Genomic DNA, 144179 nt, shown 5'->3' with positions numbered 1-144179 from the left:
GACCTGCAGGTTAGATTAAAATGCAAATGTTTGTTAATTATTGTGGGATTGTATGTAACATGGCTAGGAGAGAGACATGCCTGAAGTAAATCTTGAGAAGTTTTGTGAGATTCAGAAGACGATTTGAAACAATGTGCCAGACAGAATTAACTTGAAAGTTAAGTGGGTGTCCCACAAAATCTCTAGGGCAGTGGTGGGCAGCCTGGGGCCGGTGGGCCGCACGCCAGACAGTTTGCTTACATTTGCATGGCCGCCCACAGCTCCTAGTGGCCGCGGTTTGCCATTCCCGGCCAATGGGAGTTGCGGGAAGCGGCGGCCAGCATATCCCTGTGGCTCATGCCACTTCACGCAGCTCCCATTGGCCGGGAATGGAGAACCGCAGCCACTGGGAGCTGCGGGTGGCCATGCAAATGTAAACAAACTGTCCGGCGGTTCACCAGCGGATTACCCTGATGGGCCACATGCGGCACGCGGGCCACAGGTTGCCCTCCACTGCTCTGTGGGGAGATGTATACAAGAACTTTAGTTATGCCAGATCTCAGCCTTTGGAAGCTGTGCCCTGAGAAGGGGACCTTTATCTGCTCATCACCTATTACATGAAGAAAAGATCAGAGGCCCAAGCCAGATAAAGGACTAAGTCTCAGATTCATGGGTGTGCGTATTCTGAGCCAAGGTGTTTAATGACTTGTAACCTCTTTATGGGGTTTGAGGGGCTGACTCCTAACAAAGCCCTTGTTGGAGTTGGGCAGTGATCTCTGGTAAGCTTATTAGCATATGTGTAGGTTCTTTTACTGTTTTAATATGTTTTCTCCATAATGCTTTCATCTTAAGAATAAATGTGCTTGCTTAGGAAAAGCTGTGTGGGACCCTATAACTATGGGAATTACACTGTTCCTAGCCTCTGAGATGAAAAACAAAGCAGGCCTGCATAGGCAGTTTGACTTGCTGGGGAATTCACAGTGTAAAAAAAAAAAATAATGGAGATATCCCATCTCCTAGAACTGGAAGGGACCTTGAAAGGTCATCGAGTCCAGCCCCCTGCCTTCACTAGCAGGACCAAGTACTGATTTTGCCCCAGATTCCCAAGTGGCCCCCTCAAGGATTGAACTCACAACCCTGGGTTTAGCAGGCCAATGCTCAAACCACTGAGCTATCCCTCCCCCCAGGGAACTGTCCAGCCTGGAAAGATCACAGTCAGGAGGGAGTGAGACGTGTCTCCACCCAACAGAAGTGATGGGTGGGGAACCAGAAGCCTGAGAGCAGATGGCCTAGAGAGAGAATATAGGTGCTGTTGCCATGAACTGTGATGGTAAGCATAAAAGTCATTCAAATCAGCTAACTGAGCTCTGAACTTTAAGAAGGTGAGGATCTTCAAATACTTCACAGCCTATGAACCTTGCCAGTTTTGTTCCAGACTTTAAGCCCGTCGAGTTTACAAACTTCAAGACCTGTTTGGAAATTTATAAACTCCAAGGCAACACAGAGTTCTTAAGTTTGAAATGATCACAGTGAGTAACCACCAGAGTTAACCAATAATCAGTGTTAAATCACCAACCTTCCAAAAATACCCAAAGATCTTCAGTGAGACTAAATAAAATAAACAATGTTTGAAGCCACTTTTTAAAAGTAGAAGCTGTCTTAGAAAGTTCAAAAATCAATCTTTCTAAAACACCTTGTCTGATTGACCTCAAACATTTCATAAACATTTTCCCCTTTCAGGAAATGAAACTTGCAAATTTTGAGATGAAATGGAATTTTTTTGAGGAAGTTAGGAATGGCAAAAAATGCTCCACAATACATATAATAATAGGAACTTAAAAGGAATACAGTACTTTTTCATGATAGTGCCAAGTTTTTGTCATGAAAGAAATAAAGTGTAAAGTTATTTGAATTGTCTTCTGTTGCACTTGCACTGAAATGTTTACTTTAGATATTATAGCACAGATAAGAATGCGAGAAACAAGCTGACCGCTACTTCAAACTCCTGCTCAGTCTTTGGGGACTATACTCTTTGGCTTGCTGCTATTTCCTCTTCCCATTTTTAGAGGCAGGTCAAGTGCCAGGTTGCATTCAGGAGCAGAAAGACTATGAGAAGCTGAAATTTGAAAACAGGAGCTGGAACTGGATTTTATGCTGTTTTCAAGCCTGGAAGCAGATTTTTATGAATCCAGGATTGTGATTGTGATAGCTTGTGGCAAGCCTGTTTCAATTCCACAAAAGGATCTAGGTTTAACAATAGTCTATTTTATTCAGTGCTATGCTGTATTAAAATAACTTCTTGAAATGGTTTTTTTTTTTTTTTGGCCTTCTCTGGTGATTGTTCTCTTACAAACATAATTTAAACCAGGCATAGCCACCCCAGCAACGAGTCTATCCCCAGATGAGCAGTATTTATAAGCACTGACTGTAAATAATGATTTATTTGATCATTTAGCCTCCTTCTCTGTTAATCAATTGTATTCAAGCGGCTTATGAATCCATTCAAAACTATCCACTCGTGGTGAAATTATTCATTGCAGAGGGCTAGCACAAGGCATAGGCATCACTTAAGTGCTCAAAATAGAGTTTTTGTGAGTCTCAAGTATTATATTGGCCCGCTGGCACAGGAATGAATTCCATTCTGAATAATTTGATAAGCTGTAGACAGGGCCGGCTCCAGGCACCAGCCGAGCAAGCTGGTGCTTGGGGCGGCAGCTTGTTCGAGGCGGCATTCTGCCCAATCCTAGGGCGGCACGGCCGCTTTTTTGTTTGTGTCTGTTTGTTTGTTTGTTGTGCCGCTCCTGCCGCCCTGTAGGGGGCGGCGATGCAGAGGACGGGAGCACCCTGCAGCAAGCACGGCAGGGCAGTCTGCGTCCTTCCCTCCCAGACAACTGGAGCGGCGCGGAGCCTCCTGGCAGGCAGCGCACCGGTCGGGCCCGCATGGTAGCGCCCCGCAAAAGCCCCGGCCGCCCCCCTTCTCTCTCTCTCCCCCCCGCTCTCTCCCCCTCCCCCCCACTAGCCGGGGCACATCTGCAGCACAGGGAGTCCCCCTGCACCCTGGCTCCGGCAGCGCTGCAGGTTTTTTTATTTTTTGCTTGGGGCGGCCCTGGCTGTAGATTGTTTGTGAGGAGTTTGTTGCAGGTGTTTTCTTGTACTCCCTGTCCGTCTGTTGCATCCACCTGTTGTCTCTTGTTTTAGACTGCAAGTTCTTTCGGGGCAGGGACAATCTTTTTCTGTGTGTTTGTACCATGCCTAGCACAATGGGGTTTTGGTCTAGGATCTCCCAGGCCCTACCTCAATTAAAATAAAATAATTAGCATTCTACATTTGAGCTGTGTTGGGTAGTTATGACTGAACATATAAGGAACATGGTATTCTGTTTCCCAATTGAACAAAGGTAACTTTTTGAATCATATTTTTTATTATTAGCAGTTCTGAAATTTGCTCCCTCCCTCCAAATAGTCTGTGAGTAAACTCATTTGCTAGAACATATGTGGACAGTGAACTCAAAAGAGGTGAAGCTAGTGACATTTCTGAGTGAATGCTTGCAGAAAATGTAGAGATATTTGTCCAACTCTGGCACTGTTCAAACACCCTTTCCCCTGACCTTCCTACAGTTCCAATGCCATTAATAAACTAGAGCTGAGGCAAACCATTTATTCTCTGTAGAGAAAACTTACCACAAAGCTTGCTTTCAGACAGGGAGATAAGATAAGAAGGGAGCTTTCATTAAGCACCGAAACAGAGCCTGTTCATTTGCTCTCCCCCCCCCATTATGCATTATGTAGATTAGTGGAGAATGACAGGTAGTGATGGCAGGAATTGAGACACAATTTTTACACAACGAGTACCCGACAGCACTACACATGGGCAAATCTTTTGCTGTTAATGATTTATTTAACAAACAGTCTCATCTGCGGAAGACACTGCTCTTATAAACACGACAGGTTAGGTTGCATGCTGCAAATCCCACAGGCGCAGCCCACAGGGAAGGGGCAAAGATGCTTTAAGCCACCTTTGCATATTCCCTGTTCTGGGCAAGTAGGGAGTCAAAGAGGCCAAACAGCCTAACTCCCATTGACTTCAATGAGGCCAGAATTTCAACCAGCAGCCTTATTTTTCCCCCATGTAGGATATGAGTCTCTCTCATTGATTTATGCTCTCTATCAAGAAAAAAAAAATACCCCAGATCTTTTAAAATTCCCCTGTCCCAAAGGAGATTTCTTACCTTACAAGTTTAATTCCTTTGTATAACACTGAGATCCTTAACAAAAACAACAGAAAAACTCTGAAGAATTTCATGAACTGATTACATCTGTTCATTGGGATGGTATGAGCAGATGCAGTTCCACTGAAATTAACAAAGCTGCACCTGTTGACACTGGAATTTAATTTGGCTTATGATATCTGGCTACCATTTGCTGGTTACAGCAATCGGCAACGAGGGCATGAATCACCTCCCATATGCAGCCTTGACAATGGAAAGAAAATATTACATACTGTACAGTGCTGAATGTGAGTGTGATTTCCAGCTGAGAGACGCTCAGCACAACTCCTACTGAATCAGCCAGTAGGAGGTTTCCCTTCAGCCAGCTTGGCTGGGAGTTACAAGGCTTCCTGTCGAAGTTTCAGCTACTGTAGCATACAAGCCACTGTCTCCAAGGGCTGTATCAGGGAGAGACTCTGGCCACCTCTCAGCGCCTCTCAGCCACTGTCAAGACTTCTTTTCCAGACACATCAATATTGCTTCTAGTCCTTACTCACACAAAACAGTTTAATATTCTATGCAAGGGACAACAAACATCATATCCTTGTGGTACAGTCTCTCTAGTTTGTTTTGGAATGATACAATGGTTTCCCTAAGTCTGCAGTCTAAACATTCTCCTGTCTGTGAAGCAAATGGTAGCCAGTCTAATCACGGGGAACAGGTTCTCTGTTAGGTAACACATGAACTATAATTTTATTAAATAGCCATCGAATGGATTTGCTCGGGCTACTGGAAAGCTTTGTTGCAAGTAAAAATGGATTTGATAGATGGAGCAGAACCTACCCAAAGCACCTGCCCTTAGACAGCATGGCCCGACATCTGTGTCAGCAGCAGATATGCATTTTGACGCAGTATTACAGAGAAGAAACATCTCCTTTGGGCTGACCTGCTTCCTCTAGAGGAATGGGGGGAAAGGTTAATTGTATCACTGTCCAGCCATTCCAATTGGTTCACCTCACCCTTTTTGCACATGCAAGTTTATATGAGAGAGCCCAGTGGCTCAGACCAGGTAAGAGCACAGGATGATGGTAGCTAATCTCATTGAATACGATTGTTTCTCTTGCTTTGTGCAACATCCTCTGCTTGTGAGGATGTTAATCATCACTACTTATTGTTTCACCTTTCATGGATGTTTCTGAGACATCATATATAGAGCCATGATCAACTAGATTACCAAAAAAAAGCTAGGCTTGGGAAATAAGACTCAGGCCTGATCTACATTACATGGTTAGGTCGATGCAATGCAGGTTATGTTGACCTAAGGCTTGTCTACACTGCCAGCCAGATTGATGGGCAGTGATCGATCCAGCGGGGGTCGATTTATCATGTCTAGTATAGGAACGATAAATGGACCGCCGATCACTCTAACATCGACTCCGGTACTCCACCTCAATGAGAAGCGCAAGTGGAATCGATGGGAGAGCGTATCACGTTGACACACTGCAGTGAAGATACCGCACTAAGTAGATCTAAGTACATCGACTTCAGCTACATTATTCACGTAGCTGAAGTCCTGTAACTTAGCTCGATCCCCCCAACCCTGTAGTGTAGACCAGCCCCTAGTTGTGGATGTGTCTAAACTTAAATTTTGCTCCCGCTGATGTAACTGCGCTGATGTGCCAGCTTACCACCACCACCTCACTGAACGGTGTAGAGTCAGGGTCAATGTAGTTAGGTCAATGCAGTGTCAGTGTAGACACTGCATTACTTACATCAACTGTTATTGGTCTCCAGGAGTTGTCCCACAGTGCCCCACCCTGACTGCTCTGGTCACCCTTGTGAACTCACCTGTCCAGTGGCCAGGTGGTCAGGAAGCTGCCCCTCCCCTTTAAAGCCCTATGAATTTTTGAAATTCCTTTTCCTGGTTGCCTGGCTTGGCAAGCACACCTAGCAGCTCTCCATTGTTGAGTGCAACTGCCCAGCCAACCATGCCAACTACACTCCTGCAGACGCGCTCCTGCCTGTAGTACTCAGGAGATGTTGGATCTCCTGGGTCTGTGGGGCGAAGAGGCTGTGCAGGCACAGCTCCAATCCAGTCATAGAAAGGTGGCCATCTGTGAGCAGATTGCTCAGGGCCTGGAAGAGGAGGGTTACACCAGGGACCAGCAGCAGTGCTACGTAAAATTTAAGGAGCTGCAGCAGGCATACCAGAAGGCAAGCAATGCCAACAGTCTGGTGCAGAGCTGCAGACCTGCTACTTTTACAAAGAGCTGCATGCCATTTTCAGGGGAGACAAAACCATTCCCAAGAGTCCTGTGGATACTTCGGAGGAGCCGGAGTCACAGGCCTCAGCCATGAACAGCGAGGAGGAGGAGATATATGAGGAAGAGGAGGAGGAGTATGGGGGACAAGTGATGGGGAATCCAGCTGCGCAGTGAGCCAGGACATGTTTTTGATTCTGCCACAGTCCAGCCAGCTGAGCACGGGCGAGCCTGATGCAGGGAAAGGAACCTCTGGTAAGTATTCAGTTTGCTTTGAAATTACAGGGATGGAACCCCTAAAGTAGCAGGACACATCTGTTGGTTTACTTTTTTATATTTGTGCTAGAAGAAGTAGTGAAACAACCAAGAGGTAGAGTTGCTATCTGCTTTACATTCCCCTCTAGGGTTAGGCAGAGGGGACCACGCAGAGCAGTTTATGTGCACTGGGATGTCCAATGAATCCTCTGTAGAGATCTCGATGAAACTTTCATGGAGGTACTCTGCAATCCTCTGCTGAAGGTTTCTGGGGACGGCTGTCTTATTTCTTCAGCCGCAGTAGGACACTCTCCCATGCCATTCAGTGATAACTTCAGCAGTACACATTTCAGTACACAGGCTAGTCACATAGGGCCCAGGCAGCATCAGAATGCCAGCAGCAGTTGTGCTCCCTCTGCCTCTGTTACCCTCAGGGGTGACATATTAGCTAAAATCACTACTGCCTGTGGAAGATGGTGCCAGAATTCAGTTTCATTGCCCTATACAAATATATTCATGCCTGTGAGCTATTCCACCCTCATTCCCACCCCAGCCCCCTGAGGGCCATACTCATCATGGCTGGTGCTGTGTCTGGCACCATGCTGTATCAATCCCAAGGAGATGTGAGAACGTAGTGCTTACAGCTATTGGGGATTACAGGGAGTGAGTTCAGTATACTAAGGTTCAACGATACCTGTGTGTCTTGTATCTGCAGCTGCTGCCTTTGTGGCATTCTGGGTCTCCCCATCCACACCCTCAGAGCACCTGAGCCAGATAAGGAGGAGAAAGAAAAGGACTCGGGAGCACATGTTCCAGGATATGCTGCAAACCTGTGCTGCATCAGAGAACAAGACCAGGGCCTGGAAGATGACCTTTGCAGACAGCTTGGAAAAGGAAAGAGCGGCGAGGAGAAAGGCCTGGGAGTACAAGTAGGAAAAGGAGCAGGAGATGCAGCAAGACATAATGCAGCTTCTCAGGTAGCAAACACAGATGCAGCAGACTCTGGTTATCCTGCAGGTTCAACAATCCCATGCTCGCCTCCCTCTGCAGCCCATTGAGAACTCAATGTTGGACCTCTACTCCCCCTCAACATCCCACATGGCCGCAGGAGTCACTGCACTATCCACACCACTCCACTTAAAGACATTAAAGACAACGACAGCTGCACATACACTGACCTGTGAAAGACACAGTTGGCGTATGTGTAGCTAAAACAGAAATGGCTATTCTTTCCCCTTCATAAATCCTGTTCCCTTAATTTATTAAGTTTTATTAAGTTTGAAATGTTTTTATTTGCCTGGTTCAATTCTATTTTTTGGAACATAATTCATCTTTATTAGTTCACAACAAATGCTGACTGGTGATGAGCAGGTCTTACAGAGATCAATTTCCTGTTGCTACACTCTGTCAGAGAACCCATACCGTCATTCACAAACAATATTAATAGATGCATTGGAAATGTTAGATTCCTACATACACAGCACTCACTACAAGAATCATACTGGGCTGCAAAAGATCAAGGCCGGGCAGAGCACACAACAGCAACACACACTACTTTGGCTCATTATTAAAATAGTCTTTCAAAGCTTCTCTGAGCCATATAGCTCCGTGCTGAGCTCCTCTACTAGCCCTTGTATCTGACTGTTCAAATTCAGCATCGAGTTGTTCCATCTCCACCCTCTGTCCCGGCAGAAACTTTTCCCGCCTTGTTTCACAGATGTTATGCAGGACACAGCAGGCAGCTATAGCAATTGGATATTCTTTTCACTGAAGTCTAATCTCAACAAACAACGCCAGTGTCCCTTCAAAGTGCCAAAAGCACATTCAACTGTCAATCTGCCCCCACTGAGCTTGTAGTTGAAGTGCTCCTTGGTATGGTCCAGGTGGCTAAAGTACAGCTTCATGAGACCTGTAAGCAAGAGGTAGGCTGGATCTCCCAGGATCACTATTGGCATTTCAACATTTCCCATGGAAATCTGCTGGTCTGGAAAGAAGGTCCCTGCTTGCCCCTTTCTGAACAGTCCTGTATTCTTAAAGATGCACATATCGTGCTCGTTCCCTGACCAGCCTGCACTGATGTCTGCAAAGTGTCCCTGGTGATCCACCAGCACTTGCCTCACCATAGAAAAGTAGCCCTTTCTGTTGATGTACTCTGTGCCCAGGTGGTCCGGAGCTAAAATAGGGATATATGTGCCATCTATTACCCTACCGCAGTTTGGGAAGCCCATTGCTGCAAAACCAGCTACTATGTCCTGCACATTGCCCAGAATCACAGTCCTACGTAGCAGGAGGTGATTAATGGCCCTGCACACTTGCAGGACAATGGCCCCTCCAGTGGATTTCCCAATTCCAAATTGATTCCCAACTGACTGTTAGCAATGTGACATTGCAAGTTTCCACAGTGCAATCATCACTCACTTGTCAGCGTGCCTCTCATTTTGGTGTCCCTATATTGGAGGGCTGGGACAAGTCAGCACACAGATCCAGGAATGTGGCCTTACATATCCAAAAGTTCCACAGTCAAAGCTCATCATCCTAAACCTGCACTATGATGTAATTATGGGATGGAGAATACTCCCCTGAATGACCTGTTTCAGCCCCAGGAGGCATTGCAAAAACTTCCCAAAACACCCTGCACTGGATGGTGGTGAGTAGCACAGTGGGATATCTACTCATGGTGCACTGCACTCTGCATCGATACAAGTTTTCCTGGTGAGGACATGCACGACTGATGCAAGAAGGGTAGTTAGTGTGCACATGCACAAGCTATGTAATAACTGTGGCAGCTGTATGCCAACGTAATTTAGGTCGACATAATTTGTAGTGTAAACATGGTTTTACACACTTTCCAATCTCCCTACATCAACAACGTGAAAACACGGAATGAACCCCACAGAACCACTTGAACCCTAATAGTCAAGGGGAAACCATTTTATGGTTAATTCAAGATCTACCCTTTCTAGCCCCAGACTCCTATGAATTTCAGTCTGCTTAGTTCTCAAACAAACATACAAAAAATCAAAATACAAGACCTAGAACAATCCCATTACCTAAGTGAAAGTCTTGATAATATGAATGGTTACTCTACAAAATGTCATTTTTTGCTTTGAACAAGTAACAGCCAGAAAGTGAAATCAAGATCTTGCACAGTAACTGTAAAATTATATCTAACCTGTTTTGAATGTGGGTACTAATGTGTTCAGAAAAACTTGTTCTTCATCATATTTTATTGGGAAGGTATCCAGTATTTGCTCCATTGTTAGCATATCAGAGCCCTGACATTGCTCAGAAGGACAGTTAAATAAATGACTCTACCAGTCAAGTCACTGAACAATTGTATCCCTGCCAGCTCACTTCTGGATCCCCTGCGCCAATGGATTGTGGTGACAGCAGTTATGTCATCAGTAAAGTCAAGAAGCAGAGAGTACTTATGCCAGCTCTCAAAAGTGCTTATTTGTCTGTCCTATGGCTGTCACTTCTGTTTACTATGAGCATTACCATGTTTGCAAAGAGTGAATTCGAGATAACACACACAGATGCTGTGAAAACATGACGGAAATTAAACTATCCCTGAGAGAACATCTTCCTCCTCTGCTTCCAAATATATGCTTCTCATATTGTTCTGGGACTAGATGAGGAGTCTTTTTTCATATGATCACGCTTAAGCGATAAATGGTGATAAATGAACCTACAAAACAATCCACCATGTGCAAATGCTTTAACCTCATCTGTAATGCTCTGCTGTCTGACAACAGCATAAAAACAACATAGGTTGATTTGTGCCCTTCATAGGGTGCCCAGATGTATTCTTTTCCATGAGCATAATTGGATAATATAAGCCATTTGGTGCATTCTGGTGCTTTTCCAAAGGCAAAGCATTGCTATCCAAAATGACCTTTATTTACCTGGGATAAAAGTAATCCCTGACGGGGATATTTTTGCAGTATTCTGAGAGCAAGATAAACTGTACTCGAGACAAGGAACAGCCAATCCACTCTTCAGTTTTGAACACTTCGGGACCACAAGATACCACACAAAAGAGCAACCACAATCTAGTTCATGCACCATATCCTCAACTGATACAAACTGGGAGGGATCCACTGAAGTCACTGGAGCTACGATGGTTCACACCAGCTGAGGAAGTGGCACTATGTCTCTATGGTAAGTTTCTTGGGGCAGAGATCATTTTTTGTTCTGTGTTTGTACAATGCCTAGCACAATGAGGCTCTTGGTCCTTGATTCCTCCTAGGCACTACAGCAATACAAATTCATAATATTGACTCTGAGGTGTTACAAGTGAATAACCACCTTGCAAGAAGAGAACTAGATCATTTTCATGGTTTTATCACTCAGTGGACCATTGGGAAATGGAATTTTGTCAGTTGTGAATTTCTCTCTCATGCTACAATTGCAACTCAGCCTTCTTGTGATGTATTGAAAACTGTGTTAAAATTACAAGCTATTACTTTAAGGTCTAAGGGGTTTCCTGATCCTGCTTACAGGTGAGGGGGCTCTGAGGGAAGCATGTGATCTGCCTTCAGATCTCAGCAGTCAGTCTGCAAAAGAGTCAATCTCGAGCAAGGTTTCAGAGTGGTAGCCATGTTAGTCTGTATCAGCAAAAAGAATGAGGAGTACTTGTGGCACCTTAGAGACTAACAAATTTATTTAAGCATAAGCTTTCGTGGGCTAAAACCCACTTCATCCGATGCATGCAGTGGAAAATACAGTAGGAAGATATATATATATACACACACACAGAGAACATGAAAAAATGGGTGTTGCCATAATAACTATAATGAAAGTCATTAGTTAAGGTGGGCTATTGTCAACAGGAGAAAAAAAACGTTTGTAGTGATAATCAGGATGGCCCATTTCCAACAATTGACAAGAAGGTGTGAGTAACCACGAGATCTTGCATGATCTAAAAAATAAAAAGGAGTCATATAAAAAATGGAAACTAGGACAGATTACAAAGGATGAATATAGGCAAACAACACAGGAATGCAGGGGCAAGATTAGAAAGGCAAAGGCACAAAATGAGCTCAAACTAGCTACAGGAATAAAGGGAAACAAGAAGACTTTTTATCAATACATTAGAAGCAAGAGGAAGACCAAAGGCCTGGTCCACACTAACCCCCCCACTTCGAACTAAGATACACAACTTCAGCTACATGAGTAACGTAGCTGAAGTCAAAGTACCTTAGTTCGAACTTACCGCGGGTCCAGACGCGGCAGGCAGGCTCCCCCGTCGACCCCGCGTACTCCTCTCGCGGAGCAGGAGTACCGGCATCGATGGCGAGCACTTCCGGCATTTGATATGGTCTCGCATTATATTCTTATCGATAAACTAGGCAAATACAAATTAGATGGGGCTACTATAAGGTGGGTGCATAACTGGCTGGATAACCGTACTCAGAGAGTTGTTATTAATGGTTCCCAATCCTGCTGGAAAGGCGTAACGAGTGGGGTTCCGCAGGGGTCTGTTTTGGGACCGGCTCTGTTCAATATCTTCATCAACGACTTAGATATTGGCATAGAAAGTACGCTTATTAAGTTTGCGGATGATACCAAACTGGGAGGGATTGCAACTGCTTTGGAGGACAGGGTCATAATTCAAAATGATCTGGACAAATTGGAGAAATGGTCTGAGTTAAACAGGATGAAGTTTAACAAAGACAAATGCAAAGTGCTCCACTTAGGAAGAAAAAATCAGTTTCACAGATACAGAATGGGAAGAGACTGTCTAGAAGGAGTACAGCAGAAAGGGATCTAGGGGTTATAGTGGACCACAAGCTAAATATGAGTCAACAGTGTGATGCTGTTGCAAAAAAAGCAAACATGATTCTGGGATATATTAACAGGTGTGTTGTGAGCAAGACACGAGAAGTCATTCTTCCGCTCTACTCTGTTCTGGTTAGGCCTCAGCTGGAGTATTGTGTCCAGGTCTGGGCACCGCATTTCAAGAAAGATGTGGAGAAATTGGAGAGGGTCCAGAGAAGAGCAACAAGAATGATTAAAAGGTCTTGAGAACCTGACCTATGAAGGAAGGCTGAAAGAATTGGGTTTGTTTAGTTTGGAAAAGAGAAGACTGAGAGGGGACATGATAGCAGTTTTCAGGTATCTAAAAGGGTGTCACAAGGAGGAGGGAGAAAACTTGTTCACCTTAGCCACTAAGGATAGAACAAGAAGCAATGGGCTTAAACTGCAGCAAGGGAGGTCTAGGTTGGACATTAGGAAAAAGTTCCTAACTGTCAGGGTAGTTAAACACTGGAATAAATTGCCTAGGGAGGTTGTGGAATCTCCATCTCTGGAGATATTTAAGAGTAGGTTAGATAAATGTCTATCAGGGATGGTCTAGACAGTATTTGGTCCTGCCATGAGGGCAGGAGACTGGACTCAATGACCTCTTGAGGTCCCTTCCAGTCCTAGTATCTATGAATCTATGAACAGTAGGGGAAAAATTAGCATGGGGAAATAGTTTTTACTTTGTGTCATGACCCATCCACTCCCAGTCTTTATTCAAGCCTAATTTAATGGTATCTAGTTTTCAAATTAATTCCAATTCAGCATTTTCTTGTTGGAGTCTGTTTTTGAAGTTTTTTTGTTGTACTATTGCCACTTTTAGGTCTGTAATTGAGTGACCAGGGAGACTGAAGTGTTCTCCGACTGGTTTTTGAATGTTATAATTCTTGATGTCTGATTTGTATCCATTTATTCTTTTGTGTAGAGACTGTCCGGTTTGGCAAATGTAGATGACAGAGGGGCATTGCTGGTACATGATGGCATATATCACATTGCTAGATGTGCAGGTGAACGAGCCTCTGACAGTGTGGCTGATGTGATTAGGTCCTATGATGGTGTCCCCTGAATAGATATGTGGACAGAGTGGGCAACGGACTTGTTGCAAGGATAGGTTCCTGGGTTAGTGTTTTTCAACTCAGATAAACCTTCCAATGGGAACCAAGCAAGACAGCTCATTTTGCCTCCTTTACTGCAGTGGCATAATCCTGTAGGTGTTGTTTGTGACACTGTCAGAGGGATTCAGAAAGTTCTTGGGGCACTGGTGTTCTAACTTTCTGCCTGTGGGTTTCCAGTGCTTAAAGGCCAGATCCTGTAAGGTGCTGGGTGCGGTGGGGTTGGGGGAGGGTCACTTAGAACCCTGCGAATCACTGCTGAGACATAGTGTCAAGTCCAACTCCTTAACTCCAATCAGAAGTTAAAATGGTTGGAATGTGTCTCTTGGATGCAGAAAGAACTAAGAGTTAGGAAAGAGAAGGTCCTGCAGGGAAACCCAAGGAACAGCTTCGCTTACAGAAAATGCTTAGGCTGAAGTTTATTTTATGTTATTTCAGCTACCAAAAGAGCTAGGAAGATGATAGACTATGAACAATTTGGCCATGTCCTAGACTTCAGCTGAGCAGCAAAGAGAGCAGGTTACAGGGCAGGAGAGTGCAAATGGCGTAAAGCTTACCTTGGTGCACTACTGATCCAGGGCTGCTATGCACAATGCTGGTTCCCAGGCTTAAGGTGGAGTAGGCAAGGTGGCTGCTAATAGTCCTGAATATTGGCACAGGGGTTTCCCAAGACACATTCTCTTTCTTTTAGCCACACCCTCAGGGAAAGTCACTTTCCATGTTGTCCACAATTCTGGAGGATCCTTGCACTGGAGTAATCCTGCCAGGGCCTGGTATATACACTGGCTTTACAGCTAGAATTTGTTAGCAGTGTGGCACAAAGCAGTCCCTCCTCCCTCCCACAAAGGATTGGGTTCCTCTTTAAAAAAAATAAAATTAAAAAGAGCTCCAATTGTGCAGCTGCTGAGGCTATTAGAGAAGTTCTAATACAATGTACTGATGTGTATTGGCTCAGTCTGACCTTTGCATACCACCAAAACAATGGTCATGCTTCTTGGAGCACAAGGACTGCTCATTTCAGTTAATTTCATACATTACTCATGTAGTCTAGGTAGGTTGGAGGGAAATTGAGAGGAGAAGAGTGTCTATGCATGTTCTAATGACTGTTAGACAGGAGGACAATTTGTTTTATGTTTGGAGTAAAGCAGAATTGCATCTAGAACCTAATTAAAAATCTAAGCACTGGGTTTATTAAAAGATTAATTCAAGCTACCCCATCAAGATAAAGTGCAACCACTCCAAAACTGAAATATAAATAATTCTGAAGCCCGTTACATTATTCTCATAGAATTGCATAATAAATTGCATCATACTGTATCTATTTTGTCCCCTTACGCTATGCTATGTTGACAGCTGAGCTGGGGTAAATGTTCCAAAAAAAACAGTGATAGTGGGAAAAAGAGGGTGCCCAGAAGTCACAGAGTAAGGATTTTGAAATCTAAAAGTTATTGAAAAGGTAGAAAGGAATGAGAACATTTTAGGGATCCCAAAGTTTGGGGAAGTTTGGATCTGGGGGTTTGGTTCAGCCTCATTAGTAGCACTGGATAGAAAATAAACAAAATTTTCCTATGAAAAACTTTGAGCAAAAATCTTTGTTTGAAATGTGTTGATCACACAATTTTGGTTTTCCTGTGGCACGTTTTGTATTGATTCCAAACAAAAACGTTCTGTTTTTAATTGACATTTCAACTTAAAATGTAATTTCATTTCAGTTTCTTTAAACCAAAAAAACTAAACAAAATGAAAAATGTTATTATGAAATTTCCTGCAGAAAACACACAATATTTTGTCTCAATACACATTTTCTTACAAAAAAGGTTGGTATTATTGAAAACATATTTCTGGTGGGAAAACTTTCTGCACAAATTATTTTGACCAGAGATTGGAGCAAGGCAGAGTTCTGAACTTGGTCCACATTTTCCCCAAATTCATGGTTGCTGGACTTCAGGGCTTTGATGCAGGCACATTGCTACTGGCTATTCTTAGATATCTGTAGTTTTGCAAATTTTACTTAAATGCTAATAGTGTCTAAAGTTTAATTAAAGACAGCAAAAAAATGAATCCTGCCTTTATCTAAATTGCTGTAGGAAAAACACCTTCAAATCTTGAAGGTCTAAAAGAATTTTCTCAGAATATCATCAGAATGACTCAGAGGAGTTCTACATCAATGTGTAGGGTCCTAGGCCTAGGGATTAGGCGTTGCACTGATCAGTGTTGCAAAGCCTATGATTTTGAAGCTAAATCCCATTTTCAAAAGTGATATGGGCACTCAGGGCTTGGATCCATTGAAATCCATAGGAGTTAGGTGCCTAAATACCTTTGAGGATCTACTCTTAGGAGTCTAAATCCTATTGACTTTCAAAGAGATTTCTGAAAATGTGTCTTAGACCATCCAATGCTGAGGAGCAATGCCTAAATACCTTTAAAATTCTGGGCCTTGGACTTTTCCACCCTGCTACAATCAGATAGTTCTAAGGTGCCTATCATCATGATGCCTAAGTATCAGTAAATTTATTAGGCCAAATTCATCCCTATTTTAACTCTGTTGAAGTCTATGGAGTTATGCTAGAGATAAACTTTGGACATTGTACAACACATACATATAAACTATATAATCGGGAGAGAAGACTGAATGAACAGGATTTATAAAGTAATTTGGATAATGTCAGTGATCTGACTGGCTGAAGGGGATTCTACCACCGTAATTATCTCCTAATGAATGCACACTCAGGGACTATATGTACTATGAGATTGGAGACAGAGGGAATGTGTTTTTTCCCCAAAAGATCTTTGTTCCCAAACAAGAAACCCCTTAAGTATTCCCCAAAAGAGGACTTGAGGAATTATATGTGACCCACAGGCTTTGGAGGTGAAAGGCAGCACACACCACTGTGTCACCTGGAATCCTGACACTCTTGCCATTTGCACTTAATCAGCATCGGTCCTGATAAATTATTTACCCTGGAGGAATGCAACGGGACGCCAGTTTGTCTGTGCATACGCTCTTATATTCTACTAGACTAAATAAGCAGTGCTGAGGGTTGAGAAAAGAGCCCTGATTACTGTCAATGGGACCCTTTTTACACTCAATTGGCTCTGCTTTATGCACTGCACTCTGACTACTGTGACACAATACATGTTTAGATGCACCCTTGACATGAGTTTCCTTAAAAGGGAAGTTCAGTGTAGTGCTCATGCATCAGAGTATGTTAGACACAATAGCGCTTAGAAACAATAAACTATTATGTAGGAGGTTGATAGAGAAATTATATCTTAGGTGCAAGATACTATTATTTATGCTATTTAGCATCGAGAGGAAAACAAAATCAGAGATACCATAGATAATATAAACGTAGTTAACCATATTTTAAGGGCCTGATTTAAAGCCACAAAAGCCAGTGTTCATGGTAAAACTCCACAATATTATATAATACATTATCCTTAAATCACTGTTATGTCTAAACTAGCTACTGTGCTAAAAAAGGTCTGAGAACAGTGCACAATGTTCCATATCCTTCAGTACTTGCTAGGCAAAAGAGTGGGGAATCAGTATCTGTATGGAGCCTCAACCTAACTTTGAATTGCTTGCTTTTGTAGATAAGTGGGTGGGTCACACCTTTAAAAACATAATTTCATTTCTGGAGACCTTCTGACCTGGAGGTACCTTGGAGTGTATCTGATTTGAATAGTTTTGACAGGAGATCAGATACTACAGTAATGGAAATGGAAAGAATGAAAAAGTAAAAGTATACTTAGATAGTGTCGCTCACTGAGCCGTAAGGAAAGGGAGCGAGCAAATTTTAGGTTTTGTGATTCAAGGTTTTCTGTGTTTAAGGTTTTCATTGGCTTTATACAAGCCCCAGAGAGCCATTTATAGGACAGAATAATGCAAGATCTTTCCTACTTATGGCACTAGTGTTCCAGAAAGGTGGAAATACCATGAAAAGACCTCATCTGACCCTGGTCATTGTTGCTAGAAGAGAAAATACTCACAAAAGCTACCCACAACTAAAAACACTGATTATTTTGGTTTCCCTGGAATTCTGATGCTCAGCCTTTACCTCAGGCCTATTAGGGGGAGAAGCCTACCGAAGATCTAATAGAGTGCAGGATGGTTAGAGTAATGGAAATATCAGTGATGTGCTGGACAGGGGTCTTTGAGGGTACAAGAATCTTAAAATTTTGCAGCCAAACTGAAGGGAGCATTAGAGTGCTCTGGTGAATTCAAGCCCACCCACCAAGATACTGCTAACTAATCCATGGGGCTAATATAAGCAGCAATTTTTTTTTGCCTTTAAAATATACCAGATTACAAAAAAATGGATAGCAAATGCATTTAACATAGGATTGTTTCCCCACTACTTGGTTATTAGAACACTTTTTTCTTTAAATGAACAATGAAATCCAAAGGTCAACCAGTTCCTCATTCCTTTTCACTGTGAGCCAGCATACAGGCTTATTATCATAGGCTAAGGCCAGGTTACACTTAAAATTTAGGTTGACATGGCTACAGTGCTCAAGGATGTGAAAAATCCACCCTCTGAGGTTAGCTATGCCAACCTAACCCCTGGTGCAGACGCAGCTGGGGTGGCTGAGGAACGCTTCTGTCATCATAGCTATGATGCTATAGCACCCATAGAATAGACATGGCATTAAAGGAAAATGTTTGTGGAAGCCCCATGTTAAAATATTGGTAGCACATCACTGGAGTGGTTAAAGACAGGGATAGGGAGGGAAGGAAAGGAAATGAGATGAATGGGAGAAAAAACAGAGACGAGTTCAGCAAAGTCTCTGTATTTTCCAGGGCTCTGAATTTAGCAAGCTGGATCCCCTTGTTTAGCTGAGCTGGGGTCAGTGTAAGATTAGAGTGGGGAAGAAAAGATGGCTCTAAGTCACCTGATTCTGGAACAGACTCGAGGCTGAACTGTGCCCAGCCTGCCCATACATACCTCCTACACTTGGGTGAAGGAAGCATAGTGTGTGTATCTGGCTATACTGGATTTATGGCACCTAGGGATCCCCTAACACTAGCAGAATTCCTGGCTGCCCTTGTAGTTCCCCAGAGCCAGGACAAGGTACCAGAATCTGCCCCACATTTTTGAGCAGGCTTGTGAAGCAATTTTGGTCTCCTCAGTCTGCCTCCTTGTGTGTACATGGACTCCTGTACACTGCTCTCTCCACAGTACACAAGGACAGTCTCAGCATTAGGGTGGAATTGTTGAGATGATTGTCTGGGACATTCCTCAAACTCATTATACTCATTTTATAAAAATAATATGGAAGGGTGATGACCAGGAACCCAACAGCCTCCTGCTGGAAAAATGGAGTTACTTGTGCCACTATCTAAAAGAGTTTTGTAAAGGACACTTGTCCAAATAAATTGAGGGCCTACAGGCTACTAGGCCCCTAAGCCATAGCAAGGTTTTGTATGCGTTCTGGTGAATTTTTGCCTACATACCACATTTTACAAATAACTAGCTATCACAACATGCCTCTGATCGAGGTATGTATTATTATCCCCCTTTTACAGATGGGCTAAAAAAGACAGTAGGACTAAGTGATGCTAAAACCATATGGGGAGCCTATGTCAGAGACAGGATTAAATTATGGAAGTCTCCTGCTTCCAATCCAATGCTTGGTCCACTACACCATTATGCCTCTCATATCTAACTCCTCTTCTTGTGATTAAAGTCCATGCTGGCTGTCCAGCCGAGGATCCTGCTCAGGTGAAGGCAGTTATCTGGGAAGGAGTTAATGAAGGCTTTCATTCCATTAGCCTCAATTTAGATGATACTGCTCCCCACAACCATTTACTGGTTTCAGGCCTTTTCCAAAATGGAGGAACTTGTGTCATGGAACCCAAATCAGCAATGAACATTCAGCTCTAGGGAGCAGTTGATTTTTAGGGTTACTTTCTACAAAGAAAACTAACTTTTGCAATAAAGGAGGAAGCTGAAACTAGCCCTGATTTTACTAGGACCCCAAAATTTGGGGCAGCTTGTGACAGTGACCTTCAAAGGCCTCCAAGGCCACCTCTGCCATGGTTTATCTGAAATGAATCCCTGAGCATATAAAGAAATGTTCACAATCAAAGCCCTTTCATGCTCTAATCAACTCCCATTTGTCCATCACATCAAATTTAATCTTCTTGTCTCTACATTCCAGGCCCTACATCACTCTCCCCTTTCCTATTTTCTTGACTTGGGTCTTGTCTGTACTTAGAATTACCCCTGCTTTCAATCCCTGATGTCACTGTTCTTGTGCCAACCCCTACTGTGGATAAGGGAAGCTGTGATTGGCCTTGGTGGAGCTTATCTCAATTTCAAGCAAGGGAAAGTTTTATCAGTGCAAATCCTGACTTCCCTTGTCTATACTAGGGGACTGCACCTGGGAACCTACCCTGACAGGTGAAATTAGCACTAAATCCAAGTGGAGACTAGGTTCTTGTTTCTTATGTTGTTCCAGCAGAATTCAATTCTGCCAAGGACGCCAGACTTGCAGCCCCCTTTTTCCATTTCTCCCACAAATGTGTCCATACTTATCAGCTTATTGCGCCTCTGCAAGGAAAGCCCTCATGGCTCTGGTTGACAAACCACTACCTTCTCCTCATTAAAATCACTCCTAAAATCTCTCTTCCAAAGTGCCCACTATTAATGAGTCAAGAATATTAACCAACTTTATCTTCAAAACATATTTTAAAAATAACTCATAAATTGAACCACTATGATGTGCATATGCCTAACTGAGTATCCAAATGAATATATTGCTGTAACCTCCCATCCTCGCACAATATTCATGGGGTCAAATCTAAAATTTTTCTGTGGTTACAAGTTCTTAACTGCCTTGGCTCAGAACAAGCATATGAATCTGAGAGTCAGTCCTTTATCCTGCTTGGGCCTCTCATCTTGTCCTCACATAACAGGTGATCAATGGACAAAGGTCCCATCCTTGGGATGGAACTTCAAAAGGCTTAGTTCTTGCATAACTACAGGGAATTATTTGCAAATACCTCCCCCTAAAGATTTTGTGGGAAACCCACTTAACTTTAAAGTTCATTCTGTCTGGTATATTTTTTCATATATCCCTTTGAAGCTCATAACACTGGTCATGTCTCTCCCCTAGAGATGTTACATGCAATCCCACAATAACACAAACATTTGCATTTTTAATACAATGAACTCTTAAAATATGTAAACTTAATTCAATAAGGTTTATCCAGGGTACTCCAAGAAAATGCTATATCTATCTCAGTCAGAACATAGGTTTTTGTGTTATGTCATATGTATTTCTTCGTACTTGTTAAGAAAAGTGTGTTTTGTAAACCACAAAACTTTCATCTTCCCCCACTTCTTCGCTACATTAAAAATATACTAAATTACAAACATCAGAATAAAGATTTTTGTGGTACAGTGTAAGTTATGTGCTTAACTGTTGATTACCTTACTTGTAGGTGTTTGACCTTTGTAAATAATGATATGAAAGGTAAATATATAGTCATCACAGCAACCCTGTGTGTTGTTGATGATGTTGTTTTGAAACTAAGGCTGTTTTTTTCCTTTTGGAATATATTCAAATTTACACAGGAACCTGTTACCTGTGAAGTTGTGACAGTTTTTAGGGCCTTTAATCTGACCCCATGATATCCTTGGTCAACTGCTGTGTCACTTAAAAGTAAGGTTGCATGTTGGTCCACAGAGAACTTACCACTGGTCTGCAGGCTGGTCACATGGTGCTGGCTCTCCTTGTTTCCAGCTATGAGAAATACAACAGATGGGAGATAGAGAAACTGAAATGAAGAATAAAACAACTATTGGACTAAATACAGCTGTAAAACCCATTAAAATACTCTCCTAATGTGACTTTTCCATGTAAACAATTTCTGTAGTTGTCATAGGGATGTTATGTGATTGTGAAAGAGAGGGGTGGACCGCATGATCTCAAACAGGAAGGAAGCTGGTCCATAACAAAATATCTCTATTAGAAACCCTTGATCTGAAGTCTGGGATGTTATAAGTCTGCACCAAAATAGAAACACTAAAGTGATACAGAGACGGACAAACTACAGGCCACCAGATAGGAAAAAATACGATATCTTAATGTGAGGCCCCACATGCAGAAAAGAAGATCTGGACAATGTAACAAAAAGAGAGAGAGAGAGTTAGAGAGAAACTAGAAATATATACACCATGTTATGACCAAAAGCAATATTACCAACCAGAATGCTGTAGTGTAAATTTACCTTTGTACCAAAGATAAACCCAGAAGAATGTGAATTACCTGCAACATACCACATATCTACCCATGTACCTGTCTAGATGCTTACACATATCAGTGTAATGTTCTGTGAACCTGCTCCAAAGTCCTACTGCCTGGAGTGGGCTTCACATAGCATTACAGAATCAGACCCTCTCTTTTAACTGTTCCAATTACCTACCTGTCTACAAATTATATGAATAAAAACAGACTGTGTAAGAATGTATTCCCTATCCTTTAGTCCTTTTTTGCACACCATCCTGTACTCTTTGTTAAGATCTTTTTTAAAAATTGCTATTAAATTAGATGACCTCATCATTTAATTTATTAGTAACTGGACTGTATCATAAAACCTATTGTTGTTGATAGAAAATTACTTTTTTCTGCTATTGCTACTAAAATTTTCATGGACAATATATAACAGAAGGTGTTAATGTCATACTTCAGCTCATTGTACATTGGCAGCCTCCCAAACACATACCTTATCTAGGTGCTTGCACATTCCTAATCACCATAATATACGTGGGTGCCTCCCAAAATTCAAGCAGCATTAATATAGATGCCTCTCCACCATGTCTGCAGGAGGGTATGCTGTTGAGAGTAGCTTCTCTTCTCATCCCCAGCCCCATTCCTTCAAACCTAGTGTATCTCACTCTCTACAAAGTTGCAAAGGAGGTCCATGGATGGGAGAGAATGATATTATGATGGTATTTCTCCTCCTCTGTGCCTTCCCAGCCAGACTAAGTCACCTTCAGTTACAGAAACAGGGGGGCCAAATTTAAATATTCATATGAGGGGAAAGGGCCAGATTCTGGTACCCACTGCTGTAAAGTCCCTTGAAGTCAATGAAGTTATATCAGTGTATGTCCAGTAAGAGACTGTAACCTGACCCAGCGTCTTAGTTGGATCTGTCCTGTTTAGCACCACACATCCCTTTGTGAGAAAGTGTTTGGTCTCTGAGAAGTTCAGTAAAATTTACAACTTTCACCATGAGAGACAAGGTGGGTGAGGTAACATCTTTCTATTGGACCAACTTTTGTTGGTGAGAGACAAGTTTTCCAGCTTAGACAGAGCTCTTCTTCAGAAGCTCTGTGAAAGCTTGTGTGTCTCACCAACAGAAATTGGTCCAATAAAAGATATTACCTCACCCACCATATCTCTCCAGTGTCCTGGGACCAACACAAATACAATGAACACTGCACACAGCTTTCACCATGACATGCAAACCAGGAGTGAATCTTTGAACTGACATTTTGCTCATTTTACTGGCAGCTGCCATCCATTATTGCTAATAGAATTTCATTAGCCATGTTTCACAATGCCACCCTCGAACAAAAAGAAAATCCAGATGCTCTGGATTTATTTTGCCTTAGAGATGGAGATTCTCAAAATTAATGCAGCAAGTTTTGAGATCCTATAATATGCATTTTAAAATCACAAACCTTGATCAACAGTAACTGTCATCCATCTAAATATTAGGGTTGTATGAACCCTGCAGGGTTCTCAACTTTCCATTCACATGAGTGAGCATTGCACCACCTCTGTAGATGCATAGGGAAGTTTGAGTTCATGTTGAACCTCCATTAATTCCACCCCTCCTCCCGGGAGTGGTTCTTAGCACCAAACACAGCAGGACCCCAATTCTGCAAAGCTTACATATATGCTTAACTTTGCTACTGTGAATAGTCCCATTGGATGTGCATAAGTATTTCAGGATCAGTTCCTAGAAAATTAGCCCTAATACTTAGGGAACCAAAGCCTCCATAAATATGCAGCAGTAAAGACTATGGAGAGCTAGAAACTCTTCAGAGTACATGAGTTGCTGCAGCAACAGCAAAACTGTTTCCCATCTGCTCTCAAGGTATGGAGTGGTACCTTCTGCCACTGATCCAGGAAACCAGCTAAAAATGGGAAATGTGTCTAACGATTAGATGATATTTATGCAAGCATCACATAATACAGAAACCTGTGAGCTTCAGTCTGCCATTCTCTGATGTGCGTCAAGTCCAGAGCCCTTCCTTCCAAGATGGAGAATGAATTTGTAGTCTTTGCAGTCACATCCATGAACGTTGCCCAAAAGTAGCTCTGACCCATACTTGGTGATGGCCTCCCAGACACATGCAGAGCAAGACCAATTGTCATCTTGTTCCCCACTGAAGAATGGGAGTGCAGGTGCTCAGCTCCCTTTTAAAGCATTTGATGGTAAGAAAGGATGAGTGGGGAGGTTGCCTTGGAGCTGTCTGCTATATTAACAGCCTCACCCTAGGTGTGCAGCACTTTCATGGAATTGGGCTGGTGTTCATGGGTTTGGGTAGAGTCCAGATGATGGGTGAGGTTTGGTTTCTACTTAAACTATTCACTCAATGCTGCTAAAGTTCCAATTTCTTTAAAACTAGTGACAAAATGCCACCTATATTCTGTGTAAAGCCTCCATCAATTCTGAAACAAAATGCACTTCTACCCTGAAAGGTGATTCTGTAAAAATGGCATTTGAGGATTCCATGGTCCTTTATTTTCACATGATATTTGCTGGTAAACAGAAGGGACCCACCCCCTAACTGTTGATACCTACATTCTTAGAGTCAAGTTAGGTTATTTATGTCTCATTCATGCATTATCACCAGCCCTAGTGACTTTGCATAACAAATTTACCTTCAGCTATTCTTGTGGAGACTTACTGTCTTGAAACCATCCTTCTGCTTAATAGAAAACCTCTGTTCATTGCACCCCCAGCTCCCTGCACAAACACTTACCTGGGCTCTATGGAACTACCCCTCCTCACAGTTTTCTAAAATTGCATGGCACAGGAGTTTCAAATAGGATGGGAGACATGGTCACACATTGAATCTTAACCCTTGTATTCAGAGGCCCATGTCAAATGAGAGCGCCATATCTGTTTGACCCAATTCTGGGTCTGAACATAGGATTGGAACCCAGGAACTGCTGAATTCTGTTCCCTTCTCTGACACAGACTCTCATTTGGAAGTTGGTCAAATCATTTAACCTCTCTGTCTGGTAGGATCAGATCCTAACTCAGAATCCAAGCCAATGAAGCTACAATGGTTTATAACAGCTGGGGATCTAATCTTTTATCTGCAAAATGGAGACTAGGCAAGGTAAGCAAATAATTTGCAATGAATAATTTATCTGAGGAATTTGGCCTCCTATTTTGCTTGCAGAATTATTGAGCAAAATACATTGTCCTTGATTTTTTTATTCAAATTTGTTAAACATATTTGAAATTTTTTAAACTCCGTGAATGAAGTGATAACCATTCTCTGCCATAGTTGATAACTATAAACTGAATTGTATTTGTTAGTTGTGACTAGTTAAATTCATTACATTGTTGTCAGTTTGCTACCAGGAGGAACGGAAAGACATGTTCATCACTGGCACTCTCACATGCTTCTGCAGATATTCATGACAGACAAACATGATCTTCCTAAAAAATGGCAAGAAGCAAATTCAAAGGACGGCCTAATAAAATTAATGAAAGCATTTAACCAAAAATTCACTGATTTTTTTCTCCAATATTCACACAGCTCAATTGATTAGCTAATGTTTGTATACTGCTTAGAAGATGAAAAGTACTGCACTGAGGTAGAGATGGACATAAACCAAAGCCTGGAAAAGAACAACCTAAAACTCTAGAAAGGTTTGGATTCAAGCCTAAATTTTTCTGCCTAAGCCCATCTCTGATATAAACAACACATTTTACCCACACAAATAGTTTCATAAACACAAGATAGAATTCAGAATTCGGACCATAAAGTCCTGTTTTTCATGTAGTGGACAACTGTAATTAGAGAATTTGCATTATCTGACAAGTAAAGCAGAAAGAAGGATGGTTCCAATCCTCTGAAATATTCTTTTTAAACAATGTAGCTTTTTATCTTCATATCCATAAATCTTAAGCAAAACAAACCAATAATACACATTTCCAAGATACTTTCAGCTTGTGTATTAATCTTGGATGCCTAGTTTTACTTTCGTCTTTATTTTGTCACAGCTGTTTGTCGGTTGAAGATTATGTGTCTTTTTTCCTCATGATTCTCTCTCTGGCTAGTAGACACTAAATTCCTCTTAAATTGGTTTGCACTTTGCAGAATGAAATATTTTGAAGACAACTTTTACTTTTAGATAATGTTCATATTTTACTTAGCTCACTGGCAATACATTTTATGCAAGCCTTAGAGTTGAACAATAGGCCACATTCAGAGGTGAGCCTAAGACAGTCTAAAAAAGTTTAGAGAGCTGAAATTGGTGTAAGTTACACTTTCATCCTGTCCTCTCAAACACATACGTTATGCCAAACGGCTGGCCTTAATGAGACACTCAGACTCACAAGGCCAAATGCAAAGATAATTTGCAAATCATATCCCCTTACACTAGTTTTGACTCCCTTAAGGAAAGACTCCTATTGACTTCTGTCTCCTTGGCACGCAAGCTACACCAACATGCGCTACCTTAAATGCTGGGAAACTAAATGAAAGTAGCCCTAAGGGAATTTGAGTACAAAACCAGTCTACTTTGCATGGGAGTCTCCCTGGGTGAAGTGGACCACTCAGACACTACATGTTGCAGGATTGGAGCCACTGATATTGTGAAAGTGGTTCTAATATGAAAAGTAATACAATTTTTAGGCTGCCTACAAAGAAGTAATATTTTCTATATTTAGGGTGACCAGATGTCCTGATTTTATAGAGACAGTCCCAATATTTGGGGCTTTTTCTTATATAGGGACCTATTACCTCCTCCCCCCATCCCGATTTTTCACATTTGCTATCTGGTCACCCTATCTATATTATATCCCTTGCCAAGAGATATTCAGTTTATTACATATATGCACTATGTGGTTTTATTTAGAATGTGGATGTTTTCCTCCCATTTATTTCTCCACTTAATGTTTTCAGTGGGTGAAGAAATTTTTTTATATTTTAGGTTTTTTTAGTTTTTCCACTTCCTGGTTAGTTTTAGAGTTTAGTTGATTTATGATTGTGTTTTTATTGTTTGTTTGTGTAGTTTGGTTGAGGTGATGATGTTTTTTTTACTGGCTCATTTAAATTGGTTGTTCCTGTAGTAACCTTCCCGCCCCCTGCCCCTGCCCCTGCCCCAGGTCTGAAGGATGCTTTGTGGCTTTTCTCTGGTGCTCTGCTAATCTTCATCAGACTCCAACAATTCTTTATGCCTTTCTCCCCTCCCCAGGTTTGCATGTCTTAGCTTCTTAACCCTTTGCTGCTCACATGGACCCAGCGTACTTCTGCACTGTCATTCTTCGATGGACATTCAACTGAAAGAAATAGATCATCAGGATGTATAATGTGCATACAGAAAACAGACATGCAGAGGATGTTCTTAGTACAGATATGTTTATTATTTAGCATATAGTTATACAGCATAATTACAAACTGACATTCACTTGCACGGGTTCTGACATTTTCTGCTGTATAGGAGGGCAACAGTACACATGTACATACCGTTGCCAACATTAAATTATGTAAAGTGAATTAAGCAAATGATGATTTAGACTCAGCTAAGCTTTGAAGGGCAAACATTCTTCTCTTAATTATGCATGATAGATCTACTTCCTATATTCAGTTCTTGTTACATGTTAGAACTCCAGTTTAAGAGTTTGCTGATTTCACTGGGAGCTTTACCCACTTTGGAAGAGCAGAATATTGTAGTTGAGATCGACAGATGTAGGAGGGAAGAAAATGTATAGTAAGTTTTAAGAGTCTTTTAGATACCTGCTGATTATAGGACCAAGTGCAAGCTTCACATGGCATAAAGACTCGAGTGTGCTTTGTCCCAGAAATATATGTATCATATAAGTGAACTTTTGAATGTGTACCCAGCTTGGTTGCTGGGGTTTTGGGGGTTTTTTTGGAAGGAGGAGGAGACGATGGCAAGGGGTTGTGGACTAGGAAAAAGAAGATTAGGGTGAACGTAAGTAATTAATAAACTTGGAATTACTACTCTAATAACAGTTTGTTTCCTTACAGACAAAGAGGCTTTTGTTTGCCAACATGAGCTGCATCTGTATGTGACCATGGCTATCTGAATGTTCAGAAAAGAAAATAATTGAAAATCTTTCACTTTTGGCACAAAAAAATAGATTATGTGTCTAATCTTGAAGTAAAAATCCCTGTAACAGATGGTCTTTTTACTCAATATCCAATATAACTTGCAATACCTCATCAGAGTTCAAAGGAGGATGGCATTATTCAGTTCCCCCTCACCTTTTGGAACATCTATCTTGTTTTAATCTCATAATTATATTTGTCCCATCACAAAATTAGCATCCTCCCCTTCCTTTAGCTACGTGTATTTGCCTAGTGATGGAGAAAGAGGTTTTCTTCATGGCTGAGGAAGATTGCACAAAAAGCACAAATTCAGCTGACTTGTAGGAACTCTAAAATATTAAGTAGAATTGTAAGCTGACATTGTGGAAAAGACAAAAGATACAATACAGGGGCACTGTGGGGAAAACAAAGAGGGAAATGTAGTATATGCTCTGTGCATTGAAAAGAGCCAAATTAAGCTCAGCCACTTTCACTTTTAGAGCTCATTTTCTAATAATGTCCTTATTATGCTGATATGCTCATGAATTATAAATTTCATAACAAGAAGAATCAAAGATGTACTAACAAGAATCTGGAGCTTCCCCATCTGCTGGTGGAAGAGACATAAAGAAGCAAGCGTGTCAGTCAGTATGTATCTACTAAGGTCCAAGATCAGAAAGATCAAATTAACTCATTATTCAGTGTCTCCCATAGAGTCCTTCCTGTACTGTCTGATTAGTGGACTGTATGCAGAGAGGGTGGGGAGAGACTTTCTTTTCTAAAATGAAACAAGCCATTCACGCCCCCCCCCAACTCTCCACTCATCCAAAGCAAACTGGATTAACAATCTAACTTGTTAGCTCCTATAGAAACAATTTAAGTACATAAGATGGTATATGCAATGACGGAAATACCTTATGGTGATGGGAATTTGTAAGTAAAGAGTTCTGCTAAGTCCATGTAGTGGATACCTCACACACAGAAGAATGACACTTGTGTGTCATTTATTTCAATAAGAAAAAATTGACCTTAAATCAGAATATCTGACTTGTATGTAGGTTCTTGGCTCGCATTCTCTCATGGATAATGTTACCATAAACTGCACATATTGGACAATTTTGCCTTTCAGGTACACCTGTGCAGCCCCATTAACTTCATAAGAGAAAGCACGCCAAGGGAGAATGACTGTATATTTGTGTGTGCATGCATGTACTATGCTTAAACTAGGCTAATTGAGATGCCAAAATGTAAAGCTCTGGCTGACTGTAGAAGAGCACGATACAGAATGCTGCCAAATAGCTTTTCTCCTGACTACAAGATATGTCCCAGCTTGCAGGTAAAGAGGTTAAAAATAAACAACCTAGGAATAATTAGAATGAGTGAGGAAAACAGGATGGCTGTGCTCAGAGAATGAAATTATCCTTGCCACATTCAACACCATTCCAGAGAAGAAGAACAGGAGTACTTGTGGCACCTTAGAGACTAACAAAACGAAGTGGGCTGTAGTCCACGAAAGCTTATGCTCTAATAAATTTGTTAGTCTCTAAGGTGCCACAAGTACTCCTTTTCTTCTTTTTGCGGATACAGACTAACACGGCTGCTACTCTGAAACCATTCCAGAGGTATCCAAAATTCCGACGATACCCATTCAGAGTTACCTTCATTTGCTCTCAAAAGTAAAAATGCCTGTTAATGGGTTGAATTCTGCCAAAAGTTGTACCAAGATAACCTCACAGGCAACTTTGAGTCTTTTAGCCAAGGAAAATCTATCAGAGTTGGGTGGAGGTTAGCATTCTGATACCTTAGAAGGCTTCTGGGATTGACAATTATTTTTCTTCACATAACAATCACAGTGACACTCTTCCCATCCAATCTTATTTTCCCTACAGAGCTCTAAGACGGGGCCAGTTCTTCAGTCTTGGGAGGCTCTACAAGATTAACCCTAAACATACTACCACTCATTTCCCCGTAGTCAAAAAAGGTATTGTTACATCTTGTATCTAACTCATCGTTGGACTTGAACTGGATATTTAGACATTTCGGAAAGAATTTAATACACTTCAGTTAAAGTATAACACATTGACCACACAAACACATGCAATTTCCTCCCCACTCCCTTATATTTCTTTCCTTCCCTCTTGCTGTCTCGCTTTCTTTCTAGCTCTCATAGGAAACAAACTAAAATACATACCACACAGACACAAGATAAACAAAAGTCAAGTCCACAAGACTAAGCCACCAGGACACTGGTTAAAATATTTTCCCATGCAACAAAAGAAGAGCAGGCATTTGTCTATATATCTGCTTTCATCCCCCAAACCTTTACAAGTTAATTCATAGTTTCATAACTACAACAAAGTAACTATGTAGAGATTAAAATTGGGGCCTCTTTTTATTTGGATATCAACAGCATGAATCCCACCCAGTCTTTCTAAAAATGGCTTTGGCTGACTCTCTGAAATGCTTCCTCAAGTTCCTCTCCAGCCAAATAAGCAGCGGTCTGGAAAGGATTCATCCATTTAGCAGACACAGAAGAGCCTCATCTTGGATCTATAAAACGAGTCTTTAAATTCCACTGTAATGACTCCACAGACATAAATAGAACAGATACTATTTGTGGCATCCCAGCTGGTTTTTTAGACAAGGTGCACCCATCTGCAAACAGTGGTTTCATGCAGTGAGTAGAAACAATGGCAGATGCCTGGATAGGATAATATGTGAAGTCCAAAAAAGGAGTATTTCAGAATGTTTTTGTATGTGAAGATACCTACAAAGAACTTTCCTATATAGAGTACTTGTTGTTCAGAAACTGCCTTTGTACCTTGAATGGTGCTATGTTTTCAGTGAATACTTTCACTGAAGATGGACTTGGTGCTAAGTAAAGCTCTGCTGTACAGTATAACTCATTGAAGTTCTTGAATAAACAAAAATTAATAATAGCTTTGCATCGTTAAAGTGAACTCTTCACTGCTAACTGTTTTTTAAAGTGTCATGCCTTCTCCTGATGAAGACAACCTTGAAAACATAAGTTGTTTGCTAGGGGTGAACATTGCCTTTTTTTTTTTTTTACTTAAAATTACTATTTTTTTGTGGTCTCCCCTACATCAAGGGCTGAGCATTGAAGATGCATTCTGTAAGCAAAATGGCCATAATTTTGCAGGTGGGTTGAGCAGTTCCATACAGGGTGCAACAACTGATTGCATGAGGCCTGCCACAGATTGGCAGTGTCTACAGTATCTACCTGCCTGCCTCTGAGTTGCCTGTTCTGCTGAACAGCCAAAGATCTCTGGCCACCAGGAAGGGCATGAGAGGCAGTGAGGGCTAGTGGACTAAGGGTAGGATGGATATCAAAGGGCTCCATCAGCATAACCCATCTCTCTGGGCCAGATTTGCAAAGATATTTAGATTCCTAGTAGGATTTTCAAAATAACCTAGGCACCTAACAACATTGTCATGTGAGGTTGTGATGATTAATTGGGAGAGACTGTGATAGCTACAATTCATGAATTGTAGAAAACTCCATATGAGGTCCTACTGAAGTCAATGGAACTCTTTGTGGAAAGAGGTACTACCACACGTAGTAAAGGTGCCACAATGTGGCATTAATGTTTGCCTGGTATCATATAGACAGTACTAAAATCCACAAAACCTTTCAATTGCTTTTGGACAATTGTATGTAGCAAAACATTTTGCTATGTTGCCAGCTGTACACAAGAGAAGGCTCAAGCACCTGAGCTGGGGAGAGAAGTGACACACAGAATGAGTCCCCCAAGTTTGGGTTGCACACCAAGCAATCATCCTCACTAGTCCTCTCTAGTCTCTCCTGACTCGCTGGCCTATAAGTGAAGATGAAGTGAAGATAGACAAGAGGCACTTCTATTTGGGGGATGAGTGGAGGGGTATGGCAAAAAACGGCCTCTCAGGCCCGTGCATAAAAATGCTAAGGCCACTCTGGGAGGAAAATACAGCTGGTTTTACAATGCACAGGCATCTTTCAGCAACCTACAAAATTGGCAATCCCTGGATGCGATCAAGAAATTTAATGAGGTTTCAGAATGTCATATTAATAGGCCTAAATCAGAGCTTCTAATATCTGTCAGTGACGTTATCTTACTAATTTCTCACCCTTGAAATATAAATGGGTTCTGAAGAACGTGACTTATCTGAGCATTAAGCTGAACAGGGGCTTAAATAATGTAATTAAGGATAATATGGATCCAGTTGTGTTAAATATGCTGGAAAACTTCAGACACTGGAATACACTCAGTGTTAATCTCTGGGGAAGAGAGTAGCATGATAAAGATGACTATTGCACCACAGTTTAATTTTGTCATGCAGATGCTCCCTGCAGACACTGCAGAGGAATATTTTTCTAAAATAGAAAAACCAATTCCTTTGGAAGCATGTAAATCCAAAGCTTAAGAAAACAAAATTATATCCAGCTTTGTGAAAATAGAGGGATAAAACTGCTAAATGTAAAATGGTGTCAAATTGCATTCAGTCTCACACAAGTTAATAAGTTATGGATTCCTGACACCAATCCTAATGCCCTGGGTGCAAATGGACAGCCAATGTACTGACTCAGTAAATCACAAATCATATTTACTATAATGCTCTCAATAACAGACAGATGAATATAACCCATTGAACGACATAGAACAATGGGGTACACTTACTTTTTGTAACATTGGTAAGCAAAATCTTATGTATTAAGAATGGCGCAAAACTCACTTAGGGGAAGTGGACTGAGGATATTAAAGTTTTCAAGACATATTAAGGTTTGAAGATATATTCAAAGCAGATAGTATTTCCTCAATGGATCTGAAAAAAATGAGACTTGACTGTCAAATGCTTAGTAACACCTGCTATTAAGAGAAATCATGCAAGAATTATTGGGCCTTACCATGAGAAAAATTACCAGCTGAAGAACCAGCAAGCTTTTTAGAGAAAATCAAATACAACCAGCAGCAAGCATACTCACCTTAAATCAGTTTTATCACAAATTGATGGGTCTTTTCCTACTTCCACTAGGGTTAGTAAGAGAATAGGGCCCTGAGACAGACAACTCCTATAGATCGCCAAAAGTAGTTAAAGGTGAAGGACGCGGGGGAAAATATACTGATAAGCAATAGACAAACTCTGAAAAGGGAATTATATAAATATGAAAGAGGACAGGCTAACATTACAAAATAATTCCAACCACCAGAATGATTAGCCCTTCAGTTACATAATTTGAGGATAACATATTCTAATTTATGCAAAAAACTGAGTTGAAGTGTAATACATATGTTTTTAAGTCATGATAATGGGACTTTTTAAGTCATGATAATGGGACTTGTTTAAGGAGAAAACAATCAAAGCTATAAAATAGAGCCCTTGATTCAGGTATAGATAGATACCATGGGTCTGATCCTGCACCATTGAAGCCAATGGGAGCAGAATCAAGCCTGATGGGCATAAAAAAAATACAATGATTGAATGAGAGATTTGCATGTTTATTTGTTTCTTAATTACACACACTACTTTTGCTAAACGACTCAAACAAAATCAAATAACCATAAAATCTCTGGTTAAAGACCAAGACTGAAAGTTTTATTCCAAACAGAATTTGTGAAAATTATGAGTAATTGAACTAAGGAGGTTACAACCAAGTGTGCAATTCAACCTTAATTTTAAACTATGGTACCATTGCCATCATACTACTGTAGTTGTACTAAGCTAGAGTAATTGGTTTATACATAGAGCTGGGTTGGTAACTCATTTTCCAGTTCACTGGCTGCTCTGAAAAAAAATGGAAAAGAATTCCGTTTGTGTTCAACCAAATCCAAAAATTGCAAAACCTTTTGGTGAATCAATCAATTTCAGGTCAAACAAAACAGAACCTGTTTGACCCAAAATGGATATATTCAGGAACTACTGGATTCCCTTATAACCTTTCAGCCAGTGGTTAGAACACTCACCCAGGATGTGGCACACCAGCTCCCCCGTCTACCTGATGTGGAAAAGGGATTTGAACTTGGGTCTCCAACATTTCAGGAAGTGCCCTAGCCACAGGGATATTCTAGGGCAGGTCTTTCTCAATTTCTCCTTTTGAAGCTGTTCCACTCTGTAAAAATAATTCAATAGTCATTGGAGCAGGGGGCACGGAAGTTCCCTGTGAAAGGACTAGGTGTGGGCTAAGGGATATAATGCGGACCACTGGGGAGCTATTGAGACTCAGGGTTTGAGGAGGGCAGCTGGATAGGGTCATCCCAATAATTTCTACTGCCATTCCAATGGCAGCTGGTGCCTGGGGCCCTGTGCTTCCACTCCCTCCACCTTAGCAGCTCGTACCCTGTACACCCCCTTTCAGGTGCCAGTGTCCTGTCCTGTCTCCAATCCCAGTCTCTGATGCCCATGCTCTTGCTCATCCCCTGGGCTGGGTGTCTCTGCCACGACTCACAGTGGCTGGAAGGTAGGACTGGGCTGAGCTAGGAAGTCAGATCTACTCCCCAGCACCACTCTAATTTCCAGTCCCTCCTCTAGGTCCCACTCTCAGCTCCAAAGTATATGGTGGGGGAAGAAACATAGATCCTCCCCCTGATATTTCCATTGAGGGGGCACTGGCTCCCCACTACTGGTTCCGCCATCCATGGCTGGAGCAAAGACTGGGGCTAGGTGAGTACCCTAACCATCAGGCTACAGAGTCACTCATTCTTTCCCTGACCCAATGACTATTCATTGTCATTCATAGTGCCAATTCACAGTCAAGTCCCTAAAAAAATTGGCTAAAACTATTTGGTGAATTCTTGTCAAATTCATAAATAGTTTTGGGTGGACTGAAACTGCATTTTTTGTCACACAGAAATAATCCCAGCTCTATTTATACATTCTGTGGTAAATTTAGAAAATGAGAGATTTCCATCTCACTAAATTGTGCTAGATAAAAATAGCCAAGTCAAAAGACATTATGAGGGGACGAGGGGGCAGGAAATAACCTGACTAGTTTTGATAGCACTAGAGTTAAAAAAAAATGAAAATATCCCATTCTCTAAAAGAACTATTTAAATATAATTTACAAGGCCTTTGCATGATTTTCAGAAAATCTTTCACAACAAATATGTGGTTTTACATTGTAAGGGCCATTTGTTTTATGAAATAAAAGTTATTGATAGAAATCAGCTACCCCATTAGTATGATTTACCTAGGATTATAATGTAGCTGACTAACACAGACATTATTCTTCACTATTAATGAGAGAGTAGTGGGTTTCCTTTCATGTTATATTGACTTCATCTGGTATTTAAACTACAGTGCATATGCTGTACAGCATATCACAGTGCTAGGAAAGAAAAATATTCCCTAGCCATTTTTCTAGAGAACAATAGGAGATTGTAAAGTTAATGTTGGTGTTGGGATTATTGGAAATTCTATCTTCCCCTTATTTCTGAGATGGAGTGGGAAAGTTTCAGAGTTGTCATGAGGTTACCAGAAATGGGTGCAATAGTGAATGTGAACTTGTCTTCAGTGGGTGATTGTTGCCCTGTGGTCATTACTTGGGAATGGCTCTGGATTACTTTCTTATTTTTATTGGCTCTAATTTAAAAGACACCTTCTTCCGTTGGTTGAAAATAATGCTGCTTCTTTAGTTCTAAATGCAGCAGCCTAGGGCTGGAATGTTCTAAAGAAACCCAAGCTTTTATAAAATGATGTCATATGCCAACTGTGCCAGGCAAATGTGTAGTAATAGCTAAAGCATTCTATAATTAAAACAAGTCCTTGTTAAAAGAGACTGAAAGTGATCAAAGCTCTTTTGTCTGTTGTGACACTTGGTAGATGGGAAAAAGTTTTGCTTACATTGAAGGTGTTGTGGTTTCTCTCTGTCTCCATCTGAAGTGACAATATGGTACATCCTAAAGAATCCCAATCTGCAAAGAAAGCAATAAAAAAGTGCAGCAAAACAAATGCTGCAAAATGACTTTTAATTGGAAAGAAGTGATATGCTCCAATTCAGCCTAGTGTAATGGTTTCACCTATCTTTGTAATGCACATAGCCTAGTATCTAATGATCTGTTGAATGTTTGGAGGCCAAACTTAGTAGTGGTTTTGACAAATCATGCTAAAGGAAACAGCTTGGTCCTGGTCACTTAACTTATAATATGTGATCTTTAAATGTCCAGTTGTGTTGATTCAAAATATTGTTTTACCAGTAAACCTGCACTTCTAAAACATTTCATACAGTAGATGTGAACGAATCTTTGTCAGCAAAGTCTTTTACTCATTGAAATACTGGTAACTTAACAGCAGTGGTGCTCAACTAGGGGTAGGCATACCCCTGGGGGTATGCAGAGGTCTTCCAGGGGGGTACATCAACTCATCTAGATATTTGCCTAGTTTTACAACAGGCTACGTAAAAAGCACTAGCGAAGTCAGTACAAACTAAAATTTCATATAGACCACATGTTTATACTGCTCTAAAGACTATATTCCAATTGATTTATTTTATACTTGTATGGTAAAAATGAGAAAGTAAGCAATTTTTAGTAATAGTGTGGTGTGACACTTTTACTTTTATGTCTGATTTTGTAAGCAAGTAGGTGAGGTGAAACGTGGGGTACACAAGACAAATCAGACTCCTGAAAGGGGTACAGTAGTCTGGAAAGGTTGAAAGCCATTGACTTATAGCACACTTTGGGCCTGCGGCTGTATCATCTGCCCTGTGTACAGAATTGCCCTAGAGTGCCATGGCATGGATACAGAATTAGACCATTTCTAGTGGCTTCCTATGTAATTATGCAAAATTATCATTCTCACCTGTCCTTACCTTTCTTGATTTCATCCTGTAGAAGCATTTAATTTTGTAGAAGCACACTAATACCATAAGAAAATCTGCTCTAATGATATTTCTAGCCCAACCTGAAAGAGAAAGTACTGGAAATCTTGAAAGAAAGCCTGCTCTCATGAGTTTTCCATTCTGACATGTAGGCCAAAGAGATGAATTACAAGTGCTCCTCTGAGCCTAAATATTTAGCTGAACTGAATCTCCAAACCTTAGGGGCACTGATTTCAAACTTATTTACATTCATGCATTCTTGAGTCAAAGTGGCACAACAATAATTGCAAATGGATGGTAGGGAGGTAGCTGACACAGAGACAATGGCACATGATCATTGAAAAACTACAGTAGAGGCCAAATACAGCTCAGCATAACAGCCAAATAAAAGGAGGACCACAGGCTGAAAATTCAGTGTTCAGGCCTAAACCAAATACTTATCACCTTTGCAGGGGTGACTCTAGCTTTTTTGCCGCCCCAAGCATGGCAGTCAGGCTATGGGAGATCCACCGGTCCCGCAGTTTTGGCGTACCTGTCGCCGAATTGCCTCCGGAGCCACAGGACCGGCGGACCTCTCACAGGCATGCCGCCGAAGACTGCCTGACTGCAACCCTCGCAGGGACTGGCAGGGCATCCCCCGCGGCTTGCCGCCCCAGGCATGTGCTTGGGGCACTGATGCCTGGAGCTGCCACTGCACCTTTGAAATGTGGTGCTCCAACAGAGAGTTTTACATGAGTAAAAGCCTATTTCTTAAATGGGGTTTATTGTTACTTCAAAAATACATATGTACTAAACTAGGCTTGAGCATGTAAGACCACACATATGTGAGTAGTTCCATTAACTTCAGTACTGATGAATAAAGTACATAAATAAAGTTAACCCTAATACACAACAGATCCAGGGCTCCATAGGTTGGGCTCCATCTCTAATACTTGTCTTTGATTTTACACTACACTTAGCACTATTATATCTGAGCCTCTTACAAGCTTTCACCTAATTTTTTAAAACAATATTATATATTGAGTTTTATTCCCTCTCCCTCCCATTGCATTTAATTTTTTGTTTTGGTTTGGGTTTGTGTGAAAGCTAAATAAAATATCGACTGCATTTTCCACCATCATTTCAAATGATGTCCCCTCAAATTTCAATCCTGTCTCCTCAAGGGCGTGCAAAAAAAAAGAGATTCATGTAATGAGAACAAGAATTTCCCTGTTGGGAACCTCCGATATTGAATTACTTGTGTGTCATCTGCAGACTGTAAATCATTCAAGTTAAAAACCCAAGACAGATTTTTAGGCTTCTCTCATTTTCCTCTTCCCTGACCTTTCTGCACTGTATATCCTTTCACAATACACTTGGCCCATGATCACTTAACCAATTCCTTCTCCATTCTAGATGATGTCTTCTTTTGATGGGCATGCTAATCTGACACATAAACCTACTCTAAAGTATTGTGTCAATAACTATGAAATGCAATCATGAGAGATTATGTTTATCCTTCACTCCTCTGGTCTGTGTTTTACTTTGAAAAAAAAATCAACCCAATTCATACAGACAAGATTTAGCCCTTATGAAAGAGGCTGTTTAGGTTTTTATTAGCACATATGATATTACTCCAGATGTTTCATGGTCTCTAATTTGATTTACACCAGGAATGAATTTGACCCAGTGTCTATAAGTAATTTCAGCATAAATTTAGACTTAGTGGTCTCTAGTTTCCTGGCTCTTTTCTACATAGGTTTTCATAGTATGTCTACTCTCCGTATTTATCTTAAAATGGGGTTTATTTTTTTTCCCAAATAGCCCTTCAGAACTGCACGTCTATCCAAGAAATGTTTAACTTTTCTGTTAATGGATTATCCAACTCATGCCTTCTCTTTGGGATTCAATAATGTAATTTGTTCAGGTTTGGATTTTTGTTGGCCAGCAGTCCTTATATGCATCTTATTTTGAGTACCTCAATCACTGCCTTACACCAAGCCTTCCAATATGGGACCTTTCCCTTCACTTTTATAAAGTTGGGAATGGAACAAAACCAGAATTAAATCAGAATATACTGGATGTGGGCACTTTACTAATGTACAGGTCATCTCCACAGCATATGTAATGAAGGTTGCAGAGTCTACCAATTAGGCCAGGTTCATGACTTCTATTGACATTCCAGCATTTTTGCCATCCTGCTAACCAAAACTGCTATCATGGTACAGTGGAAAGTTGACGTAATAAAATATTTTAAAAATGTTTCTGAGAAATGACTTCAGTACTTACGAATATACTCCATAAATAAGAGTTAGCCTCATTAGCCAACACAAGGAATTCCCAGCAAAGTTGCATTTGGTGCCCGACTAGAAAAACAATCCAAGCATTATCAAGAATGAATGTAATTCACTATATATTAAAAACACTTTAGGCTAATGTTTTAAATGTTATTAACTTTGGGAAGCCATTCATGTTTGTTAAATGTTACTAATTTGACTCAAAACTTACTTTATAACTCTGGTCAATTATTTGCATTACAATTACTAAGGTTTTGTCTACACACAGTTTTTAAACTGAAATAACCATTTTGGTAAGAAGTGTGTGTGGTTTTTTTTTTAAAAGCTGCAATAGTTATGCCAGTACAATACACTTATATGAGCATAGAGTCATAGATTTCAAAGCCAGAAGGGACCATTATGATCATATAGCCTGACCTGCTATATAACACAGGCCATAGAGCAGTGGTGGGCAACCTGCAGCCCGCACACAGCCCATCAGGGTAATCCGCTGGCAGGACCCGAGACAGTTTGTTTACAACCGCAGGCACGGCCACCCACAGCTCCCAGTGGCTGCGGTTCACCATTCCCGGCCAATGGGAGGAAGCGGCATGGGCCACAGGGACACGCTGGCCGCTGTTTCCTGCAGCACCCATTGTCCGGGAACAGCGAACCACGGCCACTGGGAGCTGCGGGTGGCCGTGCCTGCGGATGGTCAATATAAACAACTGTCTCGGGGCTCGCCAGCGGATTACCCTGACGGGCCACGTGCGGTTGCCCACCACTGCCATAGAGCTTGCTCAAATAATTCCTTTTGAACTAAAGCATATCTTTTAAAAAAACACATCCATCTTGATTTAAAAATTGCCAATTATGGAGAATTTACCACAAGCCTTGGCAAATTGTTCCAATGGTTAATAACCCTCACTGCTAAAAATGTACACCTTATTTCCAGTCTGAATTTGTCTAGCTTCAACCTTGGACCTTGCTATACCTTTATCTGCTAGATTGAAGAGACAGTCATCAAGTACCATGTAGGTACTAATGGATTGTGTTCAAGTCACCTCTTAACCTTCTCTTTGTTTAGCTAAATAGCTTGAGCTACTTGAGTCTATCACTATAAGGCATGTTTTCCAATCCTTTAGTCATTCTCATGGCTCTTGTCTGATCCTTTCCAATTTATCAACATCCTTCTTGATTTGTGGACTTGAGAACAGTATCCCACCAGTGGTCATACCAGGGCTATATACTGAGGAAAAATAACCTCACTACTCCTACTTGAGATTCCCCAGTTTATGCATCCAACGATCACAATAGCTCTTTTGTCACAGGGGGATCTCATGTTCAGCTAATTCCTTAATTGCCTTATACTGGTATAACCTATTCTCCTTCCTGGATGGGAAAAAGCTACGTTGGTATAAGCACTGTTATAGTAGTAACAGTAGGACCCAGCTGTGGCAAGCATCAGGAAGGGACCTGAATGGAGTTGGCTGTCATGCAAGCAGTGATACCTTGCTGGGGAAGCTGCTACAAAGATCTGTTTGTTTGAGAGATGTGTCTGTGGTAGTTGCTTCTCTGTTCAGTGCTAAACCAGGGAACATTATATTTATGTACCTAACTCTAATGTAGATTGGCCACCAGTATTTTAACTACTGTGTTGTCTAACCCTGCTCTGAGCAGATCAGACAATAGGCAAGGACCATCTTTTTGTTCTGTGTTTGTACATAACAATGGGATCCTGTTCCATAACAGGGGCTAGTAGGTGCTATTGCAATAGAAATAATAAATAGTAAAAAAAATAATAGGTTGACTGAAACACTCGCCACCATTAGTGCCTTGCGGACACTAGCACACTTACATGTACTACCACTAGAGGAAATGAATTTGTGGCAGCAATTGTGGGAAATTTTGGAAAGTAAATATAATGTAGACAAGCTGATAAAGCCTGCCACCCTACCATACTGTCTTCCTTTTAAAGAATGGCTTTGTAGGGTTCTATTTTTATTGTCCATCAATGGCTTCAGTTCATTTCTTCAGTTCACAAATAGATAGATGGAGAATAAGAAGGATTTTGGAAGAGATTATATGTGAAAAGTCATGAAGAACTCAAAAAGTACCAGAGGACTTAAAAACACAACTTGGTATCACATTCTGGAATAGGAAAGTAGAGCAATCCTGACAAGAACTATTAATTTATGATAACATCTGTCATGTATTGAAAACTGTTAAATTTACAACTATTACTTTAAATTCTCAGGGGTTTTCCGGTCCTGGTTGCAGGCTAGGGGGCTCTGTAGGGAAGCATGTGAGCTGGGTCTTCAGCAGTCAATCTGTAAAGAGTCAGCCTAGAGCAAGGTGGGGTGTGTTGTGCCCTTCTGCCACAGGGAGCAGCCTGTTTTCTCTTTTTCTTTTTGGTCTGTATGTGTTATTCTGAATTTTAAGGAATAAAGTAGTGTTACATTGCAATCTTCCAGATATTTTTACCTGACTGCTCTGTGTGTATGCTGTGAACATATCATCCACAGCTAAACATTTTGGGGGGGGGAAATAATCCAAAACATTACGGCAACTCCCATTGTCCACTAAAAACAGTACACAACCATGCAAGACCAAACAAAAATTGCTTGCTTTGTAGCTGTAGGACCAAAATTCTATCATCATGGAACTGATGGAATGTCCATAGCCATAGAGATTTTTAACTACAGGCTGAACAAAATTATGTTAGAAACTACAGGAGGGTGCCTGAGTATTTGCTTTGGACAAGGTATTGTCTAGTGGGGTGGTCCTCAGTGCACACTTTGCTGTCCCTTTGAACATTCACAGCCAAAGCTTTAAAAAAAGTGAGAAAACTTAGTTATCCACCAGCATCCCTATCCAAAACAAAGCTTTAATTGAAAAAGAAGGGTAATCATGTCTGGTCAATTTTACTGGACTAGATTATATGTTTTCATATAAATTAACTTGCTCTTTTAGCTGAGACTTGCTCAAAAAAATTAAGGTAATAAACTATGCAACATTTATTTTGCATGCATCTCATCCAGAATTCATGACTTGGAACAATGAATGCAGAATGAGGAACTTGGAACACAAAATATAGAATGTACAACATGGTATTACTCATAACCTGGCAAAGAGGTCTCACAGAAAGCAAATACAGTTGGCATTCTTTGTAATTACAAGTGACACAACATTCACACAGCTCCAAATTTTGGAAATGCACATGAATCAATATGGAATGTTTTTGTTCGTGATCTATAACTAGAATCCCTGACAGTTTTCCAAGTGCCGTGATATGTACTGAATATGCTGTAGGCTGGTGGCAAGTTGTGCTGAGGGATACACAAATACACCTGGCATCCCATTAAAAAATTATTAAAGGCCCTTTACATATTACTGCCCAGTCACTGTTGCATGAGGAACTGACATACTAATGAGGTATCTTAAACAAATTTTACCTTAATTATTTTAGTGCAAGTACCACCATAGTACTGTGAAGTAACATCATTATAAAACTAGAACAGTCAGAAAAAAATCAGACACGTATTTTTTCCATTGGGCCCCAGTGCCATATTGCCTTTCACCTTTTGTACCCATTTACATCAGTGCAAATTAAGAGCAACATGGAGCACTATCAAATCAGAATGCTACCTCCTTCCCCTCTTCCCACACCACTGTGTGTGGCATTATGCATGTTCTATGAAATTGGGCCCCACAAGCAAGACAGGTGGGTCAACACCTACTTTCAGCTGATTTGAGGATCCTACTGAGGCTTAGATATGAGATAGGTGTCCAGATGCTTGCCTGAGGCAGCAGTGTGCATGTCCAGAGGCAGAAACTTAGGCACCTAGAGAACTTCAATGGTGGAAATGTAGGCATCAAGGGGGATTTTAAATGTCTATAAGGTTGGGGAAGAGGAGGCAATGGCAGCCTCCCTTATAACTTTTGGGGTAGTGGTTAGCGATGTGGGAGAGCCTGGATTTGTTTCCTCCCAGTGTCTGATGAGTAGAAGGGATTTGAACAGGGGTTTTGCACCTCTCAGTGAGTGCCACAACCACTGAATTATAGGCTATTCTGATGCAGGGCTCTCTCAGTCTCTCCTGTTGAAGTTGTTCTACTTAGATTAAATACGCAGTGGACCAGAGAGTGAGTGACTCTATAATCCAGTAGTTAGAGCACTTATCTGAGAGGTGGCAAACCAACATTTAAATCCCTTTTCCACATCAGGCAAAGGGAGGAACTCCCACATATAACCCAAAGGTTATAAGGGAGTCTTCTTCTCTTACCCCTTCCCATGTCCTCCCTGCCATTTTGTGTGGACTTCTCTGTGCACCACCACTGTTCTTGCAAGAAACAGCTTAGGCCCCTGACCCCAAGAGAGGGTTCTCAGCTGTGGATCACAAGGATCGATAGACACCTAAACTCCCTGGGAGGCTTAGCACATTCATCGGACTCTGCTATTGGCTAGCTTAGGCAGCTCCCTGCCTAGTGTTCTGGCTTTTGCGTGGCCCATTCTCAGATGCCTCTCTCCCCGTGCATTTTATAGGGAACCTTGGCACCTAACCGAGGGTTTGGGGATTCCAGCCCGTGGCTAGGGCCTAAAAGTTAGGCACTGCAACACCTAGCAATACAATGCCTAAGTCCCTTTGTGGATCTGGCCCTAGGGTAAATAAGTAAATATGTCTTTTTACTCTACGTTTTTCATGAAGCGAAACCGAGACCCTTCTAAATCAAGCAACCATAACTGTGTGGAGGGCGGGTGGGGGAGGGGTGGAAAAGAGGAGAGAGGCCCAGGAAGGGCTTTCTTTTTCCAATTTAACTGAACAGCATCTCTCTGTAACCAGAAAATGACATATAAGCCTCAAGTTATTCAGCGGGTAGGTCCACTTTCACAGGAAGGCCTCAAAGTACAACCAAAGGCTCTACAGTCAATGGGACTAATGTGCTTAAAAATTAAGTATGTGCTTAAGTGCTTTGCTGGATAGGGGCCAGAATCAGGACCACAGATAGTCCTGTAAATGCCAGTGTATTAATGGATAAAAGTAACAATTAGACAGACGACTATATGAGGTTCACAGCTATAGACAAAGTGTAACAAACTTAAAATAGAAAAAGTATAAATTAAAAGACTATCATACATTTTCAGATAAATAAGACATTTTCCAACTATGTAAGGAACATGATGTGACTGGGTACAAGAGGGCCTCTGCCAGAGACGAAGGTAATTTATTGACTGAAAAGACAGAGATTGCTAAAAAAGATAAATTAATTCTTTGTCTTATTGTTTTTTTTAAAAAAGGGATAAGATGACAGAAACAGGCAGACATTTCCCAGGAGAGGAAGGAGAAGACACACAAAGAAATTATGATTACCCTAAAACAGGTGATCAAGAAATTAGAGCATCTGAACTTGTTACTGACAAGACTCGAGGGCCTAAAAGAGAATGATCCCTGCTCTCAGCATTCTGAAGGCAAATGGCAAGAGAGACCTTTACCGGATATATTCATTTAAAACTTCCTCCAAAGCACTGGGAATATCGATGACCTTGAGTAAAGTAAATGGAACTCCTAAAGTATTTATTTAGGATGTAAGGAAGATGTAAAAATCCACAGACCTATCAGCAGTTAGCAAGCTACTAGAAACACTTTCTCACTATGCTCAGGGGCACAACAGGGGAGTACAGTGTTTCTTGTAGACAAGGTAATTACTGGAAAACAAGAAGGCAAGAATGATTGGATTTAGGAAACAGCTGTACCTGATTTACATGGGGCCTGTCAAGGCTTTGTTTTGAATGCATACTAAAGTTCTACAGGAGGCACAGTGAATTACCAATAAGAAGGTTTCTTGAAAAAAGAAAACAGGCAGGGGTGAGAAGGCAATTTATGAAAAATTTCAAAGTTTGTTAACAGATGTTCTCAAACCAGAAGCTTAATTTATGTGATGGGGATTTCTTTATTTACAGTATCATTCCCCAGTCCACACCTTCTTCCAGAGCTCCCCAAGCCATATTTCTTTCCGCTTTCTCTGCTTGCTCCTTAGAAACATAGGAATTTCCAAATTGGATCAAACTAATGGTCCATATAGCCCAGTATCCTGTCTCCAACAGTGGGCAGTCCTAGCTGATCCACAGGCAGCTGAAACAAAACCTATAGTAAGTGGTAATGGAATAACCTGCTTCCAGGGAAAACTTCCTCCTACCCCCAAATAATTAGAGGTTGGCTTGTGCCCCAAGCAGAAGGATTTATATCCCTTCCAGAGATCTTATTCACGTTTATTTGTTTATTTGCTATTATTTGCTATAACTCTAGATATTCTTGTTATCCCAGTGATCCCCAAAATGTAGGGCATACCTCCCTAGGGGGTGCATGGAGGAACATTCGGGAGGGCTCATGGCAGGGCCTGGGCAGCCCGCTCGGGATGGGGTGGGGAGGGAATGCCACCCAATCCAGCTCCGCCCATGCCGGCTGGCCCCAGCTCCACTCTGCCCCCCGCTCCATCCCAGCTCTGAGTCTAGACCTAGCTTCTCCACTGTCCCCAGTTCAGCCCCCAACTCCACCTTCAGCCCAAGCTCCTCTGCTGAGCCAACTGTGCAGTAATGGAGGGGTGTGTGGACAGATTCCATTACTGGTAAGGGAGGGGGCGTGACAGGAAAAGTTTAGGCACCATTGTATTATCCATCTAATTTTCAAATACTTTTTTTTAATCTTACTAAACTCTTGACCTCAATGACATCTTGTAACAATGAATTGCACAGGATACTTGTACGTTGTGTGAAAAAAAATATTCCCATTTGTTGGTTTTAAATTTGCCCACTTTAAATTTATGTGAATGTCACTGTGTTCTGAGACAGGGAAAATAGAAGCTGCTGATCTTCTTTCTCTACTACAGTAATGCAAATAACAGATTTTTCGGTTTAGCGGCCATACTAGAAATTCTGAAATGTTTTGATTTCAAGTTGACCCAAAACAATATTTCTTCTAATTTTTTGACAAATTGAAAAGTCAGGAAAAAAATTAGTTTGAGGCTGAGTGAAACATTTTGATTTCAGACATCTTTAACTGTTTTTGTAAGTAAAAGCAAAGGAAATTTGGACATGAAGGGCTAAATTCACAAGGGGACTTAGGTCCCATTCATAATAACCAAGGAGGTGGTGCAGGCATTAATAGCCCAGTGGTTAGAGAACTCCTCTGAGAGCTTTGAGATGTGTGTTCAAGTCCTTGCCCCAAACTAGGGATTTGAACCTGAGTCTCGCACATCCCTGGTGAGTGCGATATTAAGTACAGAGGAGGGTCAGAAATACCACCACCGCCATTTTCTGAATAGTGACTAAGTCCCCTTCTGAAGCTAACCTGAAAAAGAAAAAGTCAAAAATAAGCAATTTTGACACTGCAATTTCCCCCTCCTCCCCTGTTTAAGGCCCAAACTATTTGACAAAATAGACACAATTTCACAAAATGTTTCACTTAACCCAAATCTGCGTTTTTCAGCAAAACAGAAACCCCCCTCTTAATGTGTCTAGTTCTGTTCTCAATATCATCCATTATTTTGTATGCTTTTAACATGTTGCCTCATTCATCTCCTCTCTAAGGCGGTCAGTGGGGCTAGCTGGAAAACAAGAAATTCATGAAAAATGTACAGAGTTCAGAATTCAAAATTTGCCAGTTCCACCCAAGAATAGCCAATAGTTAGTCTTTCTTGGAGCTGTTCCACACTGTGTACATAATTAAATATTCATGGAGGAGAGGGGAGGGAGAGAGAGACTGACACTATAGCCCAGTAGTGAGGCACTCACCTGGGATGTGGGAGAGTCAGATGCAAGCCTGATTTGGAGCAAGGATTGTAACCTGAGTTGTCCACACTCCAGGTGAGTGGGCTATTCTGAGGTCTCCCCCACATACAGAAAATTCCATTTTGGACCCAAGACACGTTCCTGATGAAAATTTAGTCAAAAATGATATGCTTCCACAAAAAAAGTCTTGGTTTTAAGGAATCAGAATTTTCCAACTAAAAACATTTTCTTGAAAAGTTCCGGACCACTCTAGAAGTCGGTCCAAATCTTGTCACCCTCTCTGCACATGAAACTTTCCCCATGTTCTTAGTCATTCTTGTTGCTCATTTTTCAATCCCCACTATTTCTACTAATTTCTTTTTTGAAATAGGTAGACTGAATTCAGTATACTACATGAAGGTGTAACACTGATTTATATAATGTCATTATGACTTCTGTAATTTTGTGCAACCCATAATTTATACATCATAACGTATTGTTTGCTTTTTTGACTAATGCTACACGTTGAGCTGAGGTTTTTATTGAGTTATCCTCAATGATGCTCATGTCTTTTTCCTGAGTCAATAAAATTAAATTAGAATATAGTAAGGTGTATGAGTAGTTCAAATTATAACCTCCAGTGTTCATTACTTTTCATTTGTTGACACTGAATTTTATCTGCCATAGTGTTGTCCATTCACCTAACATGATTAAGATCTGAAGATACTTACAATCTTTTCCAGTCTTGAATAACCCAAATAATTTAGTGTCATCTGCAAATTTTGCTACCCCACTGCTCACTCCAGATCATTAATATATATTAGGGCAGGAATCGGCAACCTTTGGCACGGGGCCCGCCATGGTAAGCACCCTGGCGGGCCGTCCTGGTTTGTTTACCTGCCGCGTCCACAGGTTCGGCTGATCACGGCTCCCACTGCCTGCAGTTCGCCGCTCCAGGCCAATGGGGGCTGCGGGAAGCGGTGGCCAGCATATCCCTCGACGCGCGCTGCTTCCCGCAGCCCCCATTGGCCCGGAGCGGTGAACTGCAGCCAGTGGGAGCCGCGATCAGCTGAACCTGAGGACACGGCAGGCAAACAAACCAGCCCGGCCCGCCAGGGTGCTTACCCTGGCGGACCACGTGCCAAATGTTGCCGATCCCTGTATTAGGGCTATCATGCAATTAAAAAAAATAAATCACGATTAATTACACTATTAAACAATACCATTTATTTTAATAGTGTGGATGTTTTCTACATTTTCAAATATATTGATTTCAATTACAACACAAAATACAAAGTGTACAGTGTTCACTTTATATTTATTTTTGATTACAAGTATTTGCACTGTAAAAAAACAAAAGAAATAGTATATTTCAATACACCTAATACAAGTACTGTAGTAAAATCTCTTTATCATGAAAGTTGAATTTTGTAAAATTACGTACAAAAAAACCTGCATTCAAAAATAAAACAATGTAAAATGTTAGAACCTGCAAGTCCACTCAATCCTACTTCTTGTTTAGCCAATCGCTCAGACAAGCAAGTTTGTTTAAATTTACAGGAGATAATGCTGCCCTCTTCTTATTTACAATGTCACCAGAAAGTGAGAACAGGCATTTGCATGGCACTTTTGTAGCTGGCATTGCAAGGTATTTATGTGCCAGATATGCAAATGTTCATATGCCCCTTCATGCTTTGGCCACTATTCTAGAGGACATGCTTCCATGCTGATGACGCTCGTTAAAAAAATAATGTGTCAATTACATTTGTGACTGAACAACTTGGGGGAGAACTGTATGTCCCCTATTCTGTTTCACCCACATTCTGCCATATATTTCATATTATAGCAGTCTCGGATGATGACTCAGCACATGTTGTTCATTTTAAGAACCCTTACTGCAGATTTGGAAAAACACAAAGAAGGTACCAATGGGAGATTTCTAAAGATAGCTATAGCACTCAACCCAAGGTTTAAGAATGTGAAGTGCCTTACAAAGTCTGAGAGGGATGAGGTGTGGAGCATGCTTTCAGAAGTCTTAAAAGGGCAACATTCTAATGCAGAAACTACAGAACCCAAACCACCAAAAAAGAAAATCAACCGTCTGCTGGTGGCTAAGATAATGAAAATGAAGACATCGGTCCGCACTGCTCTGGATTGTTATTGAGCAGAATCCATCATCAGCATGGACGCATGTCCCCTGGAATGGTGGTTGAAGCATGAAGGGACATATGAATATCTTTAGCACATCTGGCGCATAAATATCTTACGACACAGCTACAACAGTGCCATGAGAACTCCTGTTCTCACTTCAGGTGACACTGTAAACAAGAAATGGGCAACATTATCTCCTGAAAATGTAAACAAACTTGTTTGTCTGAGCGATTGGCTGAACAAGAAGTAGGACTGAGTGGACTTGTAGATGCTGAAATTTTACATTGTTTTGTTTTTGAGTGCAGTTCTGTAACAAAAAAACTACATTTGTAAGTTATACTTTCACGACAAAGAGATTGCATTACAGTACTTGTATGAGGTGAATTGAAAAATACTATTTCTTTTATCATTTTTACTGTGCAAATATTATAATAATAAAAAATGCGCTGATTTCAATTACAACACAGAATACAATATATATGAAAATGTAGACGAACATCCAAAATATTTAACAAATTTCAATTGGTATTCTATTGTTTAACAGTGGGATTAAAACTGCGATTAATCATGACTAATTTTTTTGAGTTAATCGCATGAGTTAACTGTGATTAATCAATAGCCCTAATATATATAAACTCACCAGTCTTTATGGCACCCCACCCAAAATGATATTTTGCTTCTCACATCATAACAACTTAGTTTCTTCAGTAACTTCTTGTTAGGGATTTTCCAAAGGCCTTCTGAAAGTCCAAATGCTCTTACTGTAGTAGGTGTCCTAAAGGGACAAATACTCCAAATCCTTATTTAGGCAATCCTTCAATTGATTTCAGTGGGCTTGATCCAATGTCCGTTAAAATCAGTGGGAGTCTTCACGAGGCACTGGGCCAGGCCTTTAGTAAGGGCTGTATGACTTGGTCCAAATGCCTTACTATGGGAGGTCAGCATTGTACACACAAAGTATACACAGGCACCACAGCCACCTCACTTAACTCTGAAACTTTTTGATAAGCTTAATTAGAAAAAAATAGATATGACTGATTTGCTTTACTAAAATATACTTTACCTATCTGTAAAATGAGATACTGTTACTACTGCCCTGCCTACTTCACAAGGGTGTTTTGACACTTACTAAATTAATATTTATATAACTCCTTGGCACTCCCCCAAACGCCCACATAAAAATGTTATTCCCATGTCACAATTCAGGAAGCAGTAACACATTTCAATCTACAAACAGTAAATTCTTGAGACTGAGGTGTTGGCAGTAGCATGCTCCTCCTAGGAATGGGTGAACCACTTCAGATAAAAGATCTTACTAAAACCACACTGCATCTGAAGATTTATTTTGCTAATTCATAAAGTGGCTAGCTTTCTCTCTCAATTATAAAAAAGCCATATATTTCTACAGCCTGGAAATAAGTATAAATTCAAAAGTTTAACTGGGTTAGTTTTTTTGTTTTGGTTTTTGGAGCGGGGGTGGGGAGAAGGGGGATGGTGATATTTTCCATTTTATGCCAGCAGACTGGAAAGGCAATAGGACTGCTTGATTTCTCTGTCCTACAGTAGAATGTAAAATCTACATAGAGGCTAAAGTGTCAGTTAATTTAGAAGCCTAAACCGAAGCATGTAAGGCCAGAATGAGAAAGCCAGACAACCCATGCCGCACTAAGATTCCTTTAGAGCAGCAGTTAAAAAAGCAGTGTATGCTCAGTGAGTGGCTGAAAGACTTCCAGACCATGAAGGTTCAGGGGACACAGACTAAAACAGATATTGCTGTCCAAGAAACTAACACATTTGAGATTACTTCTCCTGAGTACTGTATACATGCCAATAAGAAAGCTATTTCTGCAGCAGAAAACCCACATTACCAAAAAAAAAAAAGTGTAAGAAAGATTTTAAACATGACAATGCTAAAACACCCTATTAATTCAACCATTTCAGGAAAATAATTCCAGGTCTGAATAGGAAACAGCAATCCCCTACCCAGGCCCAACGTGATGGCATAATATGTACCAGAAACTGTAAAATACTTAGCCAGACGCTCCAGAAATTACCTGGAGGAAGGAGAAGCCCTTCAGCCAGAAGTAATCAGGTTTAAAAAAAATACAGACAACAGAGAGAAATGGTACTGGATGAACATACGGAAACATATCCATGAAAGACTGGAAGACTCAGACCACCAAATCCAATGGCTGAGGAGAACTGGCCATTCGTACATCTCAGTAAAAGCTAGCTGTTAACTTAAACCTCAAATTAATTATAAAAAGAGAGAATATTACTTACCACCCTTATAATGAAATCCACAAAATTTTAGTGCAGTCACCTGAAAAAGAGAAAGCAGTAAATAATCTTTAGCTAGCTGTAAAAGTCTACATCTAAAGAGTAGATTGCAAATTTTATTCTTGATGCAAAATAAAGTAATACTTATTTGATTAGTCATGGTCTTGAATCCTCTAGTGTTCATGTTTCTAGCACCAATAATATAAAATAGAACACAGGCAGGCTTATTTTTAAAAGTTTGTTTGAGATTTCACATTAGAATCTTTGGACAACCTACTACTCAGATCTATTAAGTCTGAAATATGAAACTCTGGTCAGCTGGCAAAACTTAGCTGTTCTGTGTGACACGGTGATGGCCAGGAAAGCCACAAGTAAATGGTACAGAGCTTGATTTCCATATCTATTGAGCTATTTTGAGCATCTGCTCTAGTGACTGATCCTAGAGCGCCTCCTGCACTATGTCACAAACCTTCAACTCCACTCATCTCTCATAGATATTGGAGGCCAGAGTTAGGACCATACATGAGCTGCTTAGCATCTCACAGGACCCCACTCATTCACTGAGGGACTGCTCTGGTAAATGCAGTGTACCCTCAATTCCCAATGAAGTCTGGGGGTTGAAAGCACTGGGCACATCAGAGGATTAAGCTCATAAGGCCTAATATTGTAGCATTCAAATCCATGAAGGTTTTGCCATTCACTTCACTGGGAACAGCACGGATCCCCTCAGTACCGCTTAACCTTGTCTAATATTGGCTGTTATTGAAGTATCCTGGCCATGCCAAAACCAAGTAGTCCTGGAAATCATGGAAGATTAGAAACCCCACTTTTTATAGTTTATCCTAACCTTTTGAGATGTTTTACCCAACGTCTAGAAGGGCCTAATCCAAAGACCATTCAACTAGTTCCATTTACTTCCATGAGGTTCAGACCGGGCCCTTACTAAGGCAGAAAATCAAGAGGTACTATACCTACCAAGGTCCAGTTTAGCTTTGGTTAACTTGGACCTGTTCCTTCTTCCATTTAATTAATGTCAGAACTTCCATCAACTTGAATGGGACTAGGATCAGACCCCTGATTTGCATGACCCTTTCTGAAGCTTTATAGGCAATGTAATTTGATACAGTCCTCAATATTTTATTACAATTCTGCTTTTCAAGTTCAGTTTAATTTGATCTACAGTATATTGTGCTAATAATTTCCAACTCCTATTTACCTTTCAAGAAAACCAATCAAAATTAAAAATATATTTTTCCAAACTGCTTTTGTTGTTATATCAAGTGCAATAATTCAAATGGGTTCAAACTGTTGGAGATGGATGAAAGTAAGCATTTGCCCAGGGACAATAAACCTATGATGAATTCAACATACTCCCCCTTATTCCTGTTTCAAATTAGTGCAAAGAAGACCTGTGGAATTCAATTTTCTTTTCTTTTAATCAGACACTTTTTTTAAAAAAAGGAAAAGTTACTACATAATTAAGTCCATGGCTGTGCCCTTCTGACTTCTCTATTGAGCTGCCAGCTAGTGGGATTTGCATACTCTTGAATAAAGGCCAAAAAAAAAAAAATGGTTTAGTAAAACCACTTATATGCAGATCCCCTAAAGTGCCCTGTGAAAAGCTTTTATTAAGCAAGATTAAAATTGCTCATTATCCTATAATAACTTCGGCACATGTGATGTTGTTTAAAAAAATACTGTAGTCGATATGACATTTTTGGAATTTCAAAAGGTAATTAGACTCTCATTCTTGCAATAAGAAAACAAAAGCCCTGCTATTGTGCATATTATCAAGGAACTATAGAATGTTTCCCCCCCCCCATCAATTTATCCTTCATCTGAGATCATCTAGAAAACTAAGTTCATGTAATAACAACACATAGGGAGGTGTTTTAATAGGCCAGTTGGAGATCTACATAAAGTAATTCCTTATCATTACCCACATGGAGGATGAATGAGGAATCAGAAAAAAGTAAGGGGTTTTGTTTGGTTTGTGAAATAATCAAATTATAAATTTTAACTTCAAAAGGAAAGATTGGCTTTCCCCAGCACTCACCAGAGGGATATGAAAAGAATACATTTGGAGAGTAGGCTGGGATTTCATTCCCAGGCCTAAGAGTGACATTGTCCAAACAGCAGATGCATTTTACACTATGCCACCTAAAAAGATCTAATAGCAGCATTAAAAAGTAAAAGTACAACGATGCTGAATTTATAGGACTGCATCTGCTATTCTGATATTCTTTTCCTGCCTCCCCCTCTTGCCTTACTCACCCAAGTAGTTCTCTTGAGTTCAGTAGTTTTCCCCGAGTGTCAATATACAATAATGAACTTCAGAAAAGACCAAAGAAAAAAGCCCAACACTGAAAACCGTAGCCAAGCCAAACTACATTGCAAGTTTTGAAGTGTATTGTTAACAGTTTTCTCTTTAAAAAAAAAAAAACAATTCTGCCCTTTTGACTTGCAGCCTACCCAAAAACCGCAAAGAAGCCTATTTGTAAAATTATCAAGCAAATTCTGCAGACAAAAATCCAGGAAGTTTGGATACACATTTGAACTTCTGGACATTTTGGCCTTAATGCTTCCAAAGACTTTGTATGTGCTTAATTTAATGCACTGTGAATAGTCGAATTGACTTCAAAGAAACTATTCACAATGGTAGAGATAAACATCTGCATAAATCCTTGCAAGAGTGGGACCTTACATTCTAAATTCTTTGGGACAGGGACTACACATCACCCATGTGAGCCAGTGTTTAAAGATTCATGGACAGATTTGCAGGGCTGGCCTTTCGGTGGGCAAAATGGCTTGAGCAGGGAGGGTACCACAAAGGTTGCTCCCTGAACCTCAGGATTGTTTCAAAATTGCACCAGCTGCAACAGTCTCAAAGAGTCAAGTCCAGTAGCCAAGTGCTGAGCACTCTGGTTATGTCCCTTTCCCCACTATTCCTAGGGCTGTAAGTGTGGAGAGGGCTTGTAGCCAGTATAGCCCTCTCCGCACCACTGGAGGATTCCCCTTGAAGAGCAAGGGGAATTCTCAGATAGCCACTTCAGCTGACCCTGAGTCACAATCAAAGCAGCACAAAATAGATTGATGGGGTTAAGGAATTGATGGGGTTAAGACAGCAATCTTTTAACCCAACCTGATTATCTGATCTCAAAGATCTAAACAGCACACTACTTGCCCTGAAAGAGCTGAGTCGGGGCTATGACGACAGCACATGTAGAAAGGATGAATCAATAGGCAAATTTTAAGCAAAAATGTAGCAAACAAGGCCAAACATGCCTATTAAAAACTACTCTTAAGAGCAATGGACTTTGTGTGCTATGCTGGAGGACATTAAATAGATTTTTTTTTTACGTTTATATTGGAAGAGAGCATGTAGCAATAAGGTCAAGGCAGATGTACACCAGGTAGCCCTTGGCTAGGGCTGTATGCAGTGCATACACTATGAACAGACACAAGTATCTCAGCTGCCAAGTAAAACTCTATGTCTGTGCCTTTTTCTTAGCGTGTTTGTTTTACTTCAGCCTTGGTACAGTTTGCACATTTGCCTTGCTCAAGACCATCTAGGCAAACTTAGATATTATTTCCATTGCTATCGCTTGTGCATTATTAAAACTCTTCTCTGCTCCAGGGAATGAATCCTCATAAATATCATTCTTTTCAATAGGTTTGCTCTGCCAAGACAGAGGAAACAGCATTATAACATATAGCAGTATAATTTGCAATTCTTCAAAACACAACTAGCCAAGAATTTTGTCAGACCTCCTTCAAGGCATTTTATAGGCCAGATCTTCAGCTGGAGTAAAATTACATCGCTTCAGTGAAGTCAATGGAGCTGCACCAATTTACACCAGTTGAGGATTTAGCCCAATACATACAATAGTTGTTTATACTGAAATTCTCTTCAAAGTTTAAACAACCAGTCAATTGTTAGAGACCAACATAAAGGCAGAGCAATGGCTGTCCAGAGAAACATAAATACCCAAGGCCAAGGGGGGGAAAGGTTCATATTATAACAGACAGGAAGTGACATAATGTGCTTTAACTTCTGAAAGACTAAAAAAAGTCCTACACTAAACGATGTGGTATGCTGGGGTAGGCATCTCCTAAAAACAAACACATACAAAACCACTCAGTCTTTCCAAGCATTTCAAGGTGGGAGGCATAGAAAGCCAATCATTGTTTGGAAAACAGTGTAGCATTTGTGATACCTAAACTAACTTTGTTTTCATGCAGCTAGGGCAGCAATCCAAATCTACTAAACTGTAACCACAAACCTATGATTACAACACATCTAAGAGATTATGTCAGAACACAAGTCTATTTTTGCATAAAGTATGTCCAGTACCTAAGGGAACATAATTATCCTTTGTATTTAGTAAGCTAGTATCATTTTATGGGTTACTAGACGCCTACAGGTATCTCAGACAAGAATGCAATGGTCCCATTCATGTCAGACAATCTACTGCATCTTCACAGCAATCACATTTTCTGTATGAGTCCATACCAGGAACAAACTGAATAAGCTTTGAGCAGGGGGTTGGACTAGATGACCTCCTGAGGTCCCTTCCAACCCTGATATTCTATGATTCTATAAGATAATGAGTTCTTTCAGACTCTCCAATCCTTACATCATTCCCAAAGCAAGGCCTTTCTGATGTACAATGTCCTAAATTTCTGACTTTCAAACCTGTTTTTTGTTTTCCCCTTTAACACTGAAGTTTCCGACTTTCTAACATTTTAGTCTAGTAACGTTATTTTAAACTAAGACTGAGTTTTTTAATAAGTGGTAGCTTACTGTTAGTTAACTGTCTACATCTGAATTCAGGAGCCTAAGACTATTTTGAAAAGTATTAAGCACCCAGCAGCTCCCACTGACTTCAGTGGCTGCTGCTGGGTACTCAGAACTTCTGAAAATCTGGCAATTTTTTTTTTTTTTTTTAGACAACTAAGGATGAGTTTGGGAGCCTAATGTTTTGGGAGCTCCCATTTTACAAAATCTTGACCTAGTTAAAATCCTTAATTATATTGTGATGTATCCAAAGAGAGCTTTTCCCCCAAAACCTCTATGTAAACACTGATGTTAGAACACTAAACAGAGATGAACACTCTATAGTCTGTTTCAGGGAGTAGAAGTCGGGAGTACAACACCTGCAGTTTATAAACTGCACAGATTCCCTACAGAGTTTGTAATACGTGCATTAGGCCATGGCATAAAACATACAGAAACCCTGGAAAGTCTCCCATTGAATTCAATGGACTTTGGATCAGGTCCCAGATGAATATTTTACATTGGAGCTCTATCTTACAGATCACTTGTCCTATGCCAGATCCACCTTCTCTTTCCTGTTCTTCAAAGCTCTTTTTAAACCCAACCTCCCCACCCCATATGCCAGTCACATGTGAGCCTCTTATATATGTCAGACCTCCCTGAGATTAGAATGTCATGGGAGCTGTAACATCAGAACCCCAGACGGTTGAGTGAACGGAGCGGGAGCAGTAGAGTCAAGTTCCCAGCTATGGGATAATACAGCTCAAGAGCAGATGTGGCCATGGGACAATGTAAGAGCATGTTGGGATGCTTTAATGAGCCTACACACATTGGATAAGAGGATTTTTATTTGAGAAGTTCCTTTAAGTGCCTGTTCTGATTCAGACATGCCTAGTGGGTGATCAGCATAATCTGGTCTCTGAATATAACTTGGCACAGGCCTCATTGGCATTAGGGGATAATGTGGCCTAAGTTTACCAGCATATCGATAACCAGCCCAGGGATTTGTGTTAATGTCACCTTCCACAGTCCAAGATGAAACTTCATGTTTAGCTTTTTCATCTTTTGCTTTCTTGTGTAGTAACTTGTGAGTGGCCCAGTTTCCCTTAAAACATTCCTGGGAGCAGAAGTAGGAGCCCTGGATGCCCAGCTTGATGCAGGTTGGGCATTGCAGCTTGGCCTCGTGGCTGCACCCAGCCATTTCACACACCCAGTGTCTCAAAACGCAGGACATTTGATAGTTATGAACTTCAGCCCGGAGCATTTTGTCCTTTCAAATGGAAACAGTGTGCACCTCCACCCCTTTCTGCTTGCAGACAGAGATCATAAACACAGGCTCTGCGCTCGCTGGAAGAGCATGTAAACGTGATATGACGGGAAAGAACTATGTAAAACTGTATGGAAGCCAGAGATACTATATCCTAGTACCACACTGAACACAATGGAAACAATGCAATTAAAGCTGTGTTTCAAAAACATATTACTCCCTCACTAATCTGCTCCTTCAGTGTATCCAGCAAGCTGACTTTCCATTTGCCCTCTCCAAGTTATAATGAGTTGCCACCCTCTTGTTACTAGAATTCATGGAGCAATAAAGCTGGACGAGAAATACATTACAAAGGCATGCTCTCTGTGCTCCCACCAAATATTTACAGGCTGCTTTAACACCTCCAACCAAAACTTAGTGAAAACATGCAAAAAATAAGAGGAAAGAAGAGATGTGATACAGGGGAAAGAAAGAGGAATGGAAGGTGAATGGAGAAATGAAAGGATGACGAGGATTCCAAACAGCGAGGAGATGAGGGAAAAGAAGCAATGGCAGAAGTAAACGGAGAAGCAGGGGAAATAGAAGCTAGAAAAGAAAAAAAGAGAAGACAGGGAAAGGGAAGGTATGCTTTTTGTAGTCTCATTGTCCTCTAAAGATGGATACATATTGAAGGGGAGCAACCTAATGCTGCACCATCTCCAGAGCTTCTTGCAAGATCCCAGGCTACCAAGAAGTTGGAACCTTTCCAACCCACAGGCCTCTAAAGAAAGAGCAGTGTATTTCATATGTTTAAATCTGACTTTTATGGAGAAAAGGGACTGTCTTACAAGTTAATTCCTCTTGAGTCTCTAACTTTTCCTAGACAAACATTTGATAAATGCGTCAGACTCAGAGATTACTGTTGATGCAGGCTATGTGATAAGACGTGAAGAGGATACCCAGATTCTGGATACGATGGGTGAAATCTTGACTCCACTGCCAAGTCAATGGGAGTTTTCACCCTATGTCTCAACAAGTCTTCTACCCTCATTCAAAGCTAGAGTATTACTCTCATTTGCTATTAATTATTTTTGCACTGAATATCTGACCTCTTCTTACATAATTGATAATGGGCTCAAATGATAATGATGGAAACGGATAATGATGTCCGTTTCCTTAGTACCTGTGGCTAGTTTGTATTATTCCCCAAATAGTTTGCTATTCACTGAGTAGGCACATTTGTCACTAGTAACAATGCTATTTTATAACCTGGAGAAATAGAAAAAGAAAACAAACTAAACCCAGAAAACAAGATTTATATGGGTTGTGGTAAGTGTTCTATTGCATTGTTCACCTGATGCGTTGCTAGTATTGTCCTCCACACTTGAGATCTGATCCAAAGCCCAATTAATTCAATGGAATGACTTCCATTAACTGTACTCTTCCTACCACCTTTATGCCTACCTGCTGACTGCCTGGCCATACTTTCCTGTTACCATGTTGACTTAACTGTATTGTGTAAATTAAATTATGTCACATGCAAACACATAATGGATGAGAAACTTGGCACCCTGGAAAGCACGCTTCTCTCTCCTGCAGTTCTGGAGGATGCCGCCCTGCGCCTTTAAGGCAGGATTTGCAATTCAATTGTCTGTGTATATGAATGGGATTTTAAAATTTACATGTTGAAATTAAACTAAGGACTCTTCCAATACATACTTGATGTGTAGCTCATTTTCTTACCAAAATTAAGGTATGTTAGACACAGGAATTAGAGATACCCAGAATTATTCCTGTCCTTGCTTGAATTTTTAATAGACAAAATTAGGTGAAAACCCATGCTGCTGTATGGGTGTAATTTGTGACATATAAAAAAAGGTGGATCATTTAAAAATTGGGCAGTAACAAACCCTGAATACCAGTAATTATTGAACCCAGTGATATTCTGAACAAAAAAAACCAACCCATCCTTGTAGATGTTTCCATCATTTCACACTGACTCTCAGACATTCTAAGCTTCAGGGTGACATGCAGAGTGACAGTCCTGGAGTCTTTCCATGTTCATAGGCTATGTGTTGAGTTATTAATCCCTTCACGTTCAATCCACTGGAATGTACGGTATCACCTTCATGGCGCTGTCCTTTCCTTGCACAGGCCTCGCATCTAACCCATTACGGCCCCTGTCTTAACACCATCACTACCATTATATGTGTATTCCTGAATCTGTAGCATCTTTGTAGACTAGTAAACATTTGGAAGCATTTTAACATGCCTGGATCTGTACAGCTGTTACAATTCTAGGCTCAATTAATTTAGCTCGCTGGTAATCTTTCACAAGCACATTTGTTAAAAGAAATGGTTATGTTGTTGGACCGGACTCATGAAATGGATAATGAAGGGGAGAAAATCATTCCCATTTCAAAAGGGATAATTATGTGTAGCTTGTCAGACCTGTCAATCATTAGTATACAGTAGGCCAATCAATATTTCTTAAGGAATTCTTGCCTAAAAATATTAAAACTGATGACTAGTTATTTAAATTCAAAAGAAGATAAAGACTTAGGAAAGTACTTTATATACATGTAAAATGTAAACAATGACAATTTTCTAATGAATCCAGCCTAGTGATTCTAGGAATTGTAAGTCTTTCAAAAAGAAGGACTCGTGCAACAAATTCAATACCACTCCTAGCTGCTCAGCTAGGATCATAGGGTTGGAATACTTAGAAATGAATTTATTTGATTATCTAGTCTGTCTCTCTGCCAGAGCAGGATATAACCCCCGATGAAGGTCATATTAGATATTCTGTTGATGATCCACCCAGTCTTAGCCAAAATACCTAGAACATTGGCGTCTTCCTACATCCTGTGAAGGTCCCAGTTCATGCCTTGGCTATAGTTATGTGTTTGACACACCAGCAAGTTCAACCACCAGATGATGGACTCCACTAATTGTTTAACTCCATACTAATATGTGGCCACTGGTCGGCAAACAAAAAGGAGGAGGATATGATGGGATCCCATGGGCAGCATTCTAAACTGAGTGAGATAGTGAGAGTTACATCAGTTATGCCAGTATTCTCTTGAGCATTGTTTCAGAAGTGATTTTTGTAGTGGTTGTAAAGAACACAGATAGGAACTGACTGGCTTTAGGCTAATCGCGGCCTATAGCCCTTATGGCTCTTGTTGCTGATCTCACTCTAGGGTATGCAGAGTACACTGCTCTGGAAATGCTGCAGGCAGGGGTTCCCCCACTCCCCCTTTACAATAAGGAAATACAGCTGATAAAAGTTAGCTCAGTTTTGGCTAGATAATGCATATTAATCCCATGGCTTGCAAGTAGTGATCTCACTACAAAACACAACAATAATTTATCCCTGAGCGTGCAGCCAAAACTGCACATGTTCTTACTGAATGTTCTTTGGAACAAGAAGAAAAATGTAAAAGATAAAATGATTATGGCCTTTCATTGTCATAAAGTAAAAAAAATACATTTCAGGTTTTTTAAAGAAACTATGGTATTTTAAAAGGCTTATGCTGTCATTGCTGAATCGGAAGGTCAAAAGTTTGCTTCTTCTCTGAGCATTTGCTCAGGCTCCTATCAAACTAAGAGACTCAGACAGCAAGTGTTGTGAGATTTGGGTTGTATGAGACATCAATTAAATGTTTAACCAAGACGAAGCTCTTCTTTTGGACCCAATGGCTCTTTTGCAAGATGTGTGAGAGTGTGAACAAGGAGGATGGCGCCATTGATTTCAACAGAGATAGGATTTCATCCCAAGTGTCCTTAGCAAATCCCTCGCCTTCTCCCAGTATAAGTAAACTTCTTCCTCCCTCTGTCTTGGACCAGCCTCCCAAAAGATTGTGGTAAAAAATGCACCGGAGAAAACTGAACTAGCCAGTGAGAACCAACTCTGCCATGCTTACTCAGGTGGAATAATTACTTACTGGGACTGCTCGCAGTGTAAGGTAAGGGTCTACTCAAGAAGTAAGGTGCCACTCAAAGGTGGGGGGCAGAATCTAGCCATAAATAATTAATACTTATTAGTTGTACCACAGTAACACATAGAAGTCGCAACTCCGATCAGGGTCCCATTGTGCAGGCACTGTACATACATGTAGTAAGATATAGTTCCTGCCCTAAAGAAGGTATAGTCAAAACAGACAAGACAAAGGGTGGGAGCAAGTGTTGTTATTCCCATGTTACAGATGGAAACTCAGGCAGAGAGAATTTAAGGCCTGAATGCACAAGAGTTAGTAACTTGTAGACACCTAGAAAAGCACCATGATCCACAAAGCCTGAGTTAGGCACTTAAGTTCCTATACAATGAATGGGGGGAGAGAGGTGATTCACAAAAGCCAGTATGCAAGGCAGAGAGCTACCTAAGGTATCCAATGGGAGATACCAATGAGAGGGGTGTGCGCTAAACCCAGTCTGTCTTTAGACAGGCACCTATTGCTACGTGTGATTCTCAACTGCAAACTCCCTCTTGTCGGTAGGTGCCTACAGGGCTAGCGAGGACAAGGAGAATTTCCATCGCAACATTTAGCCCACTGGCTAAGGTGCTCTCCTGGGATGTGGGAGACTCCCAGTTCAAGTGACCCCTCCACCTGAGGGAGAAAAGGGATTTGAACAGCGATCTGTTACCTCCTAAATGAGCACCCTAGCCATTGAGATAGGGGATATTCTGATGTGGGCCTCAGTCTGTCCTGTTGAAGCTGTTTCACTCTGGATAAATATATAGGGATTGGGGTAGGAAGAGCCATTGCACCCAATCTTTGGTCACCCACCTCCCAGGTAAGTGCTCTAACCACCAGGCCACAGAGTTATCCTCATGCTTGTGCTCTCTCACATGCTCTTTGACCTATGTGACTGACAAAGTGCACACACAGAAGCGTGAGGATGTCTTGATCAGACCCCACACATGTCTAAGGCGGACAAACACCCTTCTTCTGAATTGCTGGGGCTTAAATGGGAGACAGGTGCCAGGACACCTAGAGGGAGACAGTAGTATGCATGCCTAGAGGCAGAAATGTAAGTATTGAGGGAATTTTTACTTCCAAAACTCAAGTAAGTTTAGGCACCTAGACAGCTCAGCAGGAGTTGTGTGTGTTGCAGTGGTCCCAAAACTTTGGCACCTGAAACAGGGCCTTAAGCACCTATCTCCTTCTGTGCATTTAGACCTACATGACACACAGTAAGTCTGTGGCAGAAATGGGAATTGAACCTTGTTCCCAACCCAGTGCAGTAACCACAAGACCATCTTTCCTCAAATCTACCCATCCATCAATCTAAGTCTTTCTAAGCATTCCAACTTCTTTTCAGTTAACTAGTCATTCCTAACAACATTCATATCTGGAATTTTGCTCTGGGTCTCTGTTACATTCTGAATCAATTGACTTAAGAGCATACAGTGCCCAATATCCTTCTCATGGACAAATTTGTTCAAATTAATAGTGAAATACTTAAAATGAGTCATAGCCTAAAGATTTTTTTTTTTTTTTTTTACCATGAACATGGAATACATTCTCTCAATGCTTACAATGCTTAAAAGGCCCCTTTTCCTTTCAGTCTGTTTACTGGGGTAGATGTATATTTTAAATAGTGTCTTTATGTGATTTAAAGAAACAGTATGTACAGTAAGACAACACAATCACATTAACTGATAAGTTGGGTAGGAGGGGTATTTTTCATTTTGTAGACAAATGAGAATGCTGTTAAAAACAATGAGCATTTAGGCTTACCTAGCAAAAACATAAGATTCCCTTCCCTCCATGTATCACAAGGTACCCATTAAGGGGCTAAATCCTGCCCTTACCTGAGATGATGTGCAAGGATGAAAGATAATGTAGCTGGGAGTTCTGCATGATACAGGGAGACGGGTGCACACAGCAGCATGGTGCACAACACTGCATTGATAGTATATCTTCTTGCTCACTTGAAGCTTGGCCATCCCTTCAATTTGTGGTGGGTATGAATAGGCTTGAAGTGAGAGAGGACATAGTCTGTTAGCAGGAACCAAGTACTGTCCTGCAGAAGCTCAACTGTACAAAGTATGCCTGCTCAGATGGGAAACAACATACATGTGCTCAAGTGTCTCACTGAGAGCAAGTCTGTTTTTTCACAGCAGTTTGTCTCTTATGCTGGATGTGTAGTTGGCAAAGCACTGATACCCTTATAATACCAGCTGTTTCCAATCAGGGCAGGATTGAACCATAAACTTCTTGCAGAAGAACAGGCAGAAGTTAGACTTCACAATATCTAATTTACTATGACTTAAATAGCATTTATGCTAGTCAGAGTTAAGCCCTGGAACAGAAGTAGGAGTCAGAGGAATGTTGCCAGAATATCTATGCATTAAGATGGTGTTAAATTAATGACAATGGAATTGTCTTTTCACCAATAATACTATTTATTCACTGAGGTCTGCTCTTACAGCACCAAATGGCAATTAATTCTTAAAGTCAGAAAAAAAAATATTTTATGCTTTTTCCTCCCATTGAGTTACATTTAGCCCCCCCTTCCAAACACACAAACCTTCTAAAAACAAAACAAAAAACCAAAGCATGTGCTCAAAGCAGAAACTAAAGATTGTGTATTTTAATACATGCAATCATACAAATACAAATACAGAACCTGGCAATTATTTACAAATACTGTCAGCAAAAGAATTACAATAAAACAGTTCTAAAGATTCTTTTTCCTAATCAAATATTCTTCAATTTTATTGATGTAAATCCTCTGGGTAATTAGTTTCATTTACCAAGCTGTGTGAAATTCAGACCCAGTTTCAAACTCCCGAAGATCTGTGTGGTCCTGGATCCAAGCTTTGGGCAATCACAATACATTAAAAATAATAAGCTTCATTTCTACAGCAACTTCATCTGAAGATCTCAAAGGGCTACACAGACACATTAATTAAGCCCCACAATATCCCTATTAGAGAAGCATTATCAACCTCATTTTTCAGATGGGAAACTAAGGAAGGTTGATTAACCTATCCAAAGTCATTCATGAAGTCTGTTGAAGATCCAGGAAACAAAATGCAGACAATCCAACTCCTAGGCCAGACCTTCGACCACAAAACTCTCTCTCTCCTTCCTCTATTAAAGTTTTATATAGGGCCAGACTTCACCACACAGAAATGAATTCAGGTGTCACAAGGAGATAATATTTTACAGGTTCAATACCAAAAATGCTATGAATTGTGGTGCTTGCTATCAGAATTGTCTTGTGGTTTCTGTACTGGTACTGAGGAGAAACAGGTTAAATTCCCAGCTTGGCAACAGATTTCCTGGGAGACCCCAGGCAACTCACAATCTCTCTATGCCTCAGTATCTCATCTGTAAATTGGGCACAGTAAGAATACTCTATCACACCTAATGATGTATTTTCAAACTGTGAATAAATAAATAAAAACAATCAAATCTTGCAGGACTGTCGCTAGGAAAATATCATTAACGATTGTAAGGAATTGAGATACTACAGGGATGGGTCTATATAAGCAGCATGTACATAGATTCACCCACTGACATCAATGGGTCTATTTACAGTAGTAAGCAATTGAACATAATAGCGTGTGCAGGATGAGGTCCTAAGTTATCTCTGAAGTTCTTTTTGTTAGTGTGGACTAAATTCATCTAATTATATATCAAGCTTTTCAACCTCTAACAGAGTTCAGCTATTGGCAATGCCTCAACCGCTCTAATCAGTTATATTTCATAAACACTAGAACTTAAAGCCAACTCAGATGCTCACTGCAATTTGAAACACGTTTGCATTATCATCAGTGTCTTTGCGCCCATCTATGTCAGATATGAATCAGTAATTGGGGCATTAATGAATGCTTATGTTATAATGCAACTGTTACATATTTTCAGTTAACAATAAATTAATTTGAATTCGCCATGCATTGCAATTTCTCCATCCCCACCCCCACTATAAAGGAAAAAGTGGCCTCACTAAAATATTGATAACCATGAAAGAATGTGCAAAGCAAAGTTACTGTATCCTACTAGCTGTTATAAAGCCTTGGATAAAACTATGGCAAAGTCCATGGAACTCCTGTCTTATATATTAAGTTACGTATCATTTCCTGATTGCATTAAATCACACAGAGTACTAGATCTCACAGAATTATTACTGGTATTAAAAATGGTATATGCTGTTCACTATATATGGCTTGATCTCAAACTCTGCAGCCTGCCATTTTGATTCTTCCATTAAACTTTACATTGGGGAAGGAATGTTCCCTAGAAAAGGTAACTGTCACTCAAGTTTGTACATCTGAAACCTTCAGAAGGACTTCAAGATTTTGAGAACAAAGCCAAAATTTTCAGATTTGTGTCTAAAGCTAGGCTCCTAATTCCATACTTAGGCGCTTGAGTAGGGTTGTCAACCCTCCCAGTTTCGCCAGGAGTCTCCTGGAATCAGGCCCTATCTTCCAGATGTTACTAAAGCCAATCCGGGAGATTTTAGGCAGCTAGAAGTCCAGCGGCGCTAAGGCAGGGTCCCTGCCTGCCCTGGTCCCGCACCGATCCCAGAAGTGGACGGCACATACCTGTGGCTCCTGTGGGGGAGGGCAGAGGTTCTCTGCATGCTGCCCCCACCCCAAGTGGGGATTCCGCAGCTCCCACTGGCTGGGAACTGCAGCCAATGGGAGCTGTGGGGGCGGTCCCTGTGGGCAGGGGCAGTGCGCGGAGAGCCCTGGCCCTCCCGCCTAGGAGCCGCTGCTAGAGGGATGTGCCAGTCACTTGCAGGAGCAACCCGAGGTAAACACCGTCCCCCTCATGCCCTCCCGCCCCCCAACCCCAGCTCAGAGCCTGCACCCCGCACCGCCTCCTGCACCCAAACTCCCTCCCAGAGCCCGCACCCCCTCTTGCATCCTAACCCCCTGCCCTAGGCTCAGCCCAGAGCCCGCTCCCACACTCCAAACCCCTCAGCCCCATCCGCCAGCCCAGAGTCTGCACCCCCTCCCACACTCCAACCCCCTGCCCCAATCCATTGCCCACACTCAACTCCCTCCCAGAGGCCAACCCTCCCCTGCACCCAAACTCCCTCCCAGAGGCCACATCCCACACCCCCTCCTGACCCAGACTCCCTCCCAGAGCCGCACCTTCTCCTGCACTCCAACCCTCTGCCCCATGCTTAGCCCAGAGCCCTCTCCCACACTCCGAACCCCTCATCCCCCCCCAATCCCAGAGCCTGCACCCCCACCCACACCCCAACCCCCTGCCCCAGCCCAGTGAAAGTGAGTGAGGGTGGGGGAGAGCAAGTGACTGAAACAGGGGGGCTGGAGTGAGCAGGGGTGGGGCCTTGAAGAAGGGGCAGGGTAGGGGAGTGGCCTTGGGGAAGGGTCGGGGCAATGGTGTTCGGGTTTCTGTCATTAGACAGTTGGCAACACTGGTGAAGGCTGAGATTCTCAAAGGATTCTAAAGGAGTTAAGATACTAAAATCCCATTGGAATTCATTGGGAGTTGGACCTAACTTTTAGGTTCCTTTGAATGGTGGGGGATAAATAACTACGTATCCCCCTAGAAGAGACAGTACTATGGGGACAGAAACTGCTGCTATCGGGCAACTTGCATGAGGAAGGCTAGTAATATCATTGAAATACCCACAAACAGAACCCACCAGAAAATGCAAATATAGATCCTGACTAACTAGATATTCTAGTGTAGACCTCTACACCCTTTCAAAGTCCTACTGATGCCAATGAGATGCTGCAGCAGCACAGGCATCAGCACTAGTGCATCAATTTGCATGACAATAGCCTGTTTTTCATTTATTCTATTATAAGGGATAGCTATAAACAGGTGTGCTATTGTCCTGTTAATCCAGTCATATAAGGCAATTCCAGTCAAACAGCAGCAGGCAGGCATGAACTACCCTGTCATGCCCCATGCCATTAACACCAAAATTTTGCCCATCTCTGATCTATTAGATAATACTTCCCCACCAAATTCAGCTGACGTTGTGAGGAGACGAGAGAGAGGTGGGTGGTATCTGAAATAGTTCGATTTATTTAATGCCATGGAAAAGGACATTAGTAGCTAACCTGTCATTCTTGAGGAGAAATTCATTTAAATTTTCTTCACAGAAAAGAATTGTTTTTCCCCCTCAAATGATCTAGGTTAGTCTGTATTCCAGGAATTAAACAGAGAAAATCCTGGGAAATAAGGCAGTGTCTTAGGTACTTCAGGACAGCAGTTATTCGAGGCCACATAAATTCCAGACTTGGAAAAAGATAGATGGCAAAAATTGGGAGAGTGGCAATACTCCCAAATAATGTTTTATTCCTCTATTTTAAGGCATATGAATTTACCACAGAGAACAGGAATGGCAAACAGGTAAAAGGAGTTAATGACTGACGGGGGTGGAAGGATTTTGAAGAACGAGCAATAGTTGTTGCCTGTCCCACAGTTAAGAGTATTTGCCCTCCAATTGTTGTGACCGCAGGATGCGTAGTTTTAGAATCATACTTGACCCAGTTCTGCTCCTGGATGCCCAGATGGCACAGTCACTGGAAATACCTTCCCCTCCCGCCCCATTTTCAGCTAGTATGGACATGGTGCACTTTTCTCTAAAATGTGGATTTAGCTACAGTATTTCCATACTCTCATCGGCTCCAGGCTAGACTAGTGCCACACTGGGTGTGTCTGTGTACCTGGGTGTGTCTGGGAAAGCCAACTGGAAACAAAAGTGTTAAAAACCAGCTACCTACTTTCTGGCTAGGGCAGACCAATGACAGCACATTGCTCCTATGCTCTGCAATCAATGCTAATTGTTATTCTAATTCCAAATTGATTTTGAGGTCCTGAAATTTACCTATGAAAATCCACCACTGGTTTAACTCAAACTATTTCAAATACCACCCACCTCTCTCTCTTCTCCCCACAACGTCAGCTGAATTTGGTTTTATCTAATAGATCAGAGATGGGCAAACTACAGCCCGCAGGACCGTCCTGCCCAGCCCTTGAGCTCCTGGCCGGGGATGCTAACCCCAGGACCCTCCCCTGATGTTCCCCCTCCCCCGCAGCCTCAGCTCGCTGACAGGGGTGTGGATAGGGGTCGGGGCAGTCAGGGGACAGGGAGCAGGGGTGATTGGATAGGGGTAGGGTCCGGGGGGGGGGATAAGGGCGAGGGATCCTGGGAGGGGGTGGTCACGGGACAAGGAGCAGGGGGAGTTGGATGGGTGGGGTGTTCTGAGGGGGGCAGTCAGGGGGCAGGAAGTGGGAGGGGACGATAGGGGCAGGGGCCAGGCTGTTTGGGGAGGCACAGCCTTCCCTACCCAGCCCTCCATACAGTTTTGGAACCCCGATGTGGCCCTCGGGCCAAAAAGTTTGCCCACCCCTGTAATAGATCCCAGTTTTGAACTCACAGGGCCTGGATGTACTCAAGACAGACTCCTCACCTTTGGAATCTATGCCAGCTGACCATCAGGCTGAGCCACTTTTAAGACATGACAAGAGTCACCTCTTTGAACAGACCTGCTCCCTCCTAATATCTGAATGATGGAGTCACTGTAGCTCATTTTCCCAAAAGCCCAACAGGAATGTAATGCCTCTTAGGAACACAGCTGTCGAAGTGGAAAGGAAGGAAATTTCTATCCTTTTTAATTAAGAAATACAACCCTTTTCCATTATGCAGTGGACCACCAAGATATCAGAGAGTGATGGGTGCCTTCTTAATAATCTGTGATAAATAATAGCCAGAGAATATATAATAAAAGATTATAAACATTCTCTTGCAACATCAGTCCTAGAACAGCTGAGAGCAAATCTTAGCAGCTAATGTCTCAATAAGAATAATAAAGGAAAGAGGGAATCCTAGTTTAGTATACTGGCCCAACAGAATGTATTCTGAGCATACACTATTTGCCAGCATGTACCAATACACAATGGGTTCGGTTTCAGCATTACTTCTCTGCATTTTCCTTCCTTGCTACGGATTTCAGTCAAACCCAGATGCTACTTACAAACTAGTTCTTCAGGATTTATTTCTTATTTGAGTTAATCATTTAAATGAGGCTTGGAGACCAGTACAGTTTGTAGTTCCAATATACGGGCACATTATGGAGATATAGGAGCCACTCAAACTCATAGCAAATTTTTTTTTCTTAAATTTAAAATTATAGCAGAATCTTGGAAAATCTGTTTTCTTGTTAAAGGCAAAGAGAAAGGAAAAAACTGGTTTACAACGCAATGAAACCAAAAACCAAACAGGGTGAAAGAAGAGAAAATTATATTTTCCAAGATTACTAGAAGTCTGTTTTAAAGCTAAGTTGCAACAGGAAGGAAGCTTTGATTTCAAACAGTACTTTAAATTTAAAGATCCATTCCAAATGCTATTACTGAGCAGATCCTATTGTGATGGTAATGACATGTTGCGTGGGAAGTAGTGGTTTTACTTGGACCCAAAGAGAAAGAACTATTCCATGATTGATGTACCATATGAGGGTCAAACCGCAAAATCACTAACTCATTCACTGTCCAACTCAGTGGAATTGGGTTACTTAAGTATCTAAGATTTCCAAGCTTTTTTGGAGGGAGAAGGGGGCTTAATGGTGAGAATATTTCACAAATTATATACATTTTCTCCGGAGGGATTTCCACTAGCATTTGATTTACTTTCTGCTGGTGGGTAACAGTTCCACTAATCCCTCTTAAAGGCCACCACACCACAATAGAGTTATGGGTGAAGATGACCACCCAAGACACAGTGGTTCAGAATATTCTCAAGATACTGCAGAGCAAAGGAATGTAGAAGGAAGCTAATAAGTAAATTCAGAATGATCAGTAACTGATCCTTTTGTTTCACAATTTAGGAATGAGGAGAAATGGCTAATAATTATTGGCCTAAGCTCTGGTTTCAAAAAGTTTCCGGGAGTATTAATTATCATCTGATTTTTCCTCTTGGTTATGTATTCTCTTTTCTCATTTATTTTTTCCCAAATAAGGACATTAAAGGCAGATGAACTCAAACCCTTAATTGATTGTGTTAATCTTATGGTATTAGAATTTGAGCCTTCACTGCTAGAGTTAATGGGAGCTCTGCCAGTGATTTCAACTGATGCAGGATCAGGCCTTTAGGCCCCTATTCAACAGTCCATCCCTACTCAGTAAAGCACAAGCAATAAAATCAGTGGGACTTGAATACTTCAATATTTTGCTGAATAGGAATAGATAAAGTTAGTATTTAAATTCATTGTTCAGTTGGGGCCTAGTGCACAAAAGACTGTCCCAAAAGACCTGCATCATTTATATATTCAAATAGCATCCAGAGTACATTGCTTCATTAATGGGATGCCCTTATAAATTTCTGATAAACCATCAATAACATCCTTTCCTCTACCCCACTAATCATAGGTGAAAATGTAGAAGGTGAGAAAGAATGGCGTCACCCACCCCACACCATTTCTATACTGATGTCATCTTTACCAAAGAACTGCAGAGTCACAGTATAAAGGAAATACTCAAAGTGGGAAACCTAGAGCAAAGGTAAAACACTTCAAGGAAAAACTCAGCTACTCATCATAAGGAGGAAATACTTGCTGAGTGAATTAAGTGTTGCCTATTCACTATACTTAAGAGCTAACTTCAAGTCAAGTGACATTTTCATTCTCCATAGTTCTGAGAAGTCCCCAAAAATAACATCCTCTGCTATTTAGGTCTGCATCTGTTTTGAACTTTACCATTAATTCCAGTTTTAAAAAAACAAAGCAGTTCAAGCCTCATAACAAATCAACATGAAAATAAAAGAGCAAAAATGATTTGAAAAACTAAGGTATCTTCTCTTTGCTTTCATTTCTTTATTTGAATATAACAAACTTACAGTAGTGTGATTGTTATTTTGAATGTAAGGAATCAAAACCACCTGATCGAGGATTTGTTTATTTTTCCTTAAATCCATCAGCAATTTGTTTTGAATTTGACAAGTCTGAAAATGATTAATAGTTTAGATGTGTTTCAACTGGTCTATTTCATTTCACTTCTCCCATGCCACTACCTATTTAAAATGAAACATGCTATATTAATCAATGACAGGTTTAGTTATTACTGTTAACATTTTGAAGGGTTTTTTTTCCCCTTGTATAATTCCATTCACATTTGGTAGAAAATTTCTCCCACAGTTAGATCATATGGTGTTTAAAATCCATTCAATTTTTACAGCTGTTAATGTTTTTCCACAATCAGCATACTATGTATATGCCAATCTGAAGAAAATATACAGAGATGATCTACAGAGATCCTTAAAAGTGAGCATACAAGATTTTAAACCCTGTATTTTAAAATAATTACCATTTCTATTTCCTCCTATGAAACTCCTTTGGTAACAGCTTTCTTAGTTTGCCTTGTCAATGATCGAATGAACCCTGACTAAATTCATGCAAGTGTGTTTGCCAAGCACCACAAAATCAGGCCCTGTCCCTCCGCAAATAATAATCACACAAGGGGGTTTTTTCCGTGGGACTAAATGGTTCATTGGTCTCTAACACTTGGTTCTCTGCCACTGTGGAATTGAATTAAATCTGCCCCAGGTCACAAATAATTGAGTTAGACAGTGTCCGCTCTTGTAGATTGTTAATGGACAGTAGACCACAGAAGAAAACTTCTGCACTACTCACTACCAGCAGCCTTTGTTCATAGGAAACCTTAAGTTGGCCACACTATGGAGAAAGATGGTTCATAGTCATTGGAATTTGATTCTGCTTTGGTGGAGATGTGAGAGCAACGTAATACATCTCATGCAACCACCATGTGTGCTATTAAATACTGCTACTGTATTTAAATTTGCAGACAACATTTAGATACTTTTTTTTTTTAAGATTCCATCCTAAAAAATGCGTTAGCATTGATTTCATCAGTACCCCACAGTTCTGGCTAAGTGGTAGAAAGCACGGAGGGATATTTGGAATTCAACTTCACATAGAAAATCTTAAATTATAACCAGACATGCCAAACCCGTGGGGAAAAAATACATAAATTGGGCTTGTTTTTGGCTTATAGCTTGTTGGGCTTGTAGCTCGTTGCTTTTTTTTTTTTTTTTTTTGATCAGCTCCCAGCAAGCAGGGGCTAGGGGGGCAAGCAGGGGCAAGGGAAAGAGTCAGGGGTGCACAGCGAGCCCACCACAGTCCCAGACTGCACGTCGGAGTGATCTACTCATAGAGTGTTGGGGTTCTTAGGAATTGGCTTGTTTGGCCTTGTTTTGAAATGGGATTAGCTTGACTTTTTGGCTTATTGTGAGAGTTGGGGTGCTTATTTACCGCATGAAAGTCAGCAACTGTGGTTATAACAATATTTATCACCCACACTTTCAAAGCATCAAATGGTTTCACGTTAATAAAACTTGCTCTCTGCTTTTAAAATTAAACCCCATAGCCCATTTAATTTAAGTCAATGGCAATTTTGTCTAGATACTGAGACTTTAATGGGTATGTCTTAAAGTCAGGAAATTCAAATTTAAGGCTAAATTTCTGTTCTTAAAGTGACCCCCAAGATGGCTACGTAGTCATTGAGGTTTTGAGTGGTGAACAATCTTATATCTCATTTGTAGGGTCCCTACCACATTCACGGCCTATTTTGGTCAATTTCACAGTCATAGGATTTTAAAAATAGTAAATTTCATGATTTCAGCTATTTAAACCTGGATTTTCATGGTGTTGTAATTGTAGGGGTCCTGATCCAAAAGGGATCTGTGGTTGCAAGGTTATTGGAGTGGGGGTTGCAGTACTGCTACACTTCTTCTGCACTGCTGCTGGCGGTGACGGTGGCTTCAAAGCTGGGCAACTGGAGAGTGGCAGCTGCTGGCCTGGAGCCCAGCTCTGAAGGCAGAGCCACCACCAGCAGCAGTGCAGAAGTAATGATGGCATGATATGGTATTGCTTCCCTTACTTCTGTGCTGCTGCTGGCAGAGCTGGATCCTCAGTCAGCAGCCGCCACTCTCTGGCTGCCCAGCTCTGAAGGCATCAGTGCAGAAGTAAGGGAGGCAATACCGCAACTCCCCTGCAACTCCCTTTTGGGTCAGGACCCCCAATTTGAGAAATGTTGATCTCCATGTAGAAGCAAGGGTAAAAGCACACAAAAGGCCAGCTTTCACATGGGGAGACCAGATTTCATGGTCTGTGACATGTTTTTCATGGCCGTTAGTTTCGTAGGGCCCTATTCATTTGGTCTTTGACAGGCAAGCTTTGGTTCAGATAATTACCCAAAAGTTTGGATGTGTATCCAGATCCTCTAAATCTTCTGGGTCTACAAAACTGGGTCTTTTATGAAAAAGATTTTTTGTCAAGTTTCCACTATTTCTAGCATCCTATTAGATTGGACATGCCATGAAAACAGCCATTGTGAGGAGAGTTTAATAACTTGCAGTTCAGAGCAGGAATTGTGAAGTAATGAAAAAATGAAAAATGCTCAGCCCCTAGAAAACTTTGGTTCAAATTTTGGATCAGGGCTTGGTGGTTTTCTTTCCTATTTGTTTGATCTCAAACAGGTGATTACCTGTTCCTGCCATCAAGATCTGGACAAAGACGGGTTGATAAAGGCTTCATTTCACCCTTTCTTCTGATTTCTGCAACTCTGACAACTTTAAGCCCAACACTTAGGGCACGTCTACACTATGAAATTAGGTCGATTTTATAGAAGTCGATCTTTAGCAACCGACTTTATACAGTCGCTCATGCATGTCCCCACTAAACGCATTAGGTCGGCGGCGTGCATCCTCAATACCGTGGCTAGCATCGATTCACAGAGTGATACACTGTGGGTAGCTATCCCACAGTCCCCGCTGCCCATTGGAATGCTGGGTTAAGCCCAATGCCTGATGGGGCAAAAACATTGTCGGGAGTGGTTTCAAGTACATGTCGTCTGTCTCCCCTTCTCCTTTCCTCCTTGGAAGCAACAGCAAACAATCATTTTGTGACTTTTTTCTTGGGTTATCCAAGCATGAAGCCCACTCAGCTGTACACTGCTTTTGTAAGCATTGCAAACACCTCGCACATTATCCTGCGGTATGTGCAGAGCCTAGCTAGGAGCCGCCAGTATGAGGAGGACATGGACACAGATGTTCCTGAAAGCATGGGATGTGGCAATTGGGGTATCATGGTGGCATTGGGACATGTTGATACAGTGGAACGCTGATTCTGGGCCTAGCAAACAAGCACAGACTGGTGGGACTGCATAGTGTTGCAGGTATGGGATGATTCCCAGTGGCTGCGAAACTTTTGCATGCATAAGGCCACTTTCCTGGAACTTTGTGAGTTGCTTTCCCCTGCCCTGACGCACAGGAATACCCAGATGAGACCTGCCCTGACAGTTGAGAAGCGAGTGGTGATAGCTCTGTGGAAGCTTGCAATGCCTGACTGCTACGGGTCAGTCGGGAAACCATCCAGAGTGGGCAAATCTACCCTGGGGGCTGCTGTGATCCAAATAGCCAGGGCAATCAATACCCTTCTGCTAAGAAGGGTAGTGACTCTGGGAAATGTGCAGGGCATAGTGGATGGCTTTGCTGCAATGGGTTTCCCTAACTGTGGTGGGGCGATAGACCGAACGCATATCCCTATCTCAGCACCGGACAACCTTGTCAAAGAGTACATAAACCACAAGGGGTACATAAATTCTCATGGGTGTTGCAAGCACTGGTGGATCACAAGGGCTGTTTCACCGACATCAATGTGGGATGGTCAGGAAAGGTGCATGACACTCGCATCTTTTGGAACTCTGGGCTGTTCGGAAAGCTGCAAGAAGGGACTTTCTTCCCAGACTCATGAAGCTGTACACAGGCAGCCTGGACAGCAGTAAGGAGCAGTTCAACTATAGGCTGAGCAAGTGCAGAATGGTGGTAAAATGTGCCTTTCGGCATTTAAAAGGGCGCTGGTGGAGTTTGCTGAGTAGGTTAGACCTCAGCGAAAGCAATATTCCCATTGCTATTGCTGCTTGCTGTGTACTCCATAATATCTGTGAGAGTAAGGGGGAAGACGTTTATGGCGGGGTGGGAGGTTGAGGCAGATCACCTGTCAGCCAATTTTGAACAGCCAGACACCAGGGCGATTAGAAGAGCACAGCAAGGTGCGCTGCACATCAGAGAGGCTTTGAAAAACAGTTTAATGACTCACCAGGCTACGGTGTGACAGTTGTGCGTGTTTGTCCTTGATGCAAAGCCACCCCCTTTGGTGAATGTACTTCCTTGTAAGTCAATCCCCCTCCCCGCTTTGACCACAGCTGGCACAGGAAATAAAGTCCCTATTGTTCTCAATCCATTCATTCTTTATTTATTAAAAAAAACTTGAGATCACTGGCAACGCTGACTAGTAAAAGGAAGCCCGGGTGTACAATGGGTTTGATAACAGAGTGGGGTGGGGGAGGAGGGAAGGACAAGGCCACATTGCTGATTGTAGCCACACTAAAAATCAAAGCTGTTTGAATGACAGCCTTCTGTTGCTTGGGCCATATCCTGGAGTTGAGTGGCAGAGTGCCCGGAGCCTCTCCCCTTCCCCCACCCCACCTCCACCCCCCATGTTTTTGGGCATCAAGGTGAGGAGGATATGGAACTTGGGCAGGTGGTTCAACAATGGCAACTAGACTACAGAGCTCCACTGCAGCCTTTCCTGCAGCTCCACCAGACGCCTCATCATGTCCATTTGCTCCCCCATTAGCCTCAGCATCTCCTCCTGTGTGTTTTGATCACGGTCACTGTATGCTTTCCTGGCCTCTGCCACCAAATGCCTCCATGCATTCAGCTGTGCCCTATCAGTGCGGGAGGATAGCATGAGCTCTGAAAACATGTCATCGCGAGTGCATTTTTTTTGCCTTCTAATCTGCGATAACGTCAGAGAAGGAGATGATAGGGGGAGCGTAGAAACATTTGCACCTGGGGGGGAGATAAAAAGGGAGAGTAAAATTTAAGATGATACATTTCTGAGAACAAAAGGGAGACTCTTTCACAGTGAATCAAGCAATTCACAGCAGGCAGCACATGTGCTTTAGGTACAAGGTTGCATTTTGCCTTTTATATTGAGCACCTGCTGGTATGGTGACATCACACATGGCTGGGCAACAGAATTCGGTTTGCAAGCAGCCATAGTAAGCAAAAGACTATGTGGGATTGGCTTCTTCCGCGTTCATAACATATGGGAATGGTTTCAAACTGCAGCGCCCTCCTTTCCAATAGCAACCAATGCCGGTTGTGTTTGCTGTTTAAAAGGAGGGGCTGCAGTTTCGGGCTGGATGTGCAGCACAACCCCCACCCCCTTTCAAATGGCTATTCTCCAGGATGATCCCTTTTAGTAAAGTGTAAACAGCCCAGCGTGTCTGGGGTCTAATGTGTCAAGGATCACCAAACAGAGTGGATTACTGTTCCCTTACAAAACTTCCCCTATTTCAGCCAGGTGACCATGAATGCACTCTCCTGAGGCTGACGCAGAAAGATAAAGGCCGAATGTTGCATGAATGCGACCAAAACCCAGGACCATTCACTGCCATGCTTTGTGCTGCAGTGATTCCAGACCACTTGTTACTGGCTTGGCGTGGTAAAGTGTCCTACCGGGAGGACAAAATAAGGCAGCCCTCCTCAGAAACCTTCTGCAAAGGCTTTCAGAGTACCTCCAGGAGAGCTTTGTGGAGATGTCCCTGAAGGATCCCCGCTCCATCCCCAGACACGTAAACAGACTTTTCCATTAGCTGTACTGGCCACGAATGCATCCCAATTCTCCAGGGCAAATCAAACATTAAAAAAAAATTGCTTTTAGCCCCTGAAGTGTCGTTACAAATGTGCACCCACCAGAGGTGCCTTCTCCGCCATCAGGGTCTGGGAACAATAGGCCGTGGGAGGGTATTGGCTCCAGGGTGAGGAAAAGGTCCTGACTGCCGGGGAGAATGGATTCTCCGCTTGCCTGTTGTGCATTCTCCTCTTCCTCATCCACAAAATCCTCATCTGTGTTGCGTGAGCCTGCCACCTTGCAGGTGTCTCAACGGAAAGTGTTGGGGTACTGGTAGGGTCACCTGGAAGGGCATGCAGCTGATCATGGAAGCAGCATGTCTGGGGCTCTGACCCAGAGTGACCGTTTGCCTCCTCTGTCTTTTGGTAGGCTTGCCTGAGCAACTTAATTTTCACATAGCACTGCTGTGCATTCCTGGTGTAGCCTCTCTCCACCATGCCCTGTGCGATTTTGGCATACATATCAGCATTTATTCTGCTGGATTGGAGTTCTGCTTGCACAGATTCTTCTCCCCATACAGCAATCAGACCCAGGGTCTCCAGTTTGCTCCATGCTGGAGCTCGTTTGCGATTCTGGGACTGCATGGTCACTTGTTCTGCTGAGCTCGCCTCACTGACCAAACAGGAAATGAAATTCAGAAGTTCCCAGTGCTTTTCCTGTGTACCTGGCTAGTGCATCGAAGCTGAAAGTGCTGTCCAGAGCGGTCACATTGGAGCACTCTGGGATAGCTCCCGGAGGCCAATGCCATTGAATTGCAGAGCGCTGCATCTATACTACCCCAAATTCGACCCAGGAAGGTCGATTTTAGCACTACTCCCCTCTTCAGGGAGGAGTACAATAGTCAATTTTAAGGGCCGTTTAGGTCGGCGGAACGGGGTTGGTTGTGTAGATGCATTCATTATAAAAATCGACCTAATGCCACTAAATTCGAACTAACCTCGTAGTGTAGACCAGGCCTTAGGGTGAAATCCTGGCCCCAACTAGCAATACTCCCATTGATTTCAACAGTGCTTAGATTTTGTACTTGGATTTTACCAGTGAGTTTCTACTTCTTTAAAAAAAAAAAAAAAAAAAAAACAAGTAATTTAATGGTGGGGGGAACATATGAGAGGATCTATTAGCACAAATTCCATTGGAGATTGGATGATACAGATGGCCAGTGGGGATTAAACCCTTTAAATTACATTTGCCTAGACAATTTGGACATCTTTGAACAAGATTACAGTTAGGAGGTTCAAAAGAGAACACGTTCACATCTCTAGCAACATGAGGGATGACAAGCAAGAAAGAACAAACAAGCTCTCACATTTCCTGCACTACAAAAAGCCTTCATCCCAGTATCACCTAACATATTGAAAATGTAGACAGGGACTGCTTGCCTCCCCCAGTGAGCAAATTGCTCAAATGGGCCAGTCCATAGCCCTGCACTTCTCTATTCTCCTATCCTATACATTTACACACACACACACACACAGTTTCACTGTGGGAAGAAATCTGCTTCATGCTAAAGGATGGAGCAAAGTGCAAATGGGTGGAGCAAAGTCTCCACGTGCATGCTGAGCAGCAGCATGAGAGATGCTGCTCTGTTCCTTTTATGCCACAAAAAAAGGCCTTAAAAGCCTCATTTCAGGCTGGGGTTGAATTCCCGCAGTGGCACCTTCAAGAACCTATTCAAAAGCCCTGGTGTAGGGGCTGTGCCCGGGTGGAAGGAGTGGTAGGAGCAGGTCCACAGCACATGCCATAATGGAAATTCTGCGTAGCATTGCAGCCCATGTGGCAGACTCCCCAAACTGCCCTAAGCTTAGATAGGCACCCAGGCCTGCCTCAGTTACAGCAGTGGCCACTCCATCCCCTGGGACCCAGGATTAGGAGGGTACAAAGGTGACTTATATCCTACTTAGCTCCACTGTCTCAGTCCTCTTTAGATGCATGGATTTATCAATAAGCATTCCCTGGTTAGAAAGGGAGACTATCGCCAACATCTCAAGATGGGATGGCTATTCTGTTTATCCTAAAAACATACTTAGCAAACCTACTGAGGTCCCTGATAGCCCTGCTCCCTCAATGGCTATTCTTTATGACAGGATTCCAGACCTCAAGATAAAAATTCTGAGAACACTAATTTGACTAAGAGTTAACAATGAGGTCTACTCTCCTCCATCCTTTTCAGCATTGCAAAGAAAGGGCAGGTGTTGGGATTGGGGGTATTTATTTCAGCCCTTGCTTTTGCTGATATGACCTTCCTGAGTGATTCATATCAATGTCATTTTCATTTCCCCATGTGGATGGTTTAGAAGTTAAACCTCTTCTTTTCATTAAGGACAACAGATAGAGTGATACCTCATGCCCTTTCCAAAGATACGGGCTGTGCAACCACATGCCTCACCTCATCAACATCTGTGGAAAATGTCACTTTCTAAACTAGATACAAATGGACAACAAAAGTGCTTTTACAATATATGTATCTCTAGTTTGTAACACTCCCTCTGCCACAAAGTGCTAGATTTTTAAGCCTTAGTCTTCCTTCACACAAATTTTACACAAGTGCAATCTCGTGTATATCTAGGGCCCTACCAAATTCACGTTCCATTTTGGTCAATTTTATGGCCAGAGAGTTTTTTAATTGGTCAATTTCACAATTTCTGATGTTTACATCTGAAATTTCACAGTGTTGTAAACACTGGGGGCCCTGACCAAAAAGGGGATCATGGGTGGGGGAATGGGGGATGTCACAAAGCTGTTGTAGAGAGGTCTAGGATTGCTATCATCACTTGTGTGCTGCCTTCAGACCTGGGGTCTGAAGGCAGCAGCCACAAAGCTTCCTGCAGGTGCAGGAGGTTCCTGGAAGTGGGTCTGATCTCCCCCATGCTGCTGGAGTGCACCCAGCTGAGTGCTCCTAGCTGCTAGTCCCAGCCAATGTCCAGGGGCCCCAGCCAATTTGGGGCCCCCCAGAAAAATGGTGCCAGGAGCTACCAGGGATGAGGAGCCCTGAGCCCAGGTGGCCCAAGCCCCAGTAGGAGCCACTGGGGGGGGGGCGGGGGAGAGAAAGGGAGCAGAAGCCCTGAGCACGGGCGCTCCAAGCCCAGCTCCAGGGTTGCTGCAGTGCAGAAATGATCTCCTCACCTATGGCAGACATACAGGGGAAGGACAAGTCCTGTCCCTCCCCATCCCAGCCAGGACTAGCAACTAGGAGTCCATGACTGGGGCACTCCCAGCAGCAAGGGAAAGATCAGATTTCACAGGAAGGGCTTATTCCATGGTCTGTGACATGTTTTTCATGGCTGTGAAATTGGTAGGGCCCTATGTATATTCATACAGTTACTTATGATTTACACCAGTGTAAATGGGAGAAATCAGATCCAGCCTGTCTAGTCAAAGCAAGAGGATCTGAAACCAGTAGTATGAATTGACCTTTTGATGCAAGAATTGGAATATCATGAGGAACCTGGCAAATTGTAAGTGGGTGCAGTAAAACAACTGGATTTCAACAACCTTTTCACCAGCAGGTATCACCCGTACTAGCAATATTCCTATTCCACATATAGGAATAACCACTGTTCAAACCAGGCAAGAAAAGGAGACTCAGAACACTAATCCGATCCCTGTACACTATTGGCCAAATCTGAGGAAAAGGAAAGAGACAGCAGAGCATATCAGCTCTGTATTGCCATGTGATCCTAGCAGCACAAAACTCAGCAATGTGAGGCCAGCACTGGGAGGTGCTGAGGTCTAGCACCACACCAAAAGGGACTGCTCAGTGCTCCCATTAGGATCATAGCAGCTGAGTGCAGTCTCATGGGCACAGGGGAAACTGAGGGAGAGAAAACAAATAGAAAGATTCGAGAGGCAACAGGGGAAGAAATTAAGAGGAACCCAGATGAGTCCCCATGCAAACAGCTGCAGGAAATGCCCTTTGCTATGCTTGCAACTGCCATGGGGTTCTCGGAGGACAAAGTTGCATGCCTGTTCGCAAGCTAGATGAAGAAATCCCTAACTCAACAGGGATATTAAGGCTTGTCCCACTGCTGAGTGCCAGGGGCCCACTGACGGGACTGATGCTGGGACAGACCATGACTGAAACAGGAATAGCCTGCTGAGATAGAACAGATTCTGTAATACTCCCAAGTCTTAGCATCACTGATCTTGGACTCAACATTTAAAATGTGAATCCAGGACATTAAAGTACCTGCTGTGGGAAAGATCAGAAATCAATAGGAACAACATCATTATAAGACCAGAACTGGAACCTTCCCACAAGCAGAGCCTTCACAACAATGAGAACTTTAAAGGTTTGGCCCTTTGCTGAGAACTGGGTAAATGGTGCTACGAGCTCCTGGGAATTTTCTGGTGCTAGGTTTAGTGGTTCTGGGATCTTTTTCTAATTGCATTGAAATGCCAATAAAATATAATACGAGATTATGAAGAAAACAGACACGTTGTTCTAGCTGCTCTGGTTCAGAGGGAAAAGAGGTGCTTTGTGGGTGCTAGGTAGTTTGTCTGGGAGAGAGTAGGAGCTTTGTCTGCTAGGGATTGGTGCAGAGGGAGCAGTAGATTAATGGATCCCATAAAGTGTGAGGGAGGGGTTGTGCAGGCTGTGTTGTGAAATTGATTGAGTCTGCTAGTGTTCTGCAGAGCAACTGCATCTCCCAGTCAGACTGGGCTAGTCTCTTCTTTGCCCCTAGATACAGGAATTAAATTATAACACCTTCCAACCTGAAGAGAACTATGTTCTATCCCCAATTCCATGAGACAGAAGCCCTGGAGGAGTGCAGAGGATGGACTCTAGAGAAGTCCAAGCCCACAGGAGACAATGGGTAGAACTATTCCTCTGAAATCCATCAGGGAAACAAATTAGAATGAGTTGAAGACACAAACAATCCCCAAAACAACAAACAATTCTTACTGGAATCAGTTACTATAAACCACACTGAATGTGAGGAAATTCAATCTAAATAAGACACTGGTGCCTGGTCACTCAGCTCAATCAGCCCAGAACCAGCAGACACTGGTCCCGTCCTACATGTCCTTCATATCTCCCGGGAGATGTAATGGCCTCTGATCACTCAGATTGCCCAGGTCACAGAAGGGTGGCAAAAGCTAGCTCTTTGGTTCTAAGGCTTGGCATAATGCTTTTAGTTGGAGAAGACTGAAGGGAGAAGTGAATCAGGGGTACAATTCTAAAGAATCCCAGCTTTGAGGGGGAAATTTGTGCAATTCCATTTTTTTTTTACACTCAACCCTTCCCACACTGAACAGCCTTGAGGGGAAGGATATAAATATTCTAGATCTCACAGACCAACCTGGATGAAGCCCCTGTTTTGGGGATGCCATGATAGGAAAGGCAAAGGTTCCTCAGATTGTCATACTTTGAGGCTCTGGAAGTAAGTCCCTTTGAAGAGTTCTGTGTATGGAATAGAAAATGCATTGCACACAATATTACCTGCTCCAAAGTTTCAAAAAACATGAGTCAGGTGCCCCCAATGTCAAGAGACTGGTTTAGAAATCAGATTAAAAAATTTAAATTGTTGTTCTTCTACCTTTCAATTTTCTAGATCAATCAGGAGACCACAGGTTTCTACCTGAGGCTTTCTTGGCTGGGCAGGTGGCAAGTGTCCAAACTGGTTTTGTACTGGTTGAGTTCCCAGGTGGCTGGGCATGAAAAGTCCCAACAAGAGCAGTTGAAGCCCTTGGTGATGTCCTGGTTCAGCCTGAAAAGGATCTAGAAAGGGGGGTGGAAGGAAGGAGTGAGGTCCACAGGTGGCTGGGGACCGTTATATCTCTTTCCAGGGCATTGTTGGTCATGTGGGAACCAGGACCTGTGTCTCTGGTCATGGGTAGATGCAGAGAAAAAGGAAAGGTTGCTCTGGGTGATCAGAGGCCCTTACATCTCCAGGGTGCTGCAAGGGACATGAAGGATAGTACAAGTGTCTGCTGGTTCTGAGCTGATTGTGCCTGAAAGGCAGGTCCCCTCTGGGCATCTGAGGGTCTGGAAGCAATGTCAAAGACTCTATGGGGTCAATTTGAAGTTTCATGCCAACCTCATAGTCCCTGATTCAACATGGCAAAATAAGGCGGCTGGGAACATTTCAAAGTGCCCAACTATCTGCTTTCACTTATTTGCCATATTTGGGATAACAGAGGCTGGGCTGCAGGTGACTGAGAAAGTTCCCCAAGACATTCCCCTCCCAGAAACAATATTTATAACAATGTAACAATATTGCCAAAGAGGAACCTGAAAGATCATTAATAGGATGGCTCTGCCAGGTCAGGTTCTGCACATACAGGATGGGATCCCAGGGACTGGGCCTGGGGTGTAGAGCCAGCCACACAGCCCTCCACTTAATCCACTTCTCCTCCCATGGAGCTTGAAAGTTGAGGCCAGCAAGGGGGTGGGGAGGAGTCCTCCAGTGTGGCTAGGCCACCTTGCCATGCACCTAGTTGATATGATTATTCTGAGACAATAAACCACTTTAAGATGGAGTTAAGTGTGAGAATACATATTAGTAATTTAAAGATAAAAACATTACAGCGATGTTGTACTTATGATGATTGATTTGGGATAAACCCAGGAAATTGGGAGTTAGGGTTAGATTTAAATCCAAAACTCATTGCAACTGCAGATCCCTTTAAGCCCATTATATCCACTACAATAGAAGAGTTTAGATTAGACTCCCAGTTCTTAGAAACTTCAGCACATGAGCTCACTCAGAGGGGATCCTGCTTATGCGAAGAATGTAAATCCAAAATGGCACCTGCATCCCATATTTCTGATAATAGAACATTCATTAACTATCACTGGATAGTATCAGATGTAATCAATACAAGCTGAGTTCTGGGTAGTAGAATTTGTACCAAAATACAGAAAAATAATGCATCTTTAATCTCTGGTAGGTAAAAACATACTACTATTAATTTTAATAACTACATTTATATGTGGCGAGTAGAGACAACTCCGACATGCAAACACACACACTTATTTTTAAGCCTGGATCACACATACCTAAATCCTCTCTCTGTCTAGTGAAAAATAAGTTACTACTATCCTCCTCCTCCTCTAGCAGGAAGAAGGTTACCTCAATTTACAAGAGCCCAAATTTTAACTAGGTGCGGAATTGCTTTTAAGAATTTAATTTGGACTTTTTCCTCCAAAGGTCAGCTTTCCCTGGGGTTTCCAGGTTCCTGGGAAGTGTGCTTTTACCTGTATTAATATAATACATGTAAGGAAGAAAAGTATCTTGCTTATCTATTTTAGGGATGCTCACATCCCTTTTTAATATAATTTCTAGATTTCTCTAGTTGGAGATAATAAAAAACACAAAACAAAGTAAAAAACACCTCACACGCTTCCTGTGGGCTTCCTAATCTTTCAGCAATGAGGGGTTAAAAAAAAAAAAGACAGCCACTGGGGAAATGTAAATCAATGTAAATCCTGTTGCCCTACCCGCCACAGAATTTTCAAAGATCATGACCAGATATAAATCTCAACAAATACCAAAAAGGTAGAATAAAAATGAGTTCACTCTAGTGTAAATCACAAGGGACTTCTGTGAAGTCAGAGTTACCCTGGTATAAAACTAGTGAGACGAGAACCAGACTGAATGGACCAGATGCCCTGCACTGAACAGGGGAGGGGGCATCAGGGAGCAGGTTATGGCTCCCTGATTTAGAGGGCCAGCACTAGCACAATGCCACTTAGAGCTTCTGCCAGGCAGCTCTAAATGATGCCAGTGGCTTAGGGTCCTTTGGATTTGTGGAACAGAGCTCAGATCCTCCCTGTCTTTAACACACACATTCTAACCCTCTTTATGCTGATGGAGAAGAAAGGAAAGAAGCAGGTGCAGAGCCCAGAGCCAGTATGTTCATGCCAGCAGGGAGTTCTATGACAGAGAAACTCTCTGCTGGACCCTTGCAGCCACTTTCCAACTCCTTTGGTCCTCCCTGAGTGCTGCAAAGGGATCAGACCTCAATAAAAGAGCCCAACTTGCATTTATTCTCTGAAAACAAACAGCACTATCTACTCTTAAAAACTCAAAAGAAATCTGCTTCTAACTTCTATGGACTTGATTCTAAGCCAAGGAATAAATAGAAAATGTTCCCATTGACTTCAATGGGCTTTGGATCAGGCTCCATGTTGAATAATTCTGTAGAAATTTGTATTGTGAAGCTTACAACCCTAAAATTGTTTGTTCATTTTACCAACATGTTTACAACTCATAAAAGTCAGCACTTTAAAAAAGTAAGTGCTTAGCCAATTAACCTCTAATAACCTGAGTAGGAGTCAGGAAAAACAGCAGAGTCACTGTAGTAAATAGCCTGAACTAGTTATAGAGTACACGACAGAATGTAAAACGAACGGCCTTTGGCATCTGACTTCCAAAGTCATTTCACGTGGAAAAAAGAAAAAGAAAACAAGAACTGCTGGGCTCAGCTGGGCCTGAGTCAGTGTTTCTCTGCTACCTTGCCTGGGCATCTTTCCGTACTCCATGGAGACCTAGCAACCACTCTGAATCATCCTAGTACCCCCCAGAGACTATTAGATGAAGAAATAATTAACCCTTAAACTTCTGGCACTTTCCTGTTGGCCAGAGGAGTGTTAATCTTGCAATTATTTTTTATACACCTTCTAGAACAGTGGTGGGCAACCTGCAGCCCATCAGGGTAATCTGCTGGCAGGCCGCGAGTCTGTTTGTTTACAGTGACCATCTGCAGGCACAGCCACCTGCAGCTCCCAGGGGCTGCGATTCACCATTCCCGGCCAATGGGAGCTATGGGAAGCAGCGCAAGCCTCAGGGACATGCTGGCCACCACCTCCCGCAGCTGCCATTGGCTGGGAATGGTGAATCGCGGCCACTGGGAGCTGAGGGCAGCTGTGCCTGTGGATGGTCAATGTAAACAAACTTACTCGCGGCCTGCCAGCGGATTACCCTGACGGGCCTCAGGTTGCCCACCACTGTTCTAAAACTATGAAAAAAAAAACAAAGCTTGTGTACACCCAGACAACTAGGATCATTGTTAGGGTTCAAGCAACCTAAGCTACCCACATCAACATCCACAAGGTGCCAGAAATGACACTTCCTTTCTATTAACATAAATAATAACACCTAGTTCTTAGATACCTATTTTCATCAATAGTATTTTACAAAGAAGGTCAGTAGCATCCCCGTTTTACAGATGAGGAAACTGAGGCCCTGAGCAGTGAAGCAACTTGCACCAGGTCACCCAGCAGACCGGTCCAAACTGGGAATAAAATCCAGGGCAGAACTTCCACTGACATTTGAAATGAAAATCCCCTCTGCATGATTGCAATAACAGGAACAGAGTAACTGGCAGAGGAGTGTCGTTGCTAATTCCAGCAGTTAAGCTTGAGAGTCTGCTCAGAGAGAACTAGCTGTTTCCAGAAGCCTGAGCTTCCTCAGACTGAGCTGGGTCAGTTAATAAAAGCGCTGAGACTTCTCCCTGACAAACCTGACTCCTGAGCACTTCGCTCAGCCTTACAGAGCAGAACTTCTATGCGTCAAAAATCCCACAGATATAGGTGCACCGTGAAGATCCTGCCAAGTGGAGCCCAGATCCAGATATCTTCTCAGAGCGCTGAGTGGATGCTGCTTTTCAATGCAGCACAGTGAACTGGGTATCATTACAAGAACCCTGGAGACTGAGGTCTGCATAGAACTTTCAGGTATATTTCTCCTACATAACACAGGAAACTGCGCTTGGGTCTCAGTCTACAGTGTTTCTTCAGTTTCTCTATCTCTATCTTAAAGCATAAGAGAGTTTTTCAGATAGGATTTTCAGGGATGTACGAGCCAAGGTTTAAACAGTACTCCATTGATCACAGCTGGAGTCTTCTGTTTTGGAACATTGATTTGTACATTTCCCGGACTCATATGATCAGGTGTCCAAGACTGCAGTTAGCTCACTTGACCTGCACCCGACTCCTCTTTGTGGAGCAGGCAACTATGGTTTGCTGACTAAGCTATTCACTGTTTTTAAATCTGCTTTTGTAAAGGAAAGTGCAGTTCCATAGTTTAGCCTTAAATTGTCATGGATGTCAAGGAAAGGCTTTTTGTTAAAGATCCTCCTTGAATGCAAACTAAACCGCCAAACTGCAGCCCTTTCACTGAAAGAAAACATGATAGAAATAGAATTGAGTTCAGGGGACTACAATGCTTCACACAGCACTCTCAAGCTAGCAGTTTTGCTTTTGCTGTTTATGTATTTATTTATTCATATTGGATTCAGTGCTTATTTATAAATGGAGTAATGAGACTGGAGGCAGCTGCCCTCTGCTTAACCCATGTGCACTGCAGACATGAGCAATGCAGGCTTCCCACACGGCTTTGTTGCTGTATCTCAAGCTTGCGCTGAAAGATACAAAGCCTGTGGTATGAAATCAAGCTTCCTTTCAACTTCAGTACCAATCCATCTCTGTTATGAGATTCCCCAGGGGGTATCAGCCTGAGTTCAGGGTGATGATGCCATTCATGCCCACTGAGTGCGTTCTCTTAATAAATAATGTGACATCATTTCTGAGAATTAGTCGTAGAGAGACGGTGCCTTTGTGATGCTTTGACACGGTAACAATAAGTGTGATTTAAAAACCTAAGAGGCAAGACTTTCAAAAATGGGTGTCTAAACTTGGGTTCCTATATGCTCTCTGAATCTGAAATCTTCCCACATCAAACATTGCTTTGGGCTCCAACGTCCCTATTTATCCTCTGTGAGTCCTCCACACTAAGATCTCTCTCTCTCTGTAAGTACAGATCAACTGAGGGATTCTTTGGGTCACTCCCAATGGCACATCTTCCATGGCGCACAAACTGACTTCATTCTTAACATAAGTTCCAGATAATTTCCATCTTCTTTTCTGGATAACTTTACAGATAAGGGCTTATTGAACTTGGACAAATTTTGGCATTTGCTATAAATTCATTCCGTTTAATACCTAGTATTTTTCTAAGGCATTTCAGATTCAGAAAAAAGAAGAACAGGAGTACTTGTGGCACCTTAGGGACTAACAAATTTGTCATGGATGTCATGACAAATTTGTTAGTCTCTAAGGTGCCACAAGTACTCCAGTTCTTTTTGCAGATACAGACTAACACGGCTGCTACTCTGAAACCTGTCAGATTCAGAAGTTTTTGTTCCTACATGCATATAGATGTATGTGACCTGATTCAGTGGTAGCTAAGGTTTGCTTAGTATTTTTGAAAGTCGTTCCACTTATTTCATGGGGCTTTAAGAACTTAACTTTAGGCACTTACGTTTGAAATGTTTGATCAAAACATATAGGGAGAAATTTTCAACAAACACAAAGAGCAGTTAGGCACCCAACTCCCACTGAAAGGTGATAGCCAGTAATTGAGCCAAGAATAGAGACAATGAGTCCTGACCCCTAGTCCCATATCTAACCACTACATGACACTTCCTCCCATCCAATAACCACCTCAAACATACCAAGAAATCCATTATCAACAGCCAGGCACTCAGATAGCACAGAATACACCCTGAGGAGAAAGTCCAGGGTACACACCTTAACATGCTTAAAACTGCCTTCTCTAAACAAGGACACTCCACCAGGGAAGTAGATCACATCATAGAATGGGTAACCCAAATACCCCCAAGAGAACCTGCTTCACTATAGGAAAAAAAACCCAGTCCGACCACACTCCAGTAGTTGTCACCTCCACCCAACACTGGAATCAATACCATGTATTAAACAATTACAAGCCATATTCAATTGAGACCACAGCCTGAGAGAAAGCTTTCCCAAACCCTGGGCCTTCAAACAACCCTCAGCCTCACCAAGCTCATCATCAGAAGCAAGCTCCCCACAGACTAGGATACACCAACTCAAAGTGGCACCAGACCTTGCTAGAACAGATACAAAACCTGCAGACATATCTCCACGGCTACAATGGTCAACAACCCCTACAACACATCTTTCAAGATCCATGGGTCCCACACATGCCTATCACAACATGTGGTGTATCTCATCCAGTGTGATAAATGCATCAATAAGAATTATGTTGGTGAAACCAGACAATCACTACACACGTGAATGAGCGCACACATAAAATTGATAAAAGAAACACCATATTCATGCATGGGTGAACACTTTTCACAAAATGTTCACTCCATATCTGATGTACAGTTTTCCTTTGAGGACAAGATTGAGACAACACCTTCAAAAGATGAGCCTGGGAGTTCAAATTCATAACTTTGCTAGACATTAAAAATCATGGTCTTAATAAAGAGACTGGATTTATGGCTTATTACAACGATCTGTAACCCACAAACCCCACTCTTTTGTCCTACGCCTCAAAGGTGTTAACAGGCACTTCACTTTCTCATATTGAAAAAGACCATTCAGACACAAGATGGGTGAGGTAACATCTTTTATTCCATCTAGCTAACTGTGCATCTGACAATATATGTGTTAACTACTTATGCTAAACAATCTGTTCCACTTCCTATTTAGCTGGGCCACTCTGATAACCTTTCCCAGACTTGAAGAAGAGCTCTGTGTAGCTCAAAAACTTGTCTCTCACCAACAGAAGTTGGTCCAATAAAAAATTACCTCACCCACCTTGTCTTCTTTACATCTAATAGTTTAAAGCAGTAGTGAGCAAAGAAAATCAATGCTCAATTTAGGAACTTAATGGCATAGGGAAGTGGGTGCAGCTACCATCTAACCAGCATCTCCTCGCTAAACCTTAGATTTGTGCTTTTTTTCCTCCTCCGGCTTCCTTACCGTTGAAGCCAATGGACCTATTCATGTGGTTGAAATTACTTGAGGGCTTAAGTGCTTTTCTGGATTAGGGCCTAATTCATGATGCCACAAGAATGGTCAATGACATGAGCACAGCTTCTGATTAGTTAATAAGTTTATCCACATTGCTGTCCTCACCTTTTCAAAACATACTCCCCTACAGTCTAATAAACAAGAGCACCAAAATTGTCTGGCTGCTTTCAATGTATAAAAGGAAAGATTGGACCTTATTGATAAGGTGTTAAAACATGGGAATTTATCTAAAAATGTGACTTACACCATGCTACTTTTGGAAGTGTCTAGCTAGAATTTCAGTGTATGAATATAATAATAATAGCACTTAACACTTACTGAACATTTGTGCTGTTTTTATTCAGATTAGCACTGTATTTAAATAATCCACTAGAATATCATCTTCAATGACTAGCTACATTGCTTGTAAAACAAATACAAATTATAAAATCAAATTCAAATCAATCAACCCTACACATACCATTGTTGTGGGTGTTTATTGTGCAAGTTTGGTCATCATCATTTTGGAAAAAATAAATAAATCACACCTTCAGATGCCCTCCCAGTTTTTATCTAGACTAGGATTAGTAAGTATTAGCTCACAAATTTTAACTAACATCTTTAAAACCCTAGTATAGGTTGTGTAGACACGCTGTACCCTATAGTTCCCTCTCAGGTGCACCTTGACCCGCCATTGCTGTTAAAATACAACTTGACTGGTCTATACCATGGTGTTAATGCATGTTAATGCATTTTAAAATTACTACCTTTTATCCTAGTCAACACAAGATTACATGGGGCTATATGGCACAAGATGGGTTGTAACTACAGCAAACAGTCAAACTTACACAAAAGCCCATATATTAGAAGGCCAATATGACATACCTTCACACATACACAAATCTATAAACTATAGTGTATGTATTTTGGGATTTTGTAACTGCAAGTTGGTGTCTTTATGAATGTGAGATTCATCTCTTTTGTTTTAATCCCAAGGGTGGACCCTATATTCCAGTATAAAGCATATTAAAGGAGCTTGGCAGGTTCTTTGAACATAAACTGTTGTATTTTTCTTTATGCAGAGTTTTAAACTTAATCTGGAAGAGTGGTAGCCATTTTGCTATTTTCTTCCGACATCTCCTACTCCCCAATACTGAATGCGTGGTTGCAGCTGTGTGTTTGGTACAATTTGCAACTTGTCTGTCTGTCTATATTAGCCCTTGCCTTCACTAGGAAAAAGCTGCATCTTTAACACAAGTTAAACACATTTTTCCTAGTGAAGACAAAGCTCTACAGATTTTAGCTTGAGGTTAACACTTTTCTTTTAAGAAAAGTCTGAAGAGTCTCAAACACATGTGCTTTACTCCAGGACTTTGAATGGAAAAGTATAAAGCATGAACATTTGTAGCCTAGAACTGACATGTCTAGACCTGCTTTTATGAATGTGTTAACTGCCTTAAGTTAACTGGCAGTCAATCAACTGAAAGTAAAAAAAGTAATGTAGACAAACCCTGGTTGTCCAGACTAATAATAATGAAACTACGTGGCATGAGTGACTGCTGATTTTTTGTTTTGCTGTGTCATAGGCATGTTGGTCCCAGGATATGAAAGACAAGGTAGATGAGGTAATATTTTTTATTGGTGGTGAAAGAGACAAACTTTTGATCTCCACAGTGGAACTCAAAAGCTTGTCTCTTTCACCAACAGGAGTTAGTCCAATAAGAGATTGTTAATGTCACCTATTCATATGGCCTGTCACTTATCTTGCATTTTGGTTTGGTTGCCTGTGAAGGACAGATCTGTGGGTGGATAAATCCATGAGAGGGATAACTTGGCTTGGAATCAAAGCACTGAAAGTGAGAAATTTGACACATTTAATTTGGAAACAGCTCCCCATATGAGATTCAAAGGAGAAAGGAAAGAGGTGAGAAATAAATGAATTCCTAGACAAAGCTCTTTTAGGGTACAGTTAAAGCTGTAGAGAGATCAGTCTGTCAAGAAAAATGAAAATTACTTGAACCTAGTAATTATTAAAAATACAACTGTTTAAAAGCCAGGAAATACTAGTTTAAGAGTAAATTTTTCATAAAGCAAACAACAGAAAGTCTGGAAATTCAGACCGTCATAACTGGCAAGCACAGTGAGTGACTACATGGGGGATGAAGCTAACTCACTGTTACTGGTAAGGACACTTGGGAAGAAAAGAGCCTTGGCTAACAAGTGTCACAGCCTTGGCAGTCAGCTAGTTGAGCGTGGTGAAATTTTCCGGTTAAACCCTTCCACAAGATTGCAGAAACAGTGCCCATGATGACAATACCAGGAAGAAGTGTAAGAGAGAGCTAGGAAGAAGGTCTTTCACACTGATTTGGGACTAGCTTCAGAGTGATTCATTAAATGAAACTATCAACAATAAGCCACATTGCTAGTTTCTTAACTACTACTTTAAAAATGAAAACCATGAAGTATCAGGAAGGTATGAAGGTAAAGCAGATCAGTAATACTGACCGAGCACTATAAACCATTAATTCAAGATTTCCATCAGAATATGGAACGGCTTTCTGAAATGTCATTAATCAATAGTTAATGACGTTGATCTATTCATTATACTGGAAAATCTCTCTACTACATCAGTGGAAAGTTACATAATAGTTAATCTGTCCTAGCCAAGTACAGATTTTTTTTTTAAATCTTGAACTCTGAGTTATAACAGAATATGAGTGGAAACTGAGTGAACACTACACAGACTTAATGAACAGAATAATGAAATAGTCTAAATGAGCAAAGGAGACTTTTTGGAGGCACAAAACCAAAATAGAGGTGGTCGAGGTATAGGTCCCAATTTTAACCATATCACCAAAACTTCAAAGGGAATTATGTGGAAGAGAGGACTTTATTCCTTCATCTTTATACTAGGCAAACTATCTCGCCCTCTAAGGTACTTAAATGGCCCCTATTACCACAGTATCTAAGGCCCCAGATGATCTTTAATCTACAACAGCAAGCTGGAGTTATTTTTGTCAAATCTTAACTCAGTATCAATTGTTTCCGAAGTCTCTGTTTAAAATTACCTTTGCACACAAAAAAGTTAGCCACATTTTACTACTAATGCATTATTTAAACAGCACCAAGTACCTGTGAATCTGTGTTCTTAGATTGATATGATTTAGGTGTGGCATTAAGGGCAGCTAACTATTTAAAATATAAAACCTTTCCAATGAGAAGATAAGTTATCATGCTCGGCTCTAGCACCTGTTTTTCCACTGGCTTTTGAGCCATTTTCCTAGCCAAGTTCACTAGGGTACAAAGAGGTCATGCAACTCACAGAAGGTCACACAGCAAATCAGCTACTCAGCCGCTATTAGAACAGAGGGACCTCTTGGCTTTTGTCGTTCCTCTAATCACACAGTCTGCTTCATGTTCCTTTTGGGATGACTACAGTAGGGTTGAAGGAGTGTGAGTCACACTGTGATCCCCACTGCACAGTGATTCACAGTGTGAGTCTGTTATACAAAAAAGTCTTTGATTAAGGATTTTTTGTTCAGGGTGGAGGGGGGGCTGTTACATAATTTCCAGCTACTACATATATTTTTCTAAAGACAAAAAGTAATACCTTTAAAACTAGATGCAAATAAATATTTAATTTCAACATTTATGTTTAGAACAAACTAATGTGTGAAGAAATACAAAGTAACAAACTAGGGCTCTGACCCCGCAAGCTGCTTTATGTGGGCAGATCCCTGAGGCCAGATGGAGGCCCTATAGTTTGGGGTCAGGTACAGCACTTTTCAAAACAGATAGGACCATATACTTCCCCACAGCCATGTGCAGCGGATATCAGTGTTTACACTGGAAGTTGAGGGTAGTATACATGCCCCTTGAGATAAGCTCTTATATATATGACAGAGCATCTATTCAATATTCATTTTTTAAAAATGGATTGTGACTATTAGAGCCACACTGCCACAGCTGAAGCTCCTAATTGACAGCAGCATGTACCACAAATCATAGAATCATAGAATATCAAGGCTGGAAGGGACCTCAGGAGGTCATCTAGTCCAACCCCCTGCTCAAAGCAGGACCAATCCCCAACTAAATCATCCCAGCCAGGGCTTTGTCAAGCCTGACCTTAAAAATCTCTAAGAAAGGAGATTCCACCACCTCCCTAGGTAACCCATTCCAGTGCTTCACCACCCTCCTAGTGAAAAAGTTTTTCCTAATATACAACCTAAACCTCCCCCCACTGCAACTTGAGACTATTACTCCTTGTTCTGTCATCTGCTACCACTGAGAACAGTCTAGAGCCATCCTCTTTGGAACCCCCTTTCAGGTAGTGGAAAGCAGCTATCAAATCCCCCCTCATTCTTCTCTTCTGCAGACTAAACAATCCCAGTTCCCTCAGCCTCTCCTCATAAGTCATGTGCTCCAGACCCCTAATCATTTTTGTTGCCCTCCACTGGACTCTTTCCAATTTTTCCACATCCTCCTTGTAGTGTGAGGTCCAAAACTGGACACAGTATTCCAGATGAGGCCTCACCAACGTTGAATAGAGGGGAATGATCACGTCCCTCGATCTGCTGGCAATGCCCCTACTTATACAGCCCAAAATGCCTTCTTAGCAACAAGGGCACACTGCCGACACATATCCAGCTTCTCGTCCACTGTAACCCCTAGGTCCTTTTCTGCAGAACTGCTGTCTAGCCGCTCGGTCCCCAGCCTGTAGCAGTGCATGGGATTCTTCTGTCTTAAGTGCAGGACTCTGCACTTGTCCTTGTTGAACCTCAGATTTTTTTTGGCCCAATCCTCTAATTTGTCTAGGTTCCTCTGTATCCTATCCCTACCCTCCAGCGTATCTACCACTCCTCCCAGTTTAGTGTCATCTGCAAACTTGCTGAGGGTGCAGTCCACGCCATCCTCTAGATCATTAATGAAGATATTGAACAAAACCAGCCCCAGGACCAATCCTTGGGGCACTTCGCTTGATACCGGCTGCCAACTAGACATGGAGCCATTGATCACTACCCATTGAGCCCAATGATCTAGCCAGCTTTCTATCCACCTTATAGTCCATTCATCCAGCCCATATTTCTTTAACTTGCCAGCAAGAATACTGTGGGAGACCATATCAAAAGCTTTGCTAAAGTCAAGGAATAACACGTCCACTGCCTTCCCCTTAGCCACAGAGCCAGTTATCTTGTCATAGAAGGCAATTAGGTTAGTCAGGCATGAATTGCCCTTGGTGAATCCATGCTGACTGTTCCTGATCACTTTCCTCTCCTCTAAGTGCTTCAGAATTGATTCCTTGACGACCTACTCCATGATTTTTCCAGGGACTGAGGTGAGGCTAACTGGCTTGTAGTTCCCCGGATCCTCTTTCATCCCTTTTTTAAAGATGGGCACTACATTAGCCTTTTTCCAGTCATCCAGGACCTCCCCCGATTTCCATGAGTTTTCAAAGATAATGGCCAATGGCTCTGCAATCACATCCACCAACTCCTTTAGCTAACCACATTAGGAAATTAAGAAGTGGCTGCTGGTATGAAAGGCCTGTGCAACAACTGTCAGGTCTTTGCACAAACAACGAGCATGATTTTCAAATATATTTTAGACACACACACACAGAGCTATGGTATTTGCCTTTACTGATGTACTTGCTCTAATTAGAACAGGAAGTACTGAAAACACAGTAAACATGACTACTGTAAATGGTAAATATATAAGGACAGTGACACCAACTCTAAACAGTGGTATCACTTCAAAAGTTGGGCAAATCCATCAAACAGTTACCATACATCGCAATTGTTTTACTGTACAAGAGATCAGTTATATGAAAATTGTGCTGTACAGGGCACTCTTAGTATTATATCGTTAATACATTTTTTTCAGGTTTCACAGTTTAGAAGTACATAGTCCAACATGTAATGATGGCAGAAAAGTTTATTACAAATGAAAAAGGGAGCATTATTAGTCATATTGAATAGTTATCTTCAAGTTTGGTCACAGAGTCTATATTTAAATAATTCTTATGGTTGGGCCCAAATGATGGGCCAACACCTCTATTTTACAGCTCTTCTTCTGAGAGTATAAGCCAATCATCCTTTAATACTTTTATTTAAAATGAGATCAGGTGCCCAAACCAGAAAGACTTGAGAGAGAGCAGGCAAGGTACAAACCACGACTATCGTGGTATTATGGCATTTCTGATGCACGTTTCTCACAGAGACCTGACACAAGCCACTCAATCTACCAAAGCATAAAAGCAGAATGCAATGAGTGACAGAGACCCAGAACAAAGAACTTAAAAAAAATCTTATTAATGAAGGAAAATAAAAATGTTGGAGTCATTCCTTCAGTGTAAATAACTTTCTGTAGTTTCAGTTTCATAATTTCTGATGTAAGTAACTTTCAGCAATAAGAGTATGGAGTCCCCAAATGTGTATGTGCAAAGTAGATAAATTGGGGTTTAAATTAAGTGACATCCCTCAAAATGAAGGATATTCGAGAGGTCTGGCCTGACCTGTGAAGTACAAAGAATAACAAGTAATTCATTTTTAAAGGAGTGATGCCCATTACAACTAAAGAGCACTGGAAATATGATTGTAGTGAATTCAGGAGATTTCCATTCCGGATTCCTGGATGAAGGAGGACTGGACATAGCCAGATAAATTACAGGCAAAAAAACTACACCAACAAAGATTTCAAGATTTGCTTACCTCTATTCCCCTTATAAAGTCTTTTTAAAAATCCTTTTGCATAGGATTCCTTCTAAAATGTTCACATGTAACCTTTGTACTATTAAAAGGAAAGTTGACAGCAGATTTGTTTAAAGAAAGAGTTGTTGCCAATGCTGACATTTAAAAAAGAAAGAAAGAAAAAGAAAAGAAATAGTGTCACTCTGCTGGCTATATTTTGGGTCTCTCTTCACTGCAGAGTTAAGTTGGGCTCATATTTGGATGTTTCCCCAACTCCCCTCCTGTGCACTCACATACACACCAAATTCAGGTGAGATGGTGTTTTAAACCCAGACTACCTACCCTGGCTGGGTGTACAGGCTAGAGATCAAGTACCACTTTCACTTGGGCTGGTGACCCACTTTGCACTGAGGATGCAGATTGAGTCACTTGAGTGCTGATAGTCCTCCAGTGCCTTCCCATAATTCCCTCTGTGTGCTGAAAAGAGAAGACAAGTTCTCCAGAATTCACTAGGAAAGATCACAAAGCAGCTTAGTAAAGTGCTGGTAAAGCTAATAGTTAATAAAGGTGATAATTAAGTGCAGTGTCTTAAAATAACATTATGATATAGCATTAAGCTACCGTTCATATGCCCTAGTTTGTTATTTTTTTAAAAAAGCTTAAATAAGCTTTTAACCATGACCAGAGGAAATGCCACACCCATCAAAATAAAAAAGTCCCCCATCAGTCATTTATTACTCAACCCTTTATTGTACTTTGAACCATGTGTAATCTTTATTTTCAGACATTCCCTTACTTAAGGATTAAACTAAATAGTTAGAATTTAGGAACAGCATTCATTCACATGGAAAAATGCCATTAATCATGGGCTGTTATGTTTTCTTCATAATACATTTAAATATAAACGTAAAAAGACTCCTTCAGGATCACTTCCAAATTGCAGTCAGACATACACACAGAGCATCCATTACACCCCCTTAGATGGCAGAACTTAGGAGTTGACCTTGAAGCAATTTGTGGTATGTCTATACAGCAAAGAAAACCCCATTGCTGCCTCAGTCTCACAGTGCTCGGGCTGCAGGGCTGTCTCATTGCTGTGTAGACTTCTGGGCTTGGGTTGGAGCCTGGGTTCTAGGGTCCTGCGAGGTGGGAGGGTCTCAGATCCCAGATGTCTACTCAGCAATAAAACAGCCCCGCAGCCCGCCCCCCGGGAGCCCAAGTCAGCTGTCACAGGCCAGCCACAGGTGTCTAGTTGCTGTGTAGACATGCCTGTAGAGATTCTTGAGTCTTTAAAGAAACCAAGCTCCACCTACCAGAAGGAGCTAAAGCCAATAAAAGTCTACTTTGAGGAGCCAGTTTAGCTTCCTTTGTAAAATTGTTAAGGGACCAAAAGATCATGGTTAGGCAGACAGTGAAGCTTCAGGGGGATCTTTATCCTAGAAATACCCAAAAGTCCCTCAAAGGAACCAAATAGCTTCAGAGTGTGCAAGGGTGACCCATATGTCCACAGTTCTTTCAGAACCTGTTTGAGGGCTAAATTTATAGGCATGTAGATTTATGAAGGTAAATACTAGGAAGCCAAAGAGACAACTGAGACCCTTCGTTTTAGTCTCTTAGGCTAAACTTAAGACTTGAGAAATCACTAAACTAACTATAAGGCAAACTGGGGGACAGCCCATAAAATAAATACAATAGTAACAATTGTTAGATGTTTTGGACCATTGCAGTAGAACAGCATAATATATTTTTAAAAGGCTGATAGAGCTAACATGACTACCATCCAGTCTCCCCTTCAGTCCACTGCACTTGGAACAGGATACTCTCCTAGTGTATCTCATTGCTTAAATAAATATATATAAGGAAGATCCAAGTGTGAGACAGCTGAAAGCATTTAAGGAACCCTGTGAAGCATTCTCTTGAGATACTGTGCTGACCTTGTTATATTATATTAAACAGTCAGGAAAGTCTACATGCACTTCATGAGCAGCGTCAGACTTATGATGACATAAGAATTCATCCATTAGTTTCAACTTCCTCTCAAATGGAGAAATTGAAGAGCAAGGATTTTTTGCTGAATCATCTTCCTTATTGACTCTATTACACATAGGTTTTAGATTAATTCGTTGAGGGAAGATTAAGGCCCCAGTTCTGCAGATCCTTTCTTACATACATGCTTGACTTTAAGCACATAAATAAATATTTGCAGGACTGAGAGTTTACACAGCAACAGCAATGCTGTACTCTAATCTCAAACTACTACAATATGATGGGGACTAATTTAGCTACAACAAGTCAGGAAAAAGATCTTGGAGTCATCGTGGATAGTTCTCTGAAGATGTCCACGCAGTGTGCAGAGGCGGTCAAAAAAGCAAACAGGATGTTAGGGATCATTAAAAAGGGGATAGAGAATAAGACTGAGAATATATTATTGCCCTTATATAAATCGATGGTACACCCACATCTCAAATACTGCATACAGATGTGGTCTCCTCATCTCAAAAAAGATATACTGGCACTAGAAAAGGTTCAGAAAAGGACAACTAAAATGATTAGGGGTTTGGAACGGGTCCCATATGAGGAGAGTTTAAAGAGGCTAGGACTCTTCAGCTTGGAAAAGAGGAGACTAAGGGGGGATATGATAGCGGTATATAAAATCATGAGTGATGTGGAGAAAGTGGATAAGGAAAAGTTATTTACTTATTCCCATAATACATGGGAATCACCATGTATTATGGGAATAAGGGGTCATCAAATGAAATGAATAGACAGCAGGTTTAAAACAAATACAAGGAAGTTCATCTTCACACAGTGCACAGTCAACTTGTGGAACTCCTTACCTGAGGAGGTTGTGAAGGCTAGGACTATAACAGCATTTAAAAGAGCACTGGATAAATTCATGGTGGTTAAGTCCATTAATGGCTATTAGCCAGGATGGGTAAGGAATGGTGTCCCTAGCCTCTGTTTGCCATAGGATGGAGATGGATGGCAGGAGAGAGATCACTTGATCATTGCCTGTTAGGTCCACTCCCTCTGGGGGCACCTAGCATTGGCCACTGTTGGTAGACAGGATACTGGGATAGATGGACCTTTGATCTGACCCGGTACGGCCGTTCTTATGTTCTTATGTTCACTTTAAAAAAAAATTTACACTTCTACAATTCCTAGATCTCTGCAATCAACCAGCATAAGCAGGATTTTGTTTTTTAAGACTTTGCACATTTCTACAGTTTTGTTCAGGCTGGTAGCATAATTATGTTCTGCTATACTCAATGATTAAGCAGCCTTCTGTACAAGATTTTCCGTGTCCAGACCAAAAAAAAAAATTATGATGAATTTAACTTACAAATTACTACAGACAATTGAAATGTCATCTGGCACAACATGAAACTAACCCCCTACCCTCTGCCTCATCCAGACAAAATCCTGCCTCAAGAAGGAGCGGGGGACACGGTCTAGTGGAGTGAGCCCTGAGTGAAGGGGCTTGTGCCTTCTAATGCAGTCTCTGATTCTCACCTCCTCTGTGACCTTCATCAAGCCAATCACAGCCTTTCTACCTTTTTTCCCCCTTGATCTGTAAAATGGGGATAACAAATATATTCCCACGTCACTGGGGGGGGGGGGGGATTGTGATGATTCATATTTGTAAAGACCTCAAGAAGTACTAAAATTAGAGTTGGTCAAGAATGGAAGCTTTTACCTCTGTGGAAGTCAATTTCTCTCTCACTCACTTTTTGTTTTCAATTTCTTAAAAAGTCTAATTTTCACAAATCTTTCTTTCATTAAAAATCCAGTTTTTCCATCAAATGCAGTTTTCACCGAGCCCTAAGTAAGCTTCACTAGAAGCACACAAGACATTCTAGAAGCTGACAAAAATCCTCAAATGGCTGAGGGCCTAGTTTATTAGTATCAGAAGGGTAGCCGTGTTAGTCTGTATCCACAAAAACAAACGAGGAGTCCGGTGGCACCTTAAAGACTAACAGATTTATTTGGGCATAAGCTTTCGTGGGTAGTGGGTTTTTTACCCACAAAAGCTTATGCCCAAATAAATCTGTTAGTCTTTAAGGTGCCACCGGACTCCTCCTTGTTTTTGTAGCTTATTAGTGTTCTCCCTTTCCAAGTCAATTACCCAAATAAGTATGCATGGACCCCAGCACTAGCAGTTCTACTTGATAGACTTAAAATCTTCCTTTTCCCTATCCCCCGCCTTAGTTAAATGTGATTCAATCAACTCTGAAAAACTTCTTAAAATGGCACCTTCCTCAGCAGATCTGTTCCATGTCTGTTCTCTGGGTCTGCTGACATATCTGCTGATGTTGGTGACTTTAAAAGGGGGTATCTGTCCTGTAGTACCCCCTGTTGGCCCAGTATGCCTCTGCCTCAGTTCCCCCTCCTCTCAGGGCTCCTTAAGACCACCACACAGATTAAAAGGTATCAGACAACTTTTCCCTGCCGGGGTTCTACTTTATTAGGCCCAAATAATCTTGAAATACAGTTTGCTACGCCCAGACTCACAATAAAGTCTCCCTGGCTCATAGTCTCTCCCCTCAGGTTCAGGGTTACTCAGCATTCCTCCTCAGGGCTTGTGTTTCTAGACAAACTCAGCAGCTCCCTTCCCCGTCCCTGTACTGGAAAGGTCCATAGGTAGCAGCCCTTCCCTTGCTACTGTGTCCTCATTTATAGAGACCAGATTTCTTCCCTTAAGTCCAATTAAGCAGCAAGTAATCAGTCTCAGATGCCTCTGGATCCCACTCCCTCCATAAGGGGCCAGTGACAAATCTACGCTCGTATTGCTTTTTACTCCTGTAAGCTCTTCATAGCAAATGCAACAAAGAGAATGGACTAAATTCGTTTCTTCATGTGCATCAACTGTTCTCCAAGTTTCAATCAACTACATCTGTGCAACTGAAGGCAGTGGAGATGTCCAGATGTGAGTGAGTGTCTAATTTAGCCTGCAGATCCTCTATTACTGGTGCCCACGTATGAGAAGGAAGGAATCCCTCACAACTCTGGGACCCTTGGCTAAGTTTTCAGGGCTGGTAATTAGAAAAGCACAATTTTATTTAGGAACTGAGAACATTTGATCTAAATGTGACTAGGAAACAAATATGGAACCCTCCAATGCCATTTTTACTGTCATTTTACAGAGTAGCACCACACTTAAAGTTTGGGGATCCCTCAACAAATCAACTCACTGACCTCCCCACCCAAATCCCAAGAACAGCACTGTTTATAATGATACAATCACAGCAAACAGGTCAGTTATGTTTTGGCAAAATAAGTGTTGCATGCACACTCAAAAATACAAAACCTAGATCAGTACTCAACCCGCATATTCTCCTTGCTGTCTGAACACAGGGAGAGGATGGGGACTTGCTACATCTTGTGCATCTGTTTTCATTAGAGTTCTACTTATTTTACATTCATCATTAGTAGTGTGAACCAGGCAGTGGCTGGACTGGTTAGGCTTAGTAATTATTATTTTTATTATAGAGGAGAATGGTAGCACCACTTAGTATTAAGGTTGCCTGATACTTCACATAAGACCCTGTTTTCAGTTGCCTATAACTTTGCCAAATTTAACCATTCAGCATGAAATTTTCCAAGCCAAATGTCTACTTCAGACTGAATTTTTCAGGAAATTTTCAGCTAAAATGGGTCTGTCATTTCAGAAAAAGAAGCGAGGGGAAACGTTGTTTGGCCCATGTTAAAAAATTCTGGTGCCGTTTTCTTTGACTAGCTTTAGCACTCCCATGCTTTGAAGCAGAGATTTCAAACTTGACAGTTGGATGTCAGGGATGTGCCTATAGTAGTCCCTGTGAAAATCCAATGCATTTTGGCTAAGTTATATGCCTTGAAAAAAAGTTACAGTCCACGAGTTTAGTAGAGATTTTAGATTTTAGCAGCTAAAAACCTCTGAAGAGTCCATCTTCACTGGGCATACTCCAGCCTAGGGCTGAGCAGGATTTTTCCTGAAATTGCAGCTCTTGGCTGCCGTGGGCACTGCTGGCTCCAGCTCCACACACCCGAACCTAGAGTAGGGAGCCTGTCTCTACTATGCTCCCACACAAAGGCATCCTCTTCCCGCCCTGCTGAGCCCAGGCAGACTGGAGGGGGAAGCAGCCTGATTTGAATGAAGAGGGGACAAGAGCTAGACCTCAGAGAGGAAGAAACTGGGACAAAGATTGGATGAGGAGACCCAGTGGAGGGAGATTGGGCTTGGAAGCCAGTAGGAACAAGAAATGCAAGTTGGAGGTGAGTGGGGTGACTGGAGGCTATGGGGAGAAAGATCGGATAAGAAGCAGGGGATTTGTGACTGGCTGAACAACAAGACTGGGAGTGGTGTGGGGAAACTGAAGGGGTGAGACTAGGATCTACATGCAAGGAGACTAGGACAAGTATCCTGGGGAGTGCAGACTGGGACTGGATGGATTAGGAGCCTGTCTCACCATTCCTCTGCTGTCAGCAAATATCTGTGAACCCCACTAGTAAAGTGTGTCATCCCCCACCTCATACTGATCCACATGGAGGATGACAACCTACCTATGCTATCAGTTACTCTGATAATTCAAGTGGCAGAGGTCTGTGTGGTGGCTAAACACCATAGGCAGGTTGGGAAGGCATTGTGCTAGGCATTGTACAAACATAATAAATGACAGACCCTGACCTAAAGATGTGATGTGCTATCAAGTGAAAGCATGCAGTCCTATCCAGTGTAAGTGCTCTAAAGTGTTAGAAAGGCCAGGCAAGATAGATGGGGAATAAGATTTAGGAGTCTCCTGGTTTCCTTCCCTGGGCTTAATCCATTAGGTTGTGTAGCTTTTCAAGTTGGTACCTTTCCTCCCCCCCACCCCACCCCATCCCCCCCCCACACACACACAATGTGAATTTGAGCAAATATGGCCTTTTAGTTTTTTATTAACATCCAGATAGTGAAAATAATTTGCCCCAAATTCCATAAAATTATTTCAGTCTCAAACATAGGCAAATCTTGATGAAACATTTCCCAGTTCTAGGAAAAGTAATTTTACATTGGGGAAAATATATATTGTACATTTTGTATGGGAGGGAGTGGCATTGGTGTTTGGCTAAACCAAAAACAGAAGTATCAGCCAGTTGTTACTACTGCCAGTTCCACAGTTGTGCCAGACCAGCTAAACAGCAGTTGCTTGTCTGTCTTCCTTCTTTCACCTGGGTGAGTATGAAGGAGGGATCCATTTTTTTCCTTACTGTTTTTTCTATCCAGAGTCATTATGGACAAAATTACATACCATCTGTGACTAAAACTCAGTTTCCATCTTGACAAGTATGCTAACACCCACCATTATTTCACTGGAATGACCAGTGTTTCTATTAGAAGTCTAGTCCTCAATAAAAACAACTTACTGCATATTGGAAAGGCCAATATTTCTCATGTGCTTCCATTTAAGATGCCAAAAAAATGTATTAAAAAAACATTTTTGGGGTGGGCCTAATTCTGTTTCCATGAGAAAGCTCCCTGTCAAAGTACACTCACTGCTGGCACTTCCCCTGTGAAACTCCAATTGACTTCAGTGGGAACAGAATTAAGCCAAAGCTGAACATGTTTGAAAATCCTGTCCTTAGTGCAGACCATGCTTACTATGCCTGCCCCACCTCACTGAAAAGTCCCTTCTCTGCCACACGCTACACTATGTGTTGCAATCAGAGTGACTCATTCAATGAAGCACAAAGGTACTTTCACCAGTTGGGGCAGCAATCCACTAGAAGGAAAGACACCTTTTTTGGTAGTGATAGGGAAAATGAGAAGGGATCATGGATGAGTGATACAGTAAGGCTACGAGACCAATGACCTAACCTTTTCCCCACAACCAAACCAGGTGACCCTGTATGATTCAAGCAATGGAAGGTAATTTCCCCACATCTCAGGCGTACTCAGATTAAAACACCAACCTTAATTACTATCCTCATTATTTTCCGGGGTTGTTTGCAAATCTGAGGGCTTGGGCACACCTGTCATATCTTAGGGAGATCTGTTCTATGGTCCTGAGCAGGATTCTGGAACAATCCACGTAGAGAGAGCCCATCTCTGATTGGGACATTCCAGGCAAATTGATAAGGAAAAAGCTTTTGGTAGCCTGAAGCTCAACAACATTTGTACTGTGTTTGGTTGCCTGCAACTATTCCAATGCAGCGTAAAAGTGAGTAAAAGAAAATGCTTGCTTGCGTATTCTCTGGCATAACAGAACGAAACACAATTTCCCCAATTGAGATCATGTGCAAAAAAAGAATTAACAGCAGATGACAGAACTAACAAAACACCAAAGTAGCTAAAAACTCACTAGCACAATTGTGACTGACCTTTTTAAACAGACAAGAGCAGGAAAAATAATATAACCAGGAAGGGAATGCAGGAGTGAAAGGGGACTTATAAAACAGTTAAAAACATTTGGTGAAAATTAGAGATGGGCCTTAACCAAAATGCTTGATCCAAATACCCCCAAATTTTGGCAGACATTCAAAATCTTGCATTGGATCTGAATTCTACAAGCATGCTTTTTATAATGGGCCTAAAGCCAAACCCTGGATCCAAAATTGTAGGAGTTTGAGAATATCTCTGGATCCATGTTGTACATCTTCTGCCTATATCAGATGAAAATCTCATTAAGATGTTCATTGAAAGACAACTGTACTAACCAGATGCCTATTTTCAGCAGTTCAACCTCCAAAACAGTTCTAGTATATATTACTCTAGTGGAAGTAGTGTGAGTTTTGACCTGTGCATAACCCGACCAACTCTGATGTCTTTGTACAACACACAGAAGCAGGTTTTATTGAAAGCTTCTCCTTCCAACACTTCAGTCCCTCCTACACAGTTCAAGTAACTTGTTAACTTACATATCCAGCCTGAAGCAGTCCCTCTGGCTTCATAATACAGTCTTTCAAATGAAGAAAATGTACATAAAAACGGATTCAGCAGTTCCCAGTTCACTTACTCAACTTCGCACTGTCTGCTGGCACAAAGACCCTTGGAAGTCAGCTCAGTTTCCTGTGGCAATTTCCAGTGCTGGATAGATGTTAGCCACTCACTGTGCGCTCACACCAGCTACCTTTGCTCCCCATATGGCCAACTAACTGTACCACAGTATTTCAGCTCCCTGGCAGCCGCTTTATTCAGGTCCCACAGGGTATATCACTTTGGAATCCTTTTGCTTGCTATGTGCCTCTACCAGAATCAAATACACTTCCGCTTACTCTTAATAGTGACATGCAAATAAAATATATATTTTAAAAACAGTAAAAGAGCTGTGCTGATTGCCTCAAAATTCTAATATAGGATGAGTTGAGAAAGCCCATTAGCATTCTGAGAGCCAGATTCTGCCCTGAGTTACATCCTGTGCAGCACCACCCTATGAAAGTAAACCAAGTTGTGGATTGCCATTTCCACTGAGAACTGCAGCCTGCTTTCAGCTAGCAATGTTGACTTAAAATGATTGGGGTTCTAGAATATACTCTTTTGGAGTGGGGGGGGTACTATTAATTTCTAATTAATATTATACAGATCTCTAATAAATAGCTACATTACATATAATGATGAGTTGGCTAGTATGTATACCACTGCACCCCTAGTGAATGGAATCAGTATTGCCCAAATATGTATCATACATCCTATAGAGCTAGCAGCTAATGGAAAGTCTAATTTAATTCCAATGGTAGGTGTCTACTCTTCTGGAGCAGATGATCAAAATTCAATTGCCCCAGAGTTCTGAGTTGCCATGTTGATCAGCATAAAAATAACCATCCAAACCCAGAGGTCCATGGATTTGTTACAATAATATTAGTGTTATACATTTTGCAAAGTGTTATATGATATTGTATACAAAATATTAAAATTTTGCAATTCCCTTTTCTCATACTTCTAGGAATAAAAAGAAGAGGAATTCCCTTAACTTTTCTAGAGAGAGTAGGATTCAAATTCACCTTTGGTGTGATTCCATTTCAGCAAGAATCTAGCCCTTTTACAATGCCTTTTAGTAACCAGAACAGAGATAGAATGTAGTACACCCCTTTTTAGCAGACAGGAAGAGAGCTCCTTTATTGAGAGAGGGGAGATTTCAAGAAGCCTGTGTCATAGGGTGTTCTGGAAATTGGAGGACAAGCCTCAGGCCTTCAGCACAGGAAAAGACAAAAAAAAAGAACTGAGGAGTGCAGCAAAGGAGTCTACTACCTATTACCTCCTAACCTCTTAAATGTTCCCCTCAAAGTAGGTGCTTAATTAATAATATAATATATGGAGATATACCTATCTCATAGAACTGGATGGGACCTTGAAAGGTCATCAAGTCCAGCCCCCTGCCTTTACTAGCAGGACCAAGTACTGATTTTGCCCCAGATCCCTAGGTGGCCCCCCTCAAGGATTGAACTCACCACCCTGGATTTAGCAGGACAAAGCTCAAATCACTGAGCTATCCCTCCCCCCAATGGGTTTTGGTTTAATATTTAGCCTTTGTTAAACCCTTCATGCCAACTTTAATGCTCTATCTTGCTTTACTCTACTACCCAAGACCTTTGTTTACCTAGTTGGGGGTTGGAGGAGAAACTAGGCCTGTAAGAAAGGGGTAAAGAGTACCAGTCCAAACTAGAAGGGTGATAAAAACACAATTTTTTTTATTTATATATTTTTCCATGCAACTAATGTATTTATTAAGGGGAAAAAAAGGATTTTTGTAGATTTTTTTTATTCCATTCAGAGTAATTTGGGGGAAAATGTTTTATGAAAACACTGGCAGTAAAGCCAGAATATTTTTTGCCTCTGATGAGAATTTTTCTCATGATTCACCATGCAGAATCTGATTCCAAATTATTCCTTTTTTAAGTTTAGATATTTTCTTATGTAAGCAAGAATTAATACATTCAAAGCATGGGAAATGTGTTGTACTCATATTTTATTGCATTTATTTTTTCACATACAACTCTCAAGGATTTTAAAATAGCCCAGAAAAATCCCCAAATGCATAGAAAGAAAAACAATATGTGCGTGTTCCCAAAATATTTCACCAATTCAGTACTGATAATTGTTTCTCCCTTCTATTAACTACTTAGGGTGCTATTTTCAGTCAAACAGTTCTATTAATAAATAATAATAATAATATTTAGTACTTATTTTCAAGGCACTAACATTAATTAATCAGTCCTCACAACACCCTGGTGAATGAGGTAAATTAGTATTATTCTCATTTTAAAAGATGGGGAAATTGAAGCCAAGACACTTTCCCAAGGCCACAGATTGAGTTAGGGAGTAGTCGGGAATGGCATTTAGGATTTCCTGGATCCTGTCCTAAAACTCAATCCATTAGATGGATTACATGCATTCAGAAAGGTGGTGGATTATTTTCCTTCAATGCACAAAAATTAAATTCCTAATTATCATCAGTCTTTGCCCAGAGGTAAACTGATCATCATATTTGTGATAGCGTTTTCTAGCAAAAGTAGTGTGCTTTCTGAGCACAATCATAAATTCGCCTCAGGAATGCATTTACCTTTTTTGTAGCAAAAACAGCTTTTCACTGTGAACTGGCCAACTACCACCACTCTACAAAAAATAAAACAAATGAAAAGTTACACGGAATTTGGGTTCTTTTCTTTACTATGGGTGTTTATTGGGTGACAGAGTGGGTATAGAACAACCAAACAAAAAAGTGAACTAAAGAAACAAACTAAGCTCAACCTCTTCTTTCAGATTCCTCCTAAAGACTTACTTCTGGCACGATGCTTACAGAACACTGCCAGTTGATAAGAGCTAGACAGGTGGTGAGTTATATTGCACTGACAGTCTACATGAAATGTGCTCATGTTATTGTTACATGATCCTCTATCACCCCCATTCCTACCCGTTTGTTTCAGCCACATTTTACATTTTGTCATTAATCTAAATAGTAAACTATTTTGGACAGCGACTTCCTCTTTATTATATGTTTGCACAGCACCTAGCACAATGGTGCCCTGATTCTAGATTTGGGCCTATAGGTGATACTGTAAAATAAATCATCATCATCTAGTGCTGCCCAACTCAACATCTAACTGTGGTATTGTGGAGTGAGGACAGTCAATGAAAACTCCTTATCCACATTCTAAAAGATATCTACACTTCATTACAGTATTAGCCTGAACAAAACTCAGCTATTCATCCTCTGCACAGCTTTGTCCCTATCATGCTTCTTGGACTTTGGATTGTATCCGTCTGCCCTTTTCATTTATGACATTGGCACTGAGGCTGACTTTGCGAGGTGAGAGATGACGATGGATGAAGAATCTTCCCAGAGTATGGACCTGATTCAACAAAGCACTCAAGCACATGCTTATGTAGTTTGCTGAACTGGGGACTAGAGTGATGATTTTGAAGAATAGTGGATGGAGATGATGCTGCGGCTTTCATTTTTGTATCTGCCTCTTCCCCATTTCCGAAGCTTTAGCAAACATGAACCAAGATTTTCAAAAGTTACTAATGGTTCTGGATGACCAACTTGAGACATTCTGAATGGGTCTGTTTTTTAAAGGGCAGGTACTCAGCACTTTCTAAAAGTCAGGCCTCTAAGATGTCTCAGGTTAGGCAGCCAAAATCACTAGACACTTTTGAAAGTTTTAGCCATGATGCTTTTTGGTTCCTGTTTCTCTTCTTGCCAAATGCATATTTCTATTTTGTGAGATTGTTCTCTTATTCTTACTTTACATTTCTTTCCTCTACCACCTTTTAATAAAAAACAAAAAACTAGATATGAACCAAAATTCTCTTTATGTTCTTACACCACCCTCATCACTGTAGTCAGCTAAGCACGTTCCAGAAGTATATTAGACAATCTGACTAGCATTTGTCACATTTAGTTCTCTCTTTCTCCTGCTGGAATTGGGAAACTGATACTTTCCTTCAAGCCTCTTCAGTTTTGATGGTTCCGATGAAATTGAACTGGAATTTAAACAACATGTGGTTGTAATCTGAATCAAAACCTGACAAATGAGTTTGCAAAATTAAGACCCCTACAGTTTGCCCCTTTCAGAGGTGGAACACAATCTTTTATTGACCCCCCTCCCAATTCTGTTAGGTCTGATAAAATATAACAGAGAATCCACTCACCATAACACTGGTTTAGCAATACTGAAACCTAACTGACAAGGTTTTATGAACCAAAATTAGAGATAGGTCTAAGCAATCTTCAGATCCTAAGTTCTCCATAGTATATGATGTTTGCCCCAAGGTTTTAGTTCAACTCAATACAAATAGAGGACTCAGCAGTGAAGATCAGATCCAAATGTTCAGGGATGGTAAACTGAGGGGTTCTAATTTGGGGGCATCACATTAATTAAAACCAGAGACTGGCCTCTTTGGCTTGTCACAGGAAGAACAAATTTTCTATGATGAAAATCCTATCCTGTTTTTAAAACCATTGTCCTCTTTTCCATTCATATAGTACATTAAATCCCAATTGTTAACTGTTACAAATAAGTGATCTGTCATTGCCTCTTCAATTTTATTTTCTTTTTCATCTCTATTTGTCTCCTAGCAATAAACTAAAGCATGCAATGGCAAAAGAAGCATTAACTCATTTCAGAAACACCAATAGGAGTTTTCCATAAATTCCCTGAATAATTATCCATCATCTCTCTTCACCATAAAACTTCCCAGCCCCTAAATCTGAACATATCAACCTCTCTGAGCCCTGGGGCCTGGGATACCAATCCTGCTTCCAAACCTGCTTTTCCCTTATGCATTAAACCATGATGGTTGTTATTACTGGCTCTAATGCAATTGCACTTATCCATCCTCGTTCCATTTATTACAAGACTAAGATAGGTGAAGACAAGCAAGACATCAATACACAGCTACAACTCACTCCAAACTTCAAGAATGAAGTCATTCTTCCTCAGAGCTATTTTTAGTGGGGTTCCTCTCCAGTCAAAGGCAAAGAATGTTATCCAAAAAAACAGCTTGCTCTAGTAATGCCTCACTGGTCACTTCTTGATGCAGAAAGACCTTTGATGTCCCAGAACCTCACAATACAAGACAATAAAAAGTCCTGAGCTCCTTTTCATTCCTTTATGGTTAGGTTTTCTTCTTCTGTGGGAGGAGAGACAAGGATCTTACAGAGAGACACTCTCTTCCATGCTTGTTCCCTCAAATCAAGGCAGTTTAATGAAACAGTAACCCTGGACAAATCTGCTGTTTCCAGCAATTAATGACCAGTGTGTTAATTAATGTCCTGAGGCAAAGTTAATGTAGCATTTCCAAAACAAAAACACAGCCCATATCCAAAAATATTTTAACAGCTTTGTATTATTTCTCTTAACAAGGACAGATTCTCCAGTCCAAATCAGTGGACTGCAAAGTGCCTATACCAGGAAAAGACATCAGCTTCATTAAAACAGAAAATAATAATACACTGGTTGTGCTTTTTTTCCTGACCCAAAACATGGCAAGCCCACAGTGCATTCAGAAACATCAAATAAAATTAAAGAAAAATAAAAGCATCTTCTCTTCCTTTTCAATGAAAACTCCAGTCAATCAGGGAGGTCTTTCCTGACATGCTTTTTCCCTACCCCAATTAATCAGGAAAATGTCATTTATCAACTACTGAAAACTGACCAAATAAGCAAGCTTTTTTTCTTGCACACGATAACAACGTAGAATTTGGTTTTTTTTTGCAGAGTGCCTTTCATGTTGAAGATATCAACCTTCAAGCACCTTACCAAGTAATAAGTTGCCTTAATTGCTGTGAAGTCCCTGTACTGGCAACTGGAGTAGCCATTATGTACTCAGAAATAGCTTACACGCATATTTGGAAATTAGCTTCTCTTTTATCATTCTGCTCTTAAAAGACGTGTTATTTAGCTTCACCTCAGCCAACCAACAGAGAGAAGCACAAGGGACCTCTTCCCACAGAAATGGCAGCACATCAGGAGCAGTGTCTACCTCTACATTTCCTTTCCTACTGGTGCTACAAACAGTGAAGTGCCACCAGTGGAAGTACTAGTGTAAAAGGTCACCATAGAGAGCTACAAATACCCTGCTACATGCAGATTGTACTTGTTTACCTATCTCATGAATGGATTAATTAGCTAATAATAATGCATAGCACTTACACCAGGCTTTATATTTTTTTCAGGCCTGTACCAACTTTGACCAGCCCTTGGGACATCCTGACTTAATAGCAACAGAAAATCCACTAGTAGAAGTTTTACGGTGGAGCAAGTAGGTAGTGCAGATACAGTTCCTGGCCATTTTTCCTCGTCCAGGGACCCTACTGTTAAGCAGCATTGCACCTGAAGCAAGTTGCTCTGGCTGAGAAATGGCTATAGTTGCGGTGGATAGGAGAAACATTACTTCCTGTAGGCAGCCACCACCTGCAAAGGTCCAACAGAGTCCTCAGAGACGAGTAAAGTCATCTTCCCCAAATGGAAATTCTGACCTCTCTCATGGGAGTCCCTCTTCTCCCTCAAAGTATAATATATTGTCATTTGCACCACTCTGCTTCAGCAAAGGGAAATCTGGCCCAATATTTAATCCTCCCAACACCTCTGTGAGGAAGGCAAATTTAATGCTGATGTGTAGTCAATGGATGCAATGCTCAGGTGCTTAATCAGGCAAAACTGCCATTGACTTCTGCCTCACATAGATGGAAACCAGGAAATTATAAAGAATACCCAAGGGACATTGGTTGTTGTTCTACTCTCCATGAGGCTATCAGTCAAAGTTGAAAGCATACTCACTCATCTGGCTCCTTCATGTGGTACGCAGACTCTAGTACAGAGTCAGACTTGCCAGTTAGAATGACTGGAGGAGAACAGCTCATAGGGAGATTTCTGCAGAAGCGAGAAAGGCTGAACTTTCATGCTACAACAGCTCATTTCATGACTATTCAGGAAGAGGTGGGCTAGAGCTGGCAACTCTAGACATTAAAAACCGCGTGAAGAGCACATTCCCTACCTTCAAGTGGTGAAATATTAAGCAAAAGACATTACCTTAGGTATGAAACTCTCTTCATTAATCAGGCTAATTTAGCCTCAAACCTAGCATCAGCCAAACATACCAACAGCAGGAATTTATAAATGTCTGCATTCAATAAAATAGTAAAACTTCTTAAAATAATTCACCATCCATGTTAAACCACAGAAAATATAGTCAAAGAAGCATCATGCTTAAAAAACTTTACAAGATTTTTTATTGTATAAACTAAATTAACAGTTAATAGCAGCAATGATGCACTTAAGCAAAAAAGAAGTTGTGGCTGTAGTGATGTCTTTGTATAGAACTTAGCCACTGCCTGGTGGTGAAGTGGTCACTTTCCCGCATGCATGATGTGTGCTGTTAGAATGTTAATACTGCAGAAAGTAATAGACAGATCATGTTTTCAGTTAAATCTACTTGACACTGCTGGGGATGGTGCTGCATTGGAAAGGAAAGTTGCAAGGACTCTCTCTCCCCCCGCCCCTCCTTGTAGCAAAGTCGAGATTCACCAGCGCAGCGTCTCCTGCTGGTCATCTGGGAATTAGCTCTTTTCCAGCATACGGAGCATCCTCTTCTGGCCGGTGTCTTGCCTGCCACTGGCTCTGTGTCCTTCCTGGACCCCAGTGCCCTTTACCTCAGGGTTCTGTCCCACCAGTACCCCCACTCTTTGGGTCTCCCCTCCCGGGAGGGCCCCCAATCCTCTAAACCCACCTTGCCTCAGTGGCTACTGCCAGTCATCATCTAGCCCCCTCACTGGGGCAGACTGTAGTCTGAATGACCACTCATCACTGGCAAGGGGTTAGGACCTGCTGCCTTTGCCTATTCCCAGGCTGTATCTCTGCAGCCCCAGTACCTCTGTAGGCCTTCAACAAGGCCTTCAGCCTGGGGTTTTACCAGGCTGGAGCTCCCCTGCTCCCTTGCCCTATTCCCCAGCACTGCTCCAGTTCAGGTGCCTTCCTCTCAGGCAGTTAGCCCTTCTCCCTCCAGGGCTGGAGAGAGACTCCTCCCAGTGCCTGTCATTCAGTACAGATTGCTGTTGATGGGATCCAGACACTTAACACTTATTACGTCCCTATAAAAGGTAATAGATTTTGTTTTAGAATTCTTATATGTTATACATATGAGTTGCACAGCGAGATTGTGGTCACAGGAGATCCTAAACTTCATCATCATCAGAAATGAAAGATTCGGTCGTTCTTCAGCCACTTGTGGCCCTGCAGAGGTTTACAGTCTAACTCGGGCAAATATGATGCATGAGGTTCATCTGCAGCAAGGCATGGGGTTTATGTCTAACATTATAGCTACAGTACTAGACTCTTAATAGAAATGTATGAAGTTGGAAAAGACAACTTAAAATTTAATTTGGTTTTAGCAGGGGGCAGCCTGCCGGTTGGTGTGAGAGCAGCAATCAGGCAGCCTTCGGCGGCATGCCTGCGGGAGGTCCACTGGTCCCATGGTTTCAGCCACAATTCGGCGGCGGGTAAGCCAAAGCCACGGGACCAGCAGATCACCCGCAGAAACGCCGCCAAATCCGCATGACCACGGACCGCCCATAGGCATGCCGCCAAAGGCTGCCTGACTGCCGTGCTTGCGGCGGCAAAAAACGTAGAGCTGCCCCTGGGTTTTAGACCTATGTAGATTAGAGGATGCAGCTTTTGGTAAAGTTCCTGTCAGGGGAGCTAAGGAATGGGTTTGGAACCTGAACCTGGATCACTAACACAGAAGAACTTTGCATTTCCACTATCCCATATGACCTCCAAATGGCATTTTAAAGTATGATTTGATGACTAGACAAACTAAGAGTTTACTTTTATAGAGCACATCTCATCCAAAGGACTTTGCAAACTCTTTACAAACCAGTAGAGCTGGCTGGATAATGAAAACATTTATTTGTGAATAATTTTATTTGGCAGTTGACAGAATGATTTTGCCAGACTCTTCATAAAAATAGTTATATAACCAGCTCTACAAATCAGATGGCCCAAACTGAAATCTTGGATCTGAAAACCCTGTCCTCCAACCATGAACTTTGAGAGTGATTAAGAACAGAACAGAGATCTATAACTGAATCTTACCAATTGTCCCCTTCTTCATAGAGTGCTGAACCAACCCCCACCCCTCAACTTGTGGGTTCTTAATATTTTTCTATCTGAATGAGTATTTTAGGACGATCTTTATTAGGGATTCCACTACTAAAATGCAGCCACCTAAGTGGTGGAATGCGACAGCTGTTCAACAGCACACACCACCACCACAACGTAGTTGCAGAAAAATTACTACTGCTAGGAGTTCAAGCATGGAAAAGAAAATGTCATTTTTTAAAATAAATTTAAAAAAAGGAGAGACATAATATGAAAGAGTATTATACCAGTATACTGGAAGTGTGTGACATAAGCATGAGCACTGAACAATTACACACTGTCTGGGTTCCTTCTTATTCAACAACAACATACTTTCTAGCTTGACTTTTAATGCCTCTTGACCAGGTTCTCACTTTATTATTGTTTGCTAAGGGTATACAGCAAGCACTTAACTTTCAGTGCAGGGGGAGGAAAAAGTCCTATTTCACTTTCGGATGTTGTCACCATCTCCTGTTTGTTTTTCATCCTGCTGCAGGGGGCGAGGGAAAGAGTAATATAGCATGAGTGTGTATGCTTATACCTGTGTGACTTATCTGTCAGGAATGAGCAATATCTCATATAAAGTTGGTTGTCTATTGTGGTTATGATGTTGTTTGAGTCATGAGGTAAATGTCTGGATAATTATTCTAGCCCAGTCTATGCATTGTCAAAGGAAAGAAAACCCCATTCAGCTAAAAAAATATGCTGAAAATGCAGCTATATTTATAAGTATACCTGCCTTTACCTGTCCACCCACACAGCTACCTGTCTCAGGAAAGGAGATGAGTAATATTTGTTCCCTCTTGGCAATCTGTTCTACGTTGTGGAATGATTCATGAGACAGAGAAAAATATGGAGGAATGACTTCTACAGATAAGTGAAAAACAAATACAAATAATAGTAAAATGTTTTCAAATGGACACATTCTTGGTCTGAAGTAGCTGGGCATGTTCTCCTCTTTAAAGATTTTTCTGTCACAATCATTATGCAACTCCAGCGACCAACTATGAAGCTCTATATCACCAGTTTGAATCTGTACTGATCAACAGAATCACAAAGCAATGACTATCTGATGGGCTCTTTTCCATTCCAGATGGACAGTTATCTACAACCACAAAATGATGCAACAGTCATCAGACCCTCTCTCCTTTCACATTGCCATAGAAATAAATAATTATAGCAATTGTGGTGTGACTACAGGAAGCCAGAGGCCTCGCCGCAGCCTCCACCTGGTGAAAAAGACAAGTGCGTAGGTCATCAGCAGGGTTTGAACATTGGGCTAGAGACCTCTACTGCTTAAGCAAAAAGGAATAGCAACATGAACTGGTAGCAGGAATAGATAGTTACCCTCTAGAGCAGCCAATGGAGGGGAACATGGCACAGCCTTTTTCAGTGTGCTACCTAAGCAGTTCGCTGAAGTCAGTGGGTAGGAGCTGATTTAAATGTAATGGGGCAGAAGTGAGTTTCACATTTGTTGTAGGAAGCAAATAAACCTAGAGCCCATATACCTTTGTGTAGCTCCTGCTTCAATTTTGTTGGCTTATATGGAGCTACTTGTTATAAATCGCCAGAAATCTTGTCCTCCTTGCTCCTATAGGGCCAGATACTGACACTCTTATTCACATTAAGTGCTACCTCACTCCTCAACAATTCACATTGAAATGGATGAACTCCTTGAGGAGTAAGGTACTACTCAGTGTGAGCAAGAGTGGCCCATGCACATTACAGTTCTACTTCTTACATGCTCTATTTATTGAAAGTATTTCTACAGTGCCCATCATCAGAAGGCCCACATTCAGGAAGCCATCCCTAGTCAGAAAGGGCACTTAAGCACATGCTTACAGTTAAGCATATACTTTAGCACTTTCCTGAATCAGGGCCTAAATGTTGTTCCGTGTCCTTTGCTTTCCTAAAGGTGCTGAGTTCACTAGCACTACTACAGATACTTCAGGTGCTTAATGTGGGTTCCTGTAGTTATTTTGGTCAACTCAGTGATGCACTATGGGTATGTTGACTTTGTAGCTGGAAGGCGTAATTTCCAGTTTGAGGAGACAGACCAGTGCTAGCTCTGGTTGAGCTAGCATGCTAAAAATAGAAGTGTAGCTTTAGTAGCACAAGCGGCAGTAGTGGCTAAGCACCCAGGTCCACACCTATGGGATCATACTTGGGGTGGCTAGCCCCTCCCACTCCTGAGCTCCTCTTATATTTTTAGCATACTAGCTTGATCGGGGTAATGTTGGTATGCCTTCTCAAGCTGGAAATTACACCTTCCAGCTCCAGAGTAGACATACCTATGGTTAACTTTTCAGACTTGGTTATCTATACTTCAGGATCAGAATCCATACATAGGCACTTAAAGTGGCCTGCTTTTCAGAAGTGCTAAGAACCTGCAGAACCCACTGAAATAAAAAAAATCATTAAGGTCAGTGGATGCTGAGGATATCTGAAAATGAACCATTTATTCAGATGCCTATGTATGGATTTAGATGCCTAAATTTAGTCACTCAAGTTTAAAAAGTTTGTCTCAGCATTTCAAAAGAAAACAGGACTTGGTGCAATGTTCTAATTTATCTCTTTTAAAATAACACATCTCTCCTCAGGCATGAATCTGATTATCGGCAGTAGTTCTTTTCAATAAGAGGTGCTGTAAGTAATGGGAAAATCCTGCTCTCTTTAAAAGGATCTTTCATTAGACATCCCACTAAATAGATACCACTTTCATTTTCTATTCCTCTTTTTTTTCCTTTTCCGTAAAAATCCTTAAAAACTTGGTAAAATATATTTTTCTGTTTAAAGTAACTATCTACAGTTTCTCCATTTTTAGTCTTTATGCAAAATTCCTTGAAGGGCTTATTATACACGTATGCATACAGATGTTTCAGTCATGAAGTAAAGCTTGTGTGTGTGCTCAGATGTGTTTAATGTCTGGCAAATTGCAGCTTCTGTTTATAATAAACACCAAAATGGAAAATATGGCAACTGTTGGAGGCCAGTTCCTTTAGGAATTTGAAGTCATGTTTGAGGAGGGTACATTCTTCTGTCTCATTTTATGTCCTGACCATCCTCCTAGCGTTTTATGGGGCATCTCCTGTCTCATTTAACCTCAAAGAGACTAGATTAGACATGAGGTCATCTCTTCTCAGGTCTGAACAGTGACATTTTTGCATGTGTTTTTTTTCTTATTACCCCCTATTATGATGATGAAACCCAGTGAAGGATATGAACAGCGCTGCAAAATTCAGACTGCTTTAATCTAACTAATTTTGACATCTAAGTGTCTGCAGCATGATAATCTCAGTAGGAACAAGAGATTCCCAATCATCTGAAGTTGAGTGTGAGAGAAAGAGAAAAGCGCTCTTGCTCTCTCTCACATACACACACATCCACCCACTTATTTTCTGGGCGATTGGTTTGTTTTCCCCAGGAGGGGTGCCCGCTGATCTCATATCTGATATCTGAAGGAAAAGAAATAAAGAGCTGTCAGCAGTTTAGCTATATAAGGACTAGACCATGTGAGTTGCTGAGTGTGTGCAACTTGAGGAGTTGAGGACACTCAACACCTCACTAGAGTAATTTTTTATGTGTTGCAGACATTGGATTGTTGTGCTGTATTCATTCCCCAGACACCCCGATGTCATGAGAACATACAAATGGCCAGATTGGGTCAGACCAATAGGCCAGCTAGCCCAGTATCCTGTCTTCTGACAGTGGCCAGTGCCTGATGCTTCAGAGGGAATGAACAGGGTAATTTTGAGTGGTCATCCCATCAACCAGCCCCAGCTTCTGGCAGTTGGAGGTTTAGTGACATCCAGAGCATGGGGCTGTGTCCCTGACCATCTTGGCTAATAACCACTGGTCAACCTATCCTCCATGAACTTATCTAATTCTGTTTTGAACACTGTTATACTTTTGGCCTTCACAGTATCCCCTGGCAACGAGTTGCAGAGGTTGAGTGTGTGTTGTGTGAAGAAATACTTCCTTTTGTTTGTTTTAAACCTGCGGCCTATTATCATCATCAGGTGTCCCTGAGTGAAATTCTGACAGCAGCAGAAACAGTACACTGATCGGATAAAGAAAAGAACAACCCATGCCAGTGATTTTTTTTAACATACCCCCCAGAAAGACATATATGAGGTAAATGGTGAAAATGTGGGTCTTCTGATACTGTCACTAGGGCTAGCTTGTCCAAAAGTGCATTCATTTCAATCCCACCATTAGGGGTGTGATCGCAATACTGCATACACAATGAAGTAGAATAAGCTTCAGAAGTACCCAGTGTCTCAGGAAATAAAGGAACCTGCCCTACCCACTCTCACACCTGAGTTAGCATCTGCAACTTTTGCATGCAACAGGACAGATTTTGTGCCTGCAATTGCACACCAATGAATTCTTCCTTGCCTCTCAGCAACAAACTGTAATGTTGCATCCAAACTGTGCACGTTTGCCCTCTGTGTTATTGACACCTAATAGCTCCCTCTACTCAAACAATGACCTATGTAACCAAAAATAAACATAGTAGAAGCTGAAAGTCCATGTTTGCTGCTGTTGGATAACTCCTGCCACACCCTACACACTGTGAGAACACAAGATAATAACTGCAGTGGCATTGCCACAGTTCCAATGTACGGGGTGGGGGGAGAAAGAGCAGATTTCAGAGAGGACCTCTGCGTCATCTGGATCACAGTGTTCTACAGACAGACATTCTCTCAGGGGATTAAAGAGAGAAAACGTGGTTGGCAGCAGGCCAGAGCAAGGGCTGGAATCAAATGAGTACCTGGTTTGTGATTATATAGATCCACTAGCCAAAACCATTATGTGGGAAGGTGTGAGGGTCATAGCAGCCATGGTTGCTACTACAGTCTATAGGAGACATGCTGCCAGGAGCTAGGTGAGGAGGCACAGGACCTCTGTATGGATGGCTCTGCCAGATTTGGGAGCTGGGTTCTACGAGTTAACTAAGGGAAGGTAACCCATCCCCAACAGAAGGGGGAAAAAACACATTAGCTCCGTTTCTCAGAAATACTGTGCATAAGCTCAAGTCTTTACAGCATCTATAACTCATGTAATTTTGATTCCACCTACAAGCATCAGTGGCATAATGTTCACAAGCATCACAAGATGATGTAGTCACCCCAGACTAGAAAAAACAAAACACGTATGTGATAAATAACAAAAATTAGTTAAGATAAATATTTCTGACAGTAATTATGCTGAGAAATTAGATACACTTGAAGAATTGCAATACCAGAACACACCAATGATCCAGCTAGTATAGTATCCTCTCTCAGCCAGTGGCTTCACTGGATGGTTCAGAGGAAGACATAAAACTCATAACATACCTAATTGTGATATACTATGCCATATGGAGAAATTTCTTCCTGTCCCGGACTGGCGATCAGTTTATGGCCTGAGGCATGAATATTGATAGCTCTTGTAATTTTATCCTCGCTAATGTAAATGCAGATGCTGTTCTTATTCATATTACATAAATCAAAGGTTCTCAAAAGTTTTTTAATATCATATAGACCACATCTTAATACAGACAAATTATGGGTATCGCCTCTCATGTTCAGGATTACACAGACCACCTCACCTCCCACATAACATCCCTGTAGCAGCCGCTACAATTGTCTTATGTGGATAATAAATGATAGAGAAGAATTTACGTGTTATAAAGCTGAATTTCAACAAGGAGGAAGAGCCAGCACTCCATGTTCAGCCACTTCTCTGCAGCCTACCAGCAAGTGTTCCACAGATTGCTGGTGGTCCACCAGCCAGTTTACCAATCCTTTACTGAAACTTAGTGAAGGCCAGAAACTGCTAAGATTAATAGTACTTTACTCTGCCTGTAGTTTAATGAGATTACTCACAGAGTAAGGTACATCTAAACATGAGAAATGGGAGCAGAGTCTGGCCCCAAGCTATTTGCTTCGTTAATATCCTTTGTCTGAGAGTTCCACCGTTTAATTATACATTGGGTAAACAAGGATTTCTTTAAAATTGAATGGCTGCTTGTTCTTGTATTTGGGGAAATGAGATATAGGAACACCCAGTTTGCATTCCTTCCTCATTTATTTTTTCAGTGCAGCTTTGGAAGCTGGAGAAATATGCAGGAGGAATGAAGTGAATATTGCCCACCATCTGATCATTGTAGATGCCCCATCCATGATCAGAACTATAATATGGAAAAAAATGAACAGAAATAATAATAATTACTTTGTACTTAAGTAGCACCTTCCATCTGAGGTTGTCAAAGCAATGAACAAATATTAATTAATAAAGGCTCGTGACAGCCCAATGAGATACAACAAGTGGCATAATGGCTTAAATTTATATACAAAACACAGAGCACAACTAATCTGATTTCAATCACCTTCCTATATTTCTTCATTTGTCTGTCTTAGGGTTTTCTATAGTGTCCATCACCATAGTAGCTACGCACATTAATATAAATTTCTTAGAGCTAACCCCAAACTCCACATATGTTTCTAGACATGAAAATATATGCATTATTTGTTTCAATGTAGTCTATAAAATGGTAACACTGTTAATTCCCTTGGAATACAGCAGGTGATGAATGCTGCATTCCAATACAATTATCACCTCTTCCTACTTCATTGTTCAGCCATAGCAAAGAAGTAGAGAAAAATGGTGAACTGAGGTTATAGGAGAAGCATGCAATTAGAAATCCCAGTGGAGGATCTTACAGTTGAGGGTCATGAAGAGATCTTGAGCCAAAATCAGAAGTGATGTCTAGGATGATGTTAATTTAGAACTTTAGAATATGTAAAGGGATCTAAAACTGGTCTGATTTACATGTAGATGAGCCTGAAGAAGATATAAAAAGGTGTAAGTTAAGGCATGTGCAAATTAAAGGGACAAACTCTATTTTAATACATATTTTCTTCTGGTTCCTTAATGTATAAATTAGACCAACTTAGACTCCTTTATACCTGGGTTGAATAAGGGTATGTCTACACTAGCCCAAGGCCAGACCGAGTAGGGCTCACAGGGATCAGGTTACAGGCTGTTTAATTTGCAGTGTAGATATTTGGGCTCAGGCAGGAGGCCAGCCTCTGAGACCCTCCCCCTTCGCAGGGTCCCAGATCCCAGGCTCCAGCCCAAGCCTGAATGTCTACACACAGTTAAACAACCCTGTTGCCCAAGCCTGAGCCAGCTGACACAAGGCAGCAGCGGATGTTTCGTTGCAATGTAGACATATCCTAAGAGTACGAAGATCAAGGGGAGTCTACACAGGCCCAATATTACACATGACTTTTAAATGTGGGCCCTTGTTCCTAAATCCTGGCATACATTCACATTTAAATAAAAAAAAAAATGAAATGCATAGAGTTTAAGGCCAGAAGCATAGATCCATTTAGTCTGACATTTTCACATTATTTTTATTTTTACTTTATTACAAATTGTTTAACCTGTTTTGTTTTGTTTTGTTTTAATGACTAGGTAGCAATTTCTCTTGTTTATGTCGCACCTACACTGAAGATATCCTAAAGTGATTTATGATATAGTGCGTGCTGGTAATACAGAAACCACTTAGACAAATGATCAGCAATAGCTCACATACTGTCTTAGACATTACTAATATTTTACTGAATTGAGGAGTGTTGGGCCATGACACTTTGTTATCCAATTTTCCTTTCAAGGGTTCTTCAAGATCTTTTATTTCCATCTTAAGAGTCAAGAAAAATGGACAGAATTACCTTGGTATGCAAGAATTATTCTCTCCATTGCAGGTAGTACTAGGTAAAAATTATATAGTTATTGTTAATCAAAAGGTGTGATTAAGTTATCATAATTGTCCCTTCTGGCCTTAAAAATCTACCAGCATCTCTGACTCTTCAACTGCTGTAACTGAAGGGTCAGCATTGGGTATGAGACCAAACACTGCGTTGGTCTAAAACCCATGTTATTCTGGCCCGGAGGATAGCGTGCCACAGTAACTCAAAATATCATGCTACGATAAATCCGCTGAGTAAAATGCAGTTATGCAGGACATCTTAGTTCTGTTTCCAGCCAACTCTAAATCTAACACCTGCCACCAACTTAAACAAAGAGCGAGTACTGTGTGGGAACATGCCATATATGCCGGATGAAATCTACATTCCCATGCAGTCCATATTTTAGACAGGTCATAGCAACCTGTAGTCTGCTAGCTGCATTTGAGATGTCGCACTTTCCTTCCACTTTCACCTTGGATATCCAGCAGCAGCAGCCACAACACTGTGTGTGTATACAGTAGTGTGCTGTATTTCAAATGCTGGCTTGGATGGATGCCCTACAGCTCCTGGAAGCATCTGCATTTGAATTTGAATTTAAAGGGGTAGGTGAATGACAGCGAGACTGAGTTCTTCTTCTGACAAGGCTTTGGCAGATCATTGGTTGTCATCAAACCTATTGCGTTTCTTGTTCCCTGCCAGAAAGTCCACCTACATGCCTGATGGCAATTAGTCCTTTGTAGGTGCTAATGAATAAAAGCAGCATGCATACTTTACAAGATTAAAAAGAATATCCCAATCCATATATTAACTCCATATATAAACCCACACACGCACACACGTAGCCCCCCTCTCCTCAGCCACATGCCAGTGTGCACCCACACCCAAACTCGTGCTTAGAAAAATGAAAGCAGCAGTGCAGTGATGATCCAACTGCATAGAAGTAGGATTTTTTTCGTGAATCATTACCTGTTTTTCCATAACACATACACTGCAAAAGTATTACTTTATGAATGATGAAGGCAGCCTATATTTGGGACAATCAAATGGGTTCAGATAAAATAAGACCCCTCATCCTTCCCTGCAAATTTGTACTTTTCAGACATTTCCCTTAGCTTTTCCTCCCCCACACTACTTTTCATGTTTGCATGCTTCTGAGCTTCCTGGTTTAAGTCAAGCTCAGAAAAGCAGGTGTCAAAATAGAGTGAGGGAATATATTCCTAAGAAGAGTTGGTCAAAACATTTTCAACAGAACAATTTTTTGTCAAAAAAGGCACTTTCATCAAAAATCTTAATATTTTGTGGCAATGTGTTGATTTTGGTGAAATCTGACAGGAACATTTTGAAAAGATTATTTTAAACAATATCATTTCAATTCATTTTGTTTTGACTTTTATATTATATTAAATATTTTGATTACATTAAATTTATGCAACATTTAATACTGTAATATAAAAGTCAAAGAAGAATTAAGCAAAATGAAATTATCACGACATTTTGATATTTTGATGGTCCTGAATTGAAATTTGGGGGAATATTTTGAAATGTTGGCTGTTTGTTCTGAATTGAATGGGGAAAAAAAAATCAGAATTCCTCATGGAACGGAAATTCTGGTTGCCGAGCAGTTCTATTTCTATGATATTTGTGCAAATCCTACTCTGACCCAGACAATCTTCACACGTGACATGTCCAGGCCAAATTTTGCAGACCTAAAAAGATCTTGATAAGCATGAAAAATTCTGGGTCCTGCTGTAAACAAAACATCTAAATGTGTATGGTTCCTTTATCACTAATTTTTACCAGCTCTTATGAAATAATCATTGTTTGACATCTTATTGTGACAGAGTAGGGGAATTCCATTTTGGTTTAGTGAACACTATGCGGAATTTTCAACCTCCATTTTGAAAGTAACCAACAGGCTACGTCTTCACGGCATGGTTACGCTGGATGATCAGCATCCAGGTCTGGGCACTAGGTTAGCCTAACCTGGGTGTGAGCATCCCCACTGCAAATCCCTAATCATGTTAGTGTTGTATCCTCATTGTTTCCACACTCACCTGTATATCTGGAGGCATATTCTTTGTTCTGTGATGTTCTAGGATTCCTTCCCTGTCAATTGTGGAAGAACTTGGTCTGTCTGTCAGGGGGAACTGCAGGAAGGGCATTCACGTACTAACAGCACTCGAGTGAACTAGCCAGAATTAAAGCAGAGCCTGAGCCCTAACCCAGCCACACCCCCAACCAGGTAAGCGAGACCAGGCTTAAAGCATCTCCAAACTCAGGTCAGAAGTTTTTCTGTGTGGAGTTGCAACTAAAATCCAGGAAGGGCCCAGGTTGATTACAGTGTAGACATACCCTCAGTCTGAGCATTCAGTTTGTACCTAATTGAGAGGCTATGTCTGGGGAGGTGTGACTGAGCAATCAAGGGTCACAAACGTTGAATGTCTCTACCCTAATAAAATAATGGGTTTGCTATCAGCAGGGCTATTGATTTTGAACAGCTCTCTGCCCAGAAACCAAGGACGGGTGGAGGTTTGGAGTCTGGAAATTCCCGCAATGGAAGAGAAGGGGCAGAAAGGAGACAGAGTCCATTTTAAAAGAGGAATGGTCTTTAAGTCAGGGGAGACAGGCACTGCCAGAAGCAAACTGAAGAGAAAGTGGCAAAACAATAGCCCCACCGCCTTCACACCCTTCTTTGTCCCCCCCCCCTCTCCTCCTTTGGGATATCTAGACCCCCAGCAAGTGCTAACAAGGGAGCAATCCTTTCGATAAGGAGCATCCACAGAGTGTGCTTCTGCCTGGCCCCTGGATGGGAGGCAAAGGGGAAATCCTGTATTTAGAAACATTTCCATCTGTACTATACTGCATGTGTATATTCAGAAGAGCTCAAGCCAATTTTTGGACCTGAACACCCCAGTCTTAGGGTGTGTTAGAAATCTGAACACTAATCCATTTTTTATATGGCCCCTATATTTATTATAAGCCAACACAAAATCCCTGATTTGAACATCCCCAAAGTCTGAGGATTTCAGAATTAGGATCTGGATTTTGTTTGGGCCAACACAACCCTCCCATGAGGTTGATAATTAAATGTTCTTATCTCCATTTTACAGATGGGAAATGTTAGGCAGAAACTAAACCTGGGCTTTACAATGAGTCCATGGCAGAGATAGGATAGGAACTTAGGAGCTCCAGGTGCATGACTCTAAGGATTTTCAGAAGTGCTCACTGCAGCTTCTCACCACTTCAGGAAATAAGCAATGCCACACCCATGTCTGTTTCAGGCTCTTGTCTCAAGACACAATTTATTATACAAACACACACACACACATACACAACAAAACGATTCCCTTGACCAAAGCAGGCTGTAAGGCCCAAAGGCCTTTCCCTTTCTCTCTCTCAGACCCAGAAAGAGGACATGCCATTTCCTTCAATTCCCTTCTGAGTCACATGACATGCAGGCAGACCTTTGTCCTTTCCTGACTCTTTCACCCTGTCACACCACCACACCTTCCCTGGTCTCTCAAGACTGGGTCCAAAATACACTTCATCCAAGAACTCTGCCCCTTCTGGGGAAAAGAAATCCTCATTCATATGGGTCACACTGGATCTGCGGTGCACAGTGAAAGTACAGGGCTGCAGAGCAGCTTTTGGCTGAGAGGTTGATCTCCTTCTTAAATGGTAATAATTTCAGAGGAGCATGGTTAGTAACCAAAGTAAAAAGCACCTCAGGTAGATAATATCTCAAAACCTCGACCACCCATTTTATTGCTAAGCACTCATTTTCAATTACTGAACAGTCTCTCTCTGGGAAGGAGCTTTCTATTGAGGTAACACCAGGTGATCCCCATCATCTAGCTCCTGAGAGGACCAGACCCAACTCCCTGCTCAGAGGCAAGACAAACTCTTTTATAAAGTGCAAACACCATAGTGCTGGCTCACTGCAGAGGGTAAGCTTGATCTCCAAAAAAGCATCTGCACAAGCTAGGGCCTTCCAATGAGCCTTCCAGGGTGCATTATTGTGCAGGTTAGCTAAGTGAACAGTTATCATGGAAAACGGCAGCACAAAGCATCAATATCCCACTAATCCCAGGAAAGATTTGACCTGCCATTTCATAGAGGGGGCTGGAGATTCTAACAGGGCATTCTATTTATTCACCAGTGGTTTGATCTGCTCAGTCACTAGGCTGAACCCAAAATATTTAGTGACTCAGTAGTCAATCCAACACATGACCAGATTAGCTGTTAGTCCACTGCCCTAAGGGACCGTAGTACCTCTTCAATGACTCTCAAGATGTTTTGATTAAGTAGTTGAATAGATCACCAAGTCACCAAGGTAGGATACAGCATATGCTTAGTGAGGTAAAAGCCCCTTATCTATCAACTGTTGAAAAGCGGCAAGGGCTCCATGGAGCCCAAATGGAAGGCTCTGACTTTGGTACAATACAAACAGAGTGGCAAATGCTGTTACCCCTGCCCCCAGAATCCAGGAAGATATTTGCCAATACCCCTTGGTGAGCTCCAGGTTGGTTATATATGTAGCCTTTCCTAGTCTACTTGTCCACCTGGGGCATGGGATAGGCTTTGAACTTCTACACCACATTCACCATCCTGAAGTCAATACAGAACAGGATACTTTTATCTGGCTTTGAGACCAGCAGAGTCAGGTTGTACCACTTACTCTGGGACTCCTCTATTACCGCTGACAGGATCATACTTTCCACTTCCCTCTTCACCGTGTCCCTCATCCACTTAGGTATTCAGAATCAGCCCTTCTGAACAGGGCTCCTAGGCTTGAGGTTGATACAGTGTTCCTTTGGGATGGTAATGAAGAAGTCTTCAAAATCATTGATCAGCTCCCAGTCTTGCTATTCTTCTGCACTGAAAAGGTGCTCTCTCAGAGGCACATATGGGTCACACCCTGGTTTTAAGGCTTGTGGCCCTAAAATCAAGGTCTTGTGTCATCCATAGCACAATAATGCAGCCTGGGACTCCCCTGCCAAGTAATGGGCTATTTTGATAGCTTACTCAGAGCCATGGGTGGGCAGCTGCCACCCATTCTAAGGTTTCAGGGTCATCCTTTGGCCCCATCTTAGTGAGAAATCCTTATCCACCCAGGGATAGTGGAGGTGTCACAACAACTTCTGAGTCCATCCTGATCCAGTAGTTGGAAAAGAAATTGCTGCTGCCTTTCCTGTTTCTGTTGGAACTGCTGTTGCTGCAATTGTAGCTGTTGTTGCTGCTGGTAGCGTCATTCCCCCCAGCTATTTCAATAGTGCTTCTGGATCCATTTCTGTCTTCAGGCTGTTGCACCTGCCCACTTTCTCCTCCATAGGTAAACAAGTGGGTTCTCTCACCAGCGCAGGAAAGAACCAGTGCCATGTCCAATTTGTGTCAGGCCTTTGCCTCATGGCACAATTTGTTAGGCAAACATATAAAAACTCATTAAATAATACAAAACAAAGCAGGCTGCAGTCCCCGGAGGCCTTTCCCTTTACCTCTCTCGGCCCCCAAAAGAAGACATGCTCCTTCCTTCAGTCCCCTGCTGAATCACGTGACAGGCAGGCAACCCTTAATTTCCTGGCTGTTTCATTCTGTCCTAAACTCCAATTGAGAACATGTGTGAAATAGGGAGCACAATATTTGCCTAACCTCTTCAACAAGAAAGGGACGGGAATTGTGTGAAGTAATTAATAACTTTAAGGATCATTCATTAGTAATTGAAAAACATTCTGAACATATAAATAGCTCTACAAATGCTGGATATTATGTCTCAAATGGGATTATGACCGAGTTGTGTGACATTTTTTAACAAACCCCAAAATTAGTCCAAGTTTGCCAAGGGTTGCCCAAAAACGTGGCATTGCGTTTCTGGTATCTGGGAAAGATTTATAGCTTCCGATGGAAACTTTACATACCAGGCAAGGGCTGGAGAGTTTTGCTTCGAGTTATTTTTGATTCCTTTAAACCTAGAAATCAAAGTGAAACTCAGTGAATGAGAAGCAAAACCCACCAACAACCCCAAGTTTGCCAAAACGTCTCAGAACTGACACCAAATTGCTTTGTATGGCTCTAATCATGATATCAGACAAAGAACAAAAATTCTCTTTATGCAAATATCCATTGTGTAAAAAATTAAATAAAATGGTCAAAGGAAGAAAAATAAGAACATAAGAATGGCCCTACTGGGTCAGACCAAGGGTCCGTCTAGCCCAACAGTGGACAGTGCCAGGTGCCCCAGAGGGAATGAACAGAGTAAGTAATCATCAAATGATCCATCCCCTATGGAATATATGTGAGTGTTAGAAATTAGACAAAGTGAAGAGAGACTGTGTGGACAGTCTAGTGTATAAGGCATTGGACTGGAGACCTAGCCTCTATTCCTGCTCTTCCATGGACCTGCTGTGTGACTGAACAAGCCACTCCACCTCTACTTCCCCTCTCATCCTTTGTCTGAGCTGTCTGTTCAGATTGCGTACTTTTTGGGGCGGGGAAAGTCATTGGTATATATTTACAGTATAACACAATGAGGCCTTCATTTTATCTGAGGACTCTAGGTACTACTGTAATACAAATAGTAAGGCTAAATCTGGATTTTTAACTCCAAATGTTGGGGGAGTTCAGATCTGGGATTTTGCATCAGCCTGTCATTTGGGCCTCTTTTTGCCAACCAGATTTTCAACCAGGTCTAATTTTTGCCATTAGCAAAATGTGAAAATATACAGGATTTAAGATGTTCAGAGCCATATGTGTGTAGTCTTACCTCACAGCACGTTGTAATTCTTAGAAGCACTCTGTATTTGAATGTCCCTGGTACTTTATTTGTCCCCTCTTCAGCCATGCCAGCCATCCTTGGGAAACCAGATGACTCTCTACATTTAGGGAGCACCAGGGCTCAGAACTCGGTTTTATAAAGCTTTTGAGCATTCCTGAGACTTTCATTATTGCAATTCAACTGATTAAGAAAGACCAAATTATCAAAGTTATAGGTTAAATCCTAGTATTTACAGCACTCCTACGGAAACCCAACTTTTAAAAGGCATATGACTCTAGGAAGAGTTCAATCATGGCTGATGTTTCATAAACATTCTTCTTTCAGAATCCCTCAGCTATAAAAGGCCACATTTTTAATCTTCTGATTTTCTTGGGTAGTAAAAGTTTTCTATTTTCTCTCTGGCTGAATAGCTGGTGAGGAGGAAAGATAAAAATAAATCAAAGGCAAAGAATAACATTAAAGTAATATTTCAGGCAAATGATTTCTTTCAATGTATTTTTAATTTTTACAGCATTCAAAATAACTTCACTTACAGTAACCACTCAAACGGACTGACTCATCTACATGTCCACATGCTTTCTTTAAAAAAAAACAGAACAATCTTTTTTTTTTTAAGTGATCAAAACAACATGTTGCTGGAACAGATGCCTTATTTGAGCAAAGTGCCACATTTCTCTAATATTTAAAATGATGTTTCAATTTTAAACAAGACATGAGTAATAGCCAGTGGTACTGGGGGTGAGGTCTGAATTTTTATCCAGCATCAGTGACATTACTGTGAACCACTTTTGATAACTGTTTGCTTAGGACTGATGACTATATTGTATTTCCTGCCTTCTTGTCCCGATGAAAAGAATGGGTAGGTTATTTGTTTTGCCTGAAGGTGCTCACCTGTTCAAAGCAATGGGGCGAGGTTCAAAATCTTGGGTTAACATGGACTTTCTAGTGATTCACTTGTTATTCCCATGTCTCATTTTTACAATCTCCGCCTTATTCTCTCTGTTGTCGGGCCCCAAGAAACACCGCCTACACAAGTAGCTGTAGGAAGGCAAACCCCTGTGAAATGTTTATTGTTGTTCTCCCTTGCTTTGCTTTTCTATTTTTCTAGAAGCAGCATATCTGTTTCTGAAAGATCTTGTACATTCTCATGAGCTAATGAGAGGTGAACCTCTTAAAGTTTGGTTTTGCTAAGATAAGGACTTCAGGGACTGATGTTTATCAGAGCTTCATGAGGATGCAAAAATAGGCTGGAAATCTTCAGCGGTTTCACTATATTTTTGTTATTTCTCTGTATCCAGTGATATTACAATAGCAGCCCGCTTTATGGTACATTGACACTTCTGCTTAGAGGCCTGCTTCATGCATCCAACTCAGCTGCATTTGTCACAAGACATGGGAAGAACTGAGACTGAGGGTCAAATGGGTTTACACCACTTTTGCAGGCCATAATTCTGGGGCCAGATGGTGTGGTTCAGTCATTGGCTTAAATTAGAGCAACCTCAGTGCTCAGGCTTTCCATAGATCATATGAGCCATAGCCATAAACATGGCAATGGCCCCCTATTCTGACAGTGACACAAAGGTGTTGATGTAGAATCTGTTTGCCACCTGGGGATTCCTTCAGTGCAGAGGGAAATCTCAGGTCCTCCAGCTTTATAGTTCCTTTGTTGCAGTGAAGTGGTGAAAACGGGCCATAGCGCAGTGGGGCTCTTCTACAATCCACAATCATCAGTCCAAGCAGATCAGTCCATCCACACAATCTGGGCCTTTTGGCCTTTGTTCTTCTATAAACGGGTTTGTAATTTCAATAATTCTCACTGTCACCCACCCCAAGCATAAAAGAAATGCAATGCATTCCCTCTTGACTCGTAAATCTGCTCATCATGAGATATGGAAAATGCCTTCATCATGAGATGACACAGGACATCCTTACAGATCTTTGATATATAACCTAGAATTTAGATATTTGTAGAGGTCTGTCACACGGTAGGTACACCTCGTCACAGGGATCGGGTTACGTATGGGGCGAAGAAGGGAAAAAGGAACCGTATAGCAGTTTGTCATGTCCTATGTTCGTGACCCTGACTACAAACGTGGTAATACGGCCTAGTGGCCAGAGTCAATAAATGGGCCTTTCACTCAGGGCAGCATGGCCCAATGGCCAGAGTCAGTCAGAGGCCCTTTCACTCAGGGCAGCGTGGGACCACAAAAGCTTGATTTACTAGCACACCTCAATATTTGAGCTACTGTATTATTAGGGCCTCACTTTGCCCTCATTTACATCCATGTGAATCAGGAATAACTCCACAGAAACCAATGAAGTTACACTAACAAGAGGAAAATAAGGCCTTTGCTCTTTTAGCAAATTACCTCCTCATGGCCAAAATTTTCCTTTGTATTTTTTAGAGATGGGTCTGAATTAGAAAATCAGACACCACATCCCGCAAGATTTTGGTACGTCTGAATGTGGATCAGCATCCACATTTTGTGGCATGAGTCAGGCTTTATAATGGGCCAAATTGCAACACTAAATCCTAACACTAGGGAAATTTAGCTTTAGCTTTATCTACATTCGAACTCCATGATACAGCTCGTCTGAAACATTTATTAAATTACTGTTTCTTAATTCAAAAATGTTAAGATCCTTGAAGGAGCATATGCTCAGCATCAAAAAGAGCTTGTCAATACTCAAGTTTTCATCATATTCTAGAAAGTAATTTTCTCCATGATAAGGTGTTTATATTAACTTTATTTTCATTATTGTCCTTAATACAAATATCAGCATGGAGACTTTATTTGACAACGGGTGAGTCATTACCATCAGAGAGCTGTGTCATCCTGGGATCTGCAGCTTGTCTCCTTGTTTGGCCTTATTACCTAATCATTTTAGCTACAAACATAAACCTGCCCAGAGGGTAGGAAAACCCACTGTGTTGTTAAAATAAGACAGTCACTAAAGTATGTTCTCTGAAATGACACAAGGGAGTTTTCTCCACAGTAAAAATCACAGCAGTATACACGACATACATGTAATGATTAACTTTTCTGTCTCAGAGACAGGAAAGAAATCACACCCTTTAAATCATGAGAATTATTATGATAAAGTATCAGAAGCTGCTTCCTGTTTATCTCGAGTAGCAGCAATAGTCACAATAGACTGTTAGCACCTGTATTGTATTGGATTATTTTCCCCCTGTTCAAGTCTTAAGAAAGAAAAAATATGCAACTTCTGGGAATTTACAGCAGCCTTTGTGTCATAGAATTCTGTAGCCTGCATTATGGAAGAGGTCAGACTAGATAACTATAATGGACCTGTTTGTCCTTAAAATCTATGACTCTACAAAATGTAGTTTTTAAATAAAATTTTCCTTGAAAAAAAAATGCTGTGATTAGGAGGCAAATTATTTCACAAAACTCAGAAGAAATCTGAAAAATACAAAATCGTAAATAAAAAATTCTAGAAGTTTCATAAAAAAGCCTATTCTGTTCTACAGTTCTTACTCAATATCAAGTCAGACAAAACTCTGATTGATGTAATGAGGTTTTTAGCTTTAAATGTGTGTGTATATATATAAAATTTACAGAGAGAGATGTGTGTGTGTATATATTGTGACAGACCCAGACCAGTGGGGTACAGGAATCTGGTAGAGGGCAAATATACTGGTCACTGGATGAGTAGTTTTCTGTTCCCTGAGTGACCAGAGAAGGGGCTGCACTAGAGTAATCAGGAACCTGCTAGAACCAGTTAAGGCAGGCAGGCTAATTAGGACACCTGGAGCCAATTAAGAAGAAGCTGCTAGAATCAATTAAGGCAGGCTAATCAGGGCACCTGGGTTTTAAAAAGGAGCTCACTTCAGTTTGTGGTGCGAGTGTGAGGAGCTGGGAGCAAGAGGTGTAAGGAGCTGAGAGGGTGTGCTGCTGGAGGACTGAGGAGCACAAGCGTTATCAGACACCAGGAGGAAGGTCCTGTGGTGAGAATAAGGAAGGTGTTTGGAGGAGGCCATGGGGAAGTAGCCCAGGGAATTGTAGCTGTCATGCGGCTATTACAGGAGGCACTATAGACAGCTGCAGTCCACAGGGCCCTGGGCTGGAACCCGGAGTAGAGGGCGGGCCCGGGTTCCCCCCAAACCTCCCAATTGACCTGGACTGTGGGTTCTTCCAGAGGGGAAGGTCTCTGGGCTGTTCCCCAATGCACATGGTGAATCTTTGAGGCAAGAAAATCCGCCAATAAGCGCAGGACCCACCAAGATAGAGGAGGAACTTTGTCACAATATAGATAGATAAAAAAGTGTTGTGTGTCAGTTTATTCCTGGCAACTAATAATTCTCTGCTCCTCCAAGGTGTGGCTAAAGGAATCCCTTGGCTTCTTACTAACATGGGCAACATGTCTAGACTTCACTCCAGTCACATATACATCTAAACAGCACTGATCAGTCATCTAAACACACACACACCATGAAGAAATTCTAAGAGAAAACCCAACTATAAGAAGAGTTTCCTCTTAACCTCTGCCTCCGAGTAAATATAACTTTATGTAAGGATTCTTACCCTTACATTAATGATGATTCTCTGACTGGTAATTATTATAGTATTCTTGTATCTCTTCTTATTTGCACCAGTGCCAATCTGGCATAATCTCACTGAAGTCAACAGAATTATTCTAGAAACTCTGTTGAAGCCTGGATCCAAAACACACTGAAATCACAGGAATTAATTCCAATGGACATTGGATCAGGTCATAACAAAAGAGAGTCCTGAACTGTATCTATTCAGTCGGTATCCCTAGATGACCATGCTTTGGGTATGGTCTCCTGTAATTGTGTGTCACTGAATAAAATAAGGGAGGAGAGTAATGGTGCCATTTTGGGGAAGGATTTTCACTTTCACTCCCCTCTCAGGAGTCTCAACCAACTTCCACCAGCAACTGTGTCCAGGTATTTTCTCTTCTCCCTGCCCTGGTAGTCATTCAGTGGCAGCACTCTTCCAGTTGTAACCCCCTATTCAGGCTCCCACAGCAGCTGCCACTGCTGTCTTTCTTGCTTCAGCTCTCCTTTCAGACACCAACAGCAGCAGACTACCTAGATCTTCTTCCAGAATTCCCTTTTTTTTTCCCCCAGCAGCTCACCTCCTGGTCACGTGTATCCCTATCCTATGACTTTATTCATTCCTCCTGGCTCCAACCAGTGTTCCTTGTCCTTAATGTTCATAAAACTTAAATTCATCCCAAATATTCTTAAAATACATTTCGCAAGTAGAGGTTGACGTACCAAAAGTGCAGTTTAGTGAGAAGCGTACACACACACAAACACACTTGACTTCATTTCCAGCAACTGCCCTATGGATGTAGGGTCCAATTTTCAGCATTTGAACTCTTGACAAACATATTTTAGAGGAAAACTCAATGTGTGAAAATCCTGGTTCCGTTTAAGACAATGGCAACCCCTCCACCCCATTGACTTCAAAGAGGCCCTGATTTTACCCAGTATCCATAAAAACCCTGGAAACAAGCAGCAATGAAATAAGTAGTATCGTCCCTTTAAAACAAGCTGTTTGTCAGTTTTCTTACACTATAGATTACATCAAAAAAATTTAAAATCAAGACTGGATGTTTTCCTAAAAATATGCTCTAGGAATTATTTTGGGGAAATTCTATGGTCTGTGTTATACAGGAGGTTAGACTAGATAACAACAATGGTCACTTCTGGCCTTGGAATCTATACATCTATAATGGAGCTGAAACTGATTTTTAGTAGTATTATTATTCCCTTGTTTGAACTGTCTTCTTCTAATGATATTAACACAGATCAAGAAAGCATTACTGGTTGTCAACACAGCTCTGCACAAATTGACAATTTCATTTGGAAGGGGTTTATGTAAACTTTTTCTTGGGGCTTGATTAGAGGTAGGATTAGCCACAACATTTGAATCTCGGTGAAGGTATGGATTTCAAACTTTTCCCACAAATAAGGTGTTCAGATGCAAGGGTTTGGTTGAGTACAATCATTTCTTTTCTAGCCCTGAGATTTGCTATGAGTTTCAGAACTTGAAACTCAAAGCAAAATTCAACTGCAGTCACCTCATTTCACCTATTTTCTAGCCCAAACCCTTTGAAATTGAGAACTTTTTACATCATGAATATTTACCAGTAGTTATCACACAGTGGTATCTGAGCTGCTGCATTTCCTATTCTAACAATACAGAAATATTGTAATATCACGGAGTAGCATGTCCTCGTAAGTAGCTGAGTTTCTAAATGGTGACCACAGTATACAAGTCATTCCATGTTCATATGAAAAGTCTGAAACCTAAGGCTGGTCAAAAAATTTCCATCAAAACTATTTTTAGGAGAAATCTTGGTTTTTGACTAAATGAAATTTTTCACAAAAGGCGTCTGCTTCCCACGGAATTTTTTTGATTTTTCATCAAAAACCAAACTAAAATATTTTAGCCAAAACATAGACACATTTCAATTTGGACATCCTGCCACAGCGTCTCATGGGAGTTAGAGTTTAGTTTCCTCATGTCCCAGTTCTTCCCCCTGGTCCAGGCTCCCCAGCCAGACTACATCTGCCACGGTGCACCTGACTATTCTCAGCCATCCCAGTTACAACTCCCGTGAGGCACCACAGCAGCATTTCCAAATCAAAATATTTCAGATTTTGGCCAAAATATTTTGGTTTTTGATTTTTCATTGATAAGTCAAATTTTTGTGTGGGGAAAAAGCCCATTTTCTGACAAGCTCTGCTGAAAATCTTTCTATTAATATGGATTAATTTTGGTTCTATAGTGAGCCACGAAGCCATGCAAGTTTAGTGCCGCTTGGGGTTTGACAATGAAACCTCTGCACAGCTCCTCTTGTACTGAAGTTCAGCTGCAGCTCAAAGCAGGGGTGTACTTATGAAATTGTTGCTTTCTGAGTCTCTTTATTAATGGCCATTTATTTTTCCATTACTTCGAAGTGGCTTTCCTGAAGCAGAGGCCATTCATCCTTTAATACACAGTAAACAGTTTAAACTGCAGTCAATTACAGTTTGAAACTAAACTGAGCGTGTAACCCCTTAGCATGAAACAGAATCAAGCTAATGTTGGCATCAACAATGTATCTATGCTGGATGTTACTTTCAGACTTAATCTGATAGGCCTTCCTACCAGCAGAACTACTGTCAACCCCCCTTGTTTTTACTTCCTTGTCATTCTGAATAAACTACTTATCTCTGTTGCCCTTACATGTGCTTCTCGGTGCTCCTTCATCCTGCCTGCACTAATCAAGTCCAATATTCTGTGTTCACCAGAGAAAGGCACAAAGCGCCTCTGTAATCCACTTGATTAATTTGTAAAATACTATAACACTGGAAGGAAGGAAACGATGCTATCAGACCATCAGCTATAATCCAAAGAATTTAGCTTTTAATTTATCTGTGCTTTTGATTATTTTTTGAAGGGCGGGAAACCCTGGTAAATCTGGTGCAGATTCTCATCAAACTGAATACAATGGGGTTTATTAGAAATCATTCCAAGACACCACATGCAGTCACTCAAAGAAAAAAAAAACAACAACACATTTTGGTTGACTTTTTTTCCTCTTGTTGTTGTTCCATTCTCCAAAAATTTTTTAAAGGCCTGAATCTGACCTTCCGACCTTGAGAAGCAGAGAAGGTGCTCAAGCAAGGATACCTGGCCAGTCACACTATTAAAACAAAAACAAGCACTGCCTTATTTAACAAAACAAGCCAAAACCTCAAAATGGTAGAGGCCTCTTATTTTTTTAAGACCTTATTTTGTGGTTCCCTATTGAATAATTCTCCTTATTCAGAAAAACACTGTATTAACCTTTATAATCTATTTGTGGCTTCACTAAACACACATATACTGTACTGCATGGTCATTAAGCTTGGAAATAAACTTCTTATTGATGGGTGAACCTTAAAAAGTTCAGTTTGGCTCAGATAATCATCTAAACATTTGAATGCTTATTCACAACCTCTCAACTTTTTGAGGCTCTCTCACAACTACAATTTTGCTGACAGTCCCTCTTCCCTGTTAGATGGTTCTTTCATTCTACGGCACTCTCCAAAAAAGGCCCAGTTCCCTTCCTCCATGTTATGGCGATGTGTTACCTTGGGCATTTGTTCAATGACACTAGACTACAGCACACATTTGCAATGCTCTATCAGTATGAACTTCTGGAATAAAATTCCTGTTATTAAATGTTCCTAGAGCAAAGCACTTAGTTCAGCTGTGTTGTGCTATCGCTCTCTCCCAGCTCCTGCATAGAACATACATTTTGACTGCAAACATGATGACTCTCCCACTTTATACCTGTTTCCACATTTTGTCCCCTGACCTAGTGAGTTGGTAGTATTTTGTAATTACTGCTATGGGCTGGCTACAAATTGTGCACACATCTAGTATCCTAAATCATATTATTGCTGTTACTCTGTCCTCCCTCCCAAACAACCTGCTTGCTCATTTCATTTTTCCAGTTATGCCTTGCCTTTTAGACTATAAGCCCTTTGGAGCAAGGGTTGTCACATTTTTGTACTGTGCCCAGCAGAGCAGGGCTCTGACCTTGTTCAGGCCCCTAAGTGCTACCACAATCTAAATGAATAGTACTAATTTTACAAATTGATTGTGTAAGTCTGAGAACTATATTCTTGCTGTTAATGGGAATGAACTCCCAGATGCCAGGAAGCCAGCCTTGCTATACCATCTAGGTACTGGAGGCCAGCATGTATTTTACAAATTCCGTCTTCTGGATAATTAATATCATACTGCAATTTGTTTCAGAATTCAAGTATTTATTGCACCGAAAGTAAATTTGATGGAGGAAGTTTAAAATTTACTCCCGTGTGTTCAAAGAATGGTTGAATCCACTAAGCATGTTGCTACCTTGCAGGAAGTTGTTACACGATACCATAGGGATATGTCTGATGAAAAGATCTGAGACCAGCTTGTGAAGGAAACAGCCATGCCACACTTGTTTGAAAATTACTGTTTGAACCAGAACTAACTTTACAGAAAGCTATAGTTATTGTTAGCCAAATCGAGTCTGCTATGGCAGAGGCTAAAATAATTGCTTGAGGAGGGGGTTACAGACCATGTCCAAGCAGTTATTTTATTAATAATATAATCTCTAAACTGGCATAAGAGTGGTAGCAAGATAGTGGTAAACAGAGCACATTTGACACATCTACAAAGCAGTGCGCCATCTCAGCACCTTCTGATACTTCAAAGTCAGGCTTTCACAGTGGATCTGTGCTGCATATTGCCAACTACACGGCATAATGAAACCATGTGCTACTGGCAGTTACTACATCAAATCACACGTGGAGATAGGGCCAGATTAAGACATAGGCACAAAAGGCCCGTACCTACAAGCTACAGCTCTTGAAGTGTGAGATTACAACAACTCAGCTTTCATTAACAATAAAAAAACCCTAAGTTGGTAGCCTTCAATGATTTCAAAGAAAAGCTTGACAACCTGACCCAGGCGTAACCAATGCAGGGAGTCTGCAGGCAACCTGAAACAATAGTGCTGAGAAGCATGAACTGTCCTATGCATATCAATGGGGTTTTAACTCCAAGACCAGCTGCTCTGGGAAGCCCTACCAACATCACCCCTGTGTGTGTGGACTCTGTGTGTGTGGCAGAAGTGTGGTCCTGCAGGCCCCACCAACTCACCCATACAGATACACCCTTGATAATGGGATATGTACTGGGAAGCCCTTGCTGCCAAATTTGTTTGATTCGGTGGGGAGCAAGGGTGAAAGTGAGCTGGTACGATGTACTGGTAAGAAGCCCGTACCGGCCCATAAGCAGCCCACATTAAAGCACTGTAAAATGGCTCACTTACTTTTAGGGACATATTTATCTGTGGATTGAACTCCCACCAGTGCCAATGCTCTCTATGAAGGAACTCAGACAAGACAGAATATACATTGTACTATGCTTAGCCCACTTGATGACTTTTATATATGATATTAAATACCAGCCAGGGAATGAAAATATTCCTGCAGATTGCTTGTTGACAATGGCGAGTTAGACAACCGATACCCACCTGGCAGAGAATATTAAATAAATTTGGTGTTAACAAGTCACCATAATACTGGGTCTACTGAGCAGCTCAAAGCAGTTTATTAAATATATTCAGAAAGTATGACATTATATAACTAGAGGACTATCAAAAAGTGGAGACCCTTCTTTTACATTTGTGATGAGTTAGCTCCACATAGAAGATATGTAATAGGCAACACTTGCTCTCTAATTGTTCCTAGCGAGCTCCAAAGCCAGATGTCTTCAACTTGTTCACAAAACACATCAGAGAGTTGTCTGAACCAAAACTGGTTGCTCAGAGATGGACTCAGATTGAGAGTGCACAAAATCCTGTTACTTGCCAGAGGCATCGGAGGTCTGGTATTATGCTACTGAGTGTAATCAATCACCTCAGCCAGTGACCAGAAATAATCGTTTCCTTCTATATTACTTCTACAACCGTGCAGTGCTAGCACACGCTAATGCGTTGCCACATCCATGTGACTTGCCTGAAGTACAAACTCTGTTCCTAGTTAAAAATTCCTGGATTGTTTTGTGTTGTTATTCTCTTCTAATTAATAGAGCTGGTCAGAAAAATCATAAGGGGGATGCAAAAAATCACACAGAAAAAGTTCCTGTTTTTCAGTGCAAAATGTTTTTGATTAAAAGGTGCTTGAAAAATGGGGGGAAATGTTTTCAATACTAAACATTTTTCCTATATTCCATTGAAAAAAAAATTACTCAAAAATGTTCTGACAAGTTCTACTAATTAAAGTGAGTAAAATCTACAACTATCTTTCACATTATTTATATCATGCTGATCATCATGTTATCTCCAATCCAGTTAAATATAATAGGTACCATGGAACTTGGAGGGAGGAGCAAAGGTTGGGGAGGAAAGACTTCAGAGGAGGTACCAGGAAGTCAGTCTGTGTGCGTGTGTATAGAATGCTAGCTGCAGTTGCAGCATCTCTGTAAATAGTTCTCTTAATAAAGGGCCAGTTTGGTTTTACAAGTATGGAGTCCTTTTGTGTCATGATCCAGCATGCAGGAAACATACCCTCTATTTTAAAGTTCACAAATCCCTGTTTTTTATTCTGTGCTCCTATCACAAGGGGGACACTGATTCTGAGTGAAGTTTCCCTGTATTCCTGTGATATAAATATTAAATATAATAAAATGGAAATGTACAGTTGTTATAGAGAGCTAGAAACATATGTACAGAACATGTAACAAGACAGGCCAAAGAATTTTAACAGGATTTCACAGGCTTTTAATTACAGTAGAATGTGGCCGAGAGTTTCTGCAACAAACACCTCACAGTCTAACTCTCATTTAACAATGAACTCTTCCACTGGCAAAGGTAAAGACAGAAAGACTTCAATGAGTCTGTTTTGATCACTGTCTTTCCTGTTTCTAGTACAACAAGGGTCATGAGCAAAGCAGCCTAACCAAGCTAGCAATACTAAAAGTCTATTTATTTACAAAGGATATCTTCCTTCCTCTGGTTTTCCTCTCCTCCCTTCTTCACCCCCGCAGTCTCACCCTGCCCTGTCTGGTACGTGGGTATGTTATTTATCTTGAAAACATAACAAATAGAAGTTAACATTCACCAACTGTGACTTATCTGACAGCTCAGCACTCCGTTTCAAGTTGTTCACCATTGGAACTTGATTTCCACAAAGCCTTGCGTCACACTGGCAGATTGCCAGGCCACAGGCTACTTCGGCTTTTAAAAATGGAAATTCGTTGAATTTCCTGCGCTTTTGCCTCTTTCTCCACATATATGCGTACGTATACATGTATCATTAGAGGAATCTGCCAAACAGTACAACGAAGATAAAAGATTCATAGTTCAACAAAATCGGCTTCTCTTTAGCCTTTTCAGCATGAAACAGTATTGTACACAATAGGGATTTGAAGAGTTACTAAAATCCTTTTTCACAAAGCATCTGGTGTGGTTCCCCCGCACCTCCCACCCCCAATAAAGAATCAGACAAAAATCTTCCTATATGTTTCAGGTACCGGTAACTTCAGTCTAGAGGCATCATCATTCTTTGTCCTTTAATTAGACTTTTATGAGACATAGAGCACTGGCCCAGATTCCTGCTAAGATCAACTACTTCCTGACCTCAGATGCACCACAGGATTGTTTTATTTAAAGGGCCAGTGTGTCTGTGGATTTTTTTCTTTCCCTTTTTAGACTCTGGAATGGACCAGTAACTTTGAGACACATTCCAGATACTGAACTGTAACAAAATACAAGTAGCATCCTTATGTTTCAAGTCATGGGTATTCCTTTATGGCAGAATTTGTCCACAACAGGGTGTTCCTTACCCGGACTATTTCAACAGTTTATTCTGCCACACATCCACTCATATCTGTGGCTATTTCAGGAACAGTAGAAACTTCTTGATCCCTCAATACATTGGTTCAATTATCATGAGCCAAAGCTTGTCTCCAGGGCCCAGTTATGCCTCCAAGCTCTGCATGCCAAAGGTAAATAGACAACTTTCCTTCTCTGTTTCTTGTTCCCATCTCCCATTCCTCCGTCAAATTATATCACAACCAGAAGATGTTGGAACCTGCATCTTGCTGTTACCTCAGAAATTCCCCACTGTCACAAGTTAGAATTCTTCAGAACAGCATGTGTCCGTCACACTGAACATTCAATGTAAGATTAATTGGCTGCATCCTTGCATCATGTTGCTGCTTTGCACCACTCCAACAGTGCAAAGTAACCTGAAAAATGAAGGAATTATCAGGTACCCGGCTGTACCATTTTCCAGATGCTTTGCACTGCTGGCAAGGATCTGGTTTAGTAGAATCCTCAAGTGACAGAGGGTCAGCATAGCCAAATCGAAAACAGACCCCTTCAGCGTCTCTACTAGAGGGGGCATGTCAGGGGAGTGGCATTCCTGCATTTGAGTGACAGTGAGCTTCTGGGCCTTCTCCTTAGGCAATATGCATATTAGAGCAGCCCTGAGGACATTACAAATTGTACCTGGTATTGGGGGTGGGAGAGGACATACAAGTGGTATAAAGCCACCTTTACTGTCCCCCTTGCATGCTGCACCGAGTTGCTCAGCTGGACCTGAGAAACAAGCCTAATGTTTTTGTAGTTTGCTATTTATGTGGCTACAAGATTTTTAGTTATGTGTTTCTATATGGGGCAAATGCTCAAGTACTCACGAGCCTGAGTAACTGGGCAGGGGATGAGCTCACACATGAAGAAGAATCCTTTTTCCTAGAACATATAGTGGCTGTGAAACCACTCAATGGAGGCTACGTCAACCCCTGTGCCCTCGTGGCAGGCAGGGCAGAGGATCTGCTCAGCAACAGATGTTCTGGCCCCACTCCTGCTCTACTCACTTCCTGCATGCTGCTATGAAGGGAGCAGCACATTCCACCTAGAGACAGAGCAAAATTTGCCCCTCTATCCATAATTTGATTTTGCTGTTCTTTTCACTGAAATAATATCCTCCAAGGTGCCTCCCCTTTCTAGCCCTGACTGCAGTGATCCTACCATTTTTTCCCCACATTACTCAGATATCAGTAATAAAGGGCCAAACCCTGAGTCACTTTCTTACTCGGACCTTGTTTAGGCAAAGAAGGATTGAGTAAAACGTCAGTCAAAATCTTAGGATATACCCCATTATGATTAACCATGTCAAAAGTACCAGTCATCAAAGACAGAGACCAGTCATATGTACCAACCCCATCCTGTCTCTTCACTACAGGAAACCAACACAGACGTTCTGAACTAGTGCCCTCTACTGACACCCTTGAAAACAGGCAGATTTTAACTAACAGCGGATTAAAGAATAAATAGATGGCTGGAAATGAGGCACTTAATTTCTTGGTTCAAAAATTTGGGGGGGAAATTTAGAAATTTTTGAAACATCCTGTTTCAATGGTTTTTAAATTAAAAAAACCATTTATAGGTTCAAACTAACTTCCATTCAAAATTTAAGCTAATTATAGTTGAAAGATTATTTTTTAAAGGTCAAAAAAGCCCAATTTTTTAAAATGAAATATTTTGATAGGCCCAAACATTTTTTTTTTTTTTTTAAGATTTTGGCTTTTTGTTCGGATTCAGAATGGGCATTTGTTTTATCTAAAATTTCCCCAGCACAGCTCTTAATTATTACGAACAAAGTATTGCTGATAGTGTGCTCGTCTATTACACTTTTCAGCCAAAGATTATTATTATGATGATTATCAGCATTATAAAATGATGATGATTTGTGCAGTACCTTAGAGGAGCAACAGAAAGAGTCGTGCTTTGTGTGCAAGTGGTTGCAGGTGCAAATCTCATATAATCTGTCCAAGACTGGATACCTTACCAGAAGATGTGCTGTAGTCAAACACAAGTTATTGGGATCAACACAAGGGTATCTGGATGAAATTCTATCTGTTTTAGAGTTATATACTCCTGTTCCTCACAGTATATCTGAGCACCTTCCACATAAAAGCAATAACAATATTGCAGCCTCTGGCATTTCTCCCTTCATGGGATCAGAACTCTGCTTGGGATTCGCTGGGATTCTTGGGGGCAGGGGGTTAGGAGAGGTTTGGAAATAAAAAGAGCATTCAAATGAGGACAACTTTTTGTTTCAGAAGGTGGCAGTCTGGAGAAAGTAACCAGGGAGCAGCCATTTTAAACTCGATTCTGACTAATCAGGAGGAATTGGTTGGAAATTTGAAGGTTGAAAGCAACTTGAGTGACAGTGATCATGAAATAATACAAAATGGAGAACTGGTCTGAAATCAACCAGATGAAATTCATTAAAGACGGGTGCAAGTACTGTACTTAGGAAGGAAAAACATCAAATGCACAACTACAAAATGGGGAATAACTGGTTAGGTAGTAGTACTGCTGAAAAAGATCTGAGGATTATAGTAGATCACAAATTGACTATGAGTCCACAATATGATGCAATTGCAAAAAAACAGGCTAATATCATTCTGGGCTGTATTAACATGAGTGTTGTACATAAGATACAAGAAGTAACTGTCCCACTCTACTCAGCACTGGTGAGGCCTCATTTAGAGTACAGTGTTCTGTTCTGGGCACCATACCTTAAGCAAGATGTGAAAACATTGGAGAGATTCCAGAAGAGAACAACAAAAATAA

This window comes from Trachemys scripta, chromosome 2, assembly GCF_013100865.1.
Source record: "Trachemys scripta elegans isolate TJP31775 chromosome 2, CAS_Tse_1.0, whole genome shotgun sequence".
In the NCBI taxonomy this organism is placed as follows: Eukaryota; Metazoa; Chordata; order Testudines; family Emydidae; genus Trachemys; species Trachemys scripta.
The sequence above is the reverse complement of the archived record's forward strand: the minus strand, read 5'-3'. Positions refer to the sequence as shown.